Genomic DNA, 127,010 nt, shown 5'->3' with positions numbered 1-127,010 from the left:
TTGAAGAAGGGGAGGCATCGCTCGGCTGACCGAGAGACGAACCTTCCCAGGGCGGCAACCCGCCCCGCGAGTCGTTGCACCTCCTTAACTGTCTTTGGAGGCGACATCTCTTGCAGTGCCCGGATTTTCTCCGGGTTGGCTTCAATTCCGCGCTGGGTCACTATGAAACCCAGGAACTTGCCTGAGGTGACCCCGAACGCGCACTTCGCCGGATTGAGTTTCATTTGATATCTTCTGAGCTTGGCGAATGTCTCGTTGAGGTCGGCTATGTGGTGTTCCGCCGTTCGGCTCTTTACCAGCATGTCGTCCACATAGACTTCCATGTTCCGGCCGATCTGGTCTTTAAAAATTTGGCTGACCAGTCTCTGATAGGTGGCCCCAGCGTTTTTCAGGCCGAAGGGCATCACCTTGTAGCAGTAGGTGCCCTTGTCGGTGATGAAGGCCGTCTTCTCCTCGTCTTCTGGCGCCATTCGGATTTGATTGTACCCTGAAAAGGCGTCCATAAAAGTTAGCAGCTGGTGTCCTGAAGTGGAGTCGACGAGCTGGTCGATGCTCGGGAGGGGGAAGCTGTCTTTCGGGCAGGCCTTGTTCAGGTCGGTATAGTCCACGCACATACGCCACTTCCCGTTGGCCTTCTTTACGAGGACTACGTTGGCGAGCCAGTCCGGGTAGGAGACCTCCCGGATGAAGCCGGCCCCGAGGAGTTTGTCCACCTCCTCAGCCGCAGCTCGTTGTCGTTCCGGGGCGGAGCCTCTTTTCTTCTGCTTTACAGGCCTGCTGGTCGGTCTCACCTGAAGTCGGTGGACCATGACCTCAGGGTCAATTCCTGGCACGTCCGCGGGCGACCAGGCGAAGACGTCAGCGTTGTCCCGCAGGAAGCTGACGAGGCAATCCCTCTCGCGGGCGCCGAGGCCGGAGCCGACCTGCACAGTTAGCTCGGAAAAATTTTCTTGTAGTGGGATTTGAATAAGGAGCTCACCGGGCTCTACTTGCTTCTTCCAGAGGGTGTCCCTCGCATCGAGGGTTTCTATGGGCAGCGAAGGGCCCATCGGGTGGTCCGGCGCCTCGGCTGGTTGCTTTACTGTGTGGGCCGCCATGTAGCATTGCTTAGCGACCAGCTGGTCTCCGCGGACCTCGCCTACTCCTTGGTCGGTGGGGAACCGCATGAGCAAATGGCGAGTTGAAACCACGGCTCGAAGGGCATTTAGCCCTGGGCGCCCAAGGATGGCGTTGTAGACCGAGGGCAGACGGACCACCAGGAGGTCCATCCTCACAGTGCTCTCCCGAGGGGCGAGGCCGACTGTGACAAGGAAGCTAGCCTCACCTTCAGCCGGGACTGATTCTCCGGTAAACCCAACCAACGGGGCATTGACTCTCCGGAGATGCCCTTCTGTCAATCCCATTTTTTGGTAGGCATGATAATACAAAATGTTGGCTGAGCTTCCATTGTCAACTAGGACACGCTTTACATCAAACCTATTTACAATCATAGAGATGACCACAGCGTCATCATGAGGGGTTTCGACCCCTTCTAAGTCCTCGTCCGAGAACGAGATGACTTCACCAGTACGTGGGCGCTTCGGGGGTGCTCCCTGGGCGGCCGTTCCTGCCGAGGCCCGCCCGATCATGTTGATGGTGCCGGCGATGGGCCTGTTGTCGCCCGGATTTTCGGTTGGTGCGACATTCTCCGCCGGCCTCCTTTCCTCAGGTCGGTTCCTCACGAACCGGTTGAGTACTCCCCGTCGGATGAGCGCTTCTATCTCATCCCGGAGTTGGTAGCAGTCCTCCGTGTCGTGCCCACGATCTCGGTGGAAGCGGCAATACTTCCTGGGATTCCGGGGGAATCCCGTGTCTCGCATAGGAGGCGGGGGTCGAAAGAAGTCTCGACCCTCGATTTCCATCAGGATTTCGGCCCGGGGAGCGTTGACGGGTGTGTAGTTCTCGTACTTTCCCGGGTACGTCCGAGGCCGTGGTGGGGACCTCGGCCGAGGAGGGGTCCTTTGCTGAGATCGCCTCTGCTGTCGGGGCGGACTTCTCAGTCTGGGGAGGTTCTTCTCTCGGCGGGGGGATCGGCTCCTTTGTCGGCCGCGCTCCTCGCGGCGTTTCTTCTGCTTCTTGGAGGCGGGCTCAATTGCCCCCCGCCTGGATGCAACTGCCTCCTCGGCCTTGGCATACTTCCGGGCTCGGGCCAATATTTCAGTGAAGTCGGCCGGGAAGCTCTTCTCGATGGAGAAGAGGAATCGGTAGGAGCGAACCCCAGTCTTCAGAGCCGACATAGCCATCGACTGGTCTAGCTCGCGAACCTCCCATGTGGCGGCGGTGAAGCGGTCCAGGTACTCCTTAAGGGGCTCCCCCTCTTTCTGTTTGATGTCGAGGAGGGAGTCTGACGTCCGTCGCTGGCGCCGGCTGGCAGCGAAGTTGGTGGCGAACTGCCTGCCGAGCTGTTCAAAAGAGGACACCGTATTCGGCTTCAGTCCAGAAAACCAAAACCGAGCGGTCCCTCGAAGGGTCGCTGGGAAGGCCTTGCAGAGTATGGCCTCCGAGGACCCTTGTAGGGCCATGAGGGCCCGATAGCTCTCCAGGTGGTCGAGAGGGTCGGTCGTCCCATTGTAGGGTTCCACCTGAGGCATTTTGAACCTCGCGGGAACCGGCTCATCCTCGATCTGGCGGGAGAAGGGGGACTTGGTGGTGAACTCAAAGTCTTCCTCTTGTCTTGCCTTCTTGCTGTGGAGCGCCGCAATCTGACGCTCCAGATGCTCAACTTTCCGGTCGAGCTCCCCCACCCGTGGGATTGTCGCTGTGGTTTGCGCCGGCTCACGGTGATCTGGGGCTGACTCTGCCTCAAAAAGTTGGGGTCTCCGCTCGAAACCTTCTCCCGGTAACTCCCTCCGGGGAGAAGCTCGTTCTCCGTTGTTGGCTCTAGAAGAGCCATGCAAGTTTTGGCTTGGAAAAACTGGGCCGTTGGGGAGACACTCCGGCGGGGCCTGAGCCCGTGGGGGGAGCGTAGGTAAGGCTTCCTCGCGCCGCAGACTCTGAACGGCGGCGGCCAGGGCCTGGACTTGCTGTACCAAGGCGTCGAACTGTTCCGGCTGGACCTGAGGAACTGGGTCAGCCGGAGTTGGAGAATTCTGGACAGAGTGTCCAGGGCTTTGCGGGGGACGCCGGGAGATGTTAGAGGCTCCCTTACTTCTCAACTTCATGACTGCTACTCGGGCCCTTCCTCTAGCGCCAACTGTTGCTGGAAATTGGACCCGGGGGCAATCATCGGTCGAGGAGAGGGAGCGGCGAGTTCTCACGGCGGGGCGGCGGTCCGTCGGCGGGCGGCGTCCTCCGCCTGGGGCGGTCGGAGAGAAGGGACGGCTGGCCCACGCGGCGAGGCGGCGATCCGTCAGCTGGCGGCGTCCTCCGTCTGGGTGCCTGCACACGAGCCGGTGGCCGAGTTTTCCGGCGCCGGCCCTCCGACGCTCAAGTCAGGGAGGGGGCAAGTAGTGTAGAAAGGAGATGAACAGTGTCTGTAGAGTGCATCAATCTTTCCCCCCTCTCCTGAGAGGCCAAGGCTCCCTTTTATAGGCGGGGGTCGGTTTACCTGCGATGTAACAGGGCGAAGCCGTAGTACGGCTCGGCATGTCATTCGGGTCGGCGCACGGTCAGGCGAATCATTGCACTGATGTCGGCGGTGAGGGCGTCGTACAGCCCGAACTAGCACGCTATCAGGCGAATTATTGCATTGGTGTCGGAGGTATGGCCGAGATCGGAGACTTATCATAGTTGACTAGACTCTGCTGGGCTGATTTGCCGTGGAGAGCTGAGAGTCCGTAGATGACAGGAGCCATGCGCATTTATTGTGGAGTAAGCCGGAGATCCGCATTTATTGTGGAGTAAGCCGGAGATCCGCATTTATTGTGGAGTAAGCCGGAGATCCGCATTTATTGTGGAGTAAGCCGGAGAGTTACAGCGACCATGCGCAATAAATGCCAGAGGGGCGTCAGGGTATGGTCCTCGGCCAGACCTCAGAGGCGCACGGCCGTAGTAGGTGGCTGACAAGAGTAGACCTCGAACATCGGGGTTTTTCTTAGGTCGGAGGTCTCGAGGTCGGGCGTTCCGAAGTCGGACGCCGACTTCTGCCGTCCGGGGTCGGAAGTTGTACGGCTTCTTAGGGGCATTTATGTCATTTGAGAAAAAATCTTATTCCCACCAACACTACCCCCCGACTTCCGAGTTCGAGCGACTTGTGGGCTCAGACGTGGGAAGTAAAGTCTGTCACTGAGGTTGGGGGGCGAGTCTCGTCCGCCCCCTTGCGCTTCTCGGAGCTTTCATGGTGAAACCTGCGCCCTTTGGCGTCTCGAGGCTGCTTTATTCAGTGAGCTTATGATGAAGCTCGTATCATTACGCTTCTTGAAGCGGAGGTGGCGTCTCTTGAATCGCCAGGATCGCTTTACGGCGGATTAATGATGGGGGTCCTCGAGCTCGTCGAGGCGGTGCCTCGATCCCGTAATCGAGGCTTCTCGCTCATTAATGAGTGTGCCGTTACGGGGTTTAAAACGGACACGCGGCGTGACCCAAGGTCGGACGCTTCCGATTTCGTGTTACTGGATCATAATTCCGGAGAGGTGGAGGCCACATCGAGGCTCCACGTGTCCCAGATCTTATTAAATGAGGGGAGCGGGGCAGCGTCCGCTCGTTCCTCAAGACGATTTGATTTTGCGGACCCATGATGAGGCCCCGAGATCCGATGGGACAACGCTTCGATTTCGTACCCGATTTATTAATCCGGAGTGAATACGGTGCCTCGGCTTCCGAGGTCGACACGTGGCGCAACCCGATCGGGGGATGGGAACCGACCCCATCGATCTGGGCCGTCAGGGGGGTCTATATAAACCCCTCGAGGTTGCCCTAAAGGTCTTGTTTGGCTGCTTCTTATTTTCGTTGCCTTTCTCCCTTGCTTCCTTTCTCAACCGAACCTTGCCGTCGGTGCCCGGAGCGATTTCCGGCGATGTCCAGTAGGTTTTCACCCTATTTTCACTAGGGTTTCCTCTTTTCTTCTCCTCCCCAGCTTCCATTTTCCGCTTTTTTTAACTTTTATTTCGTTCTTCTGTGGGAATGGGTTTGGGTCCTGAGGAAGTGGGATCGAGCCTGTCAGGGGAGGAGTTGGAGCTGATCCGCTCCCGGTTCTTCTTCCAGCCCGGGTTTCGTCTTGAAACTGCGGGGCCGGAGGACAGGGTGACGCAGCCGCCCCCAGGTCGGATCGCGGTCTACCGCGAGACACTTTGGGCTGGCCTGCGTTTTTCCGCCCACGAGTTCGTGAGCCAACTGCTGGCCGAGTACCAGCTCGTCCCGGCGCAGTTGGCTCCGAACTCGTGGAGGACCATAATCGGGTTCTTGTCCCTGTGCCTCGGGCACGGGATCCCGATCTCGGTAGGCCTCTTCCGCCGGTGTTTTCTGTTAAAGAAGAACCCGGCGGACGCAGGGTGGCTATACTTCGCCTTTCGGGGCGGTATGTCACTCTTCCAGGGTGCCCCTTCCTCGATTCATGAGTGGAAGGGGAAGTTTTTCTTCCTGCCGTCCGAGGCGCCTTGGGGGTTCGACCCGAGGTGGGGGGACCCTCGGTTGAAGACCCTCAATAAGCTCTCCGAGCCCTCGAGGAGGGAGCTGAGGACCCTGGACTCCGTGCGAGCCCTCGGGAGGGGCAACGACCTGACCGAGCTCCTGCGGGAGGATGCCCTGGCGAGCGTAGGTCTGAGCTCGGCGCGCCCCGAGGGTAAGGGTGGTTACATTATTTTATTTTTTCTTCGTTCTTTGCTTTTACTGTCACTGGTCTGACACTTAACGAAATTTTGATTTCAGATATTCCCCGCCTGCCGACCAGCAACACATCACTTTTTTCTCGCCTGAGAAGGCGAGAAGCCGAGGCCGGGGGAGCCGCGCCCCAGCCTCGGAAGAGGGCGAGGACGGACGGCGCTTCTACGTCGGCCGGGAGGAGTGGCCCCGAGGCGGGGGCCTCTGTAGCCGAGCCGAGGCGGGCGCGGGTCGCCAGCGATGCGGGCCCATCGGCCCTTCCTTGCCCTGCCCCCCTTGCCCAGCGGGGGGAGTCGTCCATGGCCCGGCCGCAGCAGCCAGTACCTGGGCCTGCCCGAGGCCCCGAAGCGAGCGGCTCCGGGACCTCGGGCTCGATCGTGCCGAGCTCTTCCCGGGCTTTCCGAGAAGAGTCAGTCGAGCCGGACTCCCCTATTCCCGAGGGGAGTTCAGCCTTTCGTAATGCCGAGGTCGCACGCTCCGTGTTGCGGCGTGCGATGCTCCCAGCGGACCGGGCCGAGTTCCGGAACATTCCGCTGGAGGAGGTCGTCAAGGGCGCCTACTGCAACACTGCCCGAGTAAGTTTCTTTCCTTGATTGCCTTGAGTCATTGGCGAGTTCATATGCTTTTCAACTCACGATATCTTCGTTCCTTTCTTTTCAGCATGTCCACGAGCTCGACGCCTTGGTGTTTATCGCCCAAGGCTGTCAAGAGGAGGCCTGGCGGCTCGGCCAACAGTTGGAGTCGGCCAAGAAGAAAGTCGCCGAGCTGGAGGCGGCATTGGCCGATGCCGAGGCTCGGAGGACGGCCACCGAGGCCGAGCGCCTTGCTATGGCGGGGGCGCTTGAGGAGGAGAGGGCGGCTCACGCCCTGACCAGGTCGGCCATGCGCGGTACGGAGGCGCGCTTGGGGGAGGTCCAGGCCGAGGTCGCGGCCCTCAAGTATGAGGACGGGGTCTCCCGCCTCCGAATCGAGCAACTTGAGGCCCGGGAGAGGAGGGCACTCGAACGAGCCGAACATGCCGTGGAACTCTTCAAAGAGTCGCAAGAGTTCCGCGACATGTTGGAGGAGGAGACGGTGGACGGTTTCCTCCGGGGCTTCGAGAACTTCCGGGTGCAGATGCGCCGGTACTGCCCTCAGTACGACCTTTCGACGGTCCGTCCGAGGGAGGACCTGGGCTGGGGGTCCGACGTGGAAGCCCTTCCCGCCATCCTGACATCCGAGGCGGGAATATATGAACAAGACCCCGCCGAGCCTTCGACGGGGGTGGCCGAGGCGGACGGTGTCGTGGAGGCGGCTCCAGCGGCCGAGGTGGACGCCGTCCCGGAGCCGGTGCCCGAAGCTCCTGCCCCCGACCCCGAGCCTGTTCCGGATGTAGATCATGAGGTCATCAATGTGTCGGACGACCCCCCGGATGTTGCTCCCGCCGCTTAGGACTTAGCGTATTTTTTTTTTCTTTTTCGTTGTATCCGGGGTCGGCCCTTGAGTGGCCGACTTCCAATTTTGTAATTGGCCTTCCGGCCCTTTGTTAATGAAAAAATATTTTTGTCATTCCGTGTTCATCTTTCCCTCTGTTGTTGTGGATGAGGCTAGAGCCTTAGCTAACTGCCTCGAAGACCTCTAACTTTGTATTTTAATTTTCGGGCTGCTTAACGAAGTTGTCCCCTTTTCCCGGGCTATGTCTTAGCCTTCTCGGGTTCCAGTCATTCCGACCAAAAGGAGCTCCGAGTCTTAGGTTTTTTAGAAAATTCCTCTAAGTCCCATAGCTCGGTTCTAAGAATCATGGAAGTCATCACGTTTAGCCTTTAGGGAAATCCCAAGGCATCGAGGTCGGGCCTTAGCCCTTCAAGTAAGACCGGACTAGGTCTATGCCTGCTGCTATTCGGGGATTTTAGTCGGGTTTCCGAACTTAACTCCGAACCCCTCGTAGGGAGCGCGGGCTAATAAGTAAGTCATTGTCGAAGGTTTTCGTAGTTATCGTTCTCGGACTCTGCCGAGATCTCGGTGAGCAAGGCTGGGATTTCCAAAAATTGCCTTGGTATCTATGTTTGGCTGATACACTCGTGGTCGGGACCACTTTCTCAGCTAGATGTCGGAGTTTACGTAGAAGAGCCGAGTTGGGCCCTAATTTATGAAGCCTTCGTACAGATTGCGGAGACTTGACGAACGGAGCCTGCATAATGTAATTAGGGGGTCGATCTTAAGCCGACCCATTGGAGAGGCCCGACTTTGGGGCGAGATAAGACTCCAACGTTGAGATTCCGCTCAGCAATATGTAGATAAAATTTAACAAGGAGGGCGTCTAGTTGGATGTACCTCTTGCATTCTCCGAGTCATGCTTCGCATGGTGGAGTAGGTTGCCTCCTTTCCTCGTCGACCTCCGGAGTCATTTTGACTTAAAGGGGGGCTCGGGTTTCTCACGGACCCAACAGCGCCCACCGAGGTTGAGAGGATTTGGCGAGGCTTTATTGAATTGTAGCTCTCTGCGAGGTCGAGGGAGTTTCAGACCCCATGGTAGGACCTCGGGCGCCTCAACCTTGGTCGAGGGATCTTGCGTCAGGTCGGCGAGTCCGTGGACGCTTTGCTGACCTGTGGTGCCTCCCGAGGTCGAGGGAGTTTGGGACTCTACGGTCGACCCTCGGGGCATCCCGACCTTAGTCGAGGGATCGTTCGTCAGGTCGGCGGGTCTGGGCACGCTCTACCGACCTGCGACGCTTCCCGAGGTCGAGGGAGTCTGGTTCTCTACGGTCGACCCTCGGGGCATCCCGACCTTAGTCGGGGAATAGCTCGCTTCGGGGATCGGGGATCGTCGACCGCTCCCGGGGGTCCACTTCGTGGCGCCCCGGGTGGAGCCACCCTTTCCACCCCTTACGGCTTCTTCCCGAGGTCGAGGGAGCCTGGTTCTCTACGGTCGACCCTCGGGGCATCCCGACCTTAGTCGAGGGATCGTTCGTCAAGTCGGCGGGTCTGGGCACGCTCTACCGACCTACGACGCTTTCCGAGGTCGAGGGAGTCTGGTTCTCTACGGTCGACCCTCGGGGCATCCCGACCTTAGTCGAGGGATCGCTCGCTTCGGGGATCGGGGATCGTCGACCGCTCCCGGGGGTCCACTTTGTGGCGTCCCGGGTGGAGCCACCCTTTCCACCCCTCACGGCGCCTTCCCGAGGTCGAGGGAGTCTGGTTCTCTACGGTCGACCCTCGGGGCATCCCGACCTTAGTCGAGGTAGGAGAACGAGCCGAGCTCGTCTGGTCAGAGAGGACCGTGCTCATAGGTGGAAGTTGATGGAGAACGAGCCGAGCTCGTCTGGTCAGAGAGGACCGTGCTCATAGATGGAAGTTGATGGAGAACGAGCCGAGCTCGTCTGGTCAGAGAGGACCGTACTCATATCTTGACGTCTCGAACATCCCTATAGCCGGGGCATCCCGACGTCTCGGGGCATCCCGACGAACCGGGGCCAGATTATAGAAGGGCTGATAATTAGTTCATGCAAAAGAAAAAAAAAAAACCCTCTTTTTTGTGATGTCTTCTTTTCTTAGTATATTCGGATAGGTTTCTCTTCCCCTTCTTCTCGCGAAACAGAGAAAAAAGAGAGAGAATGAATGAAAGAAAGACTTCAAAAAGTTTACCTGTTGGACAGGTTGATTGGCGCTTCCATGCGATTGGATTTGATTGGGGAGAGAGGGGAAGAAGGAATGCATCTCTTGTCGGGGTTTCTCTGAGGAGAGGAACAATAACCCTAGCAATGCAGAGTGGCGAAGAGGAGAGGCGAGAGGAAAGGGTAACGGAAGAGTGCTTGTCTTTTTTCTGGTAGAAACCGGAAGGATTGGAAAAAAGAGTCAGGAACTGAGGGTGGAGTTTGGTGGGGAGTTCTTCCTCTCGTGTTGTTGAAAGAGAAAAGTCTAGGACGAGGTCTCCCGCCGGCCGCCGGAGAGAAGCCACCGGGAGAGGTTTAGCGTAGGGTTTTAGAAATATATAAAATGATAAGGTGTTTTATATATAAGCTGCCAAACACTGGTAGGTGGTGGTGATTTTAGATCATTATAATTAAATTATTTGGGATAAATTAAATATTTATAAATAATATATTTGATATTCTACAAAATTCAAGACCACCCATCATATAATACCCAAACTATTCTTGATAATTTCCATAAAAATATATTTATTAATCATATAAAATATATTATAATAAAATATTAACATATTTATTAATATATTAATTAGTAATATATTTCATATAAAATATTTATGAATCCTATAAATTATTAATCATATAAAACATAATTAATTGTTATCATAAAAATAAAATTTTTATTTATACTTATAGTATATTATTTTGATACTAACATATATTTTGATAAGGAAAATAGGGCAAATAGAAATGATATATTAAATAATTTCATTCATATAAATATAAAGTATAGTAATATATTTCTATTATATTTTTTAAATTATTATTAAATAATAATATGACAATAATATGATTAATAATATATTATAATATAATATATGTAATATCAAAAAAATATAATATAATGTATATAATATTGATATAATATATTAACAGTATATTGGTATACCTATTTTTTTGCTAAACTGAAAGGAATTTTAATCTAAAACCGCCATCTTGGGTGATCTTAGATACCAACTTCAAAGACAGGTATTTCATCACTAGGTTGATCGGTGATTTGAAGAATGGAGATGATTTGGGATCACTGCCATATAGAATTATGTACAACTAAATGTAGTGGTCTTATTACATCCATCTATATCATCCTTGATCTTTGGATAGTCATCTCATACCAAATTCCCCTTATAAATACGCCGTTACTATTACATTATAATTTTACTCTTCTAGTTACCTAAATATCCTGCATTTTGGAGTACTTATAAACTATAGACAAATTACGATAGTATTTTTTTTTCTTTTTTGACGAATTCTTTGTTCGAACTAGCTATCTTAATGTTGAAGGTCACTTACTACCACAAAATATTGAAAGTCACAAGACAATGATTAGAATCCTCAGACAAGAGTACACTGTTTAAATATTTATTTCGACAGAGGCATTGTTTAAATATTTTACAATTCAAAAAGATATTATAACTGCACGTTTTATGCTTTTCTCTTACTCTTTCTCAAGATTTTTAGACTAGGTAAAGGTTCCATATTCCTCGTCGCCCTCGAAGCTTTTTCCCTTCCATTTATTCCTTCTGTATGTCAAATGCTTTAAGGACTTTTAGCAGACGGATGCCCCAAAGAAAAAATATAACGGCTAGATAGATTAGAACTCATGTTCTGGAAACCTGATTTCTGGCATTTTCTTATAACAGTGTCAAGCATTGCGATGATTCTATTTGATCAATTTAAAACCAAAGTACCTATTTTCCTATTTTGAGCCTGTCTGATACAATAGATCGCTTCACCAATTGCCACCTAATGACATTTGCAAAGATTTTGATCGAGAAATTCTAGCACCAATGCTTTGTGGAAGTTCAAAGTTTCTTATGCAATGCATGTACTGGCCACAGGGATGAAAACAAGCAGAAGATAAACCAAATAACAGAGTTGCTTTTGACAGCCTCGAGCTGGTTGATTTATGTGGTCAGCTTGCTTTAGTATGCATTTCACGGCAGGGCGTCTGACATTGTGGCACGCTAATCATAAGAGATAGGGAAAAAGCATAGCCTGCTATCTCTATCACAAATTTGCACCTCCTGCGGGGCCATTAACACCCCTTCCATAAGCTCTGATCAGCACTTTGACTACCACAGGTGAGATTTCTTGGATTCTTCTTCCATTCAAACCATTTTAAATCTTTGTCAGTAGTTCCGAAAATGCTTTGCCACCATCCCAACTATTAGAATAATTTTAGAGATCATGCAACAACTTACATTACTCATAACATTTTTCTTTATCAACGTGATTCTGTATAAACCTATATTAATTTCCTTTGTTAGTAGAATCTTCTTAGAGTAATTTTAGAAATTATATGACAACCTATATCAGCCTATATCATTTTTCATATATGGAGTTTGTACACGAGTATATATAACCTCTGGATGCACCGAATATGTAAAAAAATAACACAGGAAAATAAAATAACTTTTTTCTCTCTCTTTTTCTTTTTGTCTTCCTCTACTTTCCCAAATATTTCAACACCTGCCAGGAGCAAGCCAGAACCCATCAAGAAGTAGGGGCTGCGGCAGGACTTATAAAATTACTCACACCTTGGTGCAGCAATCCCATAAAATTGGCTTTAGTGCACAACTGATGCCTGTTTTTCAATGCAAGTATGACGACAATGAGATGAAGTCATTTGTCACCTCAGGATGCACCTGGAGAATGTCTTCACCAGCACTTCCTCGTGCAAAAGTATTGCCACGAAAAGGTGCAACAGGGCCCTGGGAAGGTAAATTCCTGCCAAGATCACTATATCACTTCAGATTTCAGCAAACAGAATTGCTGTTATATAAACCATAAGGATGTCAAGAAAGCTTACAGCAACTGAGAACTTGGTGCTTGCCCCGCCACGTATGCCAGCCCTCCTGGAAATGGTGGAAAACCAAGTGATGTTAGAAGCATGATATGCCGCGATTAAAAAGCAGCACTAGAAACTTACCTTCAGCCCAGGAAGGTTCGTAATGTCATGGCAGAATTCTGAGGTAACCGTGGTTGAGCTAAGCCATCGATGTAATCAGTAGGTAACCATGGATTTGGTAATGCTGCTTCTAAAGAGCTTATGTCCAAGAACTATAAAAGAAACTTTGTTAGGTCCAAGCCTGAATTACTCGTGATGCATACCACGAGCTCACGTTCAGGAGAAGCTTCAGTAACTTAAGTAGTATGTGCATGTAATCAGCCTATGCTGGAACACAGCACTACAGCTACTGCAATTAAAATCATCGAAGCTGGATTGGTTCTTCTGGATTGGGCATCAGACTGTTGAGTAACTGGAGACGATCTAGCACAAGTCTGAGGACAAATATTCACTAAGAAGTGGTGTATTGAATGAATACTGAGCAGAGAGCACAAAATACAATAAGCTGGTTGGCAATCATTAGAAACGAGCAAACAATGGCAAAAATAATTGAAAAAACATCTGCAACAAATTCAAAATTGCATTCAGGAAAACTACTATATCCAAACAAACAAATAAAGGCAAGCAATCAATAAAATACCATATGTTGTGGGATGGGTTTCCGAACTTTAGTCCCACATCGGCTAATCAGCGGAAAGGTCTGTGCTTTATAATGAGGAGGCCTAAAACCTTTCCTCACGAGGGCCCTTTTGTGGGACAAAACCGTGAGGGACGCCCAAGCCTCCTATACGAGCTCCGCGCCTGCAGTGGGTGTGCACCCCGTGCGAGCTCCGTGCTCGCGGGCCCCGAATAATACCTCAGGAGGGACGCAGCCGCTTTTCCTGCTCGGCCGGTGTGCGAACTGTTGCCGGGGTGAAAATCCCGCAACACCATAAAATGACCTACGGCCACTACAAACAAGCAATTTGCACTCAAAAACAATAAATCTTTTTTTTTTTTGGTCAAAGCGGTATTTCATTTCAAGTACTTCTATCGTGAATACAACCTGACATATCAAAGGAAACTAAACAAAATAAGGGGTGTGGGATGCACTCTAAGCTAGTCCAGAGAAACTTCCCAGAGTGCCGGGCAACATAGGAGGCGACCCAGTCTGCTGCACTGTTCGCCTCCCGATATACATGAGGTATCTGACAGAAGGTCAGCTCCCGCACCAATCTACGCATGTCCTGTATCAGGGGATGGCCATCCCCATATGTATCAACACCTCGTATTCAATCATTTTTTGAGGACAACCATAAATGACATTCAGGAGAATCAGCACCGATAGTGACAAAAAAAGAAACAAATAAGTAGAAATTTAGAACTTCCTGGATTTTGCTCTTGATTGAGATCTTCTAAAACACTTCCAAGTTCCAACCCCCATGCATGAAAAATAAAAACAAATCCAAAAAAGTTGAAAAAGCTCGATGTGGAAAACTAACAATACTCATATATTTTTTTTAAAAAAAACTGAAAGTGAAGTTCAAGCATAAGATTGCTGTGATTACAGTTAATCATTATAGAAGCTTAGGATCTAATTATTTCCCTCTGGTGTTTCATGAAAAGCTAATGATATTGTCCATGATATTGCCAAGGTTTGGGTTCGCACTACGGGTCGTGTTTCTCTGGGGTCACCTTTAGGTTGACTAGCACTTGCTACTCTATCTTTGTGATCCTTAATTTCAATCATCTTTCTTTTTTAGATGATATGTACTCTTAAGCACATACTAAGAAATTGGATAAAACGGTTACAAAGAATTCTATATATCTAGCATTAGTATCTACAAACGAAATTCGCCAATATTCAACAAACCGAATTGTTGACTTCCAAATTTGGTTTACATGGGAGATCGAAAGGATTTACTGGTTTTTTTGCATGAGTAGCCTCTCCTTGTAAAACATAGGGAAACAACTTATAACACAGAGCAACATGTGTGGGTATTTATCTCTTATACTAAGCATCCATGTGCCTGTCACCATGAGTACGTGTATGAGCACGTTTGAAATTTTATACTAGGTTCGCAACTTGCACATCTGCAATACCTTCGCCGATGTCCTTCATGCTTCATAAACGAGGGAGGAAAAAACAAGTGAATCTTTCTATTCTCGAGTATGTGTATGCAAGCAAGCAGGCACATACTGCGTGCATATATACATATACACATACACACATAATGTCTATGTGTATGTCTACGCACATATAATTTATGTCTGTGGTTGTTGAATGCCTGTTTTTTTCATCTACCATGAAGAGGAGATCGTCAATATAAAGGTCCTATGGCTAAAGAATGGGGATCAACATACTTTATTTAGCTAGTTTTGTGATTTTTTCCAATACTTATCTAGCTTTAGCTGCTTCTCAGCACAAAAAATTTCCTCCCATTGAATTACATCTCACACGTGCGCGTCGCACGCGAGCAAACAAAAGCCATCCAAAGTAAAACTTGGCGCGCACCCGAAAACCCTAGGGTCTAGTGGGCGCCCCTTACGGATTTCCCCCTCTATTTTGTTCTTTTTTTTTTAAGGACAACGCGCCGCGAAAATCCACGGTAACGCCGCTCGCTGCCCGTTTTCCTCCCAATCTTTCCCTCTCTTGCGTTACAAGAACCCTCTCAAAACCCTCTCCAATGGCGGACGGCTTCTGAGAAAAAAACAGAAAAAACTAGGGTTTCCGTCCCCCAAGAATGGCTCTCTCCACGGTGCTCCGCCTCACCTCCTCTTCTCTGGCGCGCTACCGCCCGCCCTTTCCCTCCCTCCGCGCCTCTATCTCTTTCTCCCGTAGCGGCTTCTCCGAGCTCCGGTTCCTCTCCACCGCCCCTGGGCGCTCCGTCCGGGTCGCGAGATCGAAGCGGAGGGATGGAGACGATGAGGTCGGGAGGGCGAAGGAGGAGAAGCGGGAGGAAGGGGGCAATGGGGGCTTGATGGTGAAGGAGAGGGGCAGCGCGCGAGATGGGAGGATCGTCCCCGCTGAGCTCCACAAGGAAGCGACCGAGGCCTACATGGCCTATGCCATGTCAGTTTTGCTCGGCCGCGCCTTGCCGGACGTTAGGGATGGGTTGAAGCCCGTGCACCGGAGGATACTGTTAAGTGTAGCTATTGGCTTTTACTGTTGGTTTTCTATTTTCTTGGGTATTAATTTTGTAAAGTTTATTTTTTTTTGCCGTTGTTTAATTTGATTCACTTCTTTGGCCATTCAAGAAAACTTTCAAAAAGACTAATTTTGACTTGCGATTGCATGTTTCTTGCTGAAAATATTGTGTTCTGTCATATAATGGAGTGTGAGGGTTGAGATTTATATTGCGTTCTGTTTGACGGTTCGTCTGAGATACACGTGGCGATGCAACAATTTTACATCGTGAATTTCAATAATTGCAATTTTTTCAGTAAAGAATAAGGTAAAACTAATTTAAAATTGCTCATAAAGTGTTGTGCAGATGGAATATCACACAGTTTGATGTGCAATATATGAAAAATTTACTTTAATTGTTCTGTTACCTTGTACCTGTTATGAGATGCTGCAGGTGTATATAACTGTTTACTGTTACATATCAGATAAAATATAATGTCATTGAGCATCTCTTTACTCAAGCTATAGACTAAGCAGCTCCTAACACATGTCTTGAATATGATAAACATTGGAGAATTGTTTTAATTTCTACTTCCACTAATTCATCTAGTAGCAAATGTGATGCTGGTACTAATCTACAAGCAAACTATTCTGTGTCCTACCTTGCTGAATTTTGTTAAATTTTCACATAATAATTTCAATTGATCTTTTACTTGAGTTTTTGTTTCCTTAACTTTCACGAAACAATGTTTACAAATGTTCTTCATACCTCTTTGATAGGATTGATATAAATGCATGTGTTTATATCCTTAAATTCAATTACAGGTTTGCAATGCATGAGCTGGGCCTTTCATCTCGTAAGCCTTTCAAGAAATGTGCGAGGGTTGTTGGCGAGGCAAGATCCATAGCTTCGTACTTTCCCAGACTTCATAGAAGTTGCAATCCTTTTAATTATTTTAGTTGTCCATGATTTTCCTCTATATTGCGTAAAGGTTTTCATTGGGCTCTCTTCTTGTTTATTCTTTAGTAATTACTATTTAGAAATTTGTATCACTTGCAGGTCTTAGGTAAGTATCATCCCCATGGAGATACTGCTGTTTATGAATCTTTAGTGCGGATGGCACAGGTAATCATAATTTCTCAACCTATTTATTCCGTTCTCATCAATGTTTTGTATGCTTGTGCTTGGTGCTATATAAGAAAATGTTCAAAAGAAACCCTTAGTGATTAGATATAGTGTCTTCATGCAATCTTATATATGCCTAAGGAACATATCTTTTATAGTTTACTATAACAAGTTAGCCATACTTAATGTGGTCATATAAATTGCTGTAATTCTTAACAGAAAGTTCGCCTGAGATGCAAGAAGCTCTACAAGAGCTACAGTTATTTGACCTTAGTTATCAATTTTAAACAGACAAAGGTTTTAATCTTCTTCAGATCTTTTTCCTTGCAGTATTTGAACAATCAAGGTATTTATTAAGATAGGTCCAATTCGACAACAATGGAATGATGTGGCTTTTGGGGCCCTGCAAGTTTTAGTGGGTTTTTTTTCTTTTCTTCCAATTCCTAGGGACAACCTTATTCAAAATGATGTTTTTTTTGACATTATACATAGTTGTGAATATGCAAATAACCTGCGTTACCTGGGTACTCGCATTTGGCTCCAAAAATCCGTGTTGGTTACATAGCTGAGTTGGATATGTATTAGACGCGTGGATACTTATGAAGTTCTATGGTTGCCCCTATTAGAGATTTGTGGAGAGTTGAACTCTTTCAAAAATGAGTTTGACCCTTTTCATGTTAGAAGTAAGTATTTTAGTGACTGGCCAAGAATATATATATATATATATATATATATATATATATATATATATATATATATATATATATATATATATATATATATATATTGAAATAACTTTGCAAAATGTTATTTTTCTTATTTTCTTAAGTTAAGTTTGAATAAGAAACATGTATATTAAAAGATCTTAGCAAACAATACCTTTTTAATGTCTATTTATACTGTTTAAACAAACAATATCTAAAGGTATAAATGTATAATCTAGTCAAAATTGTAACTTATCTCATGTATCCCATATTTCCTTTCCCCCTTTCTGTCTTAGACACTTGGATATGCATTCAAATCTCATTCTCATACATGGAACACTACAAATAACATGCCTTATGTTACTGAAGTTTTTTAAATCACATCACTTATATGGTGAAAGAGATTGGAGAAAGCAAATCTAAATGATTTTTCATGGTAATATTTAATTATCATCTGTATATTGTGTACTTCTATTTGCTCTGTCGAATGTTGATGAAGAGTGTGCTCTTCATGATCTCTGAAGAATCCTATAGATGGTATGGACATTGTTCACCAAATTTGGCCCATGTTCATTTACAACATTACTTTTTTCTCTACTCACTGGATCCAATCTTCCCTAGCCACTACAGTAGGTTGGAGGTACAGTTGGATAGTTATTTCCTGCAAATGGTTGTATTCTAGTATTAAATTCCTAAATATGCGGTAATTTAGTCACCTTCTACACGGGGAAGGGATCATATATGTCCTACAAGAGCTTCCTTCAAAAGCTTCACAGGCACAAAGTGATTTGAAGCAACAATTACTTGTAGGCATGCTTGACTTGCCAAATTGCAATGGCATTCCATGGTCTTTTGCTTGACTTGTCATGTAACTAATCTAATTTTGTTTAGTTCCTTCGCATAAAAAAGTCTGTTGCTTTTTTTTTTTTATGGTGAAAGTGGCTCATTCTGTTCCATGAAATCTTATGCTTCTTCTTCACTAACATTGAATAACTGTTATAAGCTCCTTATGCCATTGTTGTTATTGTTCATTTTTTCCTGAGAGAATGCTGGCTTAAGCAAAGTAGCTTTTCACTTATCTATCCTTAAATCAAATATTTGGTTGTGTTATATTGCATTTCCCCCTATTTATTGCTTCTGAATTGTTGCAGGACTTCTCCATGCGATGTCCTCTTATTCGAGGACATGGAAACTTTGGATCAATTGATGCCGATCCTCCTGCCGCTATGCGTTACACTGAGTGCAGATTGGACGTATGTTTGAGAGATTCTTTAATTATCATATTTACATCTGATTGTTTGGTTTCAGCTGCCATAAAAAAATATGAGCCCTTCTTTGTGTTTTCGTTGTGGTGTCCAGTGATTCCTTTTTCTTCTTCTCCTTTTTTCCTAATGAACTTTTGTATAAGCACAAGTCCTGCATGCTTATGAAGGCTTTAGCTATCCCTTGTATATGTTATACACCATTCAAGCAGAATGTTTCGATTGCCTTCTTCGTGCCTAGTGACATGATGTTCCTGGAATTTCTTTTGGGAAATATTCTAGTGTTTTTGTAAATTTCTTTTGCTATTTCAATACCAACATACTTTTTAAATTTTGGTGACTTTTAACAAAGCATGATTTTTGTCAATATTTCTTCAAATAACGAAATTCCTGATTTTTGTTGAGTTCTGTTGGGATGTTTCAGATATTCTTTAATTGTTTAACTCTATATTCCTATGATAGGCTCCTGAAGCTTTGCTGAATTATAAACTTTTGCCCTCAACTAGCTATCCCTTGGCATATTGTCATCATGTTTTTGTGGCTACATAATTCTGTCAGCTATCACTGGTCTAGAATTCCTCTCTGCTGCTACATGATGCATTTAGTATTATATATACTAAACTTAAATTATACATGATGCAGTTTTATAAACTTAAATTATATATACTTTTTAATCTGGGGATTTTAATGAAGTGCCCCCTGATAAACATAGAGTGCAACCCTATAGTAATAGCTTTCTAACAAGGAATTTTTTCGGGCTTACATTTGTATGCATGGAGTGTATTTCTTGTTGTATTCTTATATAATCCTTAATTTCATTGAGGAGTTTGCATTTGTTCTTTTGCCATGTCGCAGGCACTTACTGAAGCCATGCTCTTAACTGATTTAGAACTGAATACGGTTGGTGTTACAGTTCTCTGTATTTCATAACCACACGTACATGCATTTTTCTTTCTTATCTTTTGATTTTATATTTGGATAATTTATTGACAGGTTGACTTTGTTCCAAATTTTGACAATTCACAAAAAGAGCCATCTCTTTTGCCGGCTCGTATCCCAATTTTATTGTTGAATGGTTCTTCTGGAATTGCGGTATGACCGATTTAAAAATATATATTACAATTATAAGCATTAATTACTATTTTCTTAATTGTAAAGAACTTTCACGTGGTTGACATAAACTATTGTGTGGTACAAAGTTGATATGATATATGCAACTCTTGTACAACCAGGTTGGAATGGCAACAAATATTCCTCCTCATAATCTTGGGGAGCTTGTGGATGCACTTTCTGCTTTGATCCATAATCCTGAGGCTACAGTAAGTATGCTAAGCTCTTTCTTTTTTGAATCTGTATAGGAACATAGGATTTGAATCATTTTTTCCTCCCTTCATGGCCTTCAAGCTTTATATGCTTAATTTGGATTAGGTCTTTGGGCTGTGCATGACACTGTGATTATTGTTTGCTTGAAAATATTCAACCTGGGCCACATTTAAGCCTTGTAGAATTAGGTTTTATGGTGTCCAGAATGTCAATTTCCAGAAATTAGCAGTTATTTTTAAATAATAAATGTGTTGCCAAATGAGTTGTTTATTGATGTGTGGAAGGAAACCTATGGAAATTTCCATGTGATATTCCCTCCTCCTATTAAGGTTAGATAACGAAATATTTTGCTGGTATCTATCATTTTCAAAACTAACACGTGCCTATCTTTTGTTTTTTGCTGCTGAGTAATACTGCGTCTCGTGCTTTACTGTTTTCCTAAAATGTCTAGAATTTATTGAACACTGTAGATAAGTCATGGTGGGCTCAAGCAATGCTGGTTGCTCTATGCTGGGGTTTGGACCCCAAACACTGCCCCCTCGTCTTTCACATTGTTCAACACATCTTATTTGATCCAAGAGTTTGCTGTTTGTCATGCATTAATATATTCCCTTTAGTCTTAATTCCTATTCCAGCAAGAGGTTTTGCTGGATCATTGACACTAGATGGCACAAAGATCACTGAAAATGCCTGCCTAACTCCTTGAAGTGATAACTTACACACATGAATGCATGCTTGTTGTATTGTATTGTCTTAAAAATCTACAAAATATTTTATAGAAGATTAGGAAAATAATGTTATATGAGATAAAAAAATGATTTTCAAGAGAAGCAATATCTCTGACTTTTAAATATGTTAGATGATTAGGTGCTAATGATACTTTACGGAAAATTGTTTTTCAAGAAGAAAAAAAGCATTGATAGATTTGAATGATTTTGAGGTAATAATACTAAAATAAAACAATGTCCTCTTCATTTGGGTAACATTTCAAGGTTTTGTCTCAATATTGAGCTATGTAGTCATACCTTATTGGCATGGTATGGTAAGGTATGGTACAATACTGGAATCAGCAGAACACTTGTTCCTTCTTTTGGTACAGGACGTACCAAGACCCCATGTGATACTGCAATTTTGCTAGGTCACTATGGGTGGCTACTTAAAACCTTTTAACATTCACCTATAGTTACTCAAACAATTTATGACAAGTCAGGCATATCTAGACAGGGTAAAGATTTTGACCTTTTAAAGTGAACCTCATATGAAAACTAAATCAAATATCTAATTTCTTTAAATAATTGACAATAGCTTATAAATTTGATAATACACTGTCGTAAACCATAGCATAATATTTTCAAATGATTTGATCATAGAACTTGATGTATATGTTCAATTTTATCTCAGTATTTGTCTACAAATTTAGTAAAGAACCTTTATTTTTGTTACATACTTCAAGTATTGTTCATTCGGGTAAACATTCATGTATATGCTAAAGATTTATAGATTCATGATGGTTGGACAAAGTTTTTTTTTCCTTTAATATGAAATTTGTGGGGGGCAGGAGTGCAAAGGCAGAGCTTTGACTTTTGAAAATTATTGTGAACAAGTATTTATGGTTTGTTTATGCTTTATTTATATCTGAATTACGTTTTGCTTCATCATAGTTGATAAAACTTAGCACATGATGCTATCAGTTGCAGCATATCCGTATTATAGCATGTCACACCTAAGACATTAGAGGGGTTTTACCATGCACATAAGCTTTAAAGATCCTTGGGTTTTGTACCTACCTTAGCAAAATTGTTTTCTTAAACAAAATTGTATCCGTAATGCCTTGTTGATTCAAAGACGGATGTCAATCGAAGGCACACTTTCGCTTTTGTTTGGAAAACTTCTAGAGGTTAATGGTGTGGTAGCCTTCTTGCACAAACAAATAGTCACCCATGTACATCTTAAGCATTGCCCTTTTTTAGTCCCCTAAGGGATCAGAAATCTGCCTTTCTAGGCTGGGTAAGTAGTGATCCTTGAGGGTGGATGAGAGATTCATAATTATTTTATTTATAATATTAATCTTGTTAAGCTTGTTCTGCAAGAGAAGGCTTTTGTTATGTAAGTTCATTATCCAGCAAATTCAAGAACCTGTTGTTAATTGACCCTATGATTGAGAAATATTTGGTTAAGAGACTTTATTCAAGCGCCAAAAAGCAGGAAACTGTGTTCATTAGTGCTAACCTGTTCTCTACTTTGTTTGAGCTGGGGAAAATCTCTAATCTACATTACTTTTGGCAATAAAGAAACTTAGATACATGTGTATGGGAGAGTAGGGTGATGAGATTCTGTTTGGAGGAGAGGTCCCCTTTGAGTTGATCCTCAGGTAGCCAAGAGCTTCAGGAATTGGATGTCCATGTCGAGTCCGTTTTGAAACTTATTTATTTATTTCTTTTTCATGTAATTAACCAGCTTAGGGACTTTGAGGTCTCTTTAAATCTGACTTGTTTATTTTCATCTTCTGTTTGTTTTAATTTGTTCAGGGGCTTGTAGTTCCAATGGACTTTAGGAACTACTATGGATTTGATTTGATTGGGTTTATAGGGCATTTTTGATTTAGTTATGTTCAAGGACCAAGACCAGCTTGTTCTCCTAACCAATTTCATTAATATGACCCTCTTCTTCTATGTTTTCTATGCTGCTTGCTTGACTTCATGGCCCTTTTAGCCCTTTAACTAATTTGAGCTAGGCTATGCTTGGGGAGACTTGGCCTGATCTTGGCCCATTGCCTTACCTTTTGAGATTTTGGAGAGTTCTAACTCTACTATGGAGTGGCACAGACTCAGGTAGAAGCTTAAAGTTCCATATAAATCCTGATATTCTGCTGAGAGAGCACCTAAAGCTCTGTACTGATTTGAGGTGGCCCATATCATGAGCAGGAAAAATGGGTGGGGGCTTTATGAAGGAAAAGCTTTGAAAGCTCTGTATGAAAAGCCTTAGGTCTCTTTAAAAGAGCTTTAGATCTGTGAGAAGAGCCCCGAGGCTTTGTAATGAAGAGGAGGAAGAGGTGGGGAGAAGTACCATTCTCTCTATATTAAGCATGAACAACATGTCTTCTCTGCTTGAGTAGTAAGGGGCTTAAGATCAATCAATTCATTGGCAAAAACCTCTTCTGTTGTATCTTGATGAGGTTGCTTTGGGGGATTTTATTTGCATCCCCAGAGCACAAATAATTTTGTCATGTGTTGGTCAAAGATAAATTAATTGCCTGATCTTGATGTTTGTTAAAATTGAATATGTTTTTTCATGCTCCTGGCATTTGCTTTAATTCACTGTTTCTATATGGCCTTGATTTTTTTTTTCCAATGTGCACAAGCTCCAAGAACTGCTGGAATACATGCCTGGACCTGATTTCCCAACTGGAGGAATGATCATGGGGAATGCTGGGTATGAAAAATTTCTTTATTTTTTTCTTGTATTTATTACCAGTTATGTGAGACTTAGTTGTGGCATATATCTTTCTTTGCTTCTTCCAAAGAATCTTGGAGGCGTATAGAACTGGAAGAGGACGCATAATAGTTAGAGGAAAGACTGACATGGAAGTGCTTGATGAAAAAACCAAACGCACTGCCATAATAATAAAGGAGGTTCTATCTTCTTCTTTTAGCAATTTTTTTATAGGTCTATGTGATGCTATTTTTTTTCTGATTACTCTTTAACAAACTCAAAATTCATCAATATTATTCACTATATTGCAGATCCCTTACCAAACAAACAAATCTGCTCTGGTGGAGAAAATTGCTGAACTTGTGGAAGACAAGGTATTTTGATTTGGGTACAGATGACAGGGCTTTGCATTCACTGTATATCCATGCTTTTTTCGTACATTCTAACTCTGTCCAACAATTACCTCCTGAGTTACATTGGCAAAGTTTGGTGCATACAGTATGATGGCTGAGGCACCGATTTTGAGGCTGTTGCTCATCCTTTTAGCACCAAAATGTTGAGCTTGTAAGCTTGTAGAATCACATTCTTTGAAGTAGAGCTTTGGTTATTGTAAGTTTTTAGGGATAAACTTAGGGTCGTCACTGCTGGAATCTACAAAGGTCAACTGGATGGTGTGGCATTCTATAGTCAGATCACTTTCCAAGGATATTTGTTTCTTTTGTGCATCTGGACCATTCATCACACAAGGCACCTTAAAGTCTAAAACTACACTACATCTAAAGGCATCTAACTGTTTTATATATCATAGCTAATTTCTCTTTTTATTGACGTTGAAGATCATTTGAAGAGCTTTTCAGCAACCATTCCTTTCATTTTTTAAGTAAGATTCTGTGTTCTATACTCACTAACATATTTTTGATTTGAACTAAATAATAAATAATAAAGGCATCCAAAAACAAACTCAGAAACATTAAGCTTATTTCTTCTGATTTGACCTAAATAATAAATAATAAAGGCATCCAAAAACAAACTCAGAAACATTAAGCTTATTTCTTCCAGGTTCTCATGCATCAAGGTACTCATTGTCAACTAGATGCTTGCTTCTTTGACTTCACGCACGATAAAATAAAAAAGGGATGAGGTTTGACTGGCTGGAAATACAAAATCATTTTGTTAAAGAACATAATTATAATGGTGGACATCTCTGTATAATTATCTCCATATTTTTGGGAATGATGAAGGATCATTTAGTTAAAACTATAGTTGGCAGAACCGTCCTAAACCGAGCGGTTCCGGCTATTCTAAGCCATACCGGCAGCTCACTGGTACGGTTTCGGCAACGGAAACGAAAATCGTTGCTGAAGGTGGATAAGGAGAAGGAAAGAGAGGAAGAGAGAGAGCGAGCGGAAGAGGGAGAGGGAGGGGAAGCCCATAGTGGGTGGCGGACGCCAATGGAGGGATAATTTGGTCAAATTGCATGCCACCCTCTGCTGGCCTCTTCTCTCCCTCCCTCTCTCCCCCTTCTCTCTCTCTCCCCCACGGTTTGCGTCGGTCTCTCCTCTGTCAGTACAGGTCCGACACGGTACGGCACGGGTCCGTACCGACTCGTACCGCCGAAAAACTGGTATGGTGCCCGGAACCGGTTCCATCGACCCTGGTTGAAACTAGTTCAAAGTAGTTAAATTGCATGCACAAACAATTCGCTAACAGTCACTTGCCTATTTGGAGCAGAGTGTAAATGTTCCTCTACCCTGTATCGATTTCCAAAATAACATGTGTATCCATGTCACTACTCTAATTCTTGTTCATATCTATTTATTTGTTTTCTCCAGTGGATTGTAAGGAATAAGATATGAAGTCTTACATCTCTGTAGAATATCTTTACCTTCTGCTTGACCAACAAGCCTTGTGGCTTGTACCATTTTCATGTGTTGGCTTCTGGATTAAAAAAATGATAACATCATGCTTGAAGAACTTATTACTGGTGGACTTTAACTTGACATTAGTTCGTTGTGACTTTTGCTGAATCTGTTGAAATGACAACTCTAGACAAGAGAGGGTCCTAAACTGAATCCTGAAAAACTAATTGGCAGTATCTTGCTATGCAGTTTTTAAGCTTATGGTAATTTGGCGAAACCCTCTTAGGTTGCCCTGGACTTAAAATGGTCTTGGTAACAAGGTAGATAGTTTGATATCTATCGGAGAAAGACTAGATGTATAGTATAAATAGCAGAAGATTGCAAATAAATTACCAATGGAAGCCCAACTAAAGACGCTAACTAGAATTTTTTTTTTAACATGCATGGACACATTTACATAAAAGTGTTCCAACACATGTGAACATGCAATAATTCAAGTAAATTGCAGGAATGCGTAATAACTGGAAAAGTAGCTATCTTAATATCGAGTAACTCCATGGTACTTATAAAATCATTGTGCACTCACGTGTGTGCATGTGCACACACAGACTCTCCTCCATGCACACAGTTTTGCACCCAAACCAGTAGACATGGAGGTACATGCATTCTCCCACAATGCGCCTACATATTGACATGATTATTCTGTATCTCAGGGTTTTTGGATTTTGCTTTTTCTTGTTCTTTTTCAATGTTTAACTTGTAAATGGTGAGCATGCCATCAAAAAATATGTATTTTATGTCATGTGCTTTTGGAAAAAAAAGACTTGTACTACTTGATTTTTGCCTGTTGGATAATAACACAAGGTCTTCTGATCAATATGCATGTCATTGTAGTGGTTTTTTTGGCAGTCTACATATGCAATGGCTACTTAATTTCCGTAAAGGTTTTTAGACTTACACTAGTCTAGCTTAACAACTGTGGTACTCCTTTTAGTCTCTCTTGTTTTCTTATTTATGAAACTCGTAGCTGTTCTAGTCCTCTATCCTGTGTAGGCCACTCAAGACCCATATATCAACCACACATCTTTTTATAAGCAAGAATAAGATCTTCAATCACCTGTCTCGTTTATCATGAAAGTTGTGGTTGTTTGACTGAATGAAATGTATTCTAAGCTTTTTATTTTTATAACAATCTTGGTACAGATTTTAGAAGGCATAAGTGATATTCGTGATGAAAGTGACCGATCTGGGATGCGTATAGTGATAGAGGTTTGTTTGTACCATTCTAATTGTAACATTAATATTTGGACTATAGGGAATTGTAATAATGCTTACTTTACTTCATTCTTCCTATCAGCTGAAAAGAGGGTCAGATCCAGCCATAGTTCTCAACAACCTTTTCCGTCTTACTGCTCTTCAGTCTAGCTTCAGCTGCAACATGGTAGGGTGAGTATATTCCAACCTATATCTATGTAAGTGCGTAATATTAATACATAGTAGGGCAACATGTTATATGAATCTTCATTAATTAATATCAAATTTGCTGAATAGCGAACGTTCTCTTTTTTGTCAGTGACTCCTGTTCTTAGAGAAAAGTTTCCATTCTTGTGTCTAACATGCTTCTTTTATTTATCATGTCTTCCTCTGTCTTCTACTCGTATATCTGTAATTTCACTCTTTGTTGTTTGACAAAATTTCATTTCATACTTTGCTTCTGGCTTGCTGCTTAGAAGCAGGGTTACCAAGATTATGGTGCTTAACTGATTAACCAATTGAGCTCCTGTTTGTTCTTTTGCTCCCCCTGCTGCTGTTGTTTCTAAATTGCTTTGAAGTATATCATTGTTTTTCTTCATATATGGACATGCACTGATGTTGTAGCAGTTGCTGGCAGATTCATGTAAATTACAGGCTCAAAACAAAGATGTACACGCATCTGACATCTTGGCTGGGTATCATTATATTTATTGTCCTATGTCTCAAATTAAGACTTTAAACTGATTTTATGACATTAGCTGATGTCACACTGATGCTGGGTGATCAGAGACCATTCTGGCCTGTGTCTAATATGAGATGCAGTGCCCTGCAGCACTTGAACTGGTCTCAATGCTGTCTTAGGCTGTGCCATTCCTGAAGCTCTTCTGCTTTTGCTGATGAAAGCTGCAGAATTTATGGCAGTGTTGAAGCATGATTGTAAAATGACCTCAAGCCTGGTGCTGTTTGGTTTAACTCCGTCCTGCAGCAGTTTCAACAATTATTAGTGGAAGATCCTTAGTTTAGCTGCACTGTGGGTTGTTAGGCATCTTATGAGCATTTGATTCGATTTCTGTGCCTTTGATTGGCTTTTTAAGTTGCAGATAAGATAGGCTGTTTTCCTTGATTTTATGATTTTACTGTTGTTTGCTTATGGTGACATTATTTGCGTACAAAGTTTCTGGCTTAATTCTCTTTGCATTTTTTTGTCAGGATTCTTGATGGGCAGCCAAAGCTAATGGGATTGAAAGAGTTGCTTCAGGTATCCAAGATCTCATTCATGTTCAGTCATTTTTGAGTAACACTTGAACTTTTGCATTCAAGCATCCAACTTTGTTCTTGCCAGCATTTTCAAGGACCATTAATGACATGAAACAAGACATTAAAGTTTGGCTTTTAGACCTTAAATACAATATATGCCGTGTTCGGAAGATATATTATTAAATGCAAACTTGATAGACACTGATCAAATTCTTATTTTGTAAACTATAGAGGTAAAAAAGAAAATGAGAAAAGTCACTTGAATTAGTTGTGCTATATCATGTTTGTATCAATTTTTGTGCTGAGAAATGAACGTTGGATAGAGTTAGATACTTGGATTTGTTGGTTGATGCAGAATACTCTGCTATGAGAATGGCCTCCTCACTTCATGCTTATTTGTTTTGTTCCTTCAAATGAGAATCATGGATGACAAGCTTTTGAGGAACGGTGCTAGTATGCTAACTTGCCGAGCAGAGAATATGCCTTCGCTATATTAGGTTGGTTGGTATCCTTAGGGAAGCCAGTAATGTAAGGTTGGTGCCTTGTGGTGGAGACATTCAGTAGGAGGTTGGACAAGTACAATGCTACCATTTGGGGTAAGATATTGTTGTTTTAGCCATGTGGTGCAGGCGTAAGCTTTGTTATTTGCCCATTCTTAGCTTACGTTCTGTGGCGGTTGCTAAGGTTAGTAGAGTTGCAGTGACTTTTTGTTGACTGGAGGCTGAGGATTTTAGCGATTCCTTGAGAACTAGAAGCATCAATTTAATAGGCCAAGTTCCTATTTGTCAACCTAAGGCATTAATTTGGTGGCAATGGTTCTGACAGATACTTCTATTGTTCTGTATATGTATGTATCTTGTCTTTAAGGTTGATAAGTGTTTCCTGGTCTAGATCAAGGAGCATCATGAAATGCATAATTGTGGATTGTGTATTTGAGTAGGAACTATAATTACTACTACTATATCTTCATAGTTCATAACATGTGAGTGTGTCTGTGTGGTGGGTGGGTATGCGTGTGCAGGCGAGCTTGCATTAGTGCGCGCGCGCATGTGTCTGTATAAACTCTAAAATCACTTGAGATTGCATTTTTCTTTCTCGTCCTGTATTGTGCCGCCGTATGAAACTTAGCCCCTTGATCTTAGTTGCAATTTAGCTGATTATAGGTTGTAGGGTACTGTTTTTGTGATGTTTTTTCCCTGTTGTTCATGCTTGAAATTGCAAACACGATGAGGTAAGGGAAACTTATATACTGCTGCATGCATGGCTTGTTTCTTTGATGATATATAAATTGTATTTTGCCTTTTCTCTACAAGGGGCTATTAGGTGTTCATATCAGCCTCATGAACAACATGACTATGAATATAATGTTTTTATATTGATCTACTGGTATTAGAGCAATATAATATATAACAACAATGTTTTTTTCTGTGTGTGTGATGTTCCAGGCATTCCTTGACTTCAGATGTTCTATTATTGAAAGACGTGCAAGATTTAAGCTTTCTCAAGCACAAGAGAGGAAGCATATTATAGAGGTACATTAGCAATTTGTAGAAATTAAGGTGCTTAAAATGTCTATAATTTATGTTTTCCAATATTTTTTTTCAGGGCATCATTGTGGGCCTCGACAATTTGGATGCTGTAATTAATATAATTAAGGAAACCTCAAGTAATGCAATTGCTAAAGCTGCGTTAATGAAGGGTAGGAATCTGCATCCTTTAATTGATATTCAGTAAACCCATACTGGTATATCTGTCACCAGAGGTTTTCTATATTTGATGTTGGCAGCCATGTCACGGTTATTTTTTCCCCTTTTATCAGTTACTTTTAAAAAAGGAAAAATGTCTGCCACTTTGACAGCTAACTAAAGTAAACCCATCAATTAATTTGACTGACATATCCTTCTTTTGTTATTTGATCCTATTGAAGCCATAATTTCTAGAAACTTTAAAGCCTTTCCTCTCAACATCCAAGATTTCTTCTCATTTGCAAATTGCATGTAGAATCCAAGCTGCCTCCTTCCATGGCCAGTGTCTGTACTACATGTGACTTGTCACTTGGACTTTTATAGGAGTGCTGGGTTTTCATATATGGACTCGTAACTGTGTGTCATGCGGTCATGCCTATACCCATGACATGTCATGATATGCCATATGGACACAGTACCTATCTATAAGTTCAAATTTGTTCCACCTATAATTTTCCTGGCACATGAAATATGTTGAGAGAATTCCTCTTTTGCTAAAAGTCCTACAATTTAAGTTATGCATTGAGGTTTTGTTAATGTTCATTTCCCCTCGAATCTTAACCTCTTTTTTTTGTGCTTTATGTCAGTTTATACTTTATAGTAACAATAGTGCCTGTTCCATCTTCTTCTTTCTCATGTGGTGGTCTCTTTTTTTTTTTACCCCCACTCCCATGCTGGATTTTGTAATAACCAACTTTTTGGAGGAAATAATTTATTACTTATTTTTTCTTAGGGCTTCTTTGGGTGCATATGCTAGAATTACTAAAGGATTTAAAAGAATGTAGGAATAGAATGATGCTACAAAAGGATTTCATTAAAAAAACTCATCATGATTTTCTCATTTAGTTGCTGTTTGGTCGATTGTCAGAATAGGCAGGAAAAATGTTCTACAGCCACAAATAGATAAAAGCTATGTCATAGGAACTAACCTTTTTTATCATTCTGTTATAAAAAATATCTCGCTTTTCATCTGCTAAAGTATTTTCTTTTTAGAGAGAGACTTATCCTAAAACATTACAGAGCAACAGAAAGAATTAAAAGATACAATATTGTGATATAAATTATGATTTTGTAGATGCTCAATGCACGTTCATGAAAAGATACTAAAAACTTGGTGCCTCCCAATAATGAAGTTCTCGTAGTTTGTTTTTGACCATTATAATAAAAATTACAGCTGTTTATTTACTCGATCAAACCTTTAGTTCAATTTTTTGGTTATAATTAGATAACACTTATAAGGATCATTATAAGTTGTTTTAATGAAATACGATGGTTAAACAACAGAATATTTTGGTCATGGTTTATTAGGGAAAAAGGAGGTGTTATAGGTGAGGCTTTACAATATGGTCCTTGCACAGTTCGCAAACCAATAGCGGTTTCTAAGCAAGGTATGTTGAGATAAAGGTGAGCTTACAAACACTAGAGGAAGAGTACTGAATGGAGGCAAGCAAGCTATTCTTGGATTATATTGATATCAAAATGCAAATAATTACTTGCTTCTCAAAGAGTGAGGGAAGAGCGAGAGATGAGTTCATCTGTTTTGCGCCTTGAGACATCACCCACCGCAAGCACTTGTCCCACACTCCTTCACCATTATCGGGGCCATGGACAGTCTTGACAAGTGGTTTGAGTCCACCCTTAGGCCCTTCATCTCCACACCTTTCCTTCCCCCTCAATGTCAGTCCCTCCTTCCATTATCTCTTCAATCACTATTGTTGCCCACTGTCTTTGATGACCTTGACACGTTTCATCTCTCCACTAACTTCCACAGCCCCATAATAGTCTACCTCATGGATGCTTTCTACAACCAAGGCTACAGGACAATCTGAGTAGAGGAGGGGTGGTTCATAGAGACATTGGAAATGATGAAGGCATGGGTAGGCAGGGGTTTAGAGAGACATTGTGAAGAGCTGAGGCTGAGCTTCATGTGCCTGATGGGAAGGCATATAATTGGAAAATGAAGAAATGGCAAGGGTGAGTTCTTCTGTGAAAGAGGGGGAGGGATGAGGGGACATCTCTCATGCAGAACGTTGGTAAGAAAAAAACACAAGAATTAGTGGATTTTGTTCCCCCAGGGAATCCTCCATTTTCCATGTTATTTTGGTCATTTTTCTCATATTGGTTCCAGTGCACCTAATGCTTATTATATTCTTCATGGCAGCATATGGTTTATCACCTAATGGCTATTATATTCTTCTTAGCAGCATATTGTTTATCTGAGAAGCAAGCTGAAGCTTTATTGGACATAACCTTGAGAAAACTCACTTTACTTGAGGTATAATTTGTATTTCTTGGATTGCACATTTTAAGTTACATATAACAAATTTCCCTTTTGCTTTGGGTTTATCTTCCTGATCATAGTAAGATGCTCTTCCCTGTTTTTGTAGAGAAAGAAGTTTATAGATGAAGCTGAATCCTTATCAGCACAGATTTCTAAGCTGAATGAGCTCTTGTCAAGTAAGAAGCTCATGTTTCAGGTAATCTATTATTTTTAAATGGTAAGAAAATACAAATGACACGTTCTTATGTGTATAGGGATTCTTTTGTTGATGTAGTAATATTTTCTGTACCTCTTTTTTTGAATTATTTTACTTATTAACATTTTTTGACTGCTTTGTGGAAAATTTTTACACTGAAGATCCTTCTTATAAGGCAAGTTTTTTCTTGTCTGGTTTTGTGTGGCAAAGGTTTATTATTAAAAAATGGAGTAGCATGACCCTAGGTGTAAATGAATATGAATTCTGAAGTGGAAAAGTTACCAAGAAGTATGATATGGTCATCTAAATTGGGAAAAATCTTAGCCAACAACAAACCAAACAGCATAAAGATAAACATTATAAAATTTTGAATCAGATTTAATCTGCTAAGTTAGTTCATTCAACATACTGAAACAATTAAAATAGAAACTTCAGCTGAAATCAGTGCTCTATTTGATTTGAGACATTGACTGTGTAGAAGAAAAACCTATATAAAGGAAACAAAGCAGAAAACTGATGCAAAGTTCTTGGTTTGAGTATCAAGAGTCCTTATTTGTTCTCATGGAAGAGAAGGCCTGCTATATGGTTACATTGGTTGTGCTGACAGCTCACCTGATCAGGGACAAGATTATGAACCTTTGTGGGAAGAATAAGTATTTTCTGGTGACATAAATTGAGACCTCGTACATACAATTTATGTGAATGATTTGTTGATGTCCATGTGTGGGGCCCTTTAGTGCTGTAGATGTTGTGGGAGGACGATGTCAAGTTGACAGTTTGGAAGTGCCAAAAATAAAGTTTTATTATTAAAAAAAACTTATGAGAAAGATACAGCATGATTATTTTTTGGCAATTCTAGTCAAAGTACAGGGGTAAGGAATGTAAACCAGAAACTGTGGATGAAGAGATTTGCAAATAGAAATGGTGAACAAGATATAACGAAACAACATTCTTCTACTACATTGGCTCTAGTGCACAAGAGGAGCAGCAGATGGATGAGGGCATTGCCTTGTAAGGTGGATGAAGTGGATGCAACGGTCAAGTATCATAGCAATAAAATGGTTATATGACCTGCTTAATTGTATGAGCCAATGTTGGGGAGCAAGGCAGCATAAGTGGGGCTTAAAAGAGGGGAGGATACTAAGGTGAATTGATGGTGAAAAAAGAGGGGTATGGTAAGAATAAATACGTCAAAGAAGTTGAGTAGTAGCACTAACATCACATAGTCAGGTCAAACTATTATGATGGTTTTGAATTGTTTAATGCTTGCTGTAAATACTTTCATGAGGAGGGGATCTTGAATCCAGGTTGGAGGTTCTGAAAAGAAGGGAGACGAAATAATACTTAATCAAGGTAGTGCGAATTCTGGTACTTCAATTTCAATTGATGAAGCATGTTTCCTAAAGTTAAACCAAAATGTTAAAAAAATAGACTTGTTGCTGTGTACATGCTTCAATTTAAGCCTGCCATACCATGCAACCATACTTTACTGATATATCTATTGCCATATATTTAGCGTACTATGAATATTAATTGAAGAATCATCATTGTAAATGCAGTTTTTACTAGTGCCATGCTAGGCTTCAAATGCTGTGGTATGTGGCATGTCAATCATGAACTGATATAGTATGTCCCATGGCATTTCATCATTTCTACTCATGATTTGATAATGCAGCTAACTCACCATGTTATGGTTGGCTTTTCAAACCTGAGTATTGTGCAATTTTTCAATATGTTTTGCACATCATTCTGGCAAATATGTTTGGTTTTACAACTTGTAGCTAATGTAAAATATGTTTTGCTATGTAATCACTTGACCCTTTATGCATCCAAAGGGATAAACAAGCTGAGACATGAGAGGGATTTAAAAGCCCATAACATCCAGCAACCCTAGCTTTTGAATCGACTGGGAGGGATTTAAAAGCCCATAACATCCAGCAACCCTAGCTTTTGATACCATATGAAAATTCACTTGACTCAAAAACAATTTAAGCTGTTAGGAAACGGGTCAACAGTGTATATCAGGTTTAACACGTTTTCCTTTTTGATTTGGTACATGTAGTAGCTGCATTTTCTTCCCTAATCTTTTCATTGTTTTTTCTTATTTTATTTTGTCTATTTATTTTTCAAATGCAATTCTTTTAATTTTTAATTCTGCATTATTTGTATGGGGATGATATGAATTTTTATTCCCTGATCTTTGCATTGTTTTTTCCCATTTTATTTGTTATCTTATTTTTTTTTTACATTTATGCTTCTTTCTCTTAATTTTTTAATTTCTGCATGTTTTATTCAGTGATGGTATGACTATTGATGTACCTTTGGTGCTACAAAATTTTTTTAAAAAATAATACAGCCGTTATAACAGGTTATTTTATGTAGTTTTATAGCATGAAAATGTCATCCATTCTTCACCCCCTTATTTCCGTTATTGTTTTCGCTTCAGATCTAGGAATTATTTGCATAAGTTAATAATCTGTATAAAAAATCTTATTGCTTTAAGTCTATACTACTATTGCTGTCACTCTATCTTATATACTATCTATAATATATTATCTATAGTATACTGGTTTTCTTATTTCAGCTTATTGAACAAGAAGCAGTTGAGCTAAGGAATAAATTTGGAACTCCAAGGCGTTCTTCATTGGAAGATGCAGGAAGTAGTCAACTTGAAGAAATAGATGTGATTCCTAACGAAGAAATGCTTTTGGTATGAAAAAACAGATCCATTCTTTATGCATATGGTTCTCTTTGCATTGTCTTCTCATATTGGTGTTTGTTTAGCCTGTCCAAACTAGATTCCTTTTGCTTATCTCTGCCTGTTACATCATACGCTAACAAAATTGGTTCCTTTTGGCAGAGTCTCAGTGAGAAAGGTTATGTTAAGCGGATGAAATCTAACACCTTTAATCTACAACATCGGGGTACTATTGGAAAATCTGTTGGAACGATGCGATTGAATGATACAATGTCTGACTTCATTGTCTGTCATACGCATGATCACATCCTTTATTTCAGGTATTATCAATATGACCAAAATACAGATGTCATTTTTATCTTTTACTTTGCTTCAGTGCAACATTATTGCTATTTGCTATATTATTCTCATACTTGAAATATGCAACATTATTACAATATAATTCTTCTCATATTCAAGATATGATCTTTTCATTGATGGTCTTTTTTGTCGGTTTATACAATATATTTGTAGGCCTCATAATAACAAGATCTGCGATATCATTCTTTGCAGCAGTTCTTTTATTAAGGATTACTTAATCTATATATAAGCTATCTCAAATTCTTATTTTTAGCTTTCATGCAGATCCCATCCAGAGTTATGTGGCCTTTGCTGTACTTTATTTTACCTTCATGTTTTGCTTCAAGATAAATCTTGAAAGCATAGGTTAAGAAGGGAGTGGTTTTACAATACTGTGCAGTAGTTTTAATCGTTTTTGTTTGCATTGTGAATAAGCCTGTCTCTGCTTTATATAATTCAGCAGGCTTGGGGGAAACTGCCATAGGACTATTGTAACTTTATAAATGCATTCCCCTTTTTTAATTGGAAGACTTCTTATCGATTCCTTTACATAATATTTTGATTGAAAAAAAATCAGCCTCTGAAATAAAATGGAAAAAGAAAAGGTAAAGCACCGAATTAAGAGACCTTTGTTTGAATCAGGCATTGGCATTGCTCCATCACGTACTCCTTTGTCTTGGATCAACCATTTTGCATCATGCATGCTGATTCGCATTTGTCAAGAGGAAAAATATGATGACAGGATAACCTATATGAAAAATTTCAATGGTTGATGGAATCACAATCATTTACCAAATACCCTTTCCACTAAGGGCTGCAAGAGTGTATAGGAGACTGACTAGAGTTCAACCTGTACCCTTGTGCAACCATATCCATCCACAGTATGGGATTTGTCCCACTAAAAATGAACCGGCTTCATCTTAAGTAGTATCCCATTCATTAGATGAGATTGAGTTGGACAGGCAGTGCATTATAGGGACATAAATAGTAATCCTAACTCTTGTTATATCAAATTATATGAGAAGAAAATATACTTTTATATATGCATGCACACATAGATAGACATGCATTTGCAAATCCAGTCAAGCGGAACCAGAAGACAGGTGTCCACAACCGAGCCGTTGAATGCAATCTACTACCTCTAAACTGCTTACATTACCAAAAATCATGTAATTTGGGGACTCATAGCCTATGCATCATGTGGCTAAAAGTGGGCATTGTATCGTGTTAAAGTGTTATTTATGATCTGTAAGTAGTTTTGAGGTGGTAGATCAGATTTAACACATGATTGAATCCGACTTAAAATCTGGTCGACTGGATCCTAATCTAGTCTAGATAGATATCTTGGATCGGGTGAGTTGGTCATAGGCTCACAGCCATCTATTAATGATCCTTCCTTCCAAATTAGTCACACATGTGGGTAAAGCATGCAATTCTGTTCTTGGCTAATCTATGCTCAACATCAAGTTCATGTTTTACATTTAATAGCATTAAAATAGTCGAATGTTATGGTTTTCTGCAGTGAATTTTGGGAGATGCTTTCATGGTTTGTTTTCATTCTGGAAGTGTTATATTATTTCTTTTCATTTTTAGAAGTATTTTTTGTCCATATGAATTCTCATTATGTACTTTGGATCGAGGGTTCTGTAAAATTTACAGATGTTCGTATTATGAAGTAGTCAACTCAACTTTATCATGATGTTATGGATGTATTTGCACCTTTTGAGTTGACTTGAAGACGTGAATCCTGTTTTTTCATTGATGAGGTGTCCATTGTGCTGCTTATACATAAGTTTGTTGAAAACTACTATAGATTGCCATTAATATTTGGATTATGAATTAGTTCTTACCAAGACATCAATAACTACATTGTGATTCTAAATTCATTACTAATTTAAAATATACAAGTAACTTACCTCTTTTTCTGCCAGTTTTATGGCAGACTGAGATATTTGTGTGATAACATCTTAGCCTTTTCTGTTGGCATGAATTTATGCAGCTTATGCAACTTGAATGAAATTATGCTCTTAATTTTCTGGACAAATTCTCTCCTCTTAGTTATTTAATTTATCCTTCACTTATCAAGGTTGCATTGAATATGCTATAGCAAGGTTCTCCATACTAGATGGTACCATAACGTGCCAAGCACACTATACCATACCAATATCGAACCGGTATGTAGTCTCGCACCATGCCGATAGTCAATATGCCTTGCACTCTCGTACCGTACTGTGTACCGACACTGTAATAGGATGGTACTGATGTAGGGTCTGGTACTGAGATGGCGAAGGCAGATATAACATGTCCTTTGTTTTTTGCATGCCTCCTATACCAATGGATTTGAAAATTGGATACCTTCATTGCAGAACTGAGTAAAATTTGTAACTCTTTGCTTCCTGCCTCTTTTAACTCCTGCTGTCTATATGTGTGCAAATACTCAAAGATGCTATAATTTTTTATCGGACAGTGTTTGCCACTTGCTGCTGTTTCTATCTTGCCACTGTAGATCTCCAAAATTCTGTCGAAACTTTCTAATCCTTGAATTCAAGTGGCTGCTCAATTAGCAGAATAGGAGATGCACTCAAAATCATATTTAGAAAGTTTTGTGCTTGTTCTCTCATCTAACATTTTTGTCCATATATATAGGAGTTCAATGGATAGCATGTATTGGACTATTTAATTATGCATCATCAATATTTTTTATGGCATGTTAAAAACCCTTAATGGTTGTCAATGATACAAATAAATGGGACTCACTCTTTTTCTTATGGTGCATATCTAGGAACTTTGCATTTGAATGTAACTCAAATTCCACTAATAATAAGGCTGTATCTTAGGCAAGTATGTAACTGATGTGATGCATACTGCAGTGATCAGGGAATAGTTTACTCGGCTCGTGCTTACAAGATACCAGAGTGCACTAGGAGTGCTGCTGGCACTCCATTGGTCCGGGTATCCATATCTATATTCTATTGCTTGTTCATGTTTTTTTTTTAATTCTCTGAATTCCATATCTCTATAATTTATTTAAATCTATAATTGCGGTTATTCATTTTATCTCTCACTCTCTCTCTCTGTGTGTCTGTGTTGCGCTAGCTACTATCATTATCTGAGGGAGAGAGAATAACCTCCATCATTCCTGTCAGCGAATTTGCTGAAGATCAGTACCTAATAATGCTTACTGTGAATGGGTATATCAAGAAAGTTCCTTTAAATGCTTTCTCAGCAATCAGAGCAACAGGAATTATTGCAATACAGCTGGTATATCTTGTTACTGATCCACATGCCATTTATGCATCATTTACCTTTAAATAATCTTTCATATTTCTCTCAATTTACCCTTGTTTAATTTTGCAGATCCCTGGTGATGAGCTGAAATGGGTTCGTCGCTGTGCGGATGATGACCTTGTTGCAATAGCTTCCCAGAATGCAAGGATTATTGTAAATTCCTGTAACAAGGTTCGATACCTAATATTCGAGTCAATGATGCAAGTTTAAGCTAATTTACTTAAAGTGGCAGCATGTGACACCTTAAAACATCTTAAACTATGGACAGGGCGAAAGTAGGTCTGGATTCCATGTATCAACTGAGAATGCCAGAAATTCATTTATAACTATAGAATTAGAACAGGCAAATTTTAATAGTGTATAACTTATAATAGGAAGGAGAATTAGAGCAACATGATATCTGGCCCAAATTTTATTATCATGCTTTAATAATTGATTTATTATTTAGCCACAATTTTCTGGGTGTTATGACAAAGCATAATCCTGCAGTAGTTCATGATAATCAATAAAAAATGTATGCGTAATTTGAGACATGACAATAATATGTGATTATTATAATAATCTTGGAAGCGTATAAGCAGTTAAATATTGAATTTCTTAATATACAGGTTATGAAATGAAAATTTGAAAGTTCGAAGCCTTAATGTAAATCACTATGGGCTATCGCTATTAAAGCTAACATGGATTAAGGACTATACATATAATGACAAGCCTTATCCAATATATTTGAGATTCACAAGCAACCTACTCTCTGATGATGAGCCTTATTGCTTCAAGTGTTTGCATCTCTCTATCTCTCTCATTGATGTTGCTGGTAACATTAGAAGACAAATCAAAGGAATGGAGGCTAATTATTGAAAAATTCAGCAAGAAATTGTCTTTCCAAAAGGAGGCTTCTCTCAGTTAAAATAGCTTTTCCTTTTTTGGGTATTCTGAGAGTGATATGCCTTTTCCTGCTCCTATTGTGCCATGACATATTAATTGTTATCTTGGTGAAGAAATGGGGAAAAAATGAAATGACTTTCTTTAGAGTAGCTACAAATATGTCGCAAAGGCTCTGCACGTGGTTGATTGGTAAGCTTGCCAGCTAATGGAGGTTGGTGATTGTGCTCAATTGTTTGATAGGTTCTCTCCATTGTAATTTCCAAAATGAGTGGATTCAGGGGTATGGTTATTTGGGAGGTTTTGCATTCAAAATTATAGGTAAACGGTGCTGCTCACAGACATTGGCCTTTGACAGTTTGATGTCATGATCAGAGTTCAGGAGTTGGGATGCATTACAAGTATAATCCTTTTTTCAAACTGAAAAACATACATCTATTTGTGGTCTCCCAGAAGTCAAAATGCAGAATGGTCTCTTGAACCCAAGCTTCTTTGACGTGAACTATGATCCTTTGGGTTTGCTAACCCACAGATACAGTGAAGTTGTATTTACTTTTGCAATGATGAATTAATTGCATCCACAACGTTCAGTCCCCATGGTAGGTACGGCATAGTTCATTTGATGTCAGACAATTTAGCACAAGATATTGTGCATCTTGGTTTGATAGTTAAGATTTGTATTGTACATTAGGTTGTGATACATTATTAAGATGGATCATGTGATAAAGCCTCCAAGGTGATGAAGATGCAGTTTTCTCTGCACTCTTTTTTTTTTTTTTTGAAATTTTTGTGTATGTATACATGTTTGTTTAACCATACACAAAATAAGAAAGAAAAAAGAAATCAAAACCTGACTGTCTATTGTTTGCAATATTTGAAATCTAGGACTTGGTATGAAGTAGTTGTTTGAGTTTTAAGGATGTAGGTTGTTGGTTGGTCATATGAGAAGTTGTTTGGGAGCAAGGATTTAAGTAATGGTGTATACCAGCTGTACCTGTGCATACCAGTTGTACCATACCATACCAGTAAGATACTGGTATTGGTATGCCTTTTGGTACTGTATGGTAATGATATATGTTATGCACCTCACTTTTGCTGTGTTGGCACCAGCAGGCAGCTTCTGTGTTAGTACCATACTGTACCGTATAGATAAGGTATCAGTACAGATGATGGTACTAGTACTTCAACCCTTATTTAAGAGCAAGCCTTCGTAATCCTGTTTAGGATTAGTTTTTTCAAAAAATATAACCATCTTCTGTTGGCTTAACTGATTGTGGAACTTCTAAATATTTGTGAGTTTGTCAAGGTGCCGTCAGGCTATGCCATTGCATGCAGACTTAGAAGCCAAAACTATGAATTTGATGATATATCGTAATGCAGTTCTTTTAATTATCTCAAAGCAAGTTGGTACATAGTTGGAGCAAATCACCTTCCAAAACAGCCTTCAGATATATCTGAAATATGCGGCAGTGTATCCTTGATTGTGACATTTCAGCTACTGGGTCTGCAAACATTAATTGTCTTTAATGTATCTGCTATCTGATCATCTTAGGAGATCCTTTTTGAATGCAATTAGCAGTCATTTTAAACTCAGTTTAGTTGCCTGATCTCCTTGTTTACGTCAGAAGATTAGGCCTGAAGTTCACTTGACAGCTCTGTTTCTAGTTCTTACATTTCTTTGTATTTTGCCAAAATTTGAGGGATTGTTGACTGTCTGTTTATTAATCATATTCTCTGTTTATGGATGTTTGCCCATCATTGATCCAGCTTCGTGCGCTAGGAAGAAAAACAAGGGGTGTAATATCGATGAAACTGAAAGGAGACAAAATTGCATCAATGGACATAATACCTGCAGATTGGCAGAGAGACATGCAAAAAATGCCTGTTAGTTCTGGCAGCAGGTAACTTTAATATTTGACTGGATTTCCTCTGTTGGCGATTTCATGATTATATACACACAAACTCATGCAAACAATCTCTCCACACAAATAGCAAGACTATATATGAAAACTATCATTTCTTTTTTAAAAAAGCAGTTAGACTACCATTCATTTGCATAAGCTTGTAATAATAATTAAAACATATCAGTGTCTGTAATATGGGTTCCCAACATCTGCTCATGTCAATTTTCTATTTTGGTACACTGAATGTTTATTGATGTGCTTATGTAAATATATCATTGGCAGGGGTAGAGATTTAGGACCCCCATGGCTGCTTGTTGTGTCTGAAACTGGTCTTGGTAAGCGTGTGCCTCTAGGTGCATTTCGACTGTCAAGTTTTAATAGAGTGGGCTTGCTCGGTTACAAGGTATATCCTAGCTTTATCATCTCTTTTTTTAATGGACATTTATCGAGAAAATTGTGAGCTAAACCTTTCTTATCTCAACCTAGGACCCCTCATAAATAAAGCTATCTCTGCATTGCACATTGTCAAACTACGCATTCTCTCTCTTCATTAGTATTACTCCTAAGCATTCTGTCCATGTATCTGAATGCATACTTCACATTCATTGCCATGCATCGTTGGTTCCATCATCTTTCCTAAACTTTATTTCTTTTGCTCCTGTTTAATGCTCATCATCCATGCTCTGAAAACTTTGACAGCTCAAGAATTTTCTTTACAATTTTTTAAGATCAAACATATTGATCTGGCTAATTTGCATGAGAGCTTGCAATTTGTGGTTTATTCAATGTAGTAATAATTACATAAAATTATGAGGGTGTATGCCTTGAGTGGTATATCAAAATCAAAGCACTGAGGAAGCTTGTTCTTTAATCATAGATGCCTTGTTGAGTCTCAACTCAACACGAGTCTCACTACTGTGCATTCTATAACTTGTCCAGCTAATAACTTTGTTAACTTTTTTAATAGCATTCAGCCTTCCTCATGTTTCACTACCTCATCTCAAACTTCTCTAGATTCTAAACAGTTGCCAGAACAGCATGCATAGGAAAATTGGTCTAGTCTTGCTTATCATTTATTATTTGATTGCAGCTTCCCCCCGGTCATCGTCTCGCTGCAGTATTTGTAGTTGGGTTTTCATTGGCAGGTATTTTCTTTTGCTTTGATCTGTTTATTATGACCAGTTATGTAGATACTTATTTTCGGAACCCAAGTTTGTTTACTGGAAAAAGAAAATGTTCTATTATACAGAAGATGGCGAAAGTGATGAACAAGTAGTTCTAGTTAGTCAAAGTGGGACTGTAAACAGAATCAAGGTTCGGGATATATCTATCAAGTCACGCTCTGCAAGGTACTTGTTATATATTGAGTTTCATTTTTTTTGTTCCTCCCATTAACTGATTAATAATTGCTGGATTTTAAATATGATGTCATTATTTGCAACAATACACAATCACATTTTGTGGAATTTATGATTTTTGTTATTTGCAGGAAATTGAGTGTTGATTGATGAGATAAGAAAAAAATAAATGCTGAATTGAATTATAAAAAGAGACTGGGAGGATAAGGGCCTATAAGTTAACAGAAGGAAACTTAGCATATAAATGTGATTTTAGTGAAAATAGAAACAAAGATGAGAACCCAGCGAAGGTTGATGGAGAAGAGTATATAGTGATTGAATTTGTTATTTGGAATATATCACATAGAATAATGGGGAGATAGATCAAGGCATCTGTAAGAGAACTAGATCATACTCATGGTAAGAGTCCAATCAAGGTCGGTGGAATCGTTCCAAATCGCCCGGTTCGGGGCGTCCCCAGTCGTACCAGCCACGGACCGGGACGGTTCCAGTGACGAAAATGAGACCGGCGTCGAAGGGGGAGAAGATGAAGGAAAGAGAGAGAGGGAGAGGGAGAGGGAGAGGAAGGAAGAGAGAGGAAGGTCGAGGCCGGTCGGCGGAGGCAGGAGAGTTGCCGCACGGAGGAGGGAGCTACGGAAGAGGGGCTCGCTCCAGTTCCGTGTTCCGTTTGAAATAAGAGGCTGGAGCGACCCTTTTTATTTTTGGTGTTTTAAGTGAAAGTCGGCAAACTCATTGACGACTTTCACTTAAAAACCTCAAAAATAAAAAGGGCCCTCTGGCTCCTATTTTGTTTGAAACAGGGGACTGAAGGGGGCTCTTCTTCCGCAGCTTCTCGACGGCTCTCCGGGCTCCGCCTCCTCCGCTCTGCGGCTCCCCAGCCCTCCACTGGCTCTCCGTTGGCCTCCCCCTTGTCTCTCTCTTTTTCTCTCTCATTCTACCTCCCCCCGCTTTTTCTACTGTGTCGGTACCGGCCCGGCACGGGCCCATACCGACTCGTCCCGCTGGACAACCAGTACGGTGCCCGGTACTGGGTCCAATTCTTTGAGGAATGAAATAATGCAAATGATTGTGGATGAAAATCCTACAAAATTTCATTTATGTAGATTTTGACGATTTTAAGAAAAATGTAGAAATTTGTATTGCTAAGGCTGTAATTAGTGTCTCTTTGCTAATACAAATACAATAGAGGAATTATGAATGCTATTTGACCATGTGTTGATGAAAATTCATTATGTAAGGGAGTTCAAAATGTTTGTACATGGTGTTCCTGGTTACATGTAATGCCTGTTCCACTTCCTCCGTCCCAGCTCTATGCCTTCTATCAAACAAATATTCGATCCTAGAATAGCTCATCTGGTACCCACATGGTCTAAAGTAGCAGTGCCAATAGGTTAGTTTGGATTTGGTGAGGTCTTATACCTGCCATAATTCTCAGCTTGTCTGATTTGCATGCCATTAGCACTGGAACCCAACAACAAGACAAGTAACTTACCTTCAGTTTGGTGGATAAGATTTGCGGGTCAATCAAAAAATGCCACTCATATAGAAACAATTTATCTACCTTTTACATTGCATCAATATCATAATATTTTTAAGTTGATATCCTATCTGAGTCTTTGAATTTGTTAGAACATTTAATGGACTAGATTTGGCAAGTGGCATGGTACTGTTCACATGCTAAGGCTCATTTGAAGAAAATAGAGGTCCATGCCAATCTGTATTGGTCGGTGTTAGCCCATGCCTAACAGCACGGACCACCAGACGGTAACTCTGCACACACTCATATTACATTCATATTTACTAGCATTGGTGCTTACCACACAATATGGACCAGCATGTGTTGACACTTAGCTTGAGAATTTTAAGAGAATGCCTTGGATGAGGTTTCAGAGGTTCAGTAGTACATGGGCCAGTTCATGTTTGGTCCAAAGCATGGATTTAAGTGCCAATCAACACGGCATGGCATGCACAATATGTACCATGCCAGTGCCTTACTTGCATGCAGCACTAGTGTGATGCCTGTTGTGCGAAGTGCTAGCGTCGCTCAGTGTGGCATGATATGTACCATGCTAGTGCCAACCCAGCATGACATCAGCATACAAAAATTAAAGCTTAAAAAAAATTATATGTTTAATTCTCTGTATGGAAAAACATCACAAACATCATCAGTATTCTAGTGTTAATGGTGTTCTAGCATTTACACCAAAAGTTTTGCTACAAGCAAGACACATTTTGCCACTGATAGATGCTCAAAAGATAAAGCAAATGTTATTCTGTATCAATTCTGTTAATAACTAAAGATAACACTTATCAAAATTAATTAACAAAGAAGTAAGATATCAAAACTTGATTCCAGTCTCAACAAAAGAAGAACGAACAAGTCTAAGAAAGGAAAAACAAATTCCGGAGAGTTTCAAGAAAATATATAAGAAATTCTCAAATCATGAAGTTCACTGGTATTTCAATTGATGTGGTAATGTGTCACATTCTAATGCGAAATATTGGCTTTTCTTGCCAGTTATTTACTAAACCCCCCTTATTGGTGAACAACTTGGGAAAATGGCTGAAATGCTGGAGACTTAAATTGAAAGGAATTACATGCAAGTCAAAGGGACAATAGACAGAACCTTGTAAGGTATCACAAACAACTCGAAAAAAATGTGAAGCTGTCATATATCACACATGATTCACAAAAGATTACTGTTGACCACTAATACAGGATGAATTTGGAAGAGATTCTAAATGGGTAGTCTGTTGATTTTTTCATTAAATACGAAACACGACCAAATAATTACTGAATATGAAGACTCTAAAGGATTTCTATTTTCTTGCCTTGCAAACATTGGATTTTCTGATTATTAAAAATTAAACTAAAAATTGTTTCTTCATGGCATTTAACACCATAAATGCAAAATGAACTATTGAAGTTTGAGGTTAATCACTGATTGCACTATGTACTCAAGTGAGATATTAATTGCTGTTAGTGCCTCATTTACACCCAAGAATGAAAAAGCACTCTTTCATCTAGTGATCATGGAAATTTAGCCATCCAAAACCTTTGGAAAATGTTAAAGATATAATTACTTAGCTGCATTCTTAAGATTTCTTGAAACTATTTGAGTAATCAGGCTATGATTTGTTCTTGTAAGGATCCGTGCGGGCGTGTGTTTAATCCCACATCGGTTATTTGCTGGATAGATCTTGGATACTTATACAGGATCAAGGAACTAAATAATACTTTATGGCTAGCCATTTTGAGTAAGATCCTGGGATGTTACAAATGGTATCGAGTGGACACGTCTCATAACTTATGTGGACTAGGAAACATTGCAGCCAGGATCATGGAGGCTAACCATGGGCCTATAGTGGTGTTTGTGATTAGATTTAAATAGATTTGAACCCTTAGGTTGACGAGGACGTTAGGGCTTAAATGAGGAGAGTATGTAAGGACCCGTGCGGTCGTGTTTAGTCCCACATTGGTTATTTATTGGGTAGATTTTGGATAATTATACAGGATCAAGGAATCCAAATGCTATCTTCCGGCTAGCCATTTTGGGTGAGATCCTAAGTTGTTACAGTTCTTCACCTTTCTTTATATCAAGCTGCGGCTCAATCGGGGCCTAATGCCTGATAACATCACAACCACCCCTACCTCCCCACCTGCACAGAACTCCTAAATGAATGGCATTCAAAATTTGACAGGAAGTGTGCCCCTGCAAGGGTGCATCAGGTGTGGCATTCAAACTATCCTCCCACTAGCCGTTGGGTTATGAAATTATTGTTTAATTTGCTTGTTTAACTTTTGGACTAAAAGTTTAGTTACATCAGATATATTATATTTTTTTTCTTGGTCTTTTGTTTGTGACCATGTCTGTTATGAATGTCATAGGGGAGTTATTCTTATGAGACTGGAGCATGCCGGAAAGATCCAGTCCGCTTCATTAATATCTGCAGCAGCTGATGAAATCGCAGTGGATTATTGACTGCAGCTGTAAGAAACAAGTTTGGTGCCTACAGCACCAGACGACAGAAAAGAGTTTTGGATGATGCAGAGTTGTGCATTTGGAGCCAACCCTTGACGTACACCGGGGAAGACTTGGCTCTGGCAAAAATCATTTTCCGTTCCGAAACTCTGCAAGAGGTAGAGAATGTAGGCGCAGATCTACCATGTAGATTCTTTCAGAAGTGTAGGATGCATCGTTGCCGGATGGACATTATCAACAATTGTTTGTATGCTGTCAGTTCTTTGTGATGACCGGTTTCTGTGACAAGCTGGTTTAATTATGACACAGATATCAAGCGTCGTGTGAAACATTTGTCGGAGACTTCCTACAACTATTAACAGAATTTGTAGTCCATATATTTTATGTTGTCATGTGTGTCTGCCATATTATGCTAGCACTTTACAAATGATGGATCCAACTCGTGGACTTGTGATAATTGTGATGGGAGCAGGAGCTCGTCAAAATTATAAAGAGCAAGTGCACAGATGCAGGAGAGAGAACATCATTTAAACTGTTGATACTCATTAGCTTAAGATGCATGCAATCACCCTTTTGTTTTGATATGTAAATAAAATTCATACTCCAACCAAGAATGGTATTGCTGAGATTTGGTAAGGCTGTTCCGTTAAATGGCCTGTCAAAATTCTAGCTCGAGTTGCTCTCCAATCTCTTATGCGTCCACAGGAAACAAGCCAACAAAATTGTATCCAGAATATTGTTTTACTAGTATGCATAGCTTCTTAATAGGCTTCATAGGGTCGATAAGGAGGTCTGAAAATAGGCCTCTTCTGTATCAACTCTGAAGCGGTCGTATTTCATCCCTCAGAATCTGGCTTCAATTGTACATTAACCTTAACGCCAAAAACAGCCGCAAGAACCTATAAACAGCGTGGTTGCTGGAGGGGGCAACCATGAAGATTTTGAGATGCAGCTTGAGCATCAAATCCATCAAATTTAGAATGATAAATTTCAATAAATAGGTGAAAAACCCTTGACGAATTCTGATGGAAACAGACGACAACATGGTAGCAACACATGGACGAAACAGACATTTGTGAAAAGCAGCATATATCAATATCATTCGTCTGATTAGCTATGATAAGGCAAACAACAGCAGGGTTAACATCCCCAACTATTAACTACACAGCTTCTCACCAACCCAAAGCAGAACACAACCCTGTACAATAACCACTGAAATGTAAATAGATCATATTCTACCCTGTAGACTGCATAAGTCAAATGCTCCAAAGCTCGGTGACAAAAGGTTCTGAACAGTACAACAGAAGCGAAAGAAACTTAGAAAAAAGATGGTAAACTGACGGCTCAAAGTGTCACTACAGCAAGCACCACCACAACTGCACGAGGTATATATAAGCCAGAAATATATTGAAATGCTTTACCCAGCATGTTGAAAATTTTAGGCCTGGAAAAGAAAACAAAACAGCATGAGTGGAAGGTTATGGCTTCAAAAAGACAATGTTGATATGCCTGATCAGGCCCCAAAATTCGTATTTTATGCAAACATTAAAATTATAGCATTGTGCTAATAAAGGAACAAAGGTACAAAGACTGAAAGCACTCAATGTATACAGGGATATACCAGCAACCCTATTATTTAAGTTAAAAAGTCAAACAACACGATTCAAATTAAAATAAATAAATAAATAAAGGGAATAGACGCGCACCTTGTTGGCGATGTTGTTGGAGAGCCAATCAAGCCCCTCATACAACCCCTCACCCGATGTAGCACAAGTGCTCTGTATGTACCTGCAACCAAATCATACATCTCCTGGATAAGTGGCTGATTACCTCCTTTATGCAGAAGGAAGGTAGAAGAGCAAAATCAAAATGTACAAGAAAAGCTCAGGTAATAAAGTAATAAACAGGAGATTTAACAAGCTTGAACTTGTCATTAACTAAACATGCTCTAAAGTATGTCAAAGTGTACATAGTCCCTACTTAGAGCCAACTTGCACTGGGAATCCCCTCATAAATTTCAGTACGTTCTAATTCTTAGCATGCCCTACAACATTTGAATGAAGTCATGAAGTCCAGAATGCTCCCACCAGTCCTCTCAGTCAAAATGTTGATACTATCATTCTGCCCAGTATCGGACTATGCATTTTAGCATACCAAGAAATACAATACAACACGCAAAATCCATTCCAGATGATCAATATGAAGGAGACAGAACTGTAAAACAGAAAATCCTCCACAAATCCAGTCTAGACGTAAAAAGGAAAACAGACCTTAACTGAGAGAAAACAAAGCAATACTATCAATGAATCATTTAAAATGATAAGCACCGATTCAGCTTATTTTATTTTCACTTTATGAACAAGGCCTCTTTTATATTGATATCAAGCCTTATGCAAAAAAAAAAAAGAAAGCTGAGAAAGATTAAATTTTTGGATAAAAAAATATTCCTGATACGGCCTTTTTTGGCCTCCAAATAATAATATAAAATTATAAGATATAGTCACTCAAATAACAAAACAACCAAAAAATTGTATTGGCAAAGATTTATAATAAAATAATATAGTCACCATTGCAAAATAAGAGAAATTTAAACTACGAACAAGACTCAAGTTTGAAAGGTTATTGAGACTGCATGTTGAACTACATCTAATAAAGATCACACTGAAGATCAATAAAAGAAAGCTACAAACCCAATAAAAAGAGAACCCTATCAAAGAGGGAATTAACTTGAGCAAGAAAAAAACTGTAGCAGCATCAAATTGCAACCTAACAGGAAAAAACTATTTATACTGATCCGAAAAAGGAAGATCTCTATTTTTTAAGCAATACACGTGCAATGAAACAATGTAACGAGGCATGACAAAATAATATTTTTAACCCCTTTAAATATCCTGCTCCCAAAATTTGAGTGCTAACATCACGATCATAACAAAAAAAACAAAATCCCAGTAAACAATTTTTTGAGACGGAACACAATAGAAAAAGGAGGAGAAAGGAGGAGGAGGGGGGGGGAATCATCTTCAAAAATTTCATTTTTGATGCCAAATTAAAACTGGACCTGGCTCCCAAACAACCTGCCCTCTTCCATTAATATCTGCTGCAATAGAGAGGACAAGAAGGCCGGGAGGGGTCCCACTCCTAAAAACAGGGCTAAAGAGGGATAAGAAAGGGTACTGATCGTTAAATAAGTAGTCCCGACTTTGAACCAGCCAGTTCGGGCGCACACTGACGACGATTTGGATGTGGTTCGCCCCTAACCTGTGCAGTTCCGCTTCCATGCAAACTGAGACTGCGTTGGTTCAGTCTGAACTACCAACAGGGTGGTTTCCAAAGCCTTGAGCTGAGCTATATGTTATGTTTTGCTACTGAACTCATGAATGCATTCTTTAATTCACTGATATTTTGTAATCAAGGTGATATATGGGACACGAGATGACATGTTAGGTTAATTGAACAATTACAGATCCTTCTTCTAAAGCTCACTATCAAATCAACTGTGGAAGTCCACTAGTGATCATTCACAAAGTATACTTATCATCCACGTCTATGGAATTCAGAGAAAGAAAAATGACCAAATACAAGCAGATACTAATTTCTATATTAGATGGAGAAAAGTAAGAGACACCAAGGTCAAAATAAGAAATCAGAAGGATTAATCTTGTAGGATCTATTGGGCATTCAATGCCTAGCATGAAGTCAGATTCACATGACCGACATCAACAACCAGGAATCTTGATTTGTTTACGAGACAAAAACATATGTGATACCCACCAGAAAGCAAGAATTAAAAAACCTCATCCACAATAAAACCATATGGAAATACCAGCATTCTTGGGGATATGGATAAAACAGGAAAACAAGAGCATGTATCTAAGTTCCTCCCCCATTTGGAACCTTGCAAAGCAAATATCCCTTGTCTCAACCAATCATATGGAACACCTTAAAATTAGGTGAAACAAGGCATATTTTCTACCAAACTGGAGCTACAATTATACGTGAATATCTTCTAATTTAAAAGTTTTAAAAATTTAATATTCTTATTCTATTATTCTTAAATCTGATGAATTTGTCTTTGAAATTATGAACACACCTATCTCCACCAAATGACAAAAACAGCTCATTAAAAAAATTAGTTACAACCAATCATCATCCTATACAGAACTAAAATTTGTTCCAAAAAAAAATCTCAGTACTCATTGTTATGCTTATCAAGGATCAAAAGCAAATTCTTTAACCAAGAAAACCAAGGCTGGCACTCAGTTCTTTTTAAATGCAACAGATACATCAAGTTCCCTTAGTACAGAATGCAACAGATATATCTTAGCCGCCTACAATTTAATAGACCTTCCAGAACAAGCTCATGGTCATATAAGTAATGATAATTATTTCTAGGGTCACTTGTCTCAATTTTCCTATACCAAAGTTATCATAATGCCTTGTCATCTAAGACTACATATGATCCTCCTAACAGGAACTCTATAAACACAAACAATACCAGTTTAATTTGCATAACAAGAAAAAGAAATTGGAAACACAAAACATTATGATAAAATGGACAAGTGCTGCACCAGTGTCGTTGACGCAGAGAATGAAGGCCAAGCTTATCAGTAATCTCAGCAGCATTCATTGCATTAGGAAGGTCTTGTTTGTTTGCAAACACAAGCAGCACAGCATCACGTAACTCATCCTGCAATCATCCCCAAAAGAAAACCAGTCGCCACTTACACAATTTCATATCAATTGAAAATATTAAGTAAATGAGACAGTAGTCTCAAAGCAACTTAAGTAACATAATCATAGTATCATAAAGTATGAATAAAGAAACAACATATCAAAAAAGTCGATTTTTTAAAAAAGATAAATAAATAAGAGGTTACAGTAAAATATAAATTAAATGTTTCCACAACAGGCTCAGAAAAAGACATCCACTTGAGCTGTTGCAGTTAGCAACACCTCCTTCCGGAACACCAAGTGGAGCCAATAAAAATCAACCTTGTATGATCAGACTATGAATCTATTTGAGTCTTACCTGAAAAATTTGGTCTGTTTCTGTAAAGGTCCTGTCATTTCTAAATCCTAGGTTATTTATGTCATGATATCTATCACAAACCAAACATTTATTAGGACCTCTCATATAAATTCAAGATACAGCTCAGAGTTTCAGCTGTGCGCATAGAGACAAAGTGACAGCCATGTTGCATTATTCGTCACATTAAAGTGCGGTTTTTAAAGAGGTTTACCTAATTCAATGGGTTACTTTGTAATTCTGCAAACTGGTAAGTTTGAAACCAATTTCCCCTACATTTCCACCTAATACAGTAAAAACAACAATTCTAATTTCAAGGTTATGAGAAATCAAACGATCTAGTGCAAAATGGATGTTGGGGCCAAGAATCCAATTCAACAGAAGCACATCAAATCATCGTACACAATCCCACAAAACATTAGAGCTTGGTGCATGCCAAAAAATGTAGCTGACAGGAATGGGACAATGATTATGCCAAAAAATAAGTATGGATGGTAGCTGTCACTTATCTAAGGAGCTCTATGCAAGTCACATAGAGTCGAGTCATGTATAACATGAAAATTCAGAACATATAATTTATTTTTCTAATCCAAGTCCTAAATAAAGCCTAGTGTCCATTGGCAGGCAAGAAATTTCAAAGAATCCAAAGCCAAAGCAACAATTTCAGTAACATATCATTTAACATTCATTTTATAGTGTTAATATGAAAATATCAAGACTACTATTTTTCAAGACACATAACAAAGAAAACAGTATTTACTTGAGACTACATTTTCTGATGAATCTACCCAATTAAGATAATTACTATTTGTTAGACATTCTCTTGTTACCAATCACTCGAAGACATAGTTATTTCGTGCCTAATTTTTAGGAATCAATAAATCAGAAACTGTTAATTCACGATATTACTACTTAAAATTAGAAACAATCACCTGGATTAGAACTTAGTTAAGAAAAAACCACATGACATCAAATAAAGCCTAGTGTCCATTGGCAGGCAAGAAATTTCAAAGAATCCAAAGCCAAAGCAACAATTTCAGTAACATATCATTTAACATTCATTTTATGGTGTTAATATGAAAATATCAAGACTACTATTTTTCAAGACACATAACAAAGAAAATAGTATTTACTTGAGACTACATTTTCTGATGAATCTACCCAATTAAGATAATTACTATTTGTTAGACATTCTCTTGTTAACAATCGCTCGAAGACATAGTTATTTGGTGCCTAATTTTTAGGAATCAATAATTCAGAAACTGTTAATTCACGATATTACTACTTAAAATTAGAAACAATCACCTGGATTAGAACTTAGTTAAGAAAAACCACATATGACATCCAATTCAGTAGCAGGTTAGTGCACAGTTTTAATGGGGCTCAAGAAAACATCAAGACTAGCAAATTGACAAATCCTTAACATTGTCGCCCGCTCAACAATACCAATTAATTACATGAAGGTGTAATTTTCAAATATTTTGAAAACGATATATCTCAAGAGATTCAAACAAGTTGCTCTCGTTACCTCGACAATTGTATTCTTGTGCTTGAAGGATTGTGAGTTTGTGCACTAGGTACACTGAATTAAATACTATTGCACATCAATCCATATGAATTCATGCATATGCGTGCATACATGCATGTCCAAGGTCAAATTCCAGGAGACAGATATGGAGGGCCCTTAGCCACACAATAATGAAGTCATCTTAATGGATTGTCAATAAAGAAACTAAACCTACCTCATTTAGCATCCGATGGAGCTCATCCCTTGCCTCAACAATACGATCTCTGTCATTGCTATCAACAACAAATATCAGCCCCTGAGTGTTCTGGAAGTAGTGCCTCCATAAAGGCCTGATCTGTTTTTTGTCACGCATCCAGATTATCAAAACATCAGTCAACAACTATTAGGAATATAACTAATTAGGTTAGCAATAATAACCAACTCTTTAATCTATAGAATCATGTTTATAGTTTGATTGGATCTAATTAGGTATGAACTAGAAGCATGCATTACCAATCAAAAAAAGCTTTCATTATGCACATTACCTTATCCTGACCACCAACATCCCAAACAGTGAAGCTAATGTTCTTGTACTCCACAGTCTCCACATTGAATCCTGCATAAATTCAGATATCAATATAAGAATATATATGCATTTGTGAGCACAGCTAGCTCAGCCGCAACATTTTTTTCCCTGAAACACAGGATACATGTTTTTATGAACATTTAATCAAATATATTACCAAAGCTTGCAGACTAAAAAATCTGAGAAGGCAGACAGATAATGAAAGTGCATAATACAAAAGAAGGGAGAGATAGAGGGGAACAAAGTGAGGGGAAAAGGGAGATAGAACTTTTACCACAACTTTTTAAAACCCCATACAAGCTTATTCTAAACCACTATATATGACTATCTAAATACCTCAGCTACAAAAGTATCGGTCACTCCTATTAACCTTGTTTTTTTTTCATTAAGTGCCTGAGATAGAAAAATCTAGCCTACATAAGCATCAGCCTCTGTTACCTAATATAGTCGCACAGGAAGCTGAAAGTGAATACGAATGCGATTGCACATAAGAAAATATTATATCATATGCGAAATCTAAACCAATTGATAAAACGAAATAATAACAATCAGAAGTGTGCAGTAGTAAGTCATTGGTGACAAGAATAGAATGGAATATCATTTTCACACCAAACATTAGGGGCACAAAAGAGCCAATCTAAGCCGAGCTGAACCAAGTTGGTGTCAAACCGGTTGCTACGGTGTATCAGGGAGCTTCTCAAGGACAGCTCGACCTGAAGCTGACCTTGACATATCCTGTTCAACCGGTTACGAGCCAAGCCAAACAGCCCTTTGGTTCTCTAATCCAACTCTGTGAGCTCCAAAAACTATTTGATCTTGGCAATTGACCCCAGCCTAAAACAAGTCTCAGTCAAGCTGATCCCAAGCAGCTCAGATTGTTTGCAGCTCTAAATCGCAGAAAGCTGCTTTTGCCAAAATGCACAATTTGTTGGTGTCAAACCTAGATCCCTCCTTGCATAAGTCTCTAAACAGGTAATGACACCACTAATTTATGTATAAAGAACAAATATGCATTCCATAGTGTAATTTCCCACATCATAGCCTTCCTTATGCCCTCAAACTATTCCTTCCTAACATCTATGTGTCTCACTTTTGGGATAAACCAGCCTTGATAGATACTATCAAGAGGTTGTTCTTTTTGTTCCTCCTAGTTTTCAATTTCATAGGCTGGCTAAATCACATTTATCTAAAATAACAAATACATACAAATTTGCGTCCATGCGGGCATGCATGTAATATAGCAATCAGGTAAATCAAACATGGAGAAAATGCATCAACTAAATTTAAGGGATCCCAGAAATTTCTGAAAAGCCTCCAAAAAGTGAAAACCGCAGGTCAGATCGAACATGAAGATGGCCTAACATAATATATCATCAGTACATCACAATTCAACGATTGAAAGTTCTAAAGCGAGGGGGGGAGGAGTTACAATCATACAGATGACGAATCGGTTTAGCCAAGAAAAAATAATAAAATCACCTAACCTTTAGAAAAATCAATCATCTTCCTTTCCATCTACACGAAGCCAGAAACAGAACCGGCAACGGACAAACTGGGAAAAAAGAAAAAATAGCGACAAGGAATTAAACGCTCACCGATTGTGGGTATGGTGGTGACTATCTCTCCAAGCTTGAGCTTGTAGAGGATGGTCGTTTTACCAGCTGCATCAAGCCCGACCATCAAGATCCTCATCTCCTTTTTCGCAAATAAACGGCTGAAGAGTTTCGTGAAGGTCAGCCCCATTTTTCTCCCTGCTGAAACGCAAAAAACTCACATCTCAAATCCAAAATACAGAAAAATAAAAAAGCAAAATGAAATAGATCGCCCAAGATCTTAAGTCCGCCATAACAAACAACGGATCTGTAACAAAGATCGTAAGATATAATAATGATCCGCGAATCTGAGAGAAAGAATCTAGGGATTCATCTGTCGAAAAATAGAGACGGTACCACGATCTAATACATACACGGAGAAACAAATCCAAGATCTACGAGAAAAAAAGAAACCAATCCAAGATCTACAAGATAGAGGAAAAAACACTTCAAGATCTACAAAACGATAAGCAAAAGATAAAAATCGATCAACATGAACAGAGACGACTCAAGAAACACCGATCTATGACATGCAAAAGCGAAAAGGAATCAAAGATAAGTAGAACGCGAAGAACAAGGAATTGATCTCGGATCAGTGCGTGAAAACGGAGATCGAGATGTTACCAGAGAATCCTCTCCGAAGAATCTGTGAGAGAGAGATGGAAGTCTTTCTTCGTCTCTTCCCCGGCCTTCCTCTCCCTCTTCCTCTCGGTTAAAAAACAGACGGAAGAGACAAGTAGCGGTGGTTATGTTGCTCCGCCCCCTCCTTTTATAGCGGCGAGAGGCGAAGAATGGGATCCGGCGTCAAGCTCACGCCAACGTGGGGCTGGAACCGGGCCGGGCCGACCCCATGCCTGAGCCCGGACCGACATACTTTTTCGGGCTTCGGGCCAGGTTTAGGCTCGGATATCGTTTCAGCCCGAGCCCGGCTTGCAATGCAACAAACGCCCCTTCGTTCCTCTCCGCACCCCAATGTCACGTGACCGTCGGATCAATTTAAAGAATTTTAGACTGCATTGTCCGGTTTGTGGCTTTGGCCGCATTCAGGCTGGTCACATCCCAACGCACTCAAAGTGGATGAGTCCAGTCCGGTTCGACCCAGTTGGCTTCTAGTGGATTTTTTTTTTTTTTTTTTTTTTTCTGTAGAAAGAGGAGCAGCAGCTTGAATACAAATAGTAGTGAATGGGAAGGATACAATATAGCCACAAATACAAAGACACCACTCGATCTAAAGCTAAAGCCAAAGCAATACACATGTGGCTGTACCGAGCCCTAATAATGCAGTGATTTGTATGAAAACCTGAATGCAGGAAGCTGCTTTTAGAAGTTTCAAAAGTTTCTGTACCAAGGGGTGGGGGTGGGGGTGTTTCTTTCGCGTGGAAGAGGATTCATCGGCCTTCGCACGAATCCACTGTTGTTTAAGATTAGCTCCCAGAAATGGAGTGGTTTGTTCATTTGATTAGCTCTTGTTAGCTCCATAAACATCAATCGAAAACATGTAAACATGCAGAGAAGAAGCAGAGAAGAAACATTAAGAAAAGAACGATTTAAGTGACAAATGGGCTTCATTTTGATCTTCCTGCGTCTCATACGCTTCCACAACTTTTTATTACAGCCATATATGCACAATAAAATACTGCCACAGAAAGAGGGTGCATTGACTGGAATTTTTTTTTGGTTTTGAGCAAAGCATCCCGCAAGAACAAATATAACAATGATTTAGCCATAGCTGTCTCGACACGATCAAATTGAACTCCCCATCACGTAGCCACCAGCGAAAAATGAAAATTCGAGTTTCCATTTTTTTCCTATTGGAACTGCTACTGTTCGGGTTCGAACCGGTGCTGCTCATTTCTTTCAGCTTCATTAAACTAACGGTGCCACCAGATTCCTCATGAATGGCTATAGAGTATGGTCTGGGTGTTGATATGCAAGGCAGCATAACAAGAGGCTGCTTCCTTTAGTTTGGGAGAGCTATTGGACGAAGTTTTTTTTTTTTTTAAAGTGAAATGGCAAATACCATGCTTCCATCCTTCTTTTTCCTCATAAAAAATAATTGGATGTATTGGGAAAAAAAAGAGCCTAAGCAGCTCCCCTAGAACCATTTGACCTCCTTGCTGCGTCCATATACCACTTTTTTAAGCGCTCTCGAGACAGAACTACCTGCAAGCCAGTCAAAAATAACAACTCATTCATGCTTCTGAGAGTAAGTGAGTGCATATATTTATGCTTATAACTCCATCCAAGTCCGACAACAGAAATGCATCATTTTTCTCCCTAGTGTTACTTAGGAACAGTGCATGCAATTATAATGACTCGACAACAATAAGAGCATCAATGCATGCATTGTTTGGATTACCTGCTTTTCCCAGTCCGTTTTCATAGTAATGCCCAGAAGTACTATAGTTTGAACAGCTGTACCGATGATCATTCCAATCCAAATCCCCTGCAATGAGTTCGAGTGGAAAAGATTTAGCTCTTATTTCCTAATTTTACAGTATGAAATTATCCCGGAACAAACTGGGGGACATTATGAACAACAGCATAATTAAACTTTTTTTAAGAAAATCTATAGAAAAACTTTTCAGGGTGCATTTCTAATATCTTTCATTGAGGCCTGTAGCTGCACTATCATTCAAATTTAGTGTGGCCACATAGAGCTAAACAGTCAACTGATGCTCTAATCTTTTTTTTTTTTTTTCTTTTATAGCAAACATTAGACGCTCAAACAATATCAGTGTTCTCTGCAAATAATTCTTTCCTCCATGGTGCCAAGGGACCGAACATAAATAGTGCTGCCTCTATTTTTTATTTTTTTTGGTGGAGAAGAACCTCAAGCAAGTCCTTATGTGTTGTGATAGACTGGTGTGATTTGAGATGCAAAACAACAGCATTAAGATATGGAATTCATTTCTAACCTTCACATGAAAATTGAGCCCATAACCAAGCACAATTCCTAGAGGAATGCCGATCAAGTAGTAGCATGTTATGTTTACGTAAGCAACCACACTCTGCCAACCAGCACCAACGGCAACCCCTGTACATATGAGAGGAGATCATGTGCTTAAGTTCAGATAAAAGGAAACTATAAATGATTCCAACAAATAAGTCATAACTTATTTCATCTTAAGATAAAATTCAAAAGCTTCACAAAACCTACACATAATGGCTTTGTTATGCCCATTATACATTGTTGACCCTTTCTCTATTAGCTTAAGTTTTTGGGATCAAAATGTTACTCAACATGGTACAGAGCTCAGGTTTGCTGAAGGTCATAAGTTCGAAACCTCTTACTTAGTTACTTATTTTGATAGTCTTGACTCATTTCAATCATTGTTATGCCTCCGTGAATGATCTGGGCTTCACTGAGCGATGTTAAGCATATACATTGTCGACCTTTTCCATCTTAGCTTAATCTTTTGGGAACAATTAGTTACTTAAACAAGCTTCATGTTGCCAAAATTGCATTGTGGAATCTGCTTAATGTCCTAATTTCCCATGGTTCCTCTTAGATCGAATTTGTCAAGAATAATAATGTTTTGCTCGTGTTTTTTGGAGCCCTAAACTAAGAATTCAACCGAGCGAAGAATTCATGAACCCAAATCCATAGCTAGAGATGTTCTGAACTAGTAGGTTTTGATATTTAAAAATTTAAGTACAATTTTCTCATAATTTCAAGAGCTTATCCCATATCTTTGACAACTGACGCACATAGAAAGACTGAAGAACTGCTTACTCCATGGTTGAATTCTTAAGCATATTTTCCCCCAGGATTATCCTTATCTAGGTTGATGAGGTAGGAAAGGAACAAAGATGACATTCTTTTAACAATATAGGGTAACTTCATTGAAGAAACATGTAGAGGTATCGCTCTCCACATACTTCATATGCATCTATGGTTCTTCCAAGGAGGGGTTGATGCAGATCCAATCAAAAGTTATTTCAACTGACTCAGAGTAATTGAACATCATGCATTACCAAATGCAGTCTTTTGAAAATTTCACAGTTTTCTATAGACATTTTAATATCAACAGTATCAGAAATCTTCGAGCATCAATAATGGTTTAGGAGTTTCCTAGGATTTTAAAAGAACTATCTTGAGGGCTCTTTATTATTTTACCTAATAAGGTGACGTAGTTAATATCATCATATTGCTATGCGAATGTGCCTCAAATAGATTTTCAAAAGAGACATACCTGAAAGCACTGGTTGAACACTGTTCAGCAGTATGGAGAAAGCCAATAGCAGAGAGAGGTCATCAACTGCTCTGGCCACTGCATCACTCTCAGTAAATATGTAAGCAAGTTTGCCACGGAACATCAGAAACAGCACGAATAGCACAGATCCAATGATCAAGGATGTAAGCACTACGTTGACGATGGAGAACTTTGCCCTTTTTGCACTCCCTGCTCCAAGTTCATTTGCCACCCGAACTCTGTATATATATTTTTTTAAATTCAAGGGCAGAACAAAACTTCCGATGGATTCTCAATACTCAAGAAAAGAATTTATATCACAAATCAAAAAGAACACCTAGCTAGCCATTGTTGTCCAGCATACAGTGATCTTTTTTTTTTTGAGAGAGAGAGAGAAAGAGGTGTGAAGTAGTGTTAATTATGGATGCCTTAATATTTTTTGAGAGAGAGAAATCATAAACTGCTGTTCAACTCAGTTGACAACATATGCCTCGGTAATTGTTATAATTCTCAATGTGCAAAGTGAGACCAGATTAATCCTACATCTGAAATCAGGATAAGATAAAATGTTAGAAGAGTGGAGGTACCCTGCTGCAGACAAGAAGCCAACAGAAATCATCATCTCCCATCCATTAATATTGAGGCTGTCGGAATAAATGAAGACAAGTTGATATAGAAACCAGCATCACATCAAGCATGAAAAGAAAATTGATTCAGAAGCTGCAAAGAGACATGGAATTCCATGGGAGCAATATGAGTACCAGATGGAGAGAGCATCTAGGGCAACTTCTGCGTTCTTCATATATCCTGTTAGAAGAACCAAGACGGTGTTGTACCACAGCTCCAGACTACATAGTTAGAAAGCTACTTATAAGCAAAAATATCCAAGAACGAACCAATCTTTTTTACAAGTCGAGGTGTTAAGGCTTGTCATCGTTGAAGAAGTGATAATATGCTTAAATAAGAGGACAAGGAAGCTAGTACCATAGCATGAGGCCGGATGACAGAGAGAGCTTGATGATTGCCCACAGATCCTTAAAAGCAGCAAATGAGAACCCTGTCCAAGTCTCAGGACACCCCCCGAAGAACACGAAACCCAGCTCACCTAATACGGGGACCCACATTGCCAAGATCATCGAGCCCATCACGCCGGGAAGCCCCAGGCCAAGCTTTATGGTCATGAACCATGAGAGAGCGCCGTGGATAGCAAGTGTGAGGACTGCCAAGTATGTGATGATGATGTTCTTGCTCTGAGCTTGGAGATACATTTGGAGTGTGAATGCCAATATGTAGGAGAACATGACCGGGATGAACCATAGTGAGATGGTGCCGGCCATTTCCGCGATGGACTCCTCTTGGCCAAGTAGCTTCAGGAGCGGAGTCGTGAAGACAAAGACGGGAAGGATTATTAAGCTGCAGATGAACAAGATGATCCAAGACCTTTGGAGATAGATGCCCAGCATGTGGTATTGTTTTGCACCATAAGATTGCCCACAGAGAGTTTCCAATGCACTTGCCATGCCCAGCTGCATGGTACGTAGAAGATAGAAACCACATCAATACATCCGTTATTTAAGATTTGCTGTCATCAAGTACTTTCAGTATAGTAAAATGTCTTATCCTGAAATTAGTGAGTGAAAGAGGATACTGCATGACTCTTTAGTCAATCTATAGATCTAAGATTTCTTCTCTCCTCTTTGCTGAGAAAAAGGAGGAGACAAGCTCCAAGCTGTTAGTGTTAATTGCAGCACAAATCACTGTCTTGCTTCACTATGAAGAAACCAGGGATTAAGCATCCATTGAACATCCTTTAAAGATTTCAGACAGTACAGAGATGATGATGAGGTCCACCATCCACGTGCGTATCACAAACAAGCCTTAAAAATTTCTGGTGTTACCTCTGTCAATTTATTCGATCATGTTGTTCCAAAATTGGTGCGTACCACTTGCTAATAAAGCTACGTACTTTTCGTCAAGGGATGCACTCTGTATGCTTCTGTTAACAGATAATTGCAGCAATGGCGAAAGGAGCAGCTATTCCTAACAAAAGGATACAAGGGAACAACCGATGGTAGTAACGAAAGAACCACACTGGAATTCTAGGAGAGTTCTTTTCTAAAATAAAGGTAATCTAGACGAGTCAGGAAAGGATGATGCACTGCCATTGTTTTACAAACAGCATCCATGGGGTCAAACTCAATGATGTTCATTTACTTATATATGGCAGTCCATCTATATCTTCACACAAGTGAGCAGATGGCCATGGCATACCTTTGTTTGGACATCTTCCCCACCTACCCTTTTTTTAGAAATAAGGAAAGGTTGCTGCCACCAGAATTTGAGCCCTCGACGTCTATGGGGGAGAAATGCTGACCAGCTGAGACAAGGCGGTTTTCCATGTGTATGCATCATTTCTCTCCTATAAGATTTTGTGCATATCGTCATTTTACTTGGTAATGAATCACACTTTACATTTTCATAAAATTATGATTTTTTTTTTATCACTCATTCATTTGTCTCGAGTTATAAAACAGGAGTGCCACCTTCCATGTTTGAATCTAAAGCTCCACAAGTATCATGGTGAGAGGTGCCAATCAGCAGATCAAGTTCTATCAAGTATTTAACTGAAGTTTGAAAAAGGTGTAGGTTTGCATGTTTTAGTTTTCTCAAGAAAAAGGTCCGCATGCTTTAGGAGTCGAGTGATAAAGCTAATAACAAGCTCAGCTCATCTACAATAGATTGAAGAGTCAATCACTAAACTAAAGATCATTATTTGATTACTACCACAACCTATAATATAGAGAAATCTTTTACAATTTATTTTTGTTTCATATAAAGTTGCCTGAAAGTTCTGATTGTTTATGGTTTCATATTTTTTTCAGAAATATAGTGAGGGTGACCTTCTCGATTCAAACCCTTGACCTCTCCTAAGTCATTGGTGGTTTCGTGTCACAAAAACTATAAAAAAATATAAAATATATAAATAAATCTACCTCATTCTATTATCTTAAGTTTTTGAAAAAAGTAGTGATTTTAACATGGTATCAGAGTAGAGATTCTGAGTGTGAATTCTGTCTCCACACTCTTTAACCTCATTATTAAAAAATTTCACATATTGGGCTCACCCATTAAAAAAGAAGTCCGCCCCACATGTGAGAGAGAGTATAAGAAAATATAAAATATATAAATAAATCTATCTTATCCTATCAGCTTAAACTTTGGAAAAAAAAAGTGATGATTATAACAAAAACTGTAAATGCTTTTTAACCACAAAAAAAAAAAGGTACGCTCAATTGAGTCAATTCTCCTTTGGGTCGATCTGCTTGAGGAGTTTAAGTAGCTGTTATAATGGACAGAGCTGTTTGGTAAATCCATCATCTATACTTGCACTGAATCCCCATTACAAAAGACTTCATCATTTCAATCTACCTCCTCCATGTTTCTTTTGTCAAAGCTTGAGACTCATTTCTCTTTTGTGATCTTTTCTGGAAAAAGATTAGGTGAAACCTAACTATTTTCATTAAGTTAATAAATGAGAGTTAGAACAACCAAGAAGAAAGAATAAGGGGTACAAAAAGATCTCATGCAAGAGAAGAAAATAACCTTTCAATTGTTTTTTAATTTTATTGGGACTGAAGAGGCATGGTTCCGTACGTTTCTTTCTCACTTTTCTCCACCCGCACCTCCTTCGCATTGCAATACTCTAATATTGCACTACCTTTTTTTATAAATGTGGTACTGTAAGTGTCTTTATCTTTAAAAGACATATAATTGCCTTAGTATTGATAAGATCCCAAAAATTCAGCACCATTCTGAAAATATACATCAGTCATACCCTTGATACACAAACAACCCAAAGATAGAGCCAGCATGGAGCAAAATTATGAATAAGACTTTGAGGGGATACTCCAAACTATAAGTGGGACCCATCCAATTAATGCTACAAGACTCATTCAGCTTGGCAACCCAAAGGATGTACAGCTTTTAAGTCTTTGTAGAATATCAAGGCCACAGGACGGTGGGAAGTCCGTTTTTATTTTTTAAAATATGAATTCTAAAACAAAAAAAAAAATGAGAATTTTGATTTGGAAAATTTTAAAAATATTATAGGGAAAAAAAAAGAAAACCTACAAATGTACAAAAAGATAGAACTTATGTCCTTCTCAAGCTTAATTCTTGGGTCCATTGCGCACGTAATGACAGCCGACGCAAAGACCAGACGACAAAATGGTGACCAAGACAACAACCTTCAACCCCAATCTATCACCGCACTCTCCCATTTTGTAAGTTCACGAACCTTTATTTGTTTCATCCAAATTATTAAGGTCAGAAAAAGGGAGAAAAATTCTACAAGTTCTGAAACTAAAAGATCAAAATTCTACAAGTTCTGAAACTAAAAGATTAAAATTCTACAAGTTCTGAAACTAAGTTTTTGAGAGCTTTTCTTTCCTTACTCTTTTTTTTTTCTTTGGTAGATTGCCATTTAATCTCTACTAACCAACATCTTACACACCGTACCCGAGTGTCGGACCCATAAATGAAACATGACCGCCAGTCGCCCGCCGGGCCGCACAGCTGCCCGCGCAACGCGGACCTCTGTCCCCCATATTACCTTCCCCCAAGACCCAGTCCCGTTTTCTGGTCCCCGCATAGGTCGGACCGGTTCCGATCTCCATTTCCGTTGCAGAGCACAGCTCAGGGTACTTTGAGAGCCGTGCGAGCTCCGCATGACACTTTTTGCTTTCAGCGTATCGTCCGCTGCTCGCTTTGAGATTTGTGTAGGCGGGTAAACAAGGGAGTTAACCGCGGTCCGGGTTCAGATGGACTAAACACGAATCTGAAAGGACTAAATTAGGTTTGTAGAGATAATTGGTTCGGCCATCTGAAACCGCGCAGTTCCCTTTTTTTCATCATTAACCCCTAAGATTCGTGCTTGGCACCAATGGTGTCCTACGTGTGCGTGTACCTTGGACGACATTTCTAAATCATGGACCATGCACGCATCTGTGAGTCCATGTGTCCTGCCAACCATGTACCTTTCGATGACGTTCAAGGTTGTTTATGGTTCAAAAGGGAAGAGAAGGAGAGACGCGGGATGAGGATCGGACGGTTTACCAGGATGCCGTTGGCGAAGCGCATGAGGACGGTGGAGACGAGGGCGTAGCCGGCGAGCTCGGTGGCGCCGATGTGGCCGATGAACGCCTGGCTGATGACCGTCACGCCGAACGTCGAGACGCGCGTGAAGATGGACGGCCCCGCCACCACCCACAGCTTCTTGTTCTCCACCCACAGCCTTCTACTTAACTTCTCCTCCTCCTCCTCCTCCTCCGCCGCCGCCACCACCTCCCTCTTCTTCTCGCCGGCGAGGAGTTTCGCGGTTAAATCGCTCGCCATCTCTCTCTCTCTCTCTCTCTCTCTCTCTCTTTTCAATGGAATCTGTCCAAGCGTGGAGAAGGGTTTTGTATGGAGAGGGGTGGGGCAGAGTGATTATAAAATTACCAAAATACCCCCACGGCAACTACCACTGACAAATAATACATCAGTATAATGGGAATTTCATGTCCTAAAAATCTCTTGGTTTGCCCACTGGAGATTTTATTTTTAGGCATGCCCGCTTAGAAAATATTTTTTTTAGAAAACTAATATCCTCATATATGATATCTTAAAAATAATTTTTATTTTTAATTAATCATGGAAAAATAGTGCATTTCGAAATGGTATATATTTGGTCGAACAACTCTTTTCCAAAAAAATATATAAAATATTGATTATATTTTTAATTAAAAATATCATATTTTATCTAAAAGTTTAAAAGTATTTTTGGAAAAAAAATTCTAATTTCTAACTTGCAGCAATTAGACTTTCTCACCTTCTATATAATTTTTTCTCATAAAATATAAAAATTTTGTTTTCCTAAAAAAAATTATTTTTTATTTAAAAAAATTAAACCAAAAGTGCAAATATGATTTTTTTTAAAATACTTTTCCTCCTTGCAAATGAGTCTACAGTGAAAATGAAAGTTGCAAGGCGGGATAAGGCTTCTACTAAAAGTCGGTCCGTTCCATAATCTGAAAAAAAAACGTCGGTTTGCAAGGCCGCCACGTAGCTCTTTCTCCTCCTCGTTCCGAGTCCTAGTCTCCTAGATGAGTGACAAAAATAATAATAGTAATAATAATGAGAAAATCGTCCGTTCCTGAGGTCGCCATCTAAATCAAATCCTTCTTTGGCTGATTGTATATTAATATATTTTATATTTTGAAATGATGTATTGATTTGTCTGGATTAGATATTTAGATTGTTCCTAAATATTTATTCAAAAAATTTGTGGAATGCATCAAAAAGCCATCCAGGTTACGTTAAAAAAGAAGAAACTGAGACACTCGTGAGGAGGAAGAGGATGGACTGATGGACTCGCGGACGGACTCCGTCCGTTCCAGATGGATGGCTTCACGTTTTCTTTTTTTATTTTTCAGAAATTCTGGAATGGATGGATTTTGTTAGTGGAAGAAATCTCGCCACGTCTTTATCTTTTAAATTTCTACTTCATTTCTGCCGGAGGTGGTCGAGTTCGCCGCCAGTCGTACCTTTTGGATGTCCGACCACATAGCATAAATGTCACGTAGGCCACGTGATTCATGCTGAAACAGTAGCCGGGGAAATTGCTGGGGCCCACCAGAACATGTGAGTTGATGATGTGGTCTCCAAGTTTCATCGATGGTTGTGGGTCGTTTTTCTGCGGAGGAATCAATGATTCTCCTTTGCCCCTCGTGTTCTTCGTTCCTTTTTTTATTTTTATTTTTTAATATATATATATATATATATATATATATATATATTCTTTTCTCGCCATATTGTTCTGAAATTTAATGAATGGATAGGATTATTCCCTCTCCTTTTATAAAAAAAATAAAAATGAATGCTTTGCGGTCAAGATCCAAGTATCTGATTGTTTTTTTTTTCTTTTTTTGATAAAGTGGTAGGTTTGTAGGGTCACAAAAACCTGTTTGGATAATTGGATGTGCAAGAAAAAGGAAAAATCTATAGAACAAAAAAGTTCTATTTATGATGGTAAAACCAAAAAAAAAAAGTACTCATGGATCTGGAGTTTGTTTTAAGAAATAATTCACGTAACATTTTATAGGAGAAAATTTCAATCATCAAAATTACATAGTAGCTACGTAATTATATAATGCTTATATAAAATTTTAAACATGTTTATTGAGAAATGAACTTTTGCTATTAGTCATTAGGAAAATATATGGATATCAATGTTGGCTGGCCATGGCCACAGCTGATTTTTGCAGTATTATTATTATTAATTAGTTGTTATAATGTATATCTTGAAACGGGATTTAATTTGTAATCTATGATGATAATTAGCTATCGACGATGCATAACTAGTTCTATTAATAAGGTTATTAAGGGCTCGTTTGGTTCGCGGGAAGCATTTTCCCTCCTAAGAATATGATTTCTGAGAAAAAGATTCCTAAAAAGAGAATGTCTGGGAGTGTACTTTTGGCATGTTTGGTTAAACATTGGAAAGTGACAGATTTCTAAAGTGCTTATGTTTGGTTGACCATCCATTTTCTTGAAAAACTTATGTATAATTCCTACTATACCCTTAATAAAAATTAGGTATTTAATGCATCTTTAATGCTGAAGGATCTTTTTAGAAAAAAATAAAGATAAAGTGATTCCCACCTCATGTAAAAGTAATTTTTTCATGTTTTTCATAGAAAAGACTTTCTCATGAAATGTGGAAATCATATTCTTATGGGAATACAACTTTTCCATCTCTCTTCTTTGAAAACTCTAACCAAACAAGAGGTATCTCATTACTTTCCTGTTGACCACACATTCCCCTATTCTTTTTTCGCGAACCAAGCGAGCCCTAAAAAGTTGGTTAATAGTGCTGCCATACTAACCCATTTTTATCTTATTTAATCCGTTCTGTTTAATTTGTTCAAATCGCTTAATCTGATTTGATCTGTTTAATAAATAGGTTATGCAGGTCAAAGTTGGGTTATCAGTTTAATAAACAGATTGGATTTGAATCTAAATTTTTTATTTGTATAATAAACAAGTCAAGTTCAAGTTAACAAATTTTTGATCCGATCCGCATCCAATCCGATCCAATTGCCACCCCTAGTCCTAGCCCAAAGATCACCCTATATAGATTTAGATATATTAGATCCCAATTGCAAACTATCTTTTAAGGGATGGGATGTTCAGTTAAGTGTCCAATTCCCTGTGTGTTGGCACATCCACTTATAATTGAAAAGAAAAATGCTTTGGAGTTCCTGCTAGAGCACATGAAAAGTTCCTAACTGTTACTTACCAATTCAGTTTTCAAAAACAACACTTAATGTACAAATTCCTACGTATCACGCCAATCCTTTTAGGCCATTTGGCAAGAGGAACTTCTCCCATGCTGAAATGAGTGGCATCTAACTAACATTGCTCTAAATAAAATGCAAACTCTACAGAGATATTGTTTGAGTATTCAGAAAAGTATACTCCTTTCTCGAACACATAAAATCCTTGCGATGATAGCTTCTCTTGATCTACAAAGAAGAGAAAGTCATGCAATCCGTCATTTTGTTCGCCTCATGATAGATAAGTGAGACATGAAAGGAGGCATAAGTTTCGGGTAGCCTCCAAATATCCTCCAGTAAAGGGTGTCTGTCGGCTAGCTAATTTTATCTCGCAACCCATCTAATCATTGTCATCGGATCGCCTTTAAGAAGAATTTGGCTAACCTTCAAAATAAGTCTCACATATCTAAGTCCTTCCCAAGCTCCTCCCGATTTACAAATAGCTATTAGGAGAGATGTTGGTAGAATCACGTCAACACTGGTCTTTTTTGGCAGAGTTAAATGCCTCCAAGTATAGCAACAGTCTAACCAGCTTGCAGTGCAACATATTCTTGCTTGAAAAGCTGGAGGGCAACCACCTCCCGAAGTACCACCATCTTCTCTTCATTGGCAGTCGTGCATGTCGAATCTATATGCCAGAGGGCATCAACCATACTATTGGGCACCTTTTCCTCTAGATCAGCCATATCCACCATACCTAGGGGCCTATAACAGTAGGCGAAAGGTACGATTTTATCTATACGATTTTGAGTTATCACAAGTGCTCTATCTTACCTAGGAACCCCTAACCCCTAGCTTCCTCAAGATTGATGGCAATGTGATGGATGGAGGTGCTATTGGTTGTGCAAGCTTTATTATCTATAGTCTTAACTCTACGCTAGTGGCAGCAGGCAATTCGAGCCTATATGATAATATAGTTTCTATTGGAGGAATTGAGAGACCTGTCATTACCATGCTTGGGGCAACCCAAATTATGTTGGATGAAGGCTCCAAAACTATGGTCAACAAGATTGTCAAACTAGACACTCAACCCAATAAAGCTTGTCCTCTTCTTGCATATATTTGGAGGAACACCTCTACTCTTATTTTTTTTAATTGAGGTCGCACATGTTTATATAGAAACTAACAACATGGCTGACTAGGCGATTTCCTATGTTGTGAATCATCTCAAGCTATATTGTTTGGAATTGCATCACCTTTGCTCCTAGGTAGTAGCTTCATGAGCTTGTTCTTTCTCTATTTTTTTTGCTAAACTGAAAGACTCACACAAATTTAGGATAAATACATTCCCAAGAGTCAGAGATCAAAATATCTTGGAGAGAGGGTGGGGGGCCGGCAAGGCTGTCCCATCTATCCACAACATCTCACCTAAGTGATCAGCAACAAAAGATGCAACCAAATCGGCTGCTCCATTCGCCTTGTCATATATATAGTTCGCCCTGAAAGTAGTACACTCTCCTGCACATTGCCAGATGTCCTGGAGTAGGGGGGCCATCCATGGCATCGGACTACACACAGATCCAACCAATCACGGTGGCTGAATCGCCCTCAAGTAGAATAAAGTCCGCCCGCAAGCATAACCTCGCATAGCTAACTCCTGCCTAGGCTGTGAGCTTTTGTTCCTAATATTAATGGATATGCCTACATGAGGCTTATAAAAGTTAAGGCTGTAAATGGATCGAGTTGACCTGTGACCTGACCTGACATAAGCCACTTAGACTCGATCCGACCCGATTTAAAGAACTCATGGGGCCGGATTGGGTTCTAAAATTGGACCAATTCTATTTTTTGGATCGGATCTGGGTTTACTAAATTCTGATCTGCCAATCCATTTGATTTCTTAAAAAAATTGTGGATTTCTACCATGCGACCCAATCCGATTTGGACCCGGTACATCGTTAGGGCTCCTAAGGGTACTGAAAGGCCTCTAATTTTCTATTGTTCTAATCTCTTATTGTGTTTGAGGACGAGAAAATGGAAGAGACATTTTTTTTTGTGTATTGTCGAAAGGCATGAATTTTACATTAAGGCTTAGATTGGTTGTATTAAATGGGAACACTCTTCCCTTAAGAAGGAGTTCACACTAATAAAAGCAAAATAAAGTATAATTTTGCCATATAGAAGAAGATAGATTCATGATGTGTCATTATTTTGGCCCATGCACGTTTTTTTAGTAGTATATCTAGAAAAATAGTAATAGATGTATTCTAACAAATTGAGCAGTAGAGTTTGGATTGGTGATACAAACTCTTGGTCCATTTGTCTTTATGTGAGTTTGATAACTTTGTCTTAAACTATTACATGGTGGGGGTGCATTGCTGGCAATCTTGGATTTCATATCTATCCTTTATAATTATATCATTTATTTAGTTTTTCTTATTAAATTTTTTGGATATAATTAGTATTCACATTCGTATTTATTTATAACAAATATAAATATGCTTGATATCCGATTCATTAGAACAAATATAAATATTATTTTTATTATCTATTTATTATTTCTATTCTAAATATAAATATAAATATAAATGCATCATCTGATCGGTTTTCAGCCATCAAGCAACAATGTAAACAAATGCATAGTGGATAATCAAAATATATATCAAACTTTTAATATTAAATATAAAAACAAGATATCCGGAACAGACACCCCTCGTCTCGAACTAGAGTCTAGAGATAAAAAATTATCCACAAAATTCAAATTATGTGTTGGTTTTGAGAAACAGTAATATAATATTTTCTACAATATTAATTATTGTATAAATTTTCTATCTAAAATTAGCTCGTATTGGCTCTATTAAAAGAAATTTTTTCTTAGTCCTTTGTGAAAGAGGCTCTAAAATACGGCACGTCAATCGTCCTTCTAAAGTTATTTTGGAATCCCCATTCAGTTTTTCGGACGGACGGGAAAGCGGAAGATACGGTACGTTCGGTCAAAAAGCTCGGCTATTCCCGTGTACTCCAAAGTGATAAATTTTCAAAGTGCTCATGTTTGGTTGACCATCCACTTTCCTAGAAAAGTTATGTATAATTCCTATTATGCCCTTAATAAAAATTAGTTCTTTAATACCTCTTTAATGCTTCTTTAATGTTGAAGGGTCTTTTTGCCCATGTTTCTCATGGGAAAGACTTTCCCATGAAATATGGGAATCATATTCCCATGGGAATACAACTTTACCATCTCTCTCCTTTGAAAACTCCAACCAAACAAGAGGCATTTCATTACTTTTCTGTTGACCATACTTTCCCCCCTCCTTTTCCTGCGAACCAAACGAGCCCCAAAAGTTTCGGAAAACGCGAGAGCATCAATTAAACCCAAGTCAGCCTGCAGCTGGAAGCGAGTCGCGTACGGCTTCCCAACGACTCCCAGCCCACCGCAATAATTGGCGACTACAGAAAATATCTTCGCCGAGTGCGCTTGGAAGGAAAATGGCCAACTTTGATTCAATCCGATCCCCAAAAAAATTTATTATTAATTATTCATAAATATATATATATATATATATATATATATATATATATATATATATATATTATAAACTATGCAAGCCGAGGGTACAGAATATCGGTTAAATCGTGGACCAAATCCGACTTTGTCAATTCGATTTAGAACGAATTTTTCAATATTTGATCTAGTTTCGATTTAAAATTTTTTTAAACTAAAAAAATAATTTTGTTTCGATTTAAATTTTAAAAAATTTAGCTTAAACTAAACTGAACCATATATATGCATGAGGCAGGCATATGCATCCGCTGGGCTTGTTCTCTCTAGCAAGGAGATTCTTTTAAAATAAGTAATTTTCATGTAAATAGTCGATATAGGACTAAATGAAACTCGTGTTCTCCATCTCTTTTACACCATGTCCTTTTGATCGAATATCAACCACCAATAATCACCAAATTTGATAACCTGAATTGAGTGGTGGCCTTACTACCCTACTCTCGACATCTCTTCTTCTTTTGATACACGATAAATCTAAATTTGTTGGCCGTTTAGATATTTTGGTTTCCTCTAGATGGCGGGAAGTGAAGGTTCCTAAGTTGTTTGAAGTAGTCATGAACTTTCATCAAAGAAATCAAAATACAAATTGAATGCTTTGGTGGTCTATTTCAAAATGAAGCGGGAATGAATACATGAATTTGTTTTTTTTCAAAATAGCTCATAAACTATTTTTCTCTCCATGCTTCTTTCTACTGTCCTCTAAGTGTTTATAAGAATTCCAACTAGAACTCTTTACCAAGATCTTGAAGCTACAGTTACTTATTGCTCAAGCTGATAGCCCAAATTGAACCAAAATTTTTGGATCGGTTCGACCAGTTTTCTCATGAGGCCGATTCGATTTCGATTTTGATTTTAGAAAACAGATTTAAGTTAGTTTGGTTTTGAAAGTATTACTAAATCGTTCCGACCCGAACCACTTACCCACCTTTGCGATGTACATCAACATGCATAGTGCCCGAAAGTGAAAATATCTCCTAATTTTTTGACTAATATATATATATACGCGCGTACATTTTTATTTGATTAAATGGCTCAAGAGCTCAATAAAACGTGTGGCAATGCTGCTTATTCTGCTAGGGACAGGCTTTAGATTCAAATTCAAATAATGATATTACCACCATGTTTCTTGAAAGAACAAAAAAAAACAACTTATAAGTTGTTAAATATGAGCTGCCACATCATTTTTCATATTATCGAGCTGAGTGCATGAACTAGAATCTAAGCCAGACTTGTTTTCAAAAGAAAAGGCAGCACTGCAGCTAAAGATATCTAATACAACCACAACAAGGAAACATATAATACAGTTCCCAATCATGGAGTAATTTGTTGATTTGAGGAGATATTGGTAGCTCCAAATACGTTAACGAAACCATGTAAGCATGCAAAAGAGAAAAAAAATTAAAAACAAAACTAAAGTGACTCCTCTTCAAGTTTGGGTCATACTTAAATCTTAAAAAAGTATCAATTAGCTACCAAAAACTTTAAATTCATTGCTATGTGACTTACCTGCGTACTCCGTTGCAAAACGTTATCATGTGATACATATGATGACTAAACTTTTATAAAATTTCAGAGCTACTCTTCTTATTAACATAAGAAAGAGCTCTATTTAGGCGCAAAATGAAACGAAACGCTTTGATATCTATGCAAGCAGATGAATGACAAAAGATCGAGTGCTTTAAGATTTGTGTAGGCAAATGGATGATAAATGATGGATTGTTTTGAGATTATTACATGCGAACGAGTGCTTCGAGATTTGTACAAGCATATGAAGAATAAGGATTCGAATAATAAGGATGGAGCATTTTGTGATTTGTGCAAGCAGTTTGATAACGGAAAATGGAGTGCTTTGATATCCGTGCTATTGGATGAATGATGGAGAATGGAGCACTTGAAGCTCCATGCAAGTGGACAAACATTGAAGAATGGAGCACTTTGTTATCTATACAGGTGGACAAATGATAAAGAATATAGCACTTTGAGATATGTGTAGGCGGACGAATGACAAACAACAGACGTTTTGAGATCTATATAAGCAAATGAATAATAGAGGATGAAGTGCTTTGAGATTCGTACATATGGATGAACGATAGAGGATGGAGCGCATTGAGATTATGTAGGCAAACAAATAATAGAGGATGAAGTGCTTTGATATTTATACATTTGGATGGAGGACAAAGGATGGAGCGCTTTGAGATCTATGCAAGCGGATGGATGATAGAAAATTGAACGCTTTAATATCAATGCATGTGGATGGATGATAGAGAATGAAGTGCTTTGAGATTTGTACATATAGATGAAGGATAGAGCATAAGTGTTTCTATATAGGCGAATAGAGGAGAGAAGATGGAATGCTTTGATATCTATGCATGAAGCACTTTAAGACCTATACAGGTGGATAAATGACTCAGGATAGAGTACTTAAAGATCTATGCAAGAAGATGGAAGATAGAGGATGGAGTACATTGAAATTTGTGCAAGCGAATGAATAATAGAAGGAATGTTTTGAGGTTTGTGAAGGTGGATGAATGATACACGATGGAGCGCCTTAAAATCTATGTAAGCAAAGGATGAGATGCTTTGAGATATGTGTTGGTGGATGATAAATATGGAGCGCTTTGAGATCTGCACAGATAAATATATAATACAGGATAGAGCGCCTTAAGATCATATAAAAGTCACAATCGCGCCTCATCGAATCAAAGCAACCCACCCAAGCATCAATGGGAGAGAAGTAGGAAGTTGAAAATTTCAAGTGCGACAAGCAAATGTGAAATTGTTGTTAAATTAATGACAAGACACTATCTATTACATACGGGCAGACATCATCAATTGTCGGTCATTCCGAGTTTCCGACCAGAGGGTAATGAACGAAAACGGCAACCGGACCGGTTGTCTGCAGTTGAACAGGAAAGCTAATAAACTATGGGGGGATTCCACGTGACTCTTCTTTCCTTGTTGACTCTTTTGGTTCAATCTCGGCTCCTTGCAAAGAACATACAAGGCAGACATCTAATAAAAATAGGACTTAGGGGTGGAAAGTTACTCTAACCCATCAGGTTTGAATTCTAACAGGGCTGATTTTGCATGCCTGCAATGGATTCAAAATGGATACGGATAATAATAAATTTTGCTCCAAACCCGATCTAAAATAATAGTATTTCTACAATAACTAGGTTAGGTCAATATATAATTAGTGTCCTAAATTGATATGGAAACCTGATCTAAAATAATAGTATTCCTACAATAACTAGGTTAGGCCAATATATAATTAGTGTCCTAAATTGATATGGACTTCATCTTTAAAAACTTGTAAACTCAATACATACTCAACAAATCATTATCTGGGCTTCAAGTTTACTAAGTCAAATATTTTTGAACTTGTCTCACCCTCCCTTCCACACCCGTCCCCAAGGGCATCAACCTCTACAAACACCAATCAAGTCAAAGCGATGCTTGAGCTTATCAATTGGAAGTGGTCAACATCTCAGTTAGATTCTCCGCATTCTAATATGAGGAAGGTTCCTCACACTCCACTCTTAGCTACTGTAAGAGCATGATCAAACATGTTTGCATATCATGAAGGTGGTCCAATTTATCTCCTCTTCCTACCAGTAGTAATATTGTTTTGTTGCTGTTATTGTAACGCATCATCCTGTATAAAATTCTGTATATTTATCTCATTGGAATAAATTGGAGAGTTTTATAATACTATCCCTGGAGCTTAAACATCAAGCTCCATCTATTTACTGACATTAAAGTCTATACATGCATTGTAAATAGATTCTTTCTTTTGGTTTAACATAGCTGACTAATCAAAAGTAATGTCTCTACTAATAATAATTTTGGGTAACTTGAAAGCATATGTACACTAGAGTCTATAACCCTTTATCCTATGTACATAATCTAAGAATATGTATCTTCTTGCCTTCAATTCAAGTTTACCATCATCACATGAACATATGCGGAAGAACCAAATATTCTCAAATCAGAATAATTAACAAAGTTACTAAACCATACCTCATGCGAAATCTTGCACTCAATTGTAGTTGATGGAGATCGATTTAACAGGTACCATGTTGTATTAACTGCTTCATCCTAATAAAGTTTGCCGAATTCAGCATTTGAGAATATAAAGTGAGCGCTCTACATGAGTGTCCTATTTATTTGTTCTGTAACTCTATTATGCTATAGTGTTCCTCATATAGTGTGATGATTTACTACGCTTTCATTTTTGTAGAACTCATCAAATCCACTTGAATAGGTACAACTCATTATCGATTCATAATATTTTAATCTTCATTCTTACCTGATTATCAACTAAAGCTTTCCACTATTTGATTTTGACAAACACTTCATTCTTGTGTTTCATAAAATACACCTAGATCTTTTTAGAATAATCATCAATGAACATCAGAAAATAACAATGTCCACTCATTGATACAACTGGAGAGGGATACTAGAGATGTAAATGGATGTAATTCTACATGCTCTTGAACTATGAATATCAATACTAAACCTTGCCTTGCATTACTTGCCAAATACACAACGCAAAAGTCCACTTTTTCCATCTTTATACTATCAAGCTAGCTTTTCTTAGACAGAATTATCATCCCTTTCTCACTCATAGATCTTAAATGCATACGCCATAATTGAGTAGCATCCATATCTGACAATCGTGATGATGAAGAAACTACTGCAGCACCCATTATTATTTTACCCAGAAAGTGATACAAGCCATTAACCAACTTTCCTTTCATCCCTACAAGGGCTCTCCTAGACATTTTCAGCAAACTATTCTCACCGGTGTACTTGTACCCTTGAGAATCTAGAGCACCCAAGAAAATCAAATTCTTTTTCAATTTCAAAATATGCCAAGTTTCTAAGGTTCTCAAAGTGCCATCATACATCTTAATGCGAATTGTTTTAACACCAACAACAACAATGGCTTTATGGTCTTCCAACAGAATCTTTTTGTTCTTCTAATTTAACAGGTAGAAAACTAATCTCTATTAGGATTTATGTAAAAGGAACAATTGGAATCAAGAATCCACCCTCTTCGGGACACTGACTGACAAAACCTCATTGCCAGTATCATCGAAATTTTCCTATGTTACACTAATATTAGCTTCAGAGATGAGCTCTCTTTCCACCTTTTCTTTTCTCTTTGGACAAAGTCTTATAATATACCCTTTCTTGTGACAATGAAAATAATTGATGTTTCTATGTTTTGACTTTGATCAATGCTTACCCTTACTGCTAGAACCTTTTTTCTAGCTCCCACCTCTAGCAATCAAGCCTTCTTGATTTTCCTCATAACTCCCAAACACCTTTTTTTTTTTTTAACTCTTTAGACTGCAAAGCATCTTTTATATCACTAACTAAAAGAAATTCTCTACCATACAACATGGTATCAACAAATTTTTCATAAGAGAATGGTAGTGAGCACAATAAAATAAGGATCCGATCTTCATCGTCAATTAAAACACCAATATTTCTTAAATCTAAAATAGCTTTATTAAATTTATATCTATATGATCTTTCGTAGGCATATCTTCTTTCATGCATAGGTGGTAGAGGCAATGCTTTAAATATAATATGTTTTTGAGTCATTTAGTCATGTATTTATTCTCCAATTTTAATCATAGTCTAGCCACTATCTTCTTTTCAACGACTTCTTTGAGTATCTTTTCCGCCAAACATAATTGAATTATAATGTGTGCCTTTGCCAACAACTTCTCATTATCTCAATCGAGCATGCTATCCAATAATTTTTTCTTGCCTTTTAATACTTTCTATAGCCTTTATCATACAAAACAAGTTAGTATCTTAATATGTCAAATGCCGAAATTATTCACACCGTTGAACTTTTCAATTTCAAATTTTGCAATTGTCTGAATTGAAAAAACAAAACCTTTGATATCACTTGGTTCGTTGGTAAAAAAAATAATAAAATAAAAAGAATAAAAGAACCTACCACGGCGGTAGGCAGGACACTCGCCGTAAGTTGTTTTAAGCATCTTTCCGATTCACGTGAATGTGATGGTAAGTGCCTTGCTTTTGATATCGCGCGGCTGGTCGGTCGTCCCGGTTTTTTGTTTTCTTTTCTTTTTTGTACGCCTTTTTTTTCAATCTTCTTGGGTCGTCAAAGACCCACCCTTCCATGAAGAGGCAGACACAATGGACACAATAAGAAATATTTGCTGGCCCTAGGATGAATCTGATCTCTTTTTTTTGTGTGTGTGTAATAGCAGCAGTACCTGATCCACTAGATAATTTCTCGTCCAGACTGAGCAAGCTGCTACCATGTGAAATCTCTGTTCTATAGCCTGCTCTCGAGGCTTTTAATCATCGACATACCATCCATCCCTAAGTCCATGAGTTGGAAAAATTATAGCATGCATTGTGTGCACCAGTATAGCCTTGCACCCCATCAATACTATGAGTCAATCATCAAGACAAACGCAGGATGATGAAACACACGCTAACACATCTTGGTAGTTGGTGGCATGCACCAACATAGACGTGCATACGGTACACCTAATAATTTTTTTTCTATAAATGGCATCGACCAGTGTTAAAAAAGGTTTAGAATTTTCTCAAATAATGACTGATATTTTAAAATCAAAAATATCAAAATCTTAACCGATATAATAAACTTTTACATTAATAATTAATTCAAAACATGGAATCTGAACTTTATTAGTCAAAATATTAAATAAAGAATTTTCAATTAGAAAATACTTGCCCATACAAACCAGTAATTATATATGGATTTATTTGTTTATATCAGTTGTGAAAAAGGGACCTGTAGTCCTTATTTGTCTTATTAAGGAGAGAGAAGGGGGGATGGCGAGGTTTCCCTGAGATTTTAATCGAGATAAAAGCATGCCCTTCCCCTAGCTAACTTCTACACCATAAGCTTCTTGGTTTTGGTAAATGAACTAACCACGTCTCCTTTCCATAGGTTTCAGATATGTGGTGATGCCATCTCTACTAAATGGATCATTTTGAAACTAGAGCTAAATTTGCTCAAATTCTCTCCAAACCAAATATTTATTTGATTAAGTTTTGATTGTCATCCTATCTTTTATTTATTTATTTATTTGATGAAAATGGACGGTGAGGAGGCAGAGCCTCCATTAGTCACCAGATTTTATTAACAGAAGAACAATTAATTTGGGTTGGTTGATGAGAATGTTATTAGAATATTTTCATCAACCATCCGATATTGGGATAGAGCTTACATCGTTGTACATGTGATGAGCTTCACTCATAGACTAGTAGAGCGTGTTGATCTTACGGAGACATATGGGTTGGCTCCGCGCGCCAGTGAGAATGAGTACTTGTTTGCTGCTTCAAGATGCATCTTGGGAGCCTATAAATGCAGGATTCCTGGATTTAGAGATCGGTGGGCATTTCAGGTGATGAGCATGCACGTCTTTCGATGCTACTAAAGTGAGAGGAGAGTGAAAAGAACTCTATAGTCTACACATTCCCTCCCTATTATTAACCACTGTGACTTCTACCGGGGGAAAAAAAGCCACTCGTACTTCCAAGTTCTCTTTTTCCTCCTCTCTTGATATAAAAAGATGACCATATAGCACAAACTGAAAAATTCTCCAGCTTTTAGTTTAAAAAATGATAAACTGAAAAACACCATACGTGAGCTTACACAAAATTCAACCCCTCATCTCAATAAGAAAAAGTGGATGCTTTAGTTCACTTAAAAAAATAAATCAATTCTTTAGCCCTCGTCTATGTGTTTACTTCTGCACAGGCTAGAAGGTTTTAAGATCAGTTAGTACATGCGCAGAAAGAAACCAATCAGCAGGCTAGACTGGCATTTCAAATGCTGAAATAGGGCTTCAATCAGAGCATTTCAAATCCTGATGGCATCGAGGGCACCCAAATCTTTCTTAAATTTAAATGTTTTATCATATATTTTAGCACAATAGCCTAATTGAAGTAGTCCATTTTTATCCTTACAATGCATGGTTTAGAGAGCAATAAATATATGATTTTTGATTTTCAGACATTTTTAGCAGTATAAATTATGATCAATGACGAGCATCTTTGATTTAGATGCCTTATTATTGATTTTCGAGCCAAAATATACTCTCCTCACTGAAGGAGCCAAGTCCATCTTATATATCATCACTCCCTATGCCGTACGTTTAGGTTAGCTACCTAGGCTAGTTAGTCAGGCACACATATTGCTTCATAATCTTACAAGTTACAGAGGTGTTCAAAATAATTCTTCCCTTGGCCCAGCAAATTCGTACTCCAAGGAAAGGAAAATGCTTTCGGGATGAGGAAGTTATCCTAACTTGAAAATGTTGATATAAAGAATATTCTACAATCACTCAATACTTCCAAGCATAATGGAAGTCCACTGTAAACTAGCCTGTGACTTCCAAAGATGGACAGGTTATAAAACCTTTGATAGAGTAAGCCTAGAGCTACTGGATTTCCTTCTCCACATCCCATCTGCAGCGACGTTATATTCGCTATGAACTTCTTCATCTGTGTGCTGATTTTCTAATGATCTTTCACTAATAACAGCCATAGGTAGTCTATCAGGATCAAGAAGCCCAATGTTTTGAGGATGATTTTTTTCATAAATTCATTCTTTCTCAAAACATCTTTGCTACCGCACGTACCTTTGGACCTCTATCCTTTAGAAGGATTTGGTGAACTTTATCTGAACACTAATTATCCACTATGGCTGTTAAAAATGACAGTCATGAAAATCTCATCCAATCACATATAAGGCTGAAGGCCTGGAAATTCATTTTTCTTGTTGGGAGTAGGAGCAAACTCTTTTCTCCAGAACTTTATCTTCTCTAAATGATTAACTTGCTGATGACATGAGTCATGTTTTTTCTCGAATACATGTTCGCACACATATACTAATAAACCTAAATATGATAACCTAAAAGAAGTTAGTGTACAACATTATCTGTAACCACAGTTTACTCATACAACCTGAATTGTAACATCCATTTATTTGATCATCTTAGTGTCCTCAATTTGGCAATCTCTTAACATGATTCTCATACGTGGGAAAAAAAGTATCTACCTAATTTTTAATGTTAATCATTCAAATATTTTTTTACGTACTATCTTGTTCTTGCTAATAGCTTTTCAATAACAGTTACTCAACTAGTACCTGCAGTGGGAAAGCTTCAGAGGACAAAAAAGAACAAAACCTCCCCAAAGTATCACTCAAAGAGACCAAAATATAAAATCCAACCAGACAAACAACAAAGGAGAAAATAAATCAAGGTCTAAAACAGAGATACACAAGAAAATAAAATATATTTGTCGGCTAATAAAAAAAAAATGCTCCAAGTTCAATAGATAAAAATCAACATACTAGAAGTTCCATTCAATAGATAAAAATCAACATACTAGAAGTTCTACCATCTCAACTCAATCAAATAACTAAGGAATAGAGTAGCTACAGGCAAACTAAAGTATAGGAACCAATTGGTAAATGAAAGTCCACGAGTCAATTCAAGAAGATCAAATAATTATTCAAGACCTACCCCCTCACCTATCCAACAAATGTTAATTCTCAATTAGCTTGCTTCAAGCCATAAGTCTCCTAAAGCTTCCCTTAATTTTGCTTCTATAATAAAAAATTTTGGTTTCAAGACCAGCTTTAATGCCTTCAAGAACTTCTAATATTTTGGCAACTCTGAATCAAAAGACCCTAGCAAAGTAGCAGGGAAATCTGGTGGTGGGGTTGATGTCAGCACTACAGGACTGGCATGGGAAGTTGAAGGCCCAGTCTCAGCACATCCTATGACCAACGGTGGTAGAGGAGAAGGCAAGGCAATTGGAGGCTGAGAATCTAAGGGACCCTGGCTGAGCCTCACAAGATTGCATTGTGTTGTGTGGGTTACCGACTGCAGTGACACAAAAAATTGGGCATCACCGTGCATGGAGACATGCCTCTGTTGGCACATGGTGGACCATATGGCATGTAGGCTTATTCATTACTATGGTTCAAACAGTAAGGTAGCACTTAGACTTCCCATTCTAAGCTATCGAATTCTATTGGGCCCTTGGTATCTTCATGAACTATAGAATGAGATGATGATTCAATTGCTTGGTCCTTGATACAACTCCACCACCATTTGTATTCTTTTCTCTGCTTTTCAAGTTAACTTTGCAGATAACCCATGTATCAAGTTGTCAAAAGAGGTGAGTTAGGACTGATTTATGATGTGAGCTATATCTATCAGATGTTAGATGTGATTATTTGGATGATTCATGGGATGTGTTGCTTGATTCTTCTCAAGCAATGCAAATAAAACCTAGTTTGGAGTTGTTGGTTCTACATGCCCCAACAACTGTGAAGCAACAATATAATTTCCTTCGGAAAATCACTTCTTTGCCCAAAAGGTAATTATAGAATATGAAGTTTAAATACTTTTGTTGAAAAATATATTACTATTACAATAATCAAGGATTTTACTAGAGACTAGGAAACTTGATGGGCTTGAAAGAATTTTGAGAGTCAATTTGCACTAAAGGGTACTAAGTTTTACCTCAGTCTTACATTGGTCCTTGAATTGAAATCTACGATTTTTGAACTTAAGATTTGATTACGGCCCTATATGGTTATTAGGGTTTTATTTGTTTATTTGATTTTTTGGGATAGTTTTTGGGATGAAAGTGATGAAGCCAGGAAATTGCTGTAAATGAAATGAAAAGACTAAAATTAGCTCAAACAGAATTTTGATAAATTTGTTTTATCATTCTCTACTTTTAGTAGGTATGTTAAAACTAGTGAAACTTTAAAAGGATTTCATAGATATTGTTGAAGAAAAAACAAATCAATTATTGATGAACGGACTTGCTGTTGCTGTTTTTCTAATGCCTTTTATTTGGCCTTTGAAATTACATACAGGCATGTTGTTAATTTACATATGCTACGAACTGAGAATATGGTGAAATTAACACCTTGTTTATGGCAGCTTGTGCAACATTATCATGGGATCACCAAGGAATTGCACCATTTTCATGATAGACTAATAGTTTGGTGCCTTCCCATCTTTCAGAAACAGAGTAGAGAATTAGAGGGGAAAAAAGGATGGTCAACGTTCCTTGAACCAGCTTCCTCAACTTTTGTACGTTAAACTTGGACTCAACTGTATACTAGGCCATGTGTTTTAACTTGGTATGAAAATGTAATGGTAAAACATTTATGTTCGAAGGCAAAAGGAAAGATAGCTTTCGCCATAACCCCATTATTTACCTGGGCAATATTTTCTGAAAAGGACTCTATCGTATTTTGCCAAATTACCATCTTCACAGGATTCATGATTATCTTCTACCATCTCCATGATGATTCTCGTTTCCTGTCATTGCAAATTGGCTTGCAAAATCAAGCAGGCTAGCATTAGAAGCAATGCCCTTTCATATTCAAGCATAACTTTGAGTCTCTATTATCATACTTGTGTTGAGAAAACTATAAGAAGATCTGTACTACTTCTACTCCACCTTGTTGCTCCTCTTGAAGATTTGCAAAAAGTAATCATTTGTATGAAAATGAAAGCAACTCATGATATGATATTCCATTGCCTTCTAAAATTTCTCTTTCTATGTCTAAATCTTATCTATTTCTTGTTTTTGTATAAAATTTTAGCTGTTTCTCCTACTTTTGGCTTAGATGACCACTAGAGTAAAATAATTTCAGATTAACGTGTAATAACACAAGCAGTGTTTGGACTAATTGAAGTGCTAAATTTAAAAACAATTTAAATTAGCCAACAACAATCTTGGTCTTGCCAAACACCATTCAGCCAATTCCCTCAGGTATACATCTACCACTATTTTTTCGGTTCGATCAATGAGTAGATTATTCATTGATGCCTTAAATATGCCTTAAATAGTCGCAAAGTTTTTAGATTCATTAAAGCTGAAACCGCAATGAACTTTTGAGGTTTAACAATTTCAAACTTAGAGAAGTCCTTTTGAGTTTCAACTGGCCGGTTACTGTAGAGCACGAAAATGAAAAAGGTTAGTGAAGGTTGTTGTGGAAGCTTGTAACAGCCCATTCATTTGGCTTGTAAAAAGGTTACTTAACTGTTGTCATAGCAAGTAACTAGTCTGAAGTGAAAGAAAGATGTACTGGTATCTTTTGATGAAGCAGCCATCTTTTATAATAGTCATCTAGTAGCCACCAATATCCGACCTTAGAGGTGCATGGATGAGTAACTAGGATCTCACATATGGTTTACCAGACCTTCAAAGATCTATCATCTACGTAATTAGTATACTATTACTTCATGTACAAGTAAATATACAAAAGATATTAAGGTAAATGAAGGTAGTCAATACACTCATATTTGGAGGTCATAGCATTGCACCTCATTCACTGTACGAAAGCATATATACCAGTTGAACTGACTAATCAGACATCTAAAATGCACGATGTTGATAAACTAAGAGAAACATTACACTCTTGCATTTTTAGGGCTTTTTAAGAAGCCAATCCAACAGTGATTGTCAGAATCTACTAGAAATGTCACCTAGTTTAAGAATGCAAGAATTTCATGACCACAAAGTCATGATATGTGAATCCAAGCTATCCTATTCAACTGGTTAGTTACTTGAAATATACATTGCCAAGATTTCATCCTCTCTTTCTTCCTTTGTTTTCTTTCTATCATCATTTTGGTTCAAAACATAATTTATAGTTTACTGGAAAATAAGAATTTTGATGAATTTGTTAATTTTAAGTGTTTCCTAGGTGTGGAAAACCATACTGATTTTGTTTCCCCTAGAATTGAGGAAGTGCTTGGCAAGACTTTCCTGTGTCATATAGAACAGCATTTTTCTTGTTTGCTTTCATATATGTAGTTGGATTTTGTTTTCCTAATTTTTCAGGGTATTTGGATTGGAATGCTGTGTACATTGGTAGCATGAGTACTGATTGTTCTGTTCATCACCATCAAAACTAATTGGGATAGTCGGGCAAGAGAATCATCTCCTTAATATTCAGTGAAGGAATAATTTTTAGTTTGGTTTATGTAATTTAGCAATTGAAGCTGCTGATAGAAAGAAAAACTTTGCCACTAGTATGAGAAAAGAAGTATTCTTGCACCGGCTACTATGATGTTTTTACAAATTAATACATTTCAGTACCTAATCTTAAGCTAAGGCTCATGCAGGTGAAATATTTTCTTTACTAATTGTGTTGACATACTTATAGATTTGTTAGTAATTAGCACATAAAATTCTAAGTTGTGGGAGTGAGAATAGTTTGCCTTTCACAGGTAGAGAAAGCAAAAGCATGATTATCCAAGTTGATGTTACCATCTACAGGAAGAATTAAATGGAGCCAACACACATTGATATTATGATGAGCATGTATTCAAGTGTCAGCACCAACCACCCCCCCACCCCCCCACCCCCCCCAACAACAAGAAGTTGCAGAGAGAAATGCACACTCTTTTGCTCTATTTTTCATTCATATTTTAAGCTTATATATGATTTGATACTACCCGCATGTGAATGTCGATGCTATAATAGTACAAAATTGATATATATTCCATAGATTGGATTAGCCGGAGTAAGCATTTTCACCTCACTCCTGTCCTCGTGGCTTTCTAAATAACATTAAAAGTAACTTGTTCCAGGTTCTTTTATAAAATGATTTGTAAGCCGAAAATGGCCTAACAGCTCTATAGGGACACTCTCCTTCCATAGGAGGGCATCGCCCCAACTAAGTTCTTGGGTAACCTCTGTATAAAAATAAGCAATAGGTTGGTGCACCCTGCTCTCCAAATCACTGTACTAGCTTATCCCTTAAAGTTCTAAATCAGAAAACAAAGAGAGCTGCCATACTTCCAGATTAGCGAGATGGTGTACAACAGGTGGGTTAATCTAAGTAACTCTCTGCTCATTCCCAATATAAGGACTACTCATCCAAGTCCAATTTATCAGGTTTTATTTAATAAGTTGTGGGATGTGTGGGTGCTAAGTATATCTATTTTTCCAAACCTAATGGCCCCATCTACTACATTTTTGTCGATCCCATTCTTATGAACACAAAACATTTTCTATCCCCCCCCCTCTTTCTTACCAAACCACCAAAGAATTCTCACATTTTCTTGTCACAAGGATAATATATAGCAGTAAGAATAAGGTAAAATGCATGATATATACAGCATTTGTAGCAAGCGAACAAGTATTACCTTAAAGAGCTTCAAGCTGGGCTATCAGACATGGATGCTAGCTCTTGCAAGGCTATAGGTTTGCAGAGTTGCACGTGAGATTCAGAAGATGGTGACCGTGACCATGACCAGTTGGCAAGCAAAGAGTTAACCGACTCGGTGGTGCTGTAGAGGTCCCACCATACATGACTACTGGGCTCCGTGCATGCCATCTCCTGGGCCAAGCACCCTATCATCCCCCCAAACCGACCCACCCCACAGCATGCATCCCTTACATTTTTGAAACCTGATCGAGTTGCATATATTTGTCAAGGTTAGAAACTTTAGCCCAAAAAAAGAGAGAGCATAAATCATGATAATACATAATTCACCACAATTTGACTATCCCAGCTGCCAAACCACATTGGTTGCAATGCACTCGTTATTGGTGGTGGGGATTAAGACAAAAGATTTCTAAGCCGTCAAGTTGCCATAGTCATTGCTCATACATAGACCGTACATAGGTGGTTTTTAAAGAGGTATGCAGCACCATGAAGTCTTAACAGTTATGGTTCAGAAAGCCAGAATTTTTGGTTTTAGCTTTTACTGATTAATTCTCATCAAAATAAGATGCTGAAGAAGAAGCCCTCTCATGTTGCTTAATGCCTATTTAATAAAAGAATTGTAAATCATTAGAGCAAGGGGGGAAAGTTATAAACTACAGCAAGTTCAGATGGAAATGAGACCTTTTCATCATTCCATAACTGTTTTTCGTTTTCGTTTTTCTCCCTGGGTCTGTTCATCATCTAAAAGAAGGCTATCAAGACTGCATGACAAAGTTGCATGCTTTCAAATCAAGCTCAAGAGATGCAGAGGAAAGAAAAAGGTTGAGCGACATACAAAGATTCAAAACATACTAGAAGTCGTCATTTGAATAGTCATTGATCTTAAAAAGACTCAAGATTATGGTTTCTAACACCCTTCTTGCCTGGCATTTCCTTCTCTCCTCATCCACACAAGTGCCTTGGTTTATTTTCCTACATTATATGCCAATTTAATATCATAACCAGACGATTATGCAAACCATCAAATGGTAGTATATTATAGGGCAAAATAACACCACCGAACTTACTATTACTGGAGCTCATTAAAGCAATACAGAAGAACATTAGTAACATGGCTAATGGCTTAAACTTAAAAGAGGATTTAGAGGATGACGCAAAGGGAGTGGCGCCGAAAAGAGCCAAAAGTGGGTACCATAGATCAGTGGGTTGGCGATGATCTCCATCATCCCGCCATATACATCACAGAACACGATCTCGGCGCCGGCCAGCTCCGAATTCAGAGTCAGAAGCCGCGCGGAGAGATTCGCGTTGTACTCCGCGACGATCTCGTTCACCTCCTCGACGCAATCCCGTCCGTCCAAGCCGTACATCCCCTCCCACACGATCCGCGGCGCGCATCCTAGCGGCCCCACCCCCATCACCGCCACCCTCCTCACATCCGCGTCGTAAAGATCCTACACCATCCGATCGACATCACCTCAAATCACAGCCATCCATCAGATGTACAACATAAAAGAGCGAGGGACAGAGGGGATTGTTGCCTTGATGGCCTGGATGAGCCGGGAGATGAGGAGGCGGGCGAATCCGCGCCGTCCGTACTTGGGGGCAAGGCGGTCGGATTCGGAGCCGCGGGAGAAGAGGGCGGCGTAGTCGTCCTTGCCGAAGGAGAGGAGGAAGAGGGCGGAGGAGGCGGCGCGGCGGGCGGCGGAGGCGCCGAGCTCGAGCTGGAGGACCTGGAGGGTCTCGAACACATGGCGGACCTGCTGGCTGAGGCTCTGGAAGATGAAACGGTCGTATCCGGCCCGCCAGCCGGCGAGGACGCCGGAGAGGATCGTCGCCGGGGTCGAACCGAAGTTGACGCCGCGCATCATCGCCGCCGCCGTCCCGTTCAGGCCGTAGAACGGCGGGACTGGCGGCAGCCCCATCCGCTCCGCTGCAACACCCGGATCGGAAAGCTTCGAATCAGTCCCATTTCTTGGGGAAAAGAAAACGCTAATTTCTCGCGATGAGATCAAATCTTGGGGGTTCTCCATCAAGAAAGCTTGGAAAGGAGTAAATTAAAGAAGGATCGGGGTACCGATGAGATCGGGGAGGAGACGGTGGTGGGAGCCGTTGCAGAAGGTGGAGGAGAAGTTGAGAGGTAGGAGGGGGTAGAAGAAGGTGTTGTCGCCACAATTGACGGAGGAGTCGCCCAGCACGAAGAGGGCGGTCGCCGGAGATGCGGCATCCGCCGCCGCCACCTCGGCCGCCGCCGCGGCTCCCGGAGTTTCTCTGGGAAAGATTCTACCGAAGAAAACCAGAACGAAGACCAGAGCAAGAAGAAGAAGCTTTCGTCCCATCCCTCGCGCGCACTCTCTCTCTCTCTCTCTCTCTCTATCGATTTTTAATTTTTTTTTTTGGAGGGAAATGTTCTTTGAAACGGGGGACGATTGGATCGTGGAAATTTACGAATTCTAGCCGTCAAATTGCGTGTCTGGAGGTCTTTAAAAGAATTCCGGTATGATTCTTGGTCCCGTAGTCATATTAGCCTGATTACGTTGTGAATGGAGATTTGATCGGATCAAACACTTATCACGAGATGACAAACTAATTCACCATCAACACAATAATATCATACAGTATTGAGTCAAGCAAGTGTTAAATTAGTTTTATGCGGACCCAAGCAAATTCATATTTTAGTTGCCAAATAAACTCTCTTTCCAATAAAAAAAAATAAAGGGTGGCGCGTGCCGAGTTATCATAAGCACTTTTTACCCATCTTTGTAGGATTTGTATCCGAAGTATTAGCAATGAAAATATAAATTATTATTTGACATATTCCCTATTCATTCAGCTAAATATCATTATTTTTAAATTCAATTTTTAAAATATGTGTATGGATATGGATCAGGGCCTTCATACATAAGTCTCCATGTGATTGACCACATAAGTTGTTATCTACTCTGCACCATCGTTAGCTTATCTATAAATATATGTTACCTCATACAAAAGTAACATTGCCTCTATTATGTAACAATTCTGGGATAGAACGTAGTCTGTAGCAGATTTACTTGGCAACCGCCTAACCATTGTTAATCAGTGCCTCATAATAATATGAGAAATTTTCAGACATTTTGTGGCACACACTAACCCTCTCATGCTGCACTCAACTCAACTATGGAAAGTACCGTTTCAAAAAATTTGACATAATTTGCTGCTGCCAGTGCAACATTAGCATTTCTGATTATGAAGCTAGCGCACCAAAATCACCTCTATTTTAAACATTGGCATGAAGAAAATAAGAAGATGGTGGCTCCTAGAGAAATAAATCATTTAAAAAAGCATATAGTATGCAGGATAAAAGCCATAGTTTTTTCTTGCTATCAAACATCCTTCGGGCCAGCCGCATGGATGTACTCCTAGGCTAGGATGGATGTTTTCATGAGGATCATTTTGTAGCTTAAAAAAATACTTTGGAAAATGAGAACGTTCTTGGCCAACCAAATTTGTAAGCAATGTATGACATCAAAATAGCCTCATAACTTTGGTTACCTCTAAAAGATTTCCTTTTAATATTCTAAAGAAAATCATCAATAGAGAAAGTTGGAATGGTAACTATGATAGGGGGTCTATCCCAAGATATGGGTCATCAATTCGCAGTCCAGAATAAGATGAGAGAGAGATTTTTTAACATTATTGCACAAATCACAGTGATTCAAAGTATGATAGGCGGTCTATCCCCAGATTTCAGAATATAGGAGTCGACTCCATACTATTTTTCACACAAATGTAGCAATTTTGGGTTATAACCAGTCTTTCATATCCAGCCAAAATTTCGTACTGCTGGCGCTCGTGGCAGAAATTGATTGCACTGTCTTCATCTGATATTGGGTGCCGACTAAAAGAAGAAAAATTATTGCTCCTTGATGAATTCCGCCGGCCACCGTAAAGTTTTTTTTTTTTTTTTGCTTAGGCGGATTTTCCATTAAGTGGGTATACAAATGCATCTAATAAAATCAAAATATACTAGCTCGCGACAGTGGCAGCTTTCTTTCTCTCCTAACCAAATGATATACCTTGAGTGGTGAGCTACGTAGGCAGCCACTCAGTTGATCGCCCCATTGATTTCTTTCTCTAAATATATGTTTGGTCTTGAAGGCCACCTCATTCTTCATCATCATTCCTATATTTCAGATTAGGAGATGATCGGTGCTCCCATTACTTGGCCCCCTTTAAATTTATCCGATAACTATGGTCGAATTATTCTTCAAAATAATCGAACTAGTCTATAACACTATTTACATGTATCGAAGGACAGCGCAAGCAGCCCGCACCCCAGGCGGGTGTCTCAAACAACACCTAAAAGTCTTTCGCCGTAAGATGGTGCAGAGAGCTCGTATATGAATGGAACGGGCGACCGTGCAATGGTAAAGAACGATAAAATAACCGCAATTCCGCCACATGACCGATGTCGGCCGAAATTTCTCCAGCCGTAGCAAGCAAAGGTAAATCCTCCCGGTCTATTGTGGCCAGACCCGCCCCCGGTCTCTCCAGGCAGCCGGGCGTCCACGGAGGGGGTCCAAGAAACCAGTCCATAGCAACGGTCCGCCAGCGGCTGCTGCTCTCTTCTCCCGTTCTTTTCCCCGATGGGGAAAGGTGCGCTTCCCCGCCTGCTTGACCCTCGACGTCGGAAGCTCTCAAATAATTGACGTAAAACATTCGTTGTTGGTTCCGACGGTCTATTGGGTCGCTCTCCGCTTCCCAGAATTTGGTTTGCGAGGTTTTGTTTCTCTCCGTCAATTCTTTTGACCCCCCCCCCCCCCCCCCCCCCCCCCCCCCCCCCCCCTTTTTTTTTCTGCAATCATTTCATGGTAGGTTGTGTCCGATTTCCTATTTATGTTGTGGTTTTGATTAGTAATGTGAACAGAAACGATCGAATTCCGTGGGCCTGACGTCAATTGTGCTTCTTTTGTGGTTATTTGGTGCTTTTTTGGGGTTATCCGGGATTTACGAAGGCTTGTATTTACTAATTTCTTCAATTTTTTTTGCTATTTGATCTTCGCTTAAAGCAATCGATTAGGAAAAGAAAGAACGGAACTATTGGGAATAACCATAGTAAAGCGGATAGATTAATCATATATTATGTGAGTATTTGATCCTGACTTTGTCATTTGAAGCAGGGGATGAATCTAATAGTACATTCATTAGATTTAGGACATGTTTTTCTTATAAAGGTAGTGTATAAATTGATAGTTATTTGTTGGAACTAAAAGTGATGGAGCATATAATTTTCCACTTTAGACATGGGAATATTTTAACTGACGACAGTAAGAACACTACTCTCCTCCAGACCTCCAAATCCCTCATCAAGCCCATCCACATCAATAGCTCCAAAAGTTACTTGGAGAGTTACATTTTTTTGGTCATGTTGCTTTCGAAAAATTATGAGGACAGAATTATGGTTATGGTTGATGAGGTACTTGGAACTGTTTGACATGTTTTGTTTGTATAAATGTATGACGTGGATGACTATTCACAAGGCATGGGATTGATGGAAATTTGTTTAGTGAGAAGGGAGTGATTGGATATTATGTACTCTTTTAGTGCCTTGTTGAGAAAGGTTCTAAGTTTGATCAAAATATGATATATGCTGCTTGGTTGACATTGATGCGACCATGTACAGTACTCACTATACCAATTCGAGTCTTATGCATTTATTATCGCTCCAAGGTATGTATCATGGATGTCCTCTTACTTGTTATTTCCTTACAATTTTGTAACTCAGTTTTGGATACCTTTATATTTGGAAATGTACTAGCTATGAAGATCATTGATTTTTTCAACGGTTCAACCACTTGGGAATTTTGGCTTAGCTAAGATGTTATACACATATAGAATGGACCTGAGGGTGTATGAAGTATGAAGTTGATGTCTTGCATGTTTACATAGTGTTTACTTTTTATGTAGCAGCTGTGATAAGGAGTCAAGTAGGCTGGCATAATGGCTGCAAGAACTGTCAGAAAACAGCTCAATTGTGGTGATATTGATGAAAGGAAAAATGAAAGTATGGACAAATCAGAATCGGATGCCCTAAGACAACCTCTTCTGGCAGAACACGATAATGACGAGAGCTACATTGAGGGGGTATATTGTTTCTGCTGAATTAAAAACACTGATTTTTACTTAGATTTAATTTCTCATTATTGTCCTGTTACGCTTGCTGTGTTGTTCATAGGGAGATAGCTGCAGAGGCCAGCAAGACTTCTGGGATGACAAGAAGCAGGAGTGCCTCCAATGGGCATATCACGTGTCACACTTCATTGCTCAATCGGCAAGGAGGATTGGTAATTATCATAAAGCATACCTCTTCATATTTAGTCTATATTTAGCATTTTATATGATCACTTCTGCTGGTATCCACCTGATACATTGACATAGCTATTTGTTTATGCTAGATGAAATTGTTTCATGTATATACTTGGAACAACCCAAAAGAATAACAAGTCATAGTTCATTATTTCACTGGGACTTCCATGATCCAAACTTTTCTTTTTGACATTTGTTCTGTTATTTGTGTGTATTGTGCACTATGAAAATTTCAAATATGACAATTTCTGCTTGTAGGTGTTAAGAATGAGATCTAAAGTTAAATGTCTGACTGGTATTGACTACATATGGAACTGACGTAATTGTTACTAATGCGAATATAATGAATACTCTGATGTGATAACCTAATAGGCGATATGACTTACATTTTAGAGCTATAAAGTTTAACAACATGATGATTGCAGGGGGGGAAGATTGGTAACTTTTCTTTTTGATATATTTGTTCTGTTATTTGCAAGGTTCGCCGTACTGGTACCGGACCGCGTACCGGTGCCACACAGCATAGTGTCGGTACGGTATGGTACGCAATTTTTTTTTTTGACGTACCGAGGGTCGGTATGTTGTCCGTACTGATACCGGTACCAAACTGGTATGATATGGTACATCCGGTACCGTTCGATTCGGTACAGTACGGCATACCATGGTTATTTGTGTGTATTGTGCACTATGCAAATTTCAAATATGACAATTTCTGCTTGTAGGTGTTAAGAATGACATCTAAAGTTAAATGTCTGTCTGGTATTGACTACATATGGAACTGATGTAATTGTTACTAATGCAAATATAATGAATACTCTGATGTGATAACCTGATAGGTGATATGACTTACATTTTAGAACAATAAAGTTTAATAACATGATGATAGCAGGGGGGAAGGTTGGAAGCTCAAAGAATTGTAGAAACACAAGGACTACATCTAATTATTGGTGGTCAAGAGTACATTTCATTGGATGTGATATCATCTATACCTTTTGATTAGTCTCTTGTTAGCCTCTGTTTTAGCTAATATTTTCTGGAATCTCATAGTCAATCTTTACTTCTGTTCATATTGGAGAAGTGGTTTGCACTAGATTGCAGTTACACCATGCAACTTTAAATTATTGACGGGCGGCTCATATTATTTGCAGAAATATGAGTTGGTTTTGCCGTTGTCTTAATTGAAGGACATCCTAAACAGTAATACATATCAGACACATCTTAAGTAAAAAATACGTGTAGAGTTTTATGGTACACAATGTTGTTGTAAACTGAAATTTTCACCGACTATATCTTAAGCAAGACAAAACTCAAAAACCTAAGAAAATTTTATCTTGACAAGAGTCCCATAGTAGAACATTTGCATGTGTCTTTTATTGTACTCCCAGGTATGTGTTGGCCATGACGTTTCATCTACCTGCCTGCTGTGGAATTTCAAATGATATGATCTTTTGTATAATCCATTAAAAATGAATCTTGGACTTGTCGGTCATTCATAGCCAGCGATAACTAATGATCAGTTTTTTCTATGTATGGCAACATGTCGGATATCAGAGGAAGCAAGTTTAACTCTGATTTATAAGTAAATAGATTTGCAAGCTCTGCATTGAATTGAGAAGTGTGAGCTGTATATTTCATGTCATGGAACTTTCTTAAGTTGTGATCATGTGATATTTAAGAACATGAACTCTCGAATATTATGAGTGCATTTATTATTTTATGCCGAGTTGGATTTTGCAGTACCTATGCCCATTGAATTTGTCATGGGTCTTACTTTTGTCTTGATGTGATAACTCCTATTTTGCTTCAATTACTTATGCTGGGACTAGCATTTATTAGCTCACATTTTAATTGGTTTCCTGTACTTTTTAGTAATCTCAAAGAATGGAGAGGATTCATCCCCTATTTTATCATAAGCAAGGAGAGATTTTGCTACTCCTTTCTCATTGAATTTGTAATTAGATATTTCTGACTTGAAGGATCTCTTTCTTTAAGCTACTCTTTTAACATTCGCTTTCAATTTATACACTGTAAATGATGTTGATAACCCTTTTTGCTTTTGTAGCAAATATCTTCATTGGATTTGGATCATTCTTACGGAGGCTTTTCTGTCATTCTTCAATCAGTCAAAATAGGCACAATGAGAAAAATGTTCCTATATATCTTAGTCCTTTACAGGTAGAACTTATGAGTTGTCTGTAGTCGCTTTTTTGTTTTAATAAATTTCTATGCTCAGTGACCAATGCCACCAAGTATCTCTGAATCGGTTTTCAGTTTACCCAAGCTCAAAGTGTCGTTCTTTATGGAGTCTTCCGTTGTCATTTTCTGTTGGAAAATGTGCATATTACTTTGTGTTAGTGTAACTGATGATATCAGAAGTATGGCACTGAATTGTTTGCTTTTTGTACTTACTCAATGTTAACAGTAGATATTTTTAAGTAGAATAATTCAATGACAATAATTATCCAATGCTATGAATATTCTAAAGTTATTATGGTCAGTCAAGGGGTACCATTGCTTAGCCGTTGACAGGTATGCTGAAGATTTTACATGCTCATATCCCTGCCTCAAAAAGTGACAAATAAGACAGCCCTTATCCACTGTATATCTATGTCATCGGTGGTGTATTTAATGCGGCTCTCCCCTAGTTATCATTGTTAGAAAAATTTCTTCAATTCTTCTTACAAGAGAGACATGCTATGGCTATTGCTTTTATGTTGTTATTAGAATCTTTTGGGCAACATCATGTATATTCAGTTTTTGATGGCTAGATTTATGGTTATGGTAGTTTATCTTTTTTGTGCATGATTGGAGGATGATTGCTTTTCGGTCATAAAAACAAATTTTGTATACCTCAAATTCAAGCAATATGATCCACTCCCTATACAATCAGAAATGTAATGGCTATTCTTCCAATATGCTACGGTAATAGATAGAAATTGATCCATGTTATCTTTTACTTTCCTTTCAACAAATAAAGAGAGTTAGTTTCTCTTTAACTTAATATATGTGTAATGAACCAAATATTACATGATTTCCATTTTTTGGTTTTCTTTTCTTATCTTTTTTCTTTTTCTGTATTCCAGTTTTTTCCCCTACTCTTCAAAACCTTATACAGCCAAGACCGTACCTTGTTGTGGAGGAAAAAATTTTAGTATGTGGAAAAAAAATAAAGCTCATCATGTTTCCCCAGTTTATTTTACTCTGTTCTCAATAAAACATTGGAGAATAGGTTTGTAGTCAATTCCTTTTCCTTTCTCCACTCAGCTCTACATTTAAACATCCTTGGCCTTTTTGGGTTTTCTATTAGCTTGCTGGGCCCACTGACTAATAGAGGTATGCCTTTTTTCTCATTCAAGTTTCTTTTGGTGTTGACTATATCATCTTTTTGTAGCACACATTCCTTAAGTTAAGAATACTTTGTTTGACAAAATAAAAATGTATCTTTTCAACCTAAAAGTTCCAGCCTGGAAATTTTTCTTATGTGCACTTGAGTTTAATAGTGCACATTTCTTTTAACTAATGGACCGGCACTTACTTAGCTAGGAAAATGGAATTGTACCTTTGTTGCTGAACGTTTCAGCTTTGTTTTTTTTTTTGAATTTAGAAATGGTGCTTAATTTCCCTTTTTTTATTGTTTAAATATTGGTATATGGTGCTTTAATGGGGGAGTTACCACACAATATGTTATTTATGAAGTTTATTTTTCTTCAATATTCTGCTGTTTTCATGATTGTGTTGATATGATGCTATTTTTTATTTGTTGCATAGAATGACTTCTTTACAATTTGAATTTTAAAATGTGATAATATATTTTATCATATTGCTTGCTGTTCTGATGATATTTTTTTGTACTTTCTGATCTTGTAGGAAGAAAGATTAAAAAATTTAAGGCAGAGGTTCGAGATCCCATTTGATATTTCCCGAGTAGATCATCAGGTACTCCCCCTTTCTAGACTCAATGATGATGCACTTCATCAAGTTGCTTGCGAATATCTCTTTCCAATTGCAAATAGGATATATTGGTTAACTTTAATTACTCTTACTGGCGACTGCCAGAATCAATCTGAAACGGAATGCATTTAAGTTGGCATTGTTATTTTATTGCAGGATGCCCTGAAACAGCTTTGGCGGTTGGCTTATCCTAATCGCGAAATTCCTCCTCTTAAATCAGATTTATGGAAGGAGATGGGCTGGCAGGGTTCTGACCCATCAACAGATGTCAGGTGTGTATCACTTAGTGCACAAGGAATGACAATCTTCTGCTGGGATCAATGGACATTGCTTGTTTAATATAATTTTTGTCAACTATTTGCTTTTAGGGGCGGTGGATTTATATCACTGGAGAACCTAATCTATTTTGCGAAAAACTACCCGGTAACTCCTTTTCCTTGTTGATGACTTAATATGAATCAATCAGGTTCCCACCAAGGGGAATATGACAAGCCATACACCAGGAATCCTGAAAATTCAGTATTTTCTTATGCAGGATTCGTTCCATAAACTGCTACACAAACAAAACGGAACAAGAGCTGTATGGGAGTATCCATTTGCTATAGCTGGAATCAATATATCCTTTACGCTGGTACAAATGCTGGAGCTGCAGTCAGGTAATTGTAAAACAAACTGTAAACTGGCAGATATGCCAAGATGATTGGCACTGATGCAGTCTGGCCTCTCTGACAGACAAACTAACTTCCAGAGTTGGAGCTCGCTTTCTGGAACTGCTTGGAGAAGATGAGATGGCATTTGATAATCTTTACTGTGTCGCCTTTCAGATGTTGGATGCACAGTGGCTGGCAAGACGAGCTACTTACATGGAATTTAATGTAAATACCCACAATCTTGTGTTTGATTTTTATGGTTCTTATTTTTGTTTCCTTGGATCATGCTTTCCCAATCTTCATTCTTTGCATTTTTTTTAATTCCAGGAGGTTCTGAAGTCCACAAGAACACAATTAGAGCAAGAGATTGTGCTGGAGCATATCTCCAGCATTCAAGACTTGCCTGCATACAAAATATTAAGTAGGTAGAGTTTTCATCTTTGGAAACTGTTATTGGTTCTTTATATTTTCTGGTGATCTTGTATTTGTAAAATTGATTGATGTTGTATTTACATAAATATACCATACATCAACAACAATTGCCTAATGACTTACTTTTCTCCCTCTCTGTGTATATTGACAACAGATAAAGGATCTTAACTTTGAATCTCTATGAGCTTCAATAAAAAAAGGGAAGAATCTCCCAGTTGGATCCACATATAAAAAAAGAAGAAGAATATTTTGAATGTTGAGTAGAAGAATCATATGTTTTGAGGCATTATTAAACAAACTTGGCTTTGGTTGATAACAGGAGAAATGAAATTCAGCTATGGATGGCCATACCTGTGGTAGAGCTATGAATAGGTTAGTTTTAGGCAAAGCAAGAACAGATTCATTCTACAATTGGTTAAGCACTTTGGGCCCGCATCTCTGGTCCAGATTTTCTTCATGTCTCTCCTTTTCTTTTCTTCTTGCTGATGGCTATATTTTTTTTTGTTGGTTTAGATCGTCAATTTTTCAACACGGCTAATATTATAAGCAGGCTTAAGTTTCAAAGCCAAAAAACAAACCTCAAATTCAAGTTCAGATTCATATAGATCAAACCATGCTCCTTCTGATTCTAAATCCTAACCTACATTTTCATCAGAATTGTGTCTGAGAGAGAAAGATATTCTTGATTTCATTACATGAAAGATTGATTTAGGTTCACTTTTCAGTATTATGTTTTCAAGGGACCCACACAATTAGAAGCATTGAAATTCTTCCTCTTTCAACAGTGCCTGGGGATTCCTACGGATCTTATTTCTGTTAATGTCCTTTATGTTCACCACTATTTGGATAAATTATATGCATTAAACACAAATAATATGTTGAAATCAATTTGAAGTGTATTCTGATCCAAATCCAACAGCATCTAGCCTATATCAAAGCCAGTAGGGTGTCTATTTCGTAACATGATCGAAGCTCATAAATATTCTACAAGGATCAAAAAACTCAACAGTTAATGATTCTATACGATTCTTAAGTAGTTGGGATTTTTTTAATTTAGGTGCCAGAACCACATCATAAGATTTCTTTAATTAATTAAGCAACTTCTGTTACTAATTTACTATCATATTTTGCCAAAACCATTGATAGTTCCATCTTAAATGGGTTAAGGTTTGCGCATTTATGTTTTGAAATTTATTATATAAAAAATTCTTTAGAAATGCAAGCCAATGAAGCTAATAGGACTAATAATTTATATTATTTCATATTTTTTGTTTTGTAATTGCATTAGGTGCATTCAAGTTCTGAAAGTTTTGAGAACTCTACTTTCATAAGCATACACAAGAATCTACCTCCTCTCCTGTTATTGGTCTGTCGACTAGTAGTTGCAAAAAATTCGAAATCTTTGAAACCAACAGCCATACGTCCATTAATGATAAAATGTTTATTCTCATGCAACACAACCACATCCATGGTCTTGGTAAATTTGCCATTAACTTTATTTTATTTTTAAATATGTATTGAGATTCCGATGCTCTTCCTATATCAGGACTTTATAGATTCCTAAATCAATGGAGTTCTAAATATCTATGAATTGGATTGAAGATTATACCGAACCCTCTTAAGTTCTTCCTCTGCTCCCAAGTTGGATCCATTTCTCTTAGTTTCTTTTCCTTGTTTAAATATGTATTATGATGTGTGCTCTTGGTGTTATTTTTTGTTCTCTCTCTCTTGGTTGTACTAGTTATAATACATGTGCATGGCAGCTAAAGATTTTAAATTTGAGATTCTTTAACTAATCTAAATTCTAAAATGATTTGAAAATAATTAATTTATAATTAATCTTTTTAACAAATTATTTCTCAGGTTCATATCTTTGGCAAGCATGTATTTCTCCTTTGAAAGTTGTAAGAGTCTAGATATATTAGAATATCTTATTTAAAAGAAGTTTTTGAATTCTTTCTTTCTTGCTAATCAGTGTTAATGAGTGAGTATGCTCTTAAGTATTATTTTAGTTGAATAATTCCGAATCTAAAACCTATAGCAGCTACGTGCATGTGCAAGTGTATTATAACTAACTACATATAAAAATAGGAATGGTATTTTAGAAAAGCAAATGTTTTTTTCAGCAATATTAAAATCCCTTCTTCTATAGAGTTGTGACATGTTTTACATCTTTTAAGAGAGAAATTTAATTAAGACTATCATAAAAATATTTTAGTTCTTTATCAAAGCATTCATTAGGATTATTTTTGGAATTCAAAAATTGAGAATTTAAGCTATTCTATATACAACTAGTTATATGCACATATAGCTATTTGTGGCTGCTAAAATTTTAGATTTCAGATTATTGAACTAAAACCTAAATTTTAAAATATCTAAAGTTAATTAATTTAAATTACTTAAAATCTAATATGTTATATTTTACATTTGTCTCTATGCTCAAAAGTATCTCTCTTCCTCCTTTCTTGAGTATTATTAGTAAATGTATACTAGCATATCTTTTTTAGAAGTTTTAGAGTCTCTTCTTCTATAAAAGTCTAGCATACTTCAAATTTTTGAAAAGAGAAGTCTAACAAGGTTTGTTTTTAGATTCAAAAAATGGAAAAATTAAGCCACTTTTATATGGTTGCAAAGCAGCAGTGCAGTCAACAAAAAGGACCACCTGTTAAAATAGAGATTTTGCTCCTAAGGGGGCATACAGTGGACTTGACCTTCTTAATATCCATTTATCTAGTTTCACTGGTGGTCTCATCATGTTTAATCAAATAGCAATGGATAAATATTTGCCCACTTGAGAGAGAGACGAAGGACCACTTCGTAAGGAGGCAGTTCGACGGTCTTTTATCTCGCGACCGGTGAAAGTTGGTTGAATAATTCGATGAAAGAAGCACAAGAGAGATTTAATGGGAGAATGAGATTACCATATATTAAGTTTGTCTGCCAACATTCCCCATTATATCAAAGCATAAACACGACGGACTCCAAAAGCAAGAACAAAAACTTAAAAAGAAGCACACCACAACATTCAACAAAAGTACCAGACTCCCGACTGAAAAAAAAAAAAAACTAAAACTAGAACTAGAACTGAGCATTCCCTATGACAGATTCAACAGTAGTACCAGACTCCTGACTCAAACCAACCCCACCAATACACCCTCAAACACAAAGACAGACCCACAGAGAAACAAGATTTCTGAAAGCAGACACTACTTTGAGTGGGGCAGGAGACCGAGTTCACTTGAGATGCCATGCATGTCCTCCACCTTCAAACAACTCTCCTCTCCTAGGCACCCTCGCTTGCACTGGAACCATCACCTCTGCTCTCATTGCTTCCAAAGGTCTCGAACCCTTCAAAGAACTGCTCAATGTTCTCCTCGAAGTCGAGACTGTTAAAGATGTCATGCAGGTCGCCCTCCATTGCGACATCAAGAGGAGGATATTCATTGAAGTCATGGTCCATGCCGAAGGTCCACGAGATCTCCAGCATGTCGTCATTTGGCACGGTCTGATCGATGGACTCGGTTGCTTCCATCTGCACAACCCCAGGGTTTTCTTGTGCTGACTCCATCGGAGGCTTCGCAGGTAGCTGCATGCATGGCCGTGGGCAATCCATGTAGATACTGCTAGCAAAGTTGGTCACTATGTTTGGCCCTTTGTGTTCCAAAGCAGCTAAATCATAAGCCTGGGCAGCCTCCTCTTCAGTTGCTATAGAAGAAAAAGGTGTTAGTCCTATACAAAAATATCCACTTATGTATTAATGATTCCCTAATGGAAATAAATAAGTAATTATTTCACTTTAATTGATCATTATTATCTCGTGGCAAGGTGTGATGCCACTGTCGCATCTCTTGTCTGGATCTACTTGCATGGTCCATGTGATCTTCTCACACGGAAGAATTCGAAGTGTTAAGCAACGAATATAAGAATGCCGTGGAGCAGGCTTCTGTCCTATCTTTCTTACAGTCTATTTTACTTTTTGACTTTTTGGGCAAGTCCCACATCTGTTATGTATGAACTGCCGATGCCGATGTACTCAAAAAAAAAGAGAAGAGAATGAAGTCATAGACAAAAAAAAAAAAAAAAAAAAGGTGTACAAGCTCAAGCACGTGAAAGCTCAAGCCTACACACCCCGGATGAGCAAGAGGTGGAGCTCCAAGACTCCAACAGTATAGAATGAATGCACATGCATCTTACGTGCGACTAGCAAAGGGTAGTGGTCATATTAATCGATAAAACATTAATAAGATCTAATTGAAAACATACTATTTTTTAACTTTAAAAAGCAGATATGTATTAAAAGAGTTTCCACACATAACTTTTAGCAGTCAAAAATCTTAAACGCAACCAAGTAAAATTTTGAACCTTACATGCTCCCAAGTGATGCATCTAGTTATTTTATTATACTTCTTATTTTGATGAGCCTCATTTTGAGAAACTTGTGAAATAATGAATTAAGGAAGAAAAAAAATATGACTATACTAGCTACTGAACGATCGATGAAGATGATCTTGGACAACGATGACTATTAGCCAAAAAAAAGAAAAAAATTGGAGAGCACGAGGGTGAGAAAATATACCGTATGTTCCCAAGTAGATGTACTTGCAGCCGAAGACCTGGCCAAGCCTGGCCTCCCACCGGCCGTTTTTGTGATGCCTGCCATGGAGTCCGGCAATGTCGATCAGATGCCACCATCAAAAAAGTCTAATGACCTTTGAAAACCATTTTTTAAATATAATATTAGATAATAGAATGTTAAAGATAAGATAATCAAGATATTATTAGTAACCTGGCCACCCCACGGTACTTAGAGATACCCCTGGCAAAGCCGTTGCTCCTGCGCCTAAGACACGCCAGCACCTCTTCATATGACAAGGTTTGCATCTCCATGTACTCTTCTCTGTACATTTCCACCTGCATTCAATATAAAAATTTTATAAGAAAACATTCATATAAAATAATGTAAATATAAATATATATATATATATATTGTTCACAAAAAGAGATGTTACAGGAAAGTTTAAAATTGTCCCCGGACCCCAGAGCTTAAGGGCAGCCAGGTCATGAGCTCGGGCTGCGTCCAACTCATCATCAAAGGCTCCTACACCACATCAAACCATTTTTGTGAACCAAACAAAAAAAAGAAAGAAAGAAAGGTTAGATGTGGTAATGAACATATCGACCATCCATGAAATCACATAAACTATAAGAAAAGTAACAGACTCCAATTAGAAAATAGACATATGGTTTTGTGCTTCATGAATATTAGTAGTGGGAATCAAAGGAACGCCATAAAAGTGGTATAATCTCGTGACTTACCCAAGTAAACTACGACATGAGGCATCAAGGGGTGATACCCATCCAGATCGCCAGGCAGATCCCAAGAAAAGAAAAAAGGAAACAACTCATGAGAATGTGGCTCTAAAAAAATGAGCCAGAAGCAAGCAAAATACTACTACTAATAATAATGAACAACCGTCAACTTCTTATTTCTTTTATCCCAAGATCAGTGTTGGTCCTCTCTACCTTGCTTGCCTCTCTTGTTCTGGACCGGGTGCTGCCAGTTCTTGTCCCACAGGTGAGCTTCATACCTCCCGGACCCTCGGTGCCTAGGGACATTAATCCAAAACTAGCATCAAATGACATATATATATACACACACATATATGTATATGGCAGAAAATAATCTCAAATCAGAAAAGAAAAGGTTTATTTAAAGCCACCTTAGAAAGAAGAAAGAAAAAATCTAGTTTCTTTTATCTGGTTTACCTTGTGACTCCTCTGTAGATAGAGCTTCTTCTCCTACTACTTTCCACATGGGCTGTATCTGAGTTCTTAGCTTTCTTGTGTTTTGGCTTCGACTTCTTGCTCTTGTTAACAGGGATCATATTAGGAGAAGAAAGGGGTGCATAGTTGGATGGTGAAGAGGAAGAGGAACGAGATGGTGGAAGAGGAGGAGAGGGAGGAGACTTCTTCATGAGGGTAATGTTCTAGTACCTAAGAAAGGACGGGTTTTTTTCTCACTATACTACTGGTTTGGTTGATGGTGGTTCACCAAAGAGAGGATTATATATAGTGAAGGGAGGAGGTGGAGAAGGAAAAAGTAGGGGGCGTGCTGTTTAGCATTACTCAAGCCTTTTTCGCGAGGAGGCTTTAACCCCACCGTTGGAGTGATGAAATGGATCCAAAGGAGGAAGCTGCGAGTTTGTTTAACGTTTACTGGAGCTCTTTTTTATCAAAAAAAAAAAAAAACTACGGTTAATTAGTGAGCTCAGAAGAGTCCAAATGACTCGAGGGTCTGCAAGTTGGCCGCATGGGCTTGTGTGAGAGAGCTCGACACTTGGTCATCAGGTTTCCCATGCTCCTAATGGAACTCGTGGTCTCCACTGAACTCTTGTGCTCAAGCTCGGCTGGCCTGCATTGGAATCTCTCTCTCTCTCTCTCTCTCTCTCTCAGAGACACAGAAGTAACCGTTTAAATAACCTGATGGATTTAAGTAGAAACTGAAACGAATGGTAGCCTAATCTTTTTCTCTCTCTCTCTTTAAAATGGTGGTATTCTAATAATTGCGTGATGGTACTGATCATTGTGGAGATGGCCTTATTTGAAGGTACAAGAGCCGTTACTAGGTTAATGCACCGGGGTCGGTTTCAGAATTTAAGTATTTGTATCACCGGTTCCAAAATTTTCCATGATAAATTTGAAAGCTTATATTGTGTTCGAAAAAATTGAAAGCTTATAGAGACAAAGGTATAATAGCTACACGATAAAAGCAGTTGTATAATTTAAAATATTGTCTAGTAAAAGGAGCTTAAATATAAAGGATGTGTGAAAGAGACGAGCGTGAAGCATGCATGTTATTTTCTGTTTCCTGAAGAGAATAAGTATGTTTGTAGCAAAAAAGAGAATAAGTATATATGGAATGACTTGAAAAGCGAACACTAAAAGCTAGAATGACGTAATGTAAAGGCCAAAACTCAAGTTTGTCTCGTAGGCTCTAAACGTATGCAGATGGCATGCACAAAATTACTTTTGGAGTGCTCAATCCCGCTTGTTTTAACACATCTTCGCCTGCCAGTTCATTACGTGACTTTTTCTTTGGCAATAAAGGCAGGAATGACGAAGTAGACAAATTATTCTGTCAAGGGTTTTGTTTTTCTTTTCTTATTTTGAGAAAATGATGAGCTGAGGTTTTCATTTATCTCCACCGAGATGGTCGGTTGGGTTAAAAGACTCAGATATTTTGAGATCTTGACCCAAATATCAAAATTGAGATATCGAACAATTCGTTCATGATCATCTTGAGAATCCTACATAATATACTGTACATGTGTTATGGATGGCACATGCAGTGCACAAATCTCAATAGTGCACCATAGCAAAAACACTTTAGTTTCTTGATATAACTGGCCTAAATCCTACTCTTATTTTAATAAAATGGTGATTAATTAAAACAGTTTCAGGGAGGATCTCTTATGTTGTACTAGTAACATGCATTTATATAAAGGTCACTATTTGATTCTCATCATAATATTCATCATTATAATGAAAATAGTGGCCATTATTTTTCGTTTATATGGTCTCCCTAATACAGTATTAATCTTCTTTCAAGATTCAAATTTTTGATACCGAATTTTTTGCAAAAAAATATCTCACCTTTACAAAAGGTAATTTTTTGTATGTGAATCATAATTAGAAAAAAAAGGCTGTTATTTTTATCACTACCTGCTGTTTTTTTATAATGATTTTATTTTTATTATAATGCCATTATAGTAGTTATTATAGAGTCATTATTTAATATAAAAAATTGAAATCATAAAAATGTAGCAAATGTTGCCATTATAACCATTATAACAAATAATAATGGTTTTGTCAATGATTCATTATAATAAAGTCAAGTCATTGTTTAAACCTTGACTACATTAATCAAAGTATCAACGTATTTAGCAAGATCAATATATTTCAAGACGTTGATTTTCAGTATTGGATCATCAAAATAGTTATTTAGATTTTAAAAAGATTAGAAACTTTTGACAATGTCTTGATGTGGTATCGGCTAATACCTCAAGATAAATTGGTTTATATCGACATTGACAAAGAGGTTAGAAATTTGTATGCATTCTAACGATGAAGACCAACTATCGATATGAGCTGGGTTCTCAATGGGATGAAATAGTAGATAAGGAAGTAGATTATGTCCCATAAGAAAATCATTGGTGCTAGCCACTTGCACAGTGGTAGGCAAAAATCTTGTATATTTAACTTGCTCTCGAGAAAAAGGCAAAAATGTAAAGTAATAAATTTAGATGGTAGTTTTTGTCTTTGATACATTAGATAATTGCACTTATATAACATTGCAAGCTACATTAAAATATTTAAAAAAAATTATGGGCACTAGCTACATATGGCAAGTGATATACTTGCATTTCCAGAGGCACTCTCAAAGAAAGAGAAAATGGTAGAATGATAGATTTAGATAGTTGATTTTTCTTTTGAAAGATGTTTTGCATTAGATAATTGCTCGGACATAATATGGCAAAGGTTGTATTAAATTATTCAAAAATAAATTATTAGTGCTAGCCATCGATACATGGCAAGTGATACACATGCATATCCAGAATCACTCTTAGAGAAAGAGAAAAAAAGGTGGACGAAAGATTTAGATAGTGGATTTTATCCTTGGTGAATGATATGCATTGGATAATGGCTTTGATATAATACGACAAGGCTTGAGTTAAATTGTTTAATAAAGTTTATTGGCACTAATCGTCGCTCCTAGAGAAAGAGAAAAGAAAAAGGTAGAATAACGGATTTGGATAGTAGATTTTCTCTTCCATCGATGCTATGCATTAGATAATTGCCTTGACATGATACGACAAATCTTGCATTAAATTATTCAAAAAAAATCATTAGCGCTAGCTAACTATACATGGCTAGTGATACACATGTATATCCGAGAAAGAGAAAAAAGAAAAAGGCAGACTAGCAAATTTAGATAGTGAATTTTGTCTTCAAGGGATGATATGCATTGGATAGTAGCTCTGACATAATACGACAAGGCTTCCGTTAAATTGTTTAAAAAAGTTTGCCAGCGCTAACCATCTACATGTGGTAAATGATATACCAACATATCCGGAGCCACCATTGAAAAAGAAAGGAAAAAGGAAAAATATAGATTAATAGGTTTAGATACTAGATTTTGTATTTTGATGGATGATATGCTTTACAAAGAGGCTCCTACATAATGCAACAAGACTTTTGCATTAAATTATACAAAAAAAATTATTGGCATTAGCCACCTACATGTGATGGGTGATACACATGCATATCCAAAGTCACTTTTGAAAAAAAGGGAAAAACGAAATAATTGAAAAACTTGTAATGAATTGTTCAAAAAATTCATACAAAATTGAAAAAGAAATTCATTGGTGCTGACCATCCATACATGGTTGGCAAAAATCCCGCATACCCAAAGTTTCTCTCAAAGAGAAAAAGAGAAAAAGAAAAACGACAAACTGGCAAATCTGGATAGTAGATTTTGTCTACGATAAAAGCTATGCATCGAATAGTGGCCTTAACATAATGCGACAAAGCTTGATTAGTTAACTTGTTCGAAAAAATTTCTACAAGATTGAAAAGTGCATTACCCAAGCCTACATGTGGCATGCAAAAATCTTGCATAACTGGAGTTGCTCTCTGAAAAAGGAAAAATAATAGAGTGGCGGATTTAGATAGTAGATTTTGTATTTGATAGAAGTTGTGTCATATACGGTGGCCCCGACATAATATGACAAATATTTTATTAAATTGTTTGAAAAATTGTATAACATTGGAAAAATTTATTGGCACTAGTCATATGCACATGGCAAGCAAAAATCCTACATTGATATAATGTGACACGGCTTACATTAAATTATTTGGAAAAATTCAAGAATAATAATAAAAAAATTGATGCTAGCAATATACATATCGTAGCAAAATTCTTATATAATTAGAGGTATTCTTCAAAAAAAGACAAAGTAGCAGATTTTATTTTTGATGGAAGCCATGCATTAGATAATATCCCCAGTATAATGTTACAATACTTACATTTAGTTGTTCGAGAAATCATATAATTTTGAAAAAAGATTCATCGATGCTTGCCATCTCCATATAGTAGGCAAAAATCCTACATATTAAGAGTCACTATGGAAGAAATAAAGAAAAAATAAATAAAAGGTAGATTAGCGGAGTTAGATAGTAAATTTTGTCTTCAATCGAGTCCATGCATTAGATAATGGTTCCAACATAATGTGACAAGACTTGATTAAATTGTTCGGAAAAAATTCATTCAAGTTTGAAAAAGGGTTTATATGACTTACATATATATTTGTAAAATTGCGTAGACTAAGCTCGGTCCACTTGAGCGGCCAATCATTTTGGCCCAAATGAAAAGAAATGAAGGAAAAAAAAAAAGAAACGCACGTGCTACGCACATGTAAGTTCGGAAGAGACTCCCGATGGGAGTCTTCTTTCTTCCTAAAATCATTGAACAAAATCTAACTCAAGATCAGATTCTGGTCACGACTGAGGCTATTTGCAGTCTTGATTGGAGCTCTTCGCTGAAGATTTTTTCGATTTTTCTCTTCAAGTGTCAATCGCCATTCGCACCGTCGCCGCAGATAAAAGCCGCTAAAAAACCAGTAGGGACCGTGCCACCCTTGATTTATCCTTCCTCTCTTTCTTCTAGACTCTGTAGAACTTTTGATTCCAGCCGGTGATCGTCGGATTTTGGCCGAGAAGGGTAACACCCTGTTTTTCCCTATTTTTAGAAATCAACCCTATTTTTTTTTCAATTTCGGCTATTTCCACCACCGAAGCTTGTCGCCGAGGTCTCTTTCCAGTTTCCTGTGGTGGCTTATGGCCATGGTTGGAGTTCCAGTCATTAGGATACCTCTGTTTCATGCTTAAAGGGTCGGAACCCCTATTTTGATTGGTTTTGGCACTGTCGGCCACCAATCGCCATCGGCTGTCTATTGGTCGATCGTGGGTCTCCTGATCCTAAGCACCACCTACAACCACCTTCTTCCTTTCTTCTTTCTTAGTTAGAGGGAGAGAAGCTTGTTTTCTCTTTTTCTCTCTTTTTTCTCTCTCTTCCCTTTCCTTTCTCTCTATTATTTCTCTCTACCTGGACATTCTCTCTCTACTTTCTCTCTAGGGTTGTTGGACTCGGTAAGGATACCCCTCGGTGATTTTTGGACCGATCCTAGTGAAGGGTCCTGTATCTAGGGTCATTAGATAGCATGCCAGCCCATCATGGTTCTTGTCAAACACTGTTAGATTTGGTCACTCTCGATCTCTGTTAAATCATATGTACACTAGTCTGAGCATGATCCAATGAAATTATCTTAATCAGATTGACCGGAATGTCGAGCACTTCCGCTAGGTCAACTTTATGAGGGTGTTGGACTTATGATTTTTATTTTCAGAATAACTATGATAAATTCTGATGAGCATATAATTTTCATATATCGGGATCTAAGGAGGATTCTCGAAATTGATTGGACTGGTAGTTTGAAATCACTTGCAAAATAAGTAATATTTCACTTTTTCTAAATTTATCAGTAATTATAAAAGTATTATATTCATAACTTTTAAATAATATTATTCATGATGTATGGATTTGGCAAGCATTTTAATATCATTGAATATACTTATTTTGGAATATTATGATGGCATATGATCTTATTATGGATATGATTGATCAATTTTGACACAGCATGATTTCAACATTTCTATCGAATTCAAATATGAAATCCTAAACTAATTGAATTTCAATCTGGCTATGTTAACGACCTCCAATAATGAGGGCTAGTACGTTGGCACTTAATTTATCCTGAAGGTCATGTCGCAAGATGATGCACTGCAAGCAGATACTCAGTCTTGAAGAATTTTGCTATAAGATGATGCGTAGCTCATTGCAAAAAGATGTGTAATGTTATAACCCTACCACAAGAAAAATGTAGTCATAGCTCACGATTAATAAGGTAAATTGAATAATTGAAAAAAATTAGAATTCATGAATAAAAATTTAACTTTTTTGAAAGATTTGATTCGCATGATAGTATTGCATATATGCTTATTTTCTATAAATAATTATATATTACATTGCATGATTTATTTAGCTAAAGTGTCCATTGCTTTTTAAGCTGTCTAGCTCATTATATGATTTTTTATTTTTACAGATTTAGAGAACTAGTCTGATCAGGTTCAATATAGAAAAACAACTAGTCAAATTTTGGCACAGATTATCTTAAAATAGAGTTTATTTAAATTGACATATTATCTTAAAATAATGTTGGAATTGAGAAACATCTAAATTTTGAGTTAGTTATTGAAATAAAGTTTGTATATCATTATTTCATTTTGTTCCATTATATGTTTATAATATTATATTGAGATGACTTGGATGCTTGTAGAAAAAATTTTCTATGAGTATAGAGAGGTTGACAGAACCCCGATTCACAAAATCGGGTCAGGGGCGTGACAATGTTTGTATAGCGGGAGGAGCGGTTGACAGGCATCAGGCCACCTAGTTATGTATGCATGGTGGTAGGAGGGATCTGTGGACATTAGGTTATACAGTGTATGCAAGATCTTATATCCATGAGACTGTCGATGTTACAAACCGTCTGTTTTTATTCCGAAACCTGCTTTTCGTTTTGACATCTGGAATCCGAAACTTGAGTGCACCGCGGACGAAGAAAACAGGGAAGGCTGTGCGTTGGTTGTTAGCCTTCTTCCCATCTACCTTTTTTCTGCCTTCTGTGGTGCGACATTAGGTTGCCAAGTTAGACACGTCATGATGGAGCTTGGTACTAGGGTTGGGCCACGAAGCATTTACATTAGCCACACAAACTATCTATGATCTGCAGTTATATGGAACAAAATATAATTTACGGTACCAACTCGAATCCAACATTACAGAGCATATTATATTGTTCTAGTTCGGTATCAATATCCAGTACGAAAGACATACGATACTGCATACGTAAAAAAGATTCCATTCTATATCATATTGATACAATGCTAATGTGCCACCGGTATATTATTCAGTATCAAAACGGCAGATCTTGAAATAGAGTAAGACAAACTACATGAACCGTGCAATTTATTCCTCCTCCCTTTTAAGGATGAGAGAGGAAGAACCCAAAAACACATGTAGAAAGTTATGACAAGCAACACAAAAAAGTTCTATCTATTGTAGATTTGACCTTCATGAAAGCGAAAATGCAGAAAGGATCCATAGGCCAGCCCTCCTATGAAAGCTCCAACATAAATAACACAAAATTCAAAAAGCTTTATTGCTTACTACCTGTCACAATACGGGAAAAGAAACATTGGTCCCAGAAAATATATCACTTGGAGATGAAAAACCTTCAGATATAACACTAAACAATTACAGATGCAGCAGAAATATACCGAGTTCCGTCAGCATCGTGCCATGTGTTTAGACATTTCTGGGTCATGAATAGGAATCTGATCATGAATAAATTAACTATATTATCATTATAAAAAAAATTGCCAATAAATCACAACTGGATGGTTTCACATAAACTTTACAACTATGACTTTGTAATGTAGCTTGATGTGTATGCTGATTGTGCAAAGGTATCAAAAAACTCTTATGTTGCAAACAAATAAACCTCCAGATTCTATTCTGTTTTTAAGAAACACCTTATCAAAGAGCAAGCTTTCCTCTGATGAAATCAAATCATAGTCATCAGCATTGTAACTTGATTTTACTTTCACACGCTCACGACCTTCCTTCGGGTCTTTTTTGAATTTCTTAATGTAACATCTAATGTCATGAATTCCACCAGTTTCTGTTGGTTCATGTGCAAAGGAATACCGTGCGTTTCCGCTCTGCGGTGTATCAAAGCGCGCTAGATCATCATGATTATTATTTTCATGAAACAGGCTATCAGCCTTAATACCACTGCGGCTGCTAATTGCAAGATCAGATCCCACGATGCTTAGCGAACATTGAGTTTGGTTATCCGACTCCTGTAAGGAAAACAAACATGTCATAATGCTCAAACAACGTCCTTGTCAGAAATCAATAGACAAACAGTATATTGGTGACAATATTTACTCTGTGTGATAATAACCTAATGCTTTGCAAATGGTTTCAGGAATTAAAACTACAGGCAAAAATGCCATTAAGCTGCAAAATGGTTGCAGGATGTTTGTTAGCCCAGGCTTTCAGTGTCTTGAGTTTAATCACTACAGACCCCTATAGATGACATAAACAAGAAAACTGTATTCTGCAGTAGAATTCGTTGTCTTTTATACACTTACTAATCCAAGGAATTGTCTATTTAACAACTCACTTGGAAATATTAGCCTGAATTAGCTAGAAAAATAAGAAAACATCAGTTCATGAAGAGACAGACCTCGTGACAGTTAGGTTGATTATTGGGGAAGTCGGACACTGAAAAAGTTGATCCATCATTGTGGGAAAATCTACTGCTTCCCATTGAAGGGATAACTGAGCTTGGTTGTGGATCTTCTAGTGATGAGAAATCAGAACTATCAAAGGTTGATATTGAGACACATTCATCAAAATAATTCATTGCTTCTTCTGCCAAACACCTCGACATCCTAAGGCGTTCTATGCTTGCCTACAACCACATGTGAAACTCAATAAAGATAAAGAAATCATAATCAACATGCAAATAGGAAGTAGTAGCTGAAGAAGACAAAAGAAGATGTACAATAGTGCAACCATCACGCAGACCAATCTCACCTTTCTTCTTGGTCTTGATCTACGTGCCTCAGAGCTTTTAGGATCTGGTACTATCTCCTTCAGAATTCTACTGAGTTCTTGCCCACGCTGCTCCTCAACAGCCAAATCTGCCTGCAGTTTTCTTGCACGTTCTTGGGACTGAATGTTCAATAGCACCAGCATATTCTAATTAGAATTTTAAAAAAATGTTAGAATCTAATGCAGTTTATATAAGATAACAAATGTAAAACCTGCACAAGCTTTAAGGCATATTTCCTTCTGATGTCAGAGACTAGCTCAATTGCATCAGTGTTCACCAACTCAGGAGGGATATCTGCAATATCTTCCGTTGTAATGATTGCAGGGTTCTTCATCCGGATAGCCTGATAAAAGGTATAACATAGTTTATCAATGATGCAAGCAAAAGTGCCAGAGAGATATACGATACTTGCAAACAGGTAAAAGAAAGCAACTAATAAGATTTAAGGTAAAATTCCTGTTCTCAAAGTACTGCATAATTCAAGAGATGCTCATGTAAAAGTAAACAAGGGATTCTTGACATTCCACATGTCAATATGATCTGTTAGGTTCAACAAGTGCTTTTAAGACCAAAGATGTAACTTCTCACATGTTTTAATATGATGGAACTGATGAGCTACATGTGAGAGAAAGAACTGCCAATTCGAGCAACATATATTCAAAGGAACCGAAGTTTTCATTTTATTTGTTCCTTGTATAGGAAAGCAATTTGGATTAGTATATTTCTTTTTCTTTTCCATAATTAGATTGATATATAAAACAAATAAATCTAATGATTAATGATGCACAGAATGATCCAACCAGTATATGCAATGACATACAATAAAGTTTATTTTCATTGTCCTCAGAGACTCATATTTTGAAGGTAGTGATAAATAATCAGGAAAAAGAAGTGGAATTAATTAAATCCTGAAAAGACAATTATCAGGTATTTCTTTTTTCCTCAGTTTGCAAATGTTGGGCATCTTTGGATTAAGTCAATCAGATATGAAATTTCGAGACATTAGCTTCCTTGTAAACTTTTTTCAGATGCGACAATGAAAGCTTCCAATATAAACATATTAAAATGCTTTTGTAACCATTAGACTGCGACAATGATAAAGTAATATAGACTATCATGATCTAGCTTCCATGTAACCATATCAGATTTAGCTCTAGCAAGTTTTGGGGTGAATAATGCGGATGAATCATGATCCAGTCAATGCACAATGATTTTAGATAGCCATGCAACATATGTAGACCCTCTGGACACCAACAAGAATTTGAGAAAGCTCTTATTAACCAGTCAAATACCTGGAGGAGGACCTCTCGGGTTGAAATTATACTTACAGTTTTAGGGTCACTTTGAGGGCCTGTTTGGATAGTCCTATTGGGTCCTCAGGGTTTGAAACAAGATTTCTAGGATTATAGAATATAAGGCCTAGTCCAGCCCATGTTAGCTAGATCTTTCCCAGCCCATTCCTGCAGAGAGGAGAAAAAAAGACCTACTAAGGTCTTTTTTTTTTTCAAAAGGATTCAGGCCAGCCCACTCCAAGGCCAGCCCACTCCAAAGCTATTCCTGGGTATTTTATGAATATAAACTTAGCCCAGCTTGTAGCTTGTGATCTTACTGGTTCTACCAGCCTAATTCATGAATCTTACAGGATTTTCAGCCCAATCCTACAGAAAAATCCAAACAGGCCCTGATCATTCTTTCGATGCTATCTTGATTAATAGAAGGGTAGTATAACATCCACAATGAGCTGCAAGAATTTAATGTTCTAGTACATCTACAATTAGTTCTTCAAACTCAGGTATAAGAGGAGAGTATAAGGCTAGATCCTCCCTCATCTTCATGATAACCATTAAAGATATAACAAAAAATCCTTAACATTCGTGCAAGTCTAACACCAAGCATAAAGGCTTAATTCTCTATAATTTGAACTTCTAAACTGAAACCTTCAAATATAATTTATAGACTTAACTTCACCATAACCATGTCACCAGCATGAAATCATACATGGGCAAACCAGCTCTTGCTTCATAGTGTAGATAGTTGAATGCAGTCTCCTGCTTTAGATGAGAATGTTTGCCATGAGTGAATTGGCAAAGGATTCAACTGCTGCAATGAATTCAGAAAAGAAGAAAGATTGCTCGCCATGGTTTTTGTGGTTTGAAGAATGACAAATGATGAACCATATTATGCTTTTTGCTATTGTCTAACTAACATGAGCAAATCGATGCAATATTCTCATGAATCACATTTTTCCGAACAAGGCCAACAAAACCTATTCTACATCACACAAAATTTCCAAAGGTACTTTCATTAACTTGCTAGACTAATTCAGATATAACGTGTCCACATTAACTATTGTAGCATCTTATGCATGTCCTATGAACCAAATAAAGATATTTGACATCGATATGAGATGATATCTTTGTCAAATTTGTAAGCTCTTTTCATAACTCTGGCCAAAATCCTTCTCTGACTGACATATTTAATGTGGTAGGCCATGTATAGGATCACGAACAGAAGGCATTAGCTGAGCTTTTACCAACCCCCAGCCTGATCTTCAAATCAGGAAAAGTAATGTTCTTGCACGTGCTCTAAAATGTTTGAGTAGTTAACTGCTCCTTTCTTCGCATACGACACAAGTATCTTGACAGAGAGAAAACAAAATAAATGTTGAAAAGATTTGATGGCTATCAATTTCCAAGTTATTGTTAACTTCTCCATAAAGCTGATAACCAAGACTCCTTCACAGCTAGGAACACCTCTCCAAAAGACAAATCATCACGTATAACCTCCAAGATATTTTCAATTGCACCAGCTTGTTTGACATAAGGTTTGGACTGACTAAGATGACGAGGGAAGACATTCATGCAATCACATCGCACCATTTATATTCTTCTAATTAATCAATTCAATGACTAGAATAGCAACATCATTGGCACATCAAACCTTGTGTTTCGATCTTCATGCTTCTCAATAGGACAAGTTAGCATGTTAAAATAACCTAAGACATCAGATCCATATGACTGATGTTGTCTGTAATCATATTGCATGCTTGCTTCCAGATTTGACTGATCTTGAGATGGTATCTCTATACAACAAACTATCATCCCTATGAGAAAGCTTTCATCTAGTAAATGAAGAACTTTCAGTCAACCGTCATGTTTATCACCTTATCAGCTTTCATGCCCATCATCTATTTCCTTTGTTCACAACTTGTCACCATTACCTCGCGCTTGTCCTTTATTGTTGAATATCTGTCATATCAGATGCCTTTTTTCATATGGCTGCATAGTTTCTGGAGTTGGCTAGAAGTTTTATCATTGACAACATTCAGGCACTTTCTTTAAAGGCACTTATTCCAGAACTTTTGAGGTTAAACTAAGAAATTATACAAGTACATGATAGATGGAATAAAGCTACGGAAACATGTTTGGATGTTTTCAATATATTAAATTATAGAACCTATAACTGCAGGATGTAAAAATAATCTAGCTTACATTCTCAAGGTCATTTCTAATCTCAGAAACCGCTCTGCGTACTTCTGACCGAACAGTTTCATATATTCCATCAGTTCCAGTATCCTCAGAGGATTGGTCAATCTGAAAAGATTCACAACCATAGACAAATAAACCTTAAATCAGGGTAATAAACCAATGACATCAAGAGTTACAACTGAAGATCTAAAATGTAAACATCCTGAATAGTAACCTTATGCATTAGCTACAAATGACAACTGAAAGAATCAAAAGCACCTTCATCTCTTCGCAGAATGCCCTGATAGTTGCCTCCTCTGATTCAGACAAAGAACTTGTTGAAATCCCATCCTCCCAATTCCGAACTAGCGTGCATGTCTTAAAGAGTCCAAACCAACTATATTATACATCTACAGATCACACAAATTCGACTACTAATAATCAACAAAAAAGGCTTTAATAATCCATTAGTGACTCACACTAGAGGTATCCCACGTCTCAGAAATTGGGTGCCTACTTGTCCATGTTTGCAAATTCCTCGTTTGTTCCGGCAGTTCAAAGTCATTCACAGCCATGTCGGTCTTCTTCTCATGACCATTGTGTGAAAAGCTACCTGTCTCTGTGTTTCTCAAACTTGAAGATGACCCATATCCATGTTCTATTTCATTCTGATTGAAAAAAATAAGAATGAAGCCTCAAACACAACGCATAAGCTTCAACCAGAAATCAAATTTTGACATGAATACGTTCAAACCTCAGAATTCCCATGGTGCCCCCTCGAAACGGACCGGAGCCGCCTCCCGGTACCAATCCTCGACAAACTCCGACCGGATTCACTCCGACTGCCCGAGCCTTCAGCCCCAATACCCGAGCTTCTCGACATCGACCGCCCTTTCCTGCTTCCAGAAACATCACTACCCCCTTTCGTAGCACTAACCCTACCTTCAGATTCCGGCGACGACGAACTTGAGCAGCCGAACAGGGGATTATCCCTCGTATTCGAGTACTCCGACACCACGGACGAAGCCAGCGGTGGCTTGGCATAACTTCTCGGTACGGCGCTCACGCTCCTCGACCTCCGATTGGGGATCTTCTTCCGGGAATCCTCTGTGGGCCGATCCTTTGAGCTAGAAATGGTACGAGAAGAGGACGCGTAGCTCCCCCTCTTGGACGCCGATTTGAAGGCCGAGGCCGACATTTTCGAGCGAAATCCAGCGAGAAAGATGAAACCTCGCAAAGGTTTGACCTTTGGATTCGAGCCGGAGGAACCAATGCAGCAGGGGAGGCCAACAAGAGGCTGTTTTTAAGGATCGGAAAGCCCTAGGAACGGCTTTCGAGGAGGATTTAGAGGGTTTTGGTGAAGGGATCCGAAAGGGAGAAGGGGTTGAACGCGGAACAGGGGAGGAGAGGAGGTCGCTTTGGGCTGGAAATGGAATCTTTGAGGAAAGGGGGAGGGACCGAGCTGTACAAATATGCCCCAATTGGTCTCTGATACTGCACCATGTGGCTTATAGTTTTATGGAAGTGGATTAACCATCTAAGTATTTTTTTTTAGTGATAATGCACCAGAATAACAAGGATAGTGGTGGGTTAAATGTTGGGGGAAAAAAAGATCAAGATTAGACTAGTAATTATCAATAGGTTATATTCATTGTAAAATGATTTATGTACGTATTTATTAAACCGTGAGTAGTATTTTACATGCTATTAGTCAACTCGCGAATATGTAATATATTTTTTTTTTGTCCCTTATCTAGTGTTTGTGAATTATTCAATGTACTTCGTTTCTCAGAAATATATTCACTAACAATGAAATATATAAAAATATACTTATTATGGTTCAAGCGCCTAATTTATTGGAATATTTTTAGTTTGTACAACAAAGACATGATATGTGACTGATGATTTTATACTATGAGAATAATGTAGTTTATATATAAATAGAAAAGATATTGTACTTTATGTAGCTCTTAGTTTCGCAAAAGTATATTCACTAAAAATGGAATATATACAAATTTTACAAAATATAGTTATGGGATGATAATATATTGCAAGAATAATGTAATTTATATGTAAATTAAAAGGACAAATTACGAACAAAAACTTTATGCAGTTATTAAAGAGGCACGGTGATTCAACGGATTTTTAAGACTCTACCTAAATGTCTAGTTTAAGGTCAAATTTACAGTGTAAGTAAGTTAGCAGGCTAGTCATATCTTTGTTAAGGTATAAAAATAAGGTGACGTCACGTTGGGCTTTCCTCATGGTTGGTTGTATACGTACCCAACTGACCGTTATGCGACAGAAAAAACTTGCAAATGAATAAAAAATTATAAATATAAAGAAAAAGGCAAATTGGAGATGCAGGGGATCGAACCCTGTACCTCTCGCATGCAAAGCGAGCGCTCTACCATTTGAGCTACATCCCCAGTTGGGAGCCTTTCCCTATAGATAAAAGTGATGTAATTACATTAGACTTGTAGCGAAAAAAAAAAAAAAAAGATTTTGCTAGGTATGTCAAAATTACTTATTTATCCATCTCCATGGCTCTCGAAGCAAAATAAAATAGTAAATTTTATAGCAACAACCTTCCTTAAATTTTCTAATGGGTATAGTGTACTTAACTACCCAAGAGTCCCATGCAAATCGGATGCAAGCTCCAACATAAAACAGTGGAATCCCCCTGCTCGCTAGGAGGATTAGGCCGGATGATGGTTTTTGTGAGCTATGTTCTGATCAGTAGGAGGACATTAATTAAGTATGTTTCCATTCACTGTGTCTTTGCACAAACTTGCTGGTCGGTCTTTCACGATTGCATACATTTGTTGCCAGTGCCCATCTCTTTGCTGGCACTACAAAAATTAATATTCTAACCAGTGCCTTCGTAGAGAGGGGCAATAAGGCTCTATGCTTATATATTTTGTGGTCACTATGGAAAGCAAGGAATCAATGACTGTTTGAACATGTAATGGTAAGCCCTCTACAACCAGTAAGGTCTGTGGTATATTTTGTAGATGATCTCTATTCAATATAGTGGCAATTAGGGCCTTTCAGCATTGTCAGGGAACTAGGATATGTTGCCTAATTCTTCTCAGCCTTCTATTTCTCCAATATATGCCCACTGGGTACACCCTGCCCCCTAGGTGTTGTTAGTTAGGAGAATCTTAATGTTCCTAATATCTAATACTTACCCAGCAGCGGCTTTTATTATCAAAGATGCTCGGTACATTGATTAGAGTAGCTGAATTGAGGTTAAACCAGTGCATGCATGGTGCCGATGGCCGAGCTTCTAGGCGGTTGGGCAGAACTGTGGGCCTGTGGCTTCATCTTAAAGCATCGAAAGGTGGGCTTAAAGGCGACTCGTCTACAGTTATTGGTAGGATTAGGAACCCCTTATCACCTAAATGTGCAGGTCACCTGTTACTTAGGGCTCGTTTGGTTCGTGGGAAAAAAAAGGGAGGAAAGTGTGGTCAATGGAAAAGTAATGAGATGCCTCTTGTTTGGTTGGAGTTTTCAAAGAAGAAAGATGAGAAAGTTGTATTTACATGGAAATATAATTCCCACATTTAACGGAAAAGTTACTTTTTCATGAGGCGGGAATCACTCCATTTTTATTTTTTCCCAAAAAGGCCCTTCAGCATTAAAGAGGCATTAAAAACTTAATTTTTATTAAGAGTATAATAGGAATTATACATAACTTTTCCAGAAAAGTGGATGACCAACCAAACATAAGCACTTTGGAAATTTATCACTTTCCCATGGTGAACCAAATATGCCAAAAGTACTTTCCTATGCATTTTCTTCCTAGGAATTTGTTTCTCAGGAATCATATTTTTAGGAGGAAAAATGTTTCCCACGAACCAAACGAGCCCCTTAAAGATCACCTTCAATGAAAAAAGATATATTCTATGTCTACCATGAGGCTAATCAGGCGGCAGACTGGGTTGTTGCACATACATAGAAGTTTAGTAGGGATCTTTATATTAGGGACCAAATCCCTTGTTTGCTGCAGCACTTACTATTAGTTGATTGCTCGGGTGTTTATTTTGTAAGATTTTAACTTATTTCAGGCTATGCCTCTTACCGTACCAAATATATATATATATATTAGTGGAGGGGGGCTTTTTTTTTTCTTTCCATTTTGTTGGATGACGACATTTTCGTGTAGGTTGTCCACCTTGGGCCTATCTCAATATAACAAAAAAACAGTCAACTAAGAAAATTCTATATGAAAGAATACAATTGAGCCATCCATGCAGTGACATGATATATATTAGATGCCATTAGACATGGGAGCGTGAAAACAAAGGTGCTGCCAGACAAGTCTTCGGACCAATACTACGTGACACCTTAATTTCGATCATGAAATCTTGAAATTATGGGACCTCAAATGCTTTTCTGTCTAATAAGCTGGAGTACTTTAAAAAAAAACAGTGAAAAGAAAAGGAGAGAAACTTTGGAATTGCATCCCACATTGGGTCCTAGCTCTTAATATTTTCTAAAACAATAAATGCAGAATTTCGCATATCTTTGCCATGTCATTCTTAATACCAGAACGAGATTCCTCCAACCCCAAATATTTTTATGTTTTGCAATTCAAATTAAGAGAAGAAAACCTTCTGTTGAAAGAAAAGTTCTCTAGAGAAGGAGGGAGAGAGAGAGAGAGAGAGAGAGAGTCCTTTGGTGGAACCTGGATTCCTTTTTCTTCTAATAGGGGGTGGGGGCGTGGGGGGTCTAGAATTTTGAATGGTCCCTTAGCAAGAAAGCAACAAGCACTGCAATCATATTTGGTGGTTCTTTTAGCAGCAGGAGGAGACATGAAGGATTCATACGTACCGGGGACCGACGCCTGAGGAAATTTTAAACGTCCATAGTGTGCATGCCCTTGGAGGACCCAGCGACGATCTCCTCGTCACGAGTTTAATATAGCTCATGGCATGTAACTTAAATATAAGTGGGAGATTCTGATATGTTTGAACGTAGGTCATGTAAGCTTAATTTGGGAAAGGTTGCATAAGGGATTATGTAATTCTAAGAGGTTAATCATTGCCAAATATCATTATTAGCACCATCCCTCATCACTGTCATTATTATAAATTTATAATCCCTTCAATTTGAAGGGTTAACAGAAGGGAAAATGCTCTTTTCTTTTTATCTCTTGCGTCCCTATTGTAAAAAGGCCCGAACTGGTGCTGTTTTCTTTTCCTTTACAATTATATATCTTTCCAGAAGATGCATTTGATATGTGGGAAATAGACATAAAAAGCTAAAGCAAATAATCGACAGGAAGTGAAACAAATCTTGTATCAAAAGTAGCTTGAGAGCATCATAATTGTAGCACATGGTTCTTCACTTCATTTGGTTTAGGGTTTACAGTATGTTGTTAAAGTTAAGGTAGTTCAACTATCATTTGTTTGTAAGAGCATTTATTTGCTTAAAATCTTTATTGTCTGTGATTTCTGAGCTAAATTTGTTAAGCCTAAATAAATGATTCAATTATGTAGGTGCAAACATATCATCCAAATAATTAACCCTAAGGTCAAAACTTCACATTTTTATTTTGAGAATTTAATCATGCATGATAGGACTCCTAGCCAAACTCATTGCAAACTGAGCAGCCAAGGGGCATCTCTCTCTCTCTCTCTCTCAATACAGTGGTAGCGTCTCACCATTAGGATTGAACATTGGACTCCTCATAGGGGTAAGCTCAGTAAGTCAATTAGGAGAGAGGTGCCAACCATTATTTCCAAGTCCCAATGGTGCATGGGCTATTTCTTTTGATCTCCTGGAGTCACTCAACTTATTAGTGCAATGAGATTTTGAAAACAAGCATTAGAAAAGTCAAGGGATGAGCTTTAAAGAACAAGATTATAGCAATCTATTGAGCCTTATGTGAAATGATCTTCCTTATAAGGGAATATGCCTTTAAATCTCCAGACTAATTGATTTTAAAATATTCAAAAGCTTGGATACAGGAATTCTATATCTAGCATATAAAATATGTGATTTTTAATTGCCACAGTCACCTGGTAATAAAGAAAGATTTTACAAATTTGTTTGCAGGATGTGTTTTTTGTGGGGAACATCAGTTGGGACTCTTAAAAAAAAATAATGTTTGGTGTTCCCTAAAGCGCACCTTAATTGGATTTTTTTTTGCTCGACTGCCAGGGATAAAATGGGCAATGAAGCTTATTTTAATGCACTTAGCATTGTATCCATTGGCTAAATGTTAGATTCTCATTGATACATAAAACAAAGGCTGGGGCCTCCCTCTCTCTCTCACCATCAGAAAGATTGCATTAAAAAAAAAGGGGCCGTCCTAGGTTTAACAAAAGATAATGCCTTAAATATAAAGAAGTATGGAACCACTCCAGTCATGCAGGCACTTTCATGACTTAAAATAGTTTAAAGGAAGCAGAGCAAGTGAGCGAGCCCGAACTCATCTCGATCTAACCTATATTCCATATTACAAAATTGTTTCGAGTGTGGATGCCAAATCTAGATCAAGATTTCTGATAAATTTAGATATAGATACGGCAGTGGACATGACATGATCAAACTTGATTAGAGCCCATTAGATGCAGCAAATATTAAACAAGAAACACCTAGATGTGGGCGTGTGATGCTTCTTAGACCAAATTGGAACCCAACAAGTCCTGATCCAACAAGTAGATGGATCAAATGGAGATCCAAGCTGTTGGCCTTGTAGTGGCTCAAGGTCTTGGGGAAGGGAACTACCCGGTCGTTGGTTCTTATTTTCACCAACTCTCATTTCTCCCTTCATCACCTCCTTTCCAATTTGTTGGAATGGTAGAACTATTCTCTTCTATTTGAAGCCCCAAATGCTCTACAAAGTATTTGACCTCCTTTTCTCAACTTCATTTACTCTTCTCAATATGAGACCTCAAGTATATTTTTCCATATGTAGGATATCATACATGGACAGTTATTATGCATGCACAAACCCCCTAAGGCTAATGACAATACAAAAAGTTCGCATGAACATCATTTAAGGTATAACTTTATGCAGTACTTTAATCAAACTTCACCATTTCTTTGCAACAAAGAAGTCATCATAATGTAGAAGAAGAACCAAAAGTAACCATTGGTTTTTCATGCACTATAGCACCTAGCAACTACCATAAGCACATCAAAACCTCAAAATGTTTAAAATTACACACGCACACACATATAAGAAATTCTACATGCGTTAAATCCTAGCAACAATATATCCCCAATGTACTTAGTAGGTTGAGATTGCCGAATAATCAATATTTATATTAATATAGATTAATGTCTACTAGAAATTCGAAATGGGGAGTGGTCAAGTGGTAAGGTAGTAGATTTTGGTCCCGTTACTCGGATGTTCGCATTCTTTTGTCCTAGATCGTTTCCATTAGAAACAAAAGATGTATCCCACATGAAACATATATTTGTTAACGAGAACATAAACGTAGATGATGAAGAAATTGGTTGTATGTAGATGTAGATGAAGCAAAAATTGGCTATATATTTTTTCATGACGATAGATGTCGGCATCTCCTTATATCAATCATGAGCGAATTTTTTTGTTGCCAATTAGATGCACATAAGATTTGTTAATTTTGTCGTGTTACAAGAGCATAGACGCGGATAATGAAAAAATTGGTTGTGCGTAGACGTCGATGAAACAAAATTGGCTATATGCCTTTTCATGACGATAGATGTCGGCATTTCCTTATATCAATCATGAGCGAATCTTTTTGCCGCCAATTAGATACGCATAAGATTTGCTAATTTTGTCGTGTTACAAGAGCATAGACGTGGATAATGAAGAAATTGGCTGTGCGTAGACGTCTATGAAGCAAAAATTGGCTATATGTTTTTTCACGACGACAGATGTCAGCATCTCCTTATATCGATTATGAGTGAATCTTTTTGTCGCCAATTAGATACGCACAAGATTTGCAAATTTTGTCATATTACAAGAGCTCGATCTTAGATCAGGACCACCAGAATAATAGAATGCACCTTCCTAATCTATTGTTCATAACTTAACAGGTGTTTAGCAAGCCTAAAACCTCACAAATATATTGGAAGCCATGTCTCCACCTTGAGCTCTGATGAGATTCAGATTGTCCCATTGCATGCATCTTTAGGGTTTCTCTGATGAGATTGTGAGAAAATGAAGCACAAGTCCACCTTGGTGGGGCCCACCTCTAGGAGTCCCTTCCCTCAGATCTACAAGTACTTACCATTCCCTATCAAATATATACATAAATATATAAATACTGACCATTTTCTACAAAAAGAAAACATATATATTACTATATATAAATACCCACCTCGGGGAGTTTAGTGGAGAGTGAGTTTTTGTCACCCTTTCTCTCTCCGTCACTCCCTATCAGTTCGACTCGATTCGAGGAAGACAATGGGGGAATGAGTGGTGGTGTTCAGAGGATCTGATCCAATTGATGGTGAGTACCGAAAAAAGTTCGGATTTTGCTTTATATCTAGTCAGAATTTCTCGCATTTTGTGTTCTTTCATGGATTGTGGAGGAGTTCGGGGGTGGAAGTTTGCGGAAAAGGAAAAGATCGAGGGCAAAGGGTTCTTATTCCTAGAGGCCTTTTTGGGGAGGCAAGGTCACATTTTGGGGGGTGGGCTGTGTTGGATGTGTTTGCTTCCATTCCAAATTGGATGCCCTCAATCTCCTTTTATGCCTGCTGGATTGAATTCTTGTTCCGTGGGGTTGCTTTCAGTGCGGTCTTTTCCTCTCTTTTTTTTTTGTTGGTTTTCTGTTTAAACCGTCTTTTCTTTGCTTAAAATGAGATTTTTCATTTTTGGCCATTTCGAGATGTTCAGGTTTGAATTCATGATGGGATTGTTCTGGTTTTGGGGTTTTGGGATTGGGGATTGGATTGGGATTGGAAGGAATGGCTTCGATGTGGGAAAGTTGGTATTTTTAACTTTTTATTTTATTTTATTTTATTTTGGTGTTGGAATTGATGAAAACTTTCAGCCTTTTTTTAAGTATTCGGGAATCTCTTTTTTAAGGGCATCTTGAGTTCTTTTATGGGTAGACCAAGATGGGGTGCTCTGAACAGAGTTCTTAGGATCACTGGGTTTGTTTCATGAGTTGTGTTCTTTTGATCGGCAGATTGGGTGTTGGAAGGATAGAAGGTATTTGTAGGTGATTTGAACAAAAAAAAAACATTAGAAGATAAGATTTTTTTTTTTTTGGGTGCATTTTTAGGTCCTTTGTGCATTTTAGGGTGTTCAAAGATTTTGCACGTGGAGTCTGAGCCTGAGTCTCTGATTGCTGAGATTTGGGTGAGGAGCCGGTGAATGGGGATTCAGACAATGGGGTCGCAGGGCAGCGGCGGCACTGGCGAGCAGCGATCTGAGATTCAGAGCTTGGCGAGGCAAGGATCCCTTTATTGTCTCACTCTCAATGAGGTTCAGAACCACTTGGGGGAACCCTTGAGCAGTATGAACCTTGATGAGCTCCTCAAAAGTGTGTTCCCGGAGAGCAATCAATCCTTGGGAATGAACCTTGACTGTGCCACCAGCCAATATACCTCTGGTTCTGGCCTCCAGCGCCAGGGAAGCATTACCATGCCACGGGCCCTAAGCAAGAAGACAGTGGATGAGGTGTGGAGAGACATCCAGCAGGTGCAGCAGAAGAGCAACGAGGAGCAGAGATCGGGCCATGGGAGGCAGTTGACGCTTGGGGAGATGACACTGGAGGACTTTCTGGTGAAGGCTGGGGTGGTCGTAGAGGGCTCTGCTAAGGATGCGAATGATATAATGGGGAATGTAGGTCCTGGTGGAAGTTCTGACCCGATGGCTGGGGTGCAGGATTTTGGACAACGGGTACATTGGTTGCAGCAGTACCATCAGATGGCTGCTGTGGATCAGCAGCAGCAGGGGCAGCAAAGCTTGATGGGTGCTTATGTGCCAAGCCATCCAGTCCCACAGCCTTTGGCTTTGGGTGTTGGCACCAGCCCCATTCTGGATGCCGTCTTCCCTGATGGCCAGTTGAACATTTCATCTCCAGGGATGGGGGCATTCTCTGATCCACAGACACCAGGTCGTAAACGAGCTGCTTCAGGGGACATGCTTGATAAATTAATGGAGAGGAGGCAGAAGAGGATGATCAAGAATCGGGAGTCTGCTGCCCGTTCAAGAGCTAGGAAGCAGGTCGGGGTCCATTTTGTGTTTTTCTAAAGCTTGTTTTTGTGCACCTTCCTTCAGTTTGCTATAATGTGGTATATGATGCTCAGTATTTGTTATCATTTTATTCAACCATTAGTTATCTTACAAAAGGTTTATATTGTTATGGTAGGCCTACACAAATGAGCTGGAACATAAGGTTTCTCGCCTGGAAGAGGAAAATGAGAGGCTGAAGAAGCAGAAGGTAAATTTGTATTCTTGTCTGTTAGGATTTTGATGGATGTAGCCTTATTCATGAGTATTTAGTATTCCATATTGTCAGACACAAATTTCTTGTGGTGGCCTCTTATTTCATTATTTGATGGTTATCTAAGATGCTGAAACTTTTGATTTCTTGACTCATTTCGCTTAAGATTTCATATGTTGCTGTCATGAGCCAAGAGTTTTAACAATAAGATTACCGTATCTATTCTGGCAATTGCTCATAGTTTGACTCTACTGAGTAGAACTCACTGTTGAAAAAGTGGTTCTTCAAAATTCAGATGGATGTACATTTTATATATTCCATTTTTTCAGAATACATTAGCAATTCAACTAACATTCATTAAGTGTTTGCATAACTTGGTGGTGAAGTGTGAGTGCAACAAAGTACTTTGAATTGGATATTTACTTGACAAATTGTTGGTGAATGTATGTTCCTGTCATTAAAAATCTTATGGTCTTTTACTTCTTTCTGTCAATTTGCAATCTCCTAATGCTTAGACTGAATATTCCCCCCATCACTATCAGACTAAACTTGAAATCTTTTATTGGTTTATTTGGTTGAGAGATTTGTGAGGGATATATCTTTTTGTGAATGTGTTCTGATTGTTAACATGTTTCCTGTAATCAATTTTAGAAGGTTAACGACACCATCTTGAGTAGACAAGCAAGCATTTTATTATGTAGTTCTCATCCTGAATGATCTTCTTGCTTTTGTAAAACAAATAGGAGATCATATATTTTAGCACCATTGCTTAAATTTGTGTACTTTATTTTTTAGTTGTCTGTAGTGATCTCTGCAATAATCATCTTAGACATCAGATCTTCTTGATACACCCCAAATTAATATTATTGTTTTTTAGTTATCACCATTCTCTCTAAGTGGATGGAAAAACACATTTGGATTTTTTTTTGCTTTTGGATTATATAACTTTTGTAACAAAACTGCCCAAGTAAGAAATTTCAATATTTGACCATGCTACCAAACATATCTCTCATGGATCTTAATCTATGCCCACCATATCTCTTTTACCTATGTGATATATGAATGCTAACCAACTTTTGCATTCGTACTTAATCATTTTATGGCTTAATCATATCTCTTGTTTAATAAGCTTGAAAACTACCAAGAATTTTTGTTTGCCTTTGGTATTTACAAAAACTTCTCTTAGTTGCTACATATTCTCTCCTTTTCTGTTATTCATATTACACTTTGATGCAAATGCATTCCCAATGTGAGATTCTTAATCGAGGTAAACTTTCATTTGACAAGCCTTTGTTTTTTCCCCTATCCTTGTCAATGCTCTGAGTGAGATCTGTATTTCCAATTATCCTCTTCTAAGTTGGCTAATTTTTAGAATTTATCACTCATACATAAAGTGACAAATGTTGGATGTGTATATGCATGGATGCGCATAAATATATACACATTTATCTGAGTTGGTTTAGTTGCTGAACCCCACATAGCTGGGAAAAGGCTGGATGGCTATGGCATGGTATCAAAACTGATTTACTCTGGTGCCAAGAAAAAACTGACCTATTTTTCTAATAATTTTTCTAGAAAAGATCCCAATCTGTGATATCCCAAGAAAAAGAT

At 38.5% G+C, this 127,010-nt stretch overlaps 8 protein-coding genes and 1 non-coding gene across 16 annotated transcripts in view; 3 read left to right on the top strand and 6 right to left on the bottom strand.

Annotated features, from left to right (window-relative positions):
• Positions 1 to 14,825: 14,825 nt before the first annotated feature.
• Positions 14,826 to 46,757, top strand: GYRA (DNA GYRASE A). 2 transcript variants are annotated; one of them, XM_008794252.6, is made up of 27 exons: positions 14,826 to 15,454; positions 16,265 to 16,334; positions 16,500 to 16,565; positions 18,421 to 18,522; positions 19,387 to 19,431; positions 19,525 to 19,623; positions 19,764 to 19,850; positions 23,216 to 23,286; positions 23,378 to 23,486; positions 23,598 to 23,660; positions 26,349 to 26,414; positions 26,503 to 26,591; positions 27,609 to 27,657; positions 29,102 to 29,188; positions 29,262 to 29,355; positions 31,606 to 31,676; positions 31,789 to 31,878; positions 34,463 to 34,588; positions 34,739 to 34,896; positions 37,786 to 37,867; positions 38,012 to 38,176; positions 38,273 to 38,374; positions 40,853 to 40,986; positions 41,272 to 41,392; positions 42,080 to 42,134; positions 42,239 to 42,338; positions 46,237 to 46,757. In XM_008794252.6, the coding sequence occupies exons 1-27, from the start codon at positions 15,057 to 15,059 to the stop codon at positions 46,328 to 46,330; spliced, it is 2,793 nt and encodes a 930-aa protein (XP_008792474.3). In that variant the 5' UTR covers positions 14,826 to 15,056; the 3' UTR covers positions 46,331 to 46,757. The 2 variants fall into 2 exon arrangements, with proteins under 2 accessions (XP_008792474.3, XP_088559408.2); XM_088703282.2 differs by having other exon boundaries at positions 14,860 to 15,454; positions 31,603 to 31,676.
• Positions 46,758 to 47,402: 645 nt separating this feature from the next.
• On the bottom strand, positions 47,403 to 55,797 carry LOC103709069 (ADP-ribosylation factor 2-like). Of its 2 annotated transcripts, none has more exons than XM_008794249.6 (7): positions 55,666 to 55,797; positions 55,045 to 55,203; positions 53,409 to 53,479; positions 53,099 to 53,218; positions 50,899 to 51,017; positions 48,037 to 48,118; positions 47,403 to 47,774 (listed from the first exon to the last, which is right to left on the bottom strand). In XM_008794249.6, the coding sequence occupies exons 2-7, from the start codon at positions 55,190 to 55,192 to the stop codon at positions 47,769 to 47,771; spliced, it is 546 nt and encodes a 181-aa protein (XP_008792471.1). In that variant the 5' UTR covers positions 55,193 to 55,203; positions 55,666 to 55,797; the 3' UTR covers positions 47,403 to 47,768. The 2 variants fall into 2 exon arrangements, with proteins under 2 accessions (XP_008792471.1, XP_008792472.1); XM_008794250.5 differs by having other exon boundaries at positions 55,045 to 55,200; positions 55,666 to 55,794.
• Positions 55,798 to 56,587: 790 nt separating this feature from the next.
• LOC103709068 (protein DETOXIFICATION 21-like) lies at positions 56,588 to 64,665 on the bottom strand. Its single transcript, XM_008794248.5, has 8 exons — positions 64,353 to 64,665; positions 60,222 to 60,763; positions 59,999 to 60,085; positions 59,825 to 59,881; positions 59,238 to 59,476; positions 57,960 to 58,078; positions 57,401 to 57,487; positions 56,588 to 57,204 (listed from the first exon to the last, which is right to left on the bottom strand). The coding sequence occupies exons 1-8, from the start codon at positions 64,629 to 64,631 to the stop codon at positions 57,124 to 57,126; spliced, it is 1,491 nt and encodes a 496-aa protein (XP_008792470.2). The 5' UTR covers positions 64,632 to 64,665; the 3' UTR covers positions 56,588 to 57,123.
• A 17,408-nt stretch (positions 64,666 to 82,073) lies between these two features.
• On the bottom strand, positions 82,074 to 88,383 carry LOC103709067 (GDSL esterase/lipase At1g71250-like). Its single transcript, XM_026805384.4, has 5 exons — positions 87,428 to 88,383; positions 86,892 to 87,283; positions 86,543 to 86,804; positions 85,328 to 85,592; positions 82,074 to 82,503 (listed from the first exon to the last, which is right to left on the bottom strand). Exons 1-4 carry the CDS (start codon positions 87,687 to 87,689, stop codon positions 85,339 to 85,341), a joined length of 1,170 nt encoding a protein of 389 aa, XP_026661185.3. The 5' UTR covers positions 87,690 to 88,383; the 3' UTR covers positions 82,074 to 82,503; positions 85,328 to 85,338.
• A 1,378-nt stretch (positions 88,384 to 89,761) lies between these two features.
• On the top strand, positions 89,762 to 96,859 carry LOC103709066 (uncharacterized). 2 transcript variants are annotated; one of them, XM_039124823.3, is made up of 10 exons: positions 89,762 to 90,109; positions 91,300 to 91,473; positions 91,565 to 91,673; positions 93,758 to 93,870; positions 95,563 to 95,631; positions 95,803 to 95,918; positions 96,015 to 96,069; positions 96,182 to 96,302; positions 96,379 to 96,521; positions 96,624 to 96,859. In XM_039124823.3, exons 2-10 carry the CDS (start codon positions 91,330 to 91,332, stop codon positions 96,723 to 96,725), a joined length of 972 nt encoding a protein of 323 aa, XP_038980751.2. In that variant the 5' UTR covers positions 89,762 to 90,109; positions 91,300 to 91,329; the 3' UTR covers positions 96,726 to 96,859. The 2 variants fall into 2 exon arrangements, with proteins under 2 accessions (XP_038980751.2, XP_038980752.2); XM_039124824.3 differs by having other exon boundaries at positions 89,797 to 90,109; positions 96,395 to 96,521.
• A 2,789-nt stretch (positions 96,860 to 99,648) lies between these two features.
• LOC103709065 (ethylene-responsive transcription factor WRI1-like) lies at positions 99,649 to 102,712 on the bottom strand. The gene is made up of 7 exons (XM_026805357.4): positions 102,495 to 102,712; positions 102,252 to 102,334; positions 102,045 to 102,053; positions 101,738 to 101,826; positions 101,515 to 101,639; positions 101,305 to 101,381; positions 99,649 to 100,433 (listed from the first exon to the last, which is right to left on the bottom strand). The coding sequence occupies exons 1-7, from the start codon at positions 102,701 to 102,703 to the stop codon at positions 100,012 to 100,014; spliced, it is 1,014 nt and encodes a 337-aa protein (XP_026661158.3). The 5' UTR covers positions 102,704 to 102,712; the 3' UTR covers positions 99,649 to 100,011.
• A 7,538-nt stretch (positions 102,713 to 110,250) lies between these two features.
• On the bottom strand, positions 110,251 to 116,509 carry LOC103709064 (uncharacterized). The gene is made up of 8 exons (XM_008794243.6): positions 115,754 to 116,509; positions 115,479 to 115,667; positions 115,279 to 115,377; positions 115,024 to 115,125; positions 111,744 to 111,875; positions 111,514 to 111,651; positions 111,161 to 111,388; positions 110,251 to 110,771 (listed from the first exon to the last, which is right to left on the bottom strand). The coding sequence occupies exons 1-8, from the start codon at positions 116,195 to 116,197 to the stop codon at positions 110,379 to 110,381; spliced, it is 1,725 nt and encodes a 574-aa protein (XP_008792465.4). The 5' UTR covers positions 116,198 to 116,509; the 3' UTR covers positions 110,251 to 110,378.
• Positions 116,510 to 117,355: 846 nt separating this feature from the next.
• Positions 117,356 to 117,428, bottom strand: TRNAA-UGC (transfer RNA alanine (anticodon UGC)). The gene has a single exon. It is a non-coding gene; the product is annotated as a tRNA-Ala (tRNA).
• Positions 117,429 to 123,318: 5,890 nt separating this feature from the next.
• Positions 123,319 to 127,010, top strand: part of LOC103709063 (ABSCISIC ACID-INSENSITIVE 5-like protein 2) — an 8,524-nt gene continuing 4,832 nt past the window's right edge. For 3 of the 5 annotated variants that reach the window (XR_015968270.2, XR_015968272.2, XM_088703279.1), the window contains exons 1-3: positions 123,319 to 123,455; positions 124,233 to 125,179; positions 125,325 to 125,396. Coding sequence is in view for 2 of the 5 variants with exons in the window: in XM_088703279.1 (XP_088559405.1) it covers positions 124,325 to 125,179; positions 125,325 to 125,396 (927 nt within the window). In the remaining 3 variants the exon portion in view is untranslated. The remainder of the gene's footprint in view (positions 123,456 to 124,232; positions 125,180 to 125,324; positions 125,397 to 127,010) is intronic. The other 2 variants (XR_015968271.2, XM_088703280.1) reach the window with 1 other exon arrangement.

The sequence above is a fragment of the Phoenix dactylifera genome, chromosome 8 (genome assembly GCF_051530095.1).
Source record: "Phoenix dactylifera cultivar Ajwa chromosome 8, Ajwa_hap1_PhDact_Kaust_v1.1, whole genome shotgun sequence".
Lineage (NCBI taxonomy): Eukaryota > Viridiplantae > Streptophyta > Magnoliopsida > Arecales > Arecaceae > Phoenix > Phoenix dactylifera.
Note: the sequence above shows the minus strand (reverse complement) of the source record. Positions and strands in the feature narration are given on the sequence as shown.

Coding starts and splice junctions, on each gene's coding strand:
- LOC103709064 (XM_008794243.6), bottom strand. CDS start 116,197: ATGTCGGCCTCGGCCTTCAAATCGGCGTCCAAGAGGGGGAGCTACGCG. Junction 115,378..115,478: donor AGACGTGGGATACCTCTAGT/GTGAGTCACTAA, acceptor GGACTCTTTAAG/ACATGCACGCTAGTTCGGAA. Junction 111,876..115,023: donor TTAGAAATGACCTTGAGAAT/GTAAGCTAGATT, acceptor ACCTTTTATCAG/GCTATCCGGATGAAGAACCC.
- LOC103709068 (XM_008794248.5), bottom strand. CDS start 64,631: ATGGCGAGCGATTTAACCGCGAAACTCCTCGCCGGCGAGAAGAAGAGG. Junction 58,079..59,237: donor TGTTCAACCAGTGCTTTCAG/GTATGTCTCTTT, acceptor TCATATGTACAG/GGGTTGCCGTTGGTGCTGGT. Junction 57,488..57,959: donor GGCTCAATTTTCATGTGAAG/GTTAGAAATGAA, acceptor AACTCATTGCAG/GGGATTTGGATTGGAATGAT.
- LOC103709067 (XM_026805384.4), bottom strand. CDS start 87,689: ATGGGACGAAAGCTTCTTCTTCTTGCTCTGGTCTTCGTTCTGGTTTTC. Junction 87,284..87,427: donor TCTCCTCCCCGATCTCATCG/GTACCCCGATCC, acceptor CGGGTGTTGCAG/CGGAGCGGATGGGGCTGCCG. Junction 85,593..86,542: donor CGCCAACCCACTGATCTATG/GTACCCACTTTT, acceptor CAACTCGATCAG/GTTTCAAAAATGTAAGGGAT.
- GYRA (XM_088703282.2), top strand. CDS start 15,057: ATGGCTCTCTCCACGGTGCTCCGCCTCACCTCCTCTTCTCTGGCGCGC. Junction 19,851..23,215: donor TCCATAATCCTGAGGCTACA/GTAAGTATGCTA, acceptor AATGTGCACAAG/CTCCAAGAACTGCTGGAATA. Junction 41,393..42,079: donor TGGGCTTGCTCGGTTACAAG/GTATATCCTAGC, acceptor ATTTGATTGCAG/CTTCCCCCCGGTCATCGTCT.
- LOC103709066 (XM_039124823.3), top strand. CDS start 91,330: ATGGCTGCAAGAACTGTCAGAAAACAGCTCAATTGTGGTGATATTGAT. Junction 95,632..95,802: donor TTTCCCGAGTAGATCATCAG/GTACTCCCCCTT, acceptor ATTTTATTGCAG/GATGCCCTGAAACAGCTTTG. Junction 96,303..96,378: donor AATGCTGGAGCTGCAGTCAG/GTAATTGTAAAA, acceptor CCTCTCTGACAG/ACAAACTAACTTCCAGAGTT.
- LOC103709069 (XM_008794249.6), bottom strand. CDS start 55,192: ATGGGGCTGACCTTCACGAAACTCTTCAGCCGTTTATTTGCGAAAAAG. Junction 53,219..53,408: donor ATGTTGGTGGTCAGGATAAG/GTAATGTGCATA, acceptor GACAAAAAACAG/ATCAGGCCTTTATGGAGGCA. Junction 48,119..50,898: donor TCTCTGCGTCAACGACACTG/GTGCAGCACTTG, acceptor ATTTGGTTGCAG/GTACATACAGAGCACTTGTG.
- LOC103709065 (XM_026805357.4), bottom strand. CDS start 102,703: ATGAAGAAGTCTCCTCCCTCTCCTCCTCTTCCACCATCTCGTTCCTCT. Junction 102,335..102,494: donor ATCTACAGAGGAGTCACAAG/GTAAACCAGATA, acceptor TAATGTCCCTAG/GCACCGAGGGTCCGGGAGGT. Junction 100,434..101,304: donor CATCTACTTGGGAACATACG/GTATATTTTCTC, acceptor TTTCTTCTATAG/CAACTGAAGAGGAGGCTGCC.